At 40.5% G+C, this 144,179-nt stretch overlaps 1 protein-coding gene across 1 annotated transcript; it reads left to right on the top strand.

The window, feature by feature from the left end:
* The first annotated feature begins 45,487 nt into the window (after window positions 1-45,487).
* gria3b (glutamate receptor, ionotropic, AMPA 3b) lies at window positions 45,488-116,744 on the top strand. Its single transcript, XM_028415878.1, has 16 exons — window positions 45,488-45,697; window positions 46,150-46,308; window positions 66,999-67,238; window positions 81,852-82,039; window positions 91,353-91,406; window positions 92,294-92,455; window positions 93,052-93,219; window positions 93,616-93,720; window positions 95,674-95,778; window positions 97,463-97,669; window positions 100,145-100,518; window positions 101,015-101,213; window positions 108,642-108,889; window positions 109,644-109,758; window positions 113,879-114,126; window positions 115,675-116,744. Exons 1-15 carry the CDS (start codon window positions 45,619-45,621, stop codon window positions 114,122-114,124), a joined length of 2,649 nt encoding a protein of 882 aa, XP_028271679.1. The 5' UTR covers window positions 45,488-45,618; the 3' UTR covers window positions 114,125-114,126; window positions 115,675-116,744.
* The last annotated feature ends 27,435 nt before the right edge of the window (window positions 116,745-144,179 follow it).

Here is a 144,179-nt window from a genome sequence, read left to right as displayed (position 1 = left end):
ACAAGAAAGCCTTTTCAGTGCTTAATAACAAACTACAACATTCTGCACATTCATTCCCAAGTCTTCTTGCAATCTCACAGCAGACACAGCAGCAGTGGCAAGTGATAAATGGCTGGACTTTGCTGGATCCCAGCGACTCTCATCAGCTGAAGCTTGGACACACCGAATGTCGGTTTTCTCTATTTTTTTTTATTTCTTTATTTTTTTTGATTGAAATGAATATTGGTAAACAGGCTCAGCTGTTTGCTTTATTAGGCCTAATCCTCACCATGTAATCCTTGGTGAATTTATTATTATGTTAAAGAAACATATTATACACAGCCTGCAGTCTGTAGATGCTGTGTGTACTATTTATATGCACTGCACGTGTTGCATGAGTCTATGTGTTCAGTAAACTTTCTGGGTATTACGGTTAATGTCCAATGTAAAATCAATGTCATATCAATAAGTAGTCTTTATCCCCAAGATCCTGTTTAAGAAAAGATGCTCTGGATGATTTAGAAACTGTGTCCTAATATATTCTGACTAATATATATTCTGAGCAGTGGGCGCTCTAACACACATCAAAGAAATACAGCATCTCGAGGGAACTACACCTGACTTGAGGATTGTGATTCAAATAGTCAAACACAATGTCATTCTAACCTCCAGCAGCCAATAAAATGGCTGAAACTGCTGTTTCTCACAACTGGCCGTTCAGCAGTTCAGAAAGACCACAGTACTGAACCAACAATCACAGTTTAATGGGTCGGCTGACCCTCCTAGCTTGAACTCAGAACTTCAGAAACATTATTTTTGCCAATCACACATTAAAGAGACAGATGGCTCATTCTGGAATAAAACAGGAATTCACTATAGTTCTAAAGCAGAATTAACTGAGGCCAGGGGGATATTTTGTGTGAAATGACCTGCTCAGCAGCACAAAAACTCAATATATACGCGAAAAAAGTTGAAAACTATCACATCTGACTGATTAGACTGCTGCTTTAAGAAAGCTGCTTTAGTGGTTAGTCATAGAGGGCTTTGAGCATCCCATTATTTGATTATTATGATATAAATCTTCTTCTGTACTTCTGATTTGGATTTATATTGACACTTATACTCCTGTAATTTAATTGTATTTAATGTGACTTGAAACCTCTGGCGAAAGAATTTCCTCCAGGATTAATAAAGTTTTATCTTATTATATCTTTATTTAAAACAATTTGGACTGGGAAAAATCCAATTTTTGATTACCGTACACATCCTTGTTTCCACTCCTTCCCACTTTAGGAAGATGCGTTGGCACATATTGCGGTTTTCTCCACTAATCTGGAATTGCTGCCAACTTTTTGTGTTGATGTTTTTTGTGTCCTTCCGGTTTGTTTATGCCAAGACCTCCATGACCTTGCGGCACATGCCCTATAATATACCACATGTCTCAGTGCCAATTGTGCTTGCTGAGCCTCTTCTTATGGGCTTATTTCCCACTCTGCTCAGAGAATACTGCCACTACTTTTAGTCCACTTGTGCAGTACAAAGAAGATGTTTTCGCTTTATAAAAGATATGCGGTATGCTAAAACTCAAAGACAGCCTGCTAAATCAGATGACAGTGGCTTAGCGCTCATTAATCTAACTTGAAAATGCAAAGCAGATAAAAAGTGAATGGCAACATGCATGTCAGAAAACATTAGCAACCTTTTTTTGTCAAAGCACATTATTTCCACTCACGTCTCACACTATCAAGGGAGGCCATCTTTCATTGTCTTTGATTCTGCAATCTTAGCTTTGAAGATAGACATCAGTAATAGACCAACAGGCGAGAATTTAACACTATGTTCTTGAACTTTTATTAGGAAGAGGGTGTTAGAATAAATCTTTGAAATTCGTTTCAAAGAAACGACAACCCTCAGTATTACCTGTTAAGAAATTAAGTCATGTGAAGTGAGGATTGGTATTCCCAAAGTGTATTCAACCTGGTTTAAATTTATGCTGGATTTATAGACATGAATACTAAGTATGAAGCAACTTGCGTGTCAAGAGACCCAGGGTGCATAGAGTAAGAAGAAGTCTCTCACTGACACAGTAATAGATGTGAGATCAATGCAAAGAGTAAACCAAGTAAACTCTGAGGGACTGTGATACTCAGTGTTAAAAAACTGAACTAATGACAGATAGCAGTACTCTGTGCTTTACAAAGTTTACTGCTAATATTATAATATTATTATGTTATTTTTGGCTGAGGGAAAAGTCTGAGGTGAACAACCCCAGTAATTACAGGCGCTCAGGAAAATGGTGCTCTGTTGTCTCATTCTGAAAGAGATAGTAACACAGTCAAAGGTCGACCAACACAGGTTTTGTTAGTGCGTGCGATAGTCCATTTTTTAACTTAATGTTAGTTAGACCCTGATTATCCTGTGCAAATGTGCCACTCAATAGTAATAGATATACAGTAATTGATAACCTTGGTTTTTAAACCCCTACGCATGATGATTTTCAACATGAGCATTCCCCCCAAGACACTGAAACAATGAAACCTCATTCTTCTGTGATGTGAACATGTCAGAAAGCAGCTAGTCATGCGGGTGTGCAACACTTCACTATAATAGCTTAAATATGATGGTGGTTTTACCACAGCTATTCAGAAAATGTGGAACTCTAATGTAAGTGATTCACCGTGCTAAAAGAACAAACTTTAATTACTTTATCTGCCAGTGTTTGAAGTTTGACTCAGCTGTCAGTGTGTATTTGACAGCAGTGCACCTGGCAAACTAAAGCTGCATAAAACTGATGTAATTCACAGAACAATTGTTTTGTTTACAAAAAACACACAAAATTTGGGTTTTGATAATAGCTAGAATCATTCTTTAAGGCTGGCCTTGACATTTTAAGCCTTCACACCTGGTCTGATTTGGTGGGCCAATTTATTCATAGAAAGTTCGCCTTGATTTCCATTTTGAACAGGACAAAAAATCCTCTTACTAAACACCAAAACAAAAAACAAAAGTACCATCAAGTCTATGTATGCTACACGTGTATTTTTCTATCTGGCTAGAATCTTCTTTAACAAGTGATGAAGGGGATAGAATAGAATATATCAGGTATTGTTGCATCTGTAGCACAAGAAAATGGATGTGATCGCCATTTAAAACACAAACCACATTGTGAAACTGCAACTCTTCTAAGTCCCAGAGGACAGTTACATTGCACATGAACTGCTCAGCAACTGGGCCACCCAGAGTCCATATCATGGCCTTGTAATGATTTCCACACACAAAAAAAGTTTGATCTTTATCCCATGCCCTAGATTGAGGAAGTGGGTGTAGTGAGAAAGATGCCAAGTCTTTCAAGGAGAACACTTCATTCACCAAACTGCAATTTCTTCCAATAAACCCTCCTAGCCATTGTCCAGACAGAAACTTTCATCTTGTGCCCCGTGTTTTTGATTTTTGTTTTGCACTTCTCTCACCACATACCCATTTTTACACACAGACGCACACATTCATTGAGAAAGATTGAAGCCTGTTGATTCACATACGAACTGATAAATTGTTCTGTACCATGCTTTTTTCCAAAAGCTATAACCACACTGAACTCCCACATGCACTGATTTTAAATGTGCAATATTCCATATCCAGATGGACAATATATTTATACTTCACAACATATAATATGTGCAATATATTATCTTGACCTGACAACATACAATATGTGAAATATGTTCATACTTGAACACTGTATATAAACCATATTTATATCTTCAGGACTGTGCACCTACTCCTATGTTTATATATTGTAAATATTTTTTAATATCTTTTATATATATATATATTGCTTTTTTGCACTATAATGGGTGGGCTTTAATCTCAATGTACATGTGTATAGTGACAATAAAAGGCATTCTATTCAACACGGTTTGCAGATACTGCTACAAAATATATTTAACTCATTTGACACCCAACTCAGCTGAAAATCCCAATACAAATTTATAGCAGCACTCTGTGCATGGCTGCCCTCGCATGCTATAATAAAACATTATGACTGCAATTAAACATTATGACTTTAGTGATCAAAAAAATCTTACCATGTTATCAGTATAACTTTAACGTGCACCGTACACACAGTAACCTTAGATTAACTGGTAAAGATTTTTCCTTATTAAAAGCTGGGAAACAAAAAGAAGAAGAAATTGGACTTGAGAGAAGCAAAAGAGGCAGATGAAAGAGCCTTATTTTATGCCTGCTAATTCCTGAATACATAAGTGACCATTTTGACCGATTTATTTTTGTAAAAGAAGACTGATACCACTGGGCGGCACACAAGGGCTTGCAGCTGAATAGTCCCGCCACTGCCAATGCTTCACACCCCCAATGGCTTAATACTCATTCTTACAGGAACACTGCAGCTCTTAGTGCCCACAAAGCCAGGGCAGAGAGAGGGTGCACTGCAGCACAGAAGGCTCATTTCAACAACAGTGACTCGGATTTCCCCATATTATCTCTGATAAAAAGGACAATTTGGTTTCAGTTTCTTTTTTCCTTTGACATTGGACAGAAACTCATAACGCAGAAACTTGCAAATAGTAATTTGACAGATATTTCATTATATATTTGGTCATTTTGTAGCCACCAGTCTGTGTGATTGTCCATTTGTGTATGTCACTATCTGGATTTACGCATGTCTGTCTGCCTCTGCTATCAAAAAAAAAAAAAAAAAAAAAAAAAAAATCATATAGCCTCTCCTTCTAGACATAACTTGGGCGATGCAGTTTGCTGCTGAAGGAACTCTTCCAGCTTGGAGGTTAATCTGGGATTTGTGCGGCTGTATGAATCAGCATTAAGCCCCTGACATTGACATAATAGTGAGGTGGCGTTCTCAGACACAGTTTAACAGAGTAATGGAGATCTCATTGCTGATGTCCATGGAGCCCGTCTGGAGGAGGCCAGATTGCTGCAGTACAGTGCTGCTGTCTGCAGCAGTCTGCTGTCCTCATCAGCCCGGCCATCAGGCCGCAGTGCTAGAATAGATCCCTGAGCAAAATTGGCCGTAGCCCTCCTAGATCCCACCAACCTTTACTATCACTACTTTAATGGAGGGAGTGCAGCTTATTTCTCAATAAAATTATAAATAAGACACTCTATGCAGAAAGGCACCATACTATTATGTCAATGTTAATCCCTTTCACATTGCTAAACCAGAATTGTTACCCGTGTTACTTGTAAGACAGTTTAAAGGATACGCCTCTTTTGTACAAACTCAGTGTAATGTCTGACAAAGCCCAAGTGTCAATAAAGCAGGTAACGGTCCGGAGAATTCACAGCATTAAGCAACCATGTTGATATTGCAGACATTTTGTTGTGCCTGCATATAGTTTTCCACTCATTCACACTACAATTATGTACCAGTACATGGAGCACTTATATCAATATTTTTAGTACAAGAAAATTATGGATTTGTACAGCAGTAGTGTAACTATGTAATTTAACAAATAATAACTCTGAGTGTTGTTTTGATAGTGGTACTTTTGAAAAAAAAAAAATAGCATAGTCATATGAAGACGAGGTCCAGAGTCACCCCCCATCAATTTTAGAGTTTGACACCCCTGCTGTAGATTATTGCACCAACCAAAGATTCTGCAGTAGAAAAATATCTGCTGTACCATCTTATTTTCCCCCTGCCGTTTTTTAAATTTATTGTTTCTATTGCACAAAGACAATTCAGGCTGCAAAAGAAATATGTCTTTGATCAGAGTAAATCATGAAACAATATACACAGCTGTACTGGTTTGGAAGACTTCAAATGATGAAATGCCTTCATGGTGGGAGAGCTCAAACTCAGAATAAAAGCTGAGGTGGCACAGTCGGGTAATGTTATGTGGGAGGTGCAGCAATTTTCATTTCCAGAAACAATTTAGTCAGCACAGAGGAGAGATCATGAACTTGTGGACAATTATCCAGCTGATGACAAGAAGAGTCCAATCACGGCTTGGTAATGGTGTTTCATTTACATTTTCTGTGAAAAGCTTTAAATAAAGGCTATAATTACTCTCAAGCAATTACAGTCTAATACCTTTTTCTCCTGAACAGACTTCTAAATTTACTGTGGAGGTTAAACTGGACATTTACCCTTTTATTGTGCTATTGGTCATAAATATTCAACTATATGTGGAAGGACGGTAGATAATTTTTTAAATGGGTGAACTAAAACATTAGCAGGCTTTAATCAAATTCTACAGGCAGGCCACTATAGCACCAATCCATTAAAAGACACAGCACTAATAGTAAGACATAAGACCCCTGGTGGTGGGATGGTGGTGGATGGGTTGGCATTAGGCCATCCCAAAACAAATTATATTGCCATTGAACAATATTTTTTCTAATAAAGTACAAAATGGAGACTTAGAGCTGCAATATACATTGAATACGATCAATTGTAGCATGTGATATAATATCTAATAGCTCAAAAACATGTGTGTGTGTACGCAACTGTTTTTGCTAGTATGCCAAGAGCAAGCAATTTGTGAGCCCAACATCCAGGTTATAATTGCATAAAGCAGATCACTTGCTGATCACTTCCCTATTGCAATTATGTGCAAAGCCAGTTAACAGAAATGAGTATTACTAGAGGCAGTGATGTGTTTTTATGGTGTAGCCAGAATGGATCCATTTGCTGAGGCTTAATCTGGAGCACACACCCAACAGTCTGTAGCCTGTTTATCTGTTTTGCCAACACTGCTGCTTTTTAAACGGACCCAATGTGTTGCTGAAATAGGTGATGTCATTTTGTTTTTAGATGGTGTGCAATTGTATTCTAAACTTTCTTTTTTTACAAAGTTATAACTAGAAAATGTGTAAATCACATTTTCCCATTAGATTAAGTTGTATCACCCCAGTGCACCGCCATCACGATTGTAGGACATTATAAAAACACCACGTACAGCACGACACCTTCACTCTTCATCCCCATGCAGACTCTGAACTAGAAGCAGTCCAGCGGTACAGTCCTTTCTCTCAGCCCGCAGCATTCAGCTGTCTGGCCCAAAAAATTGTGCATTGCACAGTAAGAGCTCTCACTCCTCTGATCATTTACCCTTGTTACACCACTCACTCCACAACGGGTGTAATAGAACAAAAAAAACTTTATTTGCCCCGCTCAGGAGAACGCAGGAGAGATTAACAAAGTCACTGACTATACAAAAATATAACTACCGGTACTGCACCACAAGACCGCACCAACATCACTTGCACCACCAAAGAAAACTCCTTCTTCTCCGTCAAGTGCATTTTTGTGATACAATTGATCTGCCCCCTAGTGGTGAAATAACCAAACTACACGGCACCAACCTAAAAGAACCGTCAAAAGCTGCAATACATATTTTTCCTATGGGTGCTACACCCTCCTACATACAAGCACAAACACACAATGATGCAAGCAATCAGTAGAAAGTTGGACATTGCATTATAAAGATCTTTGCAGCACCTAAGCAGAGTTATTATTTTGACTGGTCCGAACTACCCAGAATCCCTTTGATCGCAATCAATGTATTGGGCACCCCGATCGTAATGATATATATTGTATACAAATGACATAAAATGACCTTTAAAGAAACTCCTAATAAATGAACACAATTTAGTCGACTAGTGGACATCTGCTATAAAGTTTGTAAGATCTGATAGCCATTGCTCCTAGGTTTAATTAGCCCACAACACTGGGTATGAGCATTACACCAATTATCCTTCTTCAAGCATCCACTGGGACAAAAATGTTACCCATGGCAGGTTCTCTATAGGGGACGCTTTGACAGCTGCACATCTAATTACACCTATGGGGAGAATCTCTTGGATATCAGAATGGTCCAATACATGCTTAGACTGGGCAATTAGCAGTCCCTATAAGCCTGTGGCAACGACTGAGTATTTATTATGTTATTACAAATACACAATGTACATGTGTTATGCTTAGAAATGTGTTATGCAGAGCATTACTCAATCTATAGGAAGATTTTGAAGACTGACTGATGCATATGAGACTTAACCTCCTCTCAACCCTGCACCCTGCATGTACTGCTTAATTGCATGAATATTTCAACAGTTACTGCAGGTCCATTTACATGTATCAGCAAGATCGCAAGTTTTAAGACACCCAGTTGAATAATTCATTTTAACACACAATTTCGAGCAATACACGTGCAATCGTTGTTTCATGTATGGGGTTTGAATATTGGAAAACACTTGAGACCGATCAATGTTTTTTTTTTTTCAGTATTAGTAATGCTATGGAAGCACAATGAATGAAGTTAATTCTCTGCTTGTCTATTCATAAAACTGAACTCATACAAACAAAAACACAAACTCAATAATGCTATAGCGAGTGGGTTTTTCACAGATACAAATTCTCAAAAGGTCAGCTGAGTAGAATATTAGTCTATTATACCGGTTTTTGAATTGCCTATTTGGTCAAAAGAACAACATGGGAAACAGAATTTCACATTTATGTAAAGCTGTGAGTAGAACTGTGTGCTGCAGATGAGACCACTATGCTATTTTCAATATTTTGCCATTCAAAGTAATCAGAGATTATATTCTTAAAAGGTCAGCTGGAATAATGTGGCCCAAGGATAACTTCAAGTGCACCATTTCAGGACAGTCTTTGTTCAATAATGTATGATTCCATGCCGTTTCATCAAAATAGATCCCAATTCTGCAATGTCTTTGATGAATATCCCATTATTGAGGCAGGCCTTTTATGCAAATAAAACGTCAGTGTTCTGACAGTTATTTGGCCTGAAAAACTGAAACTGAAGATTTGGTGCCAGTTTTTTGTTTTTTTTTTCAGCTGAGCAGCTCTGACACTGAGCAGCACCCCACAGTCAATAAAAAAATCCCAAAAAGTGTGACAATACACACCTGTTGCAGCTGTGCTTTGTGTTATCTAATATAATAAAGCTCATACATATACATGTTCTTTAATACAATAAATAATATGATTGCATTTATCCAATGGCAGAATGGTTACATCATATTTAAAAGTGTGTATATTACTTGTATTACAGTGGACTATCTGATGTACTTCCAACTATATGAATGTTTATTTCATCAGGAAAATGTGTTGCTTTAGGTCTAATAGTATGTCAGTTTACCCATATGGATAAATCTAGTTCTTATTTAGTCTTTCAGTAAGCATGCTTGGATGAATGGAAAGAAAAGCCTCTGGGATCTCTGAATACAAATGAGGCTGAAAATACTTCTCACATTTCATGTCAGAAATGATAAGTTTTAATATTTTTCCCTTCAGTGTCCTGGTGTCCTCATGGACTTTAGATTACTGACAGGCCACTTCATATTTCTAGATTTTGAACCAGAGCAAGGTTAAAGCACTCACTAAATGGCAGATGACCACAGGTGACATTCTTTTGATATAGAGGGTCGTGGTCTCACCTTTTTCCCCTGCCACATGGCAGCTTGCATTTTTTTCCAAGAGGACATCACCATTTATTTTATTTTTTTTACACTCTGTCTTGTGCGCATAACAGCTGACACTGAGGCCACCGGCCCTTACTTGTTTGTTTTTTAAACAGTTGACATTATGCGAACAGTCAAAAGAAGCTGATGCAGGTGCAAAAATACTGAAAACAAAGCAAATATCTTAGAATAATCAGAAACGTAGTGTAAATGTATATTTTTAAAGAAAAAAAAAGTAGTGTATTATTACATGCTTAGCACAATTAGCACATCAGGATTGCCAATGTAACTTTCTTGAGTGGTCAACATGTCATGAAAATGCAAAGTGTACAATACCTTTGTTTCATGGTCAATTAAGGCTTATGGGAAGGCAGATGAGATCAATGCTGCTCTTCCAGGGGATATAATGGAGAATTAAGACATGCTATGACACGTCCATCTACCACCACACAAAAAAAAAACTTTAGGGCTTGTGTGGGTGTCTGTGTGTAAATAAAAGAGAGCAATAATAAGCTCCCCAGTCCTGATAATTGCAGACAATTTAGCTATGAGTAGATGTGAGGGTGAATGGAGCTGGTGTTATCTACATGGGACCAGCCTGTGATAGTAACGCAGAGTCGCAGGGTCCTGGGAGACTAATAACACAGTAGGATTACTGAGCGCTCACTCTGCTTGCACCAAGGACATTTGCCAATAACAACTTTATCTGCCTCCTCCATGCGCCTTGGGTTCTGGCATTTGTAACTGCTGGAAATTAAGGATCGCTTTGTTTTGTCTCCAAGCCGGGGATTGCTCACTGTGGCTGTAATCAAGAAAAAAAAAAGATTCTTGCAAAAACCTTTTTGATAAAACCTCGCACAATTTCATCATGTCACTGTCATTTTGCCATGTCCTTATCAGTTGATTAATCAGGGGGAGCTGTCAGATGAAGACAGTCGTTTAAGTTTTCTAAGGAATTTCTGTGTATTTTTATAAGATGACAGCAGTCCTCATCCCTCACAGAGACATTATTTCAGCACCTACTAACCTGTTAATGGGGGCTGACAAAACCCTAAAGATTGTGATTTGCACAGATTTATAAAACCAATTTTAACCTCCATCATTTTATGCTGGTTTCTCGTAATCACTCTGTGTGTCACATTCTCCTATTGTAGTCTACACATAGTGGTAATGATGCAAACGCTTCCTGTAGCAATCATCAGCTCAGCCTCCAACAATCTATTGTTGTTCAGTGTTTTCACAACATTTATTAGTTATTTTATTATCATTTAGTTATTTTTAACTGCTTCACTGTTTCCAGAGCAACAAATCAAAAACATTGTGTGTTTCCATCACACCTATCATATAATCCATTGTTTGCACTATTTTGCACTAGCTTATGTTATGTAAACAAAATGTGCACACCAAATTTGCAGTCAACACTTTGTGAGACAAAAATATACACAAACATAAAGTCATTGTAACTATACAATAATATAGTACAAAAACTTGTAGCCATGATTATACAATTTAGATGTTTAGGACTTGGACTAAATCTAGCCATCTGCAACAAGCTTCTGTTATCTTGGCTCCCCAAGTCAAATATGTTGTTGGGGGTGTGATTTGTCAGCAGCCACACCCCAACAACATTGTTTTTTTGCTATGTGCTACATTCATACAGCCACAAGATGCCACCAAAGTCATAAACACAGGTCTTTTCAATTGCCTGGAAAGTATATATTTTCCTGGAGCAAGTAGACTGCGGCAATAATGATAAAGACAATTCTTCGGGATCATGTTTGTTTTTGAGTTATTGCTACTCACCCGGATCCACATTTACACACTGGTGCCAAACAACAATTCTCTCCATTTCATACCTGAGGTAAAAATGCAGACGTTCCCCCTTCAATTGGTGACTTTGTGTCACACTGCATGTTAAAAAAAATGTTGCCCCCTTCACTAAAATGAGCCAGATGCTCCTGACACTGCCACACCGCAGGGAACACCTGACATTAACACAGCGTTCTTCAGGGCGGTGTTTAATATGTATAGGAGCCCTTTTCTCTTTTAGCAGACAGACCCTTCATTGGTCTGCCTCACTGTCTCAGTAGCTTGAGGAGATGAATTCAAACACTACCTGACCCCCATCCGGTACCCAACATGCATACGCCTGAGGTAATGGAGTGGAGTACGGACAGAAATGTTTTGAAATTCTGTCAGTTGGGTTTATGATTGTTTAAACATACTCATCTCTCACATGTCAATTGTTGGTGTAGAGCTCAAACTGTGTTCTCAGCTTAGTTTCTCCCAGGCTAAACCAAGTTCACAATTTAATTGCTGCCTAGGGTTAGGGTCATCTTCTTGAGCAAAGAGATCTCGATGGACAAGTCTCTCCTCCAATTATTGTTTTCATAGAAACCACAGAAAATGCAGATGCCATTGCAACCTTTCTGGGAACCTTTTATCTAAACAGTCTAACTCTATCATCTGGCCTGTCAAACTTTTCCAGCAAAAAGGGCAAGCTGGGATTTATGTAATTTTAAATCATCACATAACATCACATAAGGTGCAGCAGTTAATAGCAGCAACATTTCATTATAGATTTAAGGGCTGTATATTGAAAAGAATCTAGCTACAGGCTACAAAAATACACTTGGTAGGAATCAATGGTTTGTAATGTGATACTGTCAGCAAAATAATTTGTACTACTGAGATTTGTTTACATTTTATTTGTGGAATATTGCCCCAACCACCATATAAAATCACCTCTCCTCACAACATATTTTGTTCATTAGGTCAGAAATAATACAAATAGCAGTGCAACATCATAGTAGGCCTACTATTTTGTGTAGACAAGGTAGTATTACACAATGACAATGTTAGTGCCTTACACATATATTATAGATTTGTCTTTCAGCCCATCACAGTAAGAATTCCATTTATATCATGATCCTATATGTTTTCCATAAGGCCCTATGCTAATTTCCAATTACCGGTGTGTATTAGATTTGACAAACACAGCTGACATAAAGGCCTGTAAGGGTATGCAAGATGTGAGCTTTATATGTGGTTAGGCATCTTCGTCACTGGTTGTATAAGTTCCTTTCAATTACAGTGTGATAGGAACCCGAGCATATGGTGCTGAATGAAGTGCGAGGTTCACACAGTAAGCCATTCTTTGTCTCACACAAACGGCAGAGCACTGAGCTTTTTCTTATGATATGAAATTGTTGGCTTAGGTATCGTATGTGGACATACAGTACATTATTCTGCAGACTGCCAGCAGCAGAGCATCAAAGAAAGCGTGTAACAATTGATAATAGGCATTTCTTATACAAATATGTAATATATATGTTTGTACCTGTGTCAATTTAAGCCTGTCACCTCATGACAATATGACCTACTTAACAGCACCAAACTGTAACCTTCCAATCAGCTCAAACATTAGCAATTACAAACAAACCGAGCACCCGGGTTCAAGAGAGTCCAAGATGAGCAGAGCCGTAGAATGTAAAAAAAAAAAACCTGTTACATAAACATTAAAGAGCTGCATGAGACACTGTATAATGTCGTGAGAAGAAGAAACACAGAGTGTGAGTTGCAACTCACTTGCCCTCTCTTAGAATTGATGGGGGGGGCTGAATACACTGAGCTTGATGGTTATTTCAGTGCTTGTTCCCATTGGGGATGGGTCTTAGCAACATGCCACAGGACATTATTTCATGCATCACTGAGCTGCCTTGAAACTAATGCATCCCAGTTCTTGAGTTTTTGCCTTCTGCAGAGTTGAGTTCATATAGAATATTTGATAATGTGTTTTTCACTTTATGTATCCTCAATGGACCTCATCAATATACTGACAAGTTGAGTAAATAACTTTGTTTTAATTTATGATAATTCTTAAGTATTACAAGGGAATATGGGATAACAAATGCTTGATGCACAATGTTGTATTAAGCAATGTCCATCAATAAAGGTTAAAAAAATGCTTTGACCCCAACCATGAGAGATAAGGAAGGAGCTCTTCACTAACTAAATACAGCAAAGGTGCTGTGAAAAACAAGAGGAAGCAGACTGCTGGGGGACAGTCTGCATCAAGGTATGTGCCACCAAGGTCCTTCCCACCTCCAAACACGGGTTTATTATGGACATCACAGCAAGTGTCATTTGTCTGTGAGGATGTGCTGTACTTTCAGTGCACAGCGATTGAAGTTCTCTGCAATTAGATGGGCAAATGTATGCTTCAATTATCATCAGCATTCAGTCACAATGAGTTGGACAATATGTTATGTATCTTTACACAAACGTACTGTGAACTAGCATCTTACAAGTCTTTTCTTTGCACTGTGAATGCCATTAAAACTGTGGACCTCTAAAAAACAATGGGCTCAGCACAGTAAAACTAAGCTAAAACCTGTAATTTGGGCTTGTAATTGTATGCTGTCTTGTCCAGTCTTGATTAGGCTATATGAGCCTAAAATGTGAAGCAGACATTTTCCTTTGCCTAAACACAAGGATATTTTTATTGCAAAGAATAATTACCAGTGCTGCAACTTCTGTGAACTGTGGCCATTATGTTATTGTTACGTTCTTTCTCTTGACAATACTCATTAACTGAACTCTGATCCGCACAGACAGATTCCATGTGCTGTGCTTGTGTGCTATTGTAACCTTTAAATGTGGTGGTAAAGAAAATGGACTGGAACCCCCAAAATGAGGCTGCAACGCAAATATAACAGGCCCAGTTTTCTTGGGAGTTCTACAAGCACATACCTGAATACACAAAATCAAACATCCTAAAACTTTGCAGAATATTAAGGTAATTCTGGTGTCTGCATTGTTACTAATCAGAAAAGACTATCTGGACGGTATCTGACCTACCTTAAGTCAGAGTCACAAAGCGCTATCTTCAGTGACAATGACAAACAACAGATGTTGTTTGTGGGCCCAAAGGTGCCTTGATCACGCAGTCTGTCTGTGACAACATGAAGAGATGAAATCAACAGAGACAACGCCAGAGCCCACACAACAACCGAGGCAAGTTCAACAAGATGTTTGGGATCACTTGAAACGCTGTGCAGAAGTTATTTTACATCCCTCACTTCCACTCATTACACTTATATTTTGCAGCCATATTAGTATCTTAAAATACATTCCTGCATGTGTTTCCAAGAGCTAAAAGTATAAGAAATAAATATGCTAAGGTTGTAAAGATAAGCTATTTTCAGAAAAAGTAGAATTTACTTGCGGTGTTCTTGGACATGAACCAAAGCTAGTTTTCCTCCAGGTAACAATACATGACTTGCATTTAAGTGGGTTACAGAACAGTGATAGAACATCACTGAGACACACAAAAACTACAGAAAACAAGCCCTTAAGCTGATGATGCATCCGCTGCCCTGACAGCACAGGATAGCGTTTCCTTCGAATGTTAATCATTGGACCAACATAATTAGCTGCTGGTCCAGTGTAACACCGCATGTCAAATGAAGAGCAGGACATTTCAGTGGAAAGTGATTGCACTTGAAAGTCAGGAAGATTACCACACATAAGCATAGCCTCAGACAAAATTTCCCGGTTGGCAAACTTGATATTTGCTATGCATGTGCCTCAAAGGTTTTGAAGATTTAAGAGAGAAAGTTATGATTGTTGGAAAGAACATCTACAGAGACAGTTGTGTAAAACTCCCCTGTCATATTGTAGAAATAATTTGAATTCATAGTGGACCTGCACAGCCATGCTATTTGCCTTACCGAGGCACAGGGATAGCAAAGCTTGGTAAAGTTTTAAATGTTAATGTCCTTAAAGTTTAAGAGTGGACACGTCAGCAGATAACGATGTGTCCACTCTTAAATAACGCTGTTCTATCTTTGTCCTTTCCTTCACGACAGACAATTCTTCAAACCCTTGAGATTTCACGATTCTCTTGAGGCTATGCTTTTTAAATTAATTGTCAAGACCAAGGCCTGTTATTTCTTATGATAAAGGAATTAGACTGTCAAACAGCTATATCCATTTGCAGTGTCTTTCTCTGTATTGATTTTTGAATTTTGTTTTGAGAGGCTGTGCCAGAGTGAGTTTCTGACTGAAAAACAAACCGTCGCTGAGTCACCAGAGATAAAATACCAACTTCTGGCTTTTAATAAATATCAAATTAAAACAATAGATTGGAAGTATTATTAAGTTTATGATGACAACTCGGTTTTGTTGGAGAATGTAAAAATAGCTGGGCCCAAATCTATGATGGATCCATGAGTTGCATTCACAGCCAGTTGACTGTAAGTAGTGCAGAACCTCGTGACCTGAGTCCAAATTGCTGTCTGGCATAAATATTGATAAAAGGTACAGGCGCTTCTACATGCTGACAGAGTTTAAAGGTAGGACAGGCCAGACAAAGAGAAGCAGACAGCAATGCAGTGAATGTACCACACAAACAAACACACACAAACACACTATACTGTGAGTCCAGGGAGATAAAAAGCACTTCAATTAGTGCCGGAAATATTGATTGCTATGCTTTTCTTCATGTGTCCATTATAAATCAGGACACGTAGCGCACCAAAGAGCTATAGAAACAATGATTTAGGTATCTGCTGTGGTATCTACCTGTTTTGTATTTAATACACAGCGTGTATTCTTCACCAAATGAAAAAGCAAAGTCACCATTTTTATATTCTGAAATGGTTTGGGAGGATGCCTTTAATGGGTGCCATTCTTACATTGATCCTCATAACATCACCGCATGATTTGCACTTATGAAAAGCATTTCACTGCCGCCCACATTTTGCTCTCTCTGCATGCTGTTTCCGTGACTATTTTAGCAACACAATTATTAATGTGACAGCAGCGTTTACACATGTCAGCATAAATTATTGACATTTGCACGACTCAGCTATAAATAGTGTTGTGGGAGAGGGTTTGTGCCTTTATCCTCTAACAGCCTTTCCATTGCTGTCACTGTCCACTCTGGCTTCATACAGTACAATAGTAAATGAGCATATGGTCAAGGAAGGGTTTCTCTCTCTCACTTTTCATTTGTGAGACAGGTCAATCTATGTTCTGCACGCTACTCACACTTTAACAGATTACTGCTGTTCCTTCCCTCCGACAGTGATAAACAAAAACCTAAATGGGCTTTGAACTTATGTTGTATGCACTTTTTCCACAAACACTGACGAACGAACAACTTACACTGCCTGACAAAAATAAACAAGTTTTCAGTAAAGCGATTCTGGGGTAAATTACAAACACCATCTTCATTACCTACAGTGCTAGTGCTTTGATTCCATCACAATTTATTATTAACCAAATTTACAAGATTGTCTTTTTATATTATGTGTTATGTAGTGAGTTATATTAATACAAGGTGTGACTGAGTATCCTATTCTTCATCTCCAGCAGACTTGCAATTCATGGCATCATCATCACTGTCATTATGGTGACCACTGAGCTGTCCTATCATCTTGGGGAAGTAGTATTACTCTGAGGGTGACAAATTAGGCAAATTGGACATAAATTCTCACAGTATTGACTTACAAATACTGTGCATCTTTTACATCAATGTCTTGAACTTTGTGTTTAATAAACAATGTGCTGCTTAAATGGAGGCAGGAAATGTGATCTAAATGGCAAGTGTGCCGGGAATGAATGTGTCCAGTCAGGTTTAAGGGACAACTTAAAACACAAGCTGAAAATAACCTTAGAGATTGTAACTTTTTCTTATCCCTCAGGTGATGAATGTCAGCCTTGGATTTAGCCATGACAATGATGTACATTAAAGAGGGGCAGTCCATCAGACCTGTTCACAGACTGAGGTTCATTTGTCATAGTGTCCATAACTGAGAAATTTCTTACTACTACTGAGTTTCAAAACAGATGGCACCTGACATGGTGCATCCTCCAAAAATTGTTAACATTACAGAAACATGGCCCATCATTTTCCCCTCAACTACAGCCACAGGTCTACTGGTGCGGATGGATGCTGAACCAGAGACAGGCTATGCTGAGGAGCCGCATGTTCTAATGGCTTACTATTTCTCAGTGTCTGTATAAATGAGAGAACATGCCATTAGCACCACAGGCTGCTCCATGTTGGTGTCTCCTATAATAGGCCAATCAATGGGAACACAGGGCTCAGGCCTCCAGAGCACAAAAACAAGGAATTGTGAGGATTAATGATGTCCATCCAAGACTGCTGGACAAAAGGTGGGCTTTTCACACTGTAAATAGACACTTCAGCACATAACATCGTGCGTGCATGAGTGTAATGTTATTTAAAATGCATCCTTAAAAATAAGAGCTTTTTGTAGTATTACCAAGAGAAATTCTGTACTGCAGCATTAATATTTAGTGCTGTCTTCTACTGAGATTACCAAACAGAAGCAGAAATCTACAAAGATGTGTCCATACGGTCCTTCCCATTAGGAAGAGAAAAGGTTTTGGAGAATAAGCATTCGAAACTCTTCACACCCTAGAACAGATTCCAATTATAGATCTGGGCTGTGCCCATTTCAATCTACTTTCCTTCAGATCATACTCTGGAGTGCATGCATTTTCTCCCTCAGCAAAACAAACACAGACCGCATTCACATTCTAAACTACTTGCAGCGAAGACACCGGAAGCCAAAAAGGGAAGGAAGAGGAGGACTTTGAAATCATGTCAGTACGTTCTATTTGGAGATAGTTTAACCCAGAGCTCTGCAGCATACATAGGAGGGAGAGGCCCTCTGCAAAAATGCAGCTTCAAAGTGAATAACTGTGTGAAATGACCATCTGTCTGCTCAGGCATATGAATGCTGCTCATTTTAAGGGCTGGATGTTTGAAAGCTTTGATGCGGGTGTTTATAATGCTTTTAAAATATTAGAGCAAAATATGTTCCCTGAATCATCATATATTCTCAGATAGTGCTTGTTTGCAAAGCAGCAAATGCAGGATAACACATTTTCACCGTTATCTGTCTAATTTTGTACGTACACATTTCATGTAGAAATCCACAGTTGCATTGGTGATGCGGGAGCTTATTTAATTTGAAATATATTATGTGTTCTCGAGATCTCTCGGGTACAATGAATGAGTGGGTGTTATTTTACCGAAACATCCCAGTCTTTTTAATTGAACAGTCCATCTGAAATATAGCAGATCTGTGTATTTCCCTCAAATGTTATTACCAATGCTGTGAACTAAGGCATGTAGGAAAGGAAGAAATGCTTTTTTTTAAGTTAGCTGACCCATCTAAAATGTAAGAAAAATCCAACAGAGTGTAAATCCCATCATGACATCATTATTTTGTATTTAGTTTCAGACAGGAGAAATCTGAGGAAATCTTTAGATCAAAGCTCAACCAAGCCAATATTTTGCAGTTTTGCTTGAACTGTAAAATTGCGGGCAGTGCAACAAATTAGTTGACTCATCAGTAACAGATTGCTAAAGTGCATTCGGCTGAATCAGAGACGCTAGGTTATAAACTCAATCTCAACACACATCTGACTGTAAACTTCCACAAGCACCGTGCACAGTAGCAAGATCAACTACAACCGATATCACAAATGAAAACAATGACAGTTACTATGCAGTCTATTCATGCTCACAATCCATTACCAAAGCAGGAAGAGTATCCATCATTTAAATAAAATCACAGTGCAGAAGTAGCAAACATCTGCAAGTAAGTACTGAAGTAAACAATAATATAAAGAAAAAGACAGAGCTGGAGTTCAAGCTGTCTGGTTAATTAGGATATCTCTCTATTAGAAGAAGAAAGTGGCAAGAAAAGCCTCAGAATACCTCCAAAAAGGAGGCCTTAGCATTCCACCACCACAGCAAAACAGTCACACGCAGGTATGTTTTCCAAACAATCCATGTCTGTATTGAAACGTATAAAAATATTTACCTACCAGGGTCTTGTGGAGTCTCGGTGTCCAACATGGTAACAGGAAACTTGCCTGTCCCTTTGAAATACATGCTAACCTGTCCATCCGTAGAACAAAAACAAAACAAACAAACAAACAAATATCTTCATCGCCACTTCACTCCAGCAGGTTTTAGTCCCACAGGTGCACTTGTGTCTTGAAGGCACCTGGTCTCGGCCTGTGGGGCTCCACAGTCTCGGATGCAGCAGAGACCAGCTGACCAATGCTAGCGGCTAACGCGTTAGCTCCGAAAATATAACGTACTTGTTATCTTAAGGTGTTTCTGCTGTGATATACGCCGTGATATCTCACTGCTCTACACTAAAAGCCAATCAAACCGTTGTTTTTTACACGCGCAAGCTAAACACATCCACTTCCTACCTTTAATTGACACCTGCCAGAACAAAAGCCCCATTCTGAGGTTCCGCTTTGGTGACATTCCACTCTGAGCAAAATAAGGATTCATTATATTCATCCATTATGTGGAAGAGTAATGTTTTCTGTTTTAAATTGTTTTGGGGTGGGCAGGGACTGTTTTATTGCCCAAATCACAGAGATTTTGGTTGTCTGTCAGCAGAAATGAGACTGTAGCAAAAACAAAATGTGTTTCTCAGTTCTTAATGAGCTGTCCCCTTTGAGTGACAGTTGTTGAAAAACAACAAAAACAGTGCTTCCTTTTTGTATGATTTGATTGTTATGTCAAGGTGTGGCAGAAACCCACATCATCCGCTAAGATGAGTAAAATAATAATAATATTTACAACACAGAATAGCCTATAAATAAAAATATCAACATTTGTCGAAGCAAATTATTGCATCTGCACGAACTACATATGTGCTTAAAACAACACAGCTATTGGTCGAGATGGAATTATTTTTCTGTACATTAACAAATATGTTGGGAAGCACCAAAGATCCCTGAGCGAAACTGAATAGAGTGAAGGATTTCAAACAAACATTACCACAACACCTTATTTCGTGGGGTAAAGAAAGATCAAATGAGCTGCACAGTTGCTTCTGAATTAATCACATTACATTGTGGATTCTCCCACTGGGGCCAGCAGCTCAGTACTACTGTACTACCTTTGCTATGATTGATCTTTTGCTTGTGGCAACCGCCTTAAGGCTAGTTGTTGAAGGTTTAACTTACACAAATAAATAAATAAACAAACCGCACATATCAAAAATATAAAGGGTTTTTATATGACGGGATGGGGCAGGGGCAGACAAATCAATCAAATACAAATGCACTAATTCAGACAACAAAAATATAAAGCAGGCAATAAACCCGCGGTGGGCCTCATACAGGCTCTCCCACTGAGAGGCCTATGTTGGTTTTCTGGGCAAGCCATGTGATGAACTAGCTTAAGCATTAGGTTGCCATGGAAACATAGTTTAATTTGCACCAAGTAAGTAAGCGACTAAGCGACTGAGTTATTCTTGGGTGAATTACAGATATTCATGTAAAGTTGTTTATGGCTGTGATTTATGAAACTGGCACAGCCTTGTAAGACTTTATAAATGTTATATTTTAGACAGTTGCCATAGAGTCACCTTATAGATAGAGGACCTTGTCCCTTTGAACGTCATCAGTTGAGATCTTCAGGTCTACACTTTGAAGAATCGGTAGCTGTGAACCTTAACAATAAACTGAATGAGCATCTGCTCTGCTGGAGTTGTGCTGTTATTATTTGTGGCAGGCATCTCATGCTACATCTCACTTCAGCCATTGTACTTACAGTAGGAGACACTGATGCGTGCAGTTGAAATGCTTTATTCGCTGCTCCGGCCTCTCATCTCTAATTATAAAATGCCAAACTTCATTCTGTCTGGGTCTCTTTGTCACAGGTCGACGGCTAGTCTGTTCATGCTTCATAGCACCCCCCCCCCCCCCCCCCCCCCCCTCAAACTATTTCTCCCATAGCCTAACCTAATATTGACTGGAATTGGAAATTCAAAGCTGCTGTAAACATTCAAATGTCTGACTTCTGCCACTTCCAATTTCACAGATACAGGCCTGGGAGTTATTATGGGAAAAATAAACCACAGTCCTGCTGTGCATTAAAAGGAAATAGACACTACTGTCGTGTTTCCTCTGCAGGATTTTCCAATCTTGTTCTCTAAAGAGTCAATATTGTACGGGTGGAGCTACATCAAAACACATAGCAGATTTTCTCAATAATGCACCATTTACAGGTTAATGTGTTGCATCTGCGGGGAGTTTGTTGAAAATGATGGTAATAATTGGCATTTAAGGGCACGTGTTTACCTTTCACGCTTATCTCAGCTCGGGTCAACTTGCTGCTTCGCTACAATTTGAACGATTCTCCCCCATCTGTGCTTGCAGGCCTTGAAGGGGTCAGAAAACCATGTCAATGTGTCTCTCAGTTTAATTCTATTAAGCACAGGTTCAAGCTCCAAATTAAAATGCAAATTACCTCTGTAATAAAAGCGAGCGAGAGTACAGGCAGAGATAAGGTACATCCTTCTCTTTCATTGCCGGCGCTTGTGAAGTACAAACCTCTTTTTAATGTAAAACTTAATTTAATTCTGAAGAACAAAGTCTCTCAAAACACATTGTCTCTCAACAGGTTCGGTCTAAGTTGTGTCATGTTTGAAACAAAAAAGAATGATGGCTTCAAAGTGTGTATTGTGTCTTTTCTCATTTTATTGCTGCAGATAGTTTCTGAATTACAGTTTCTATGCAGCTATTAATTGGAATAAATGTGTATCAGACATCATGATTTATGTAATCTATATAAGAAACCTTTCAGTAAGACCAACACATGTCCTGACGCTACCTTTGGCACCCTGAATGACCTAAGGTTAGACCTGCATGACCATAAAACCCCTCCCTAAGCCAGCTTTACCCCTCCTGAAGCTAACCTGTAGTACTAGCATTAGTGTAGAAATGGCTCAGTTAAAAAGATAAATATGCATTTAATCCTCTGTGTTTGTCTACACTCTGTGTTCAGTTGGAGTGTGAGCAGCCTTCCTTCTCAGTGTTTTTGCCTCTTGTCTTCCCTGCAGTGTTCTCAGCGAGAGCTCTGTACCTTTTGGGCACATGTTACCAAGTATATGAGGTGAATGTCAGCATCAAGGAGATAACAGCTTGACGTCTCGCTGGTCTGTTATCACTGTGCAACGCTCCACAGCAGCACAGCTGCAGGAGAAGTCTTATCAATCCCAGAGCTAAGGTAAGAGAGCAGCAGAAGGATGAGACTCGAAAACTGACGAGCATGAGCCTCTCAGCCCCCACCCACCACTACCAACACCCTCTGACTCCCCACACAGATAGTCCAGCTAATATTCCTAAGGGCCAAGCTTTGCATTTCTGTAAGTGAACAGTGAAAAAAGACTTTTTTTAGTCATCCAAGGACAATTAGCATAGTACCCTCAAACACAGCAGCTGTTCAGTCAGCTAATGGCACAATGCATAAAAATTAGGACGTCTGTTTGAACAGACTATCCAAACTGTACACCTTCATTGGAGGCTACATCTAACAGGCTGACAACTGATAAAGTAATTAAAACCACCTCACAGATGCACACTGACCACTATTTTAAGAACATGGTGGTTAGACTGCGAGTGGGATTACTCACATGTTACAGACCGAGCCTCCTATAGAAAAGCAGAAAGATGTCAGTATTTGAGACAATACAGCATCAGAGACTGTGAGACTGATCATGAAGAGATGTCTGCTTTGCTATTTTTTATGTATCCTCTTGCAGCATAAACAGAGAAAAGCACTTTGATAATGTGTTAGGTTCGCTCACAGATAGCCTCAGACCTCTGTTAGGTTATGCATGTATAAAATTCACATATATATTGTTCACAATAAATTGTTGAGGAGGTGAAGTGAAAGGAATGGGGCATTTAAAGTGAATATATTTTGTTTTATAAATGAGCATCTGGTAAACACCCCCAGGCTCTTCTTCACATTTCTTCTGGATACATTACCTTAGCGGAGTGGTAAACAATACATTATAGATAACTGGTGTACTCTGAAGTGTTGTGGCCTCTATTGAGGGCATGTGTACTCACAATTGTCGCTTTGTTGTGTGACAGTGAGCAAGGCAAGCAAGTATTTATGCATTCAGTTTATATTGCAGGCCCTCATTTCCCTTTTAACTAGTGTGTGATTTATACCAGAATAATAAAAAACAACAGCGATACAATTTCCTATACAGCCAAACATATTAAGCATAGTGCAGCACCTGTAATAAACAAAAGCTCCTCAGTCACTATTCATCTGAAAATAAAATTGAATTTGTGCTTCAGTGGTCCAGTTTGTCACATGTAATGCTGGTCTTCCAGGAGACACTGATGTTTTTCATCTAACACACACCTCTGACACCTTCTTCTGATCCATACAGCTTGAATGCTGAGGGTTCAGTTGGAGATTCAGGTGTGTTTTTCCAGCATCTAATGTCACCTGAAACTGCGGGTTTGCTTCATAGAATTCAGTTTGTGTGGAGAATTTTTTATTGGATTGAGCAGAGTGAGCAGAGCAGAGTTGAAATGGTGGGCTGAGACTATAAGGACAACTTTAAAACACATCCAAGCCTAATGGTTTTATCCATTTTATCTCTAGTATGCAGGAAAAATTGCATTTCCTGGTCATTTTTTTAGTGTCATTCTGTTCAGTCAAGAATTATAAAATAATTACACTGATCTGAATTACGTCTACATTTTCTTCTCAGTGAAATCCAGCTCTCTGCTGTGGCGTTAACCTGAGCACCACATGACCTTCTGTTCATATAGTCTGTTCATTATGAAAGGCTAGGGGAAGTGCTTGCTCATAAGGTTTTGGTATTACATAAGTGAGAGTGCAGACATGGAGGGCGTGCCAAAAATTAATCGGCACGATTAATTACAAGAGCCATATGGTCAGCAGCGACTCAGTGCCATTTCCAGTTAGACTGTTTGGGAGGTGCTGGGAGGCCTGCTGACATTTGCACAAAGTCCCTGAATCCAACATTAGTGTTCGGCTACAGTATCTCTCTCTCTCTCTCTCTCTCTCTCTCTTACACACACATACACACACACGAGCACAGACCAAAAAAACTCTCAGACACATTATATTTTTAAGTGAATCAACAACATCATTACATTCTACTGTTCCCAATTTTCAGTAAATATTTACCTCCAGCAGTCGTTCATCATTCAGCCGTGAAAGTGTGTGATGTTGACACGTTATTTAAAACACAGCTGAGCGACCAGGAAGAGTCACGCTATTAGAGAATAAACTTCAAACCAGGTCACTTTTTTCCCTTCTTCTCTCTCTAGCCACTTTGCTGTGAGCATGTACTGTATGGAAAAAATGAAAATTTGAAGTTAATAACACCAGAGAAGATTCAAGAGCTTACTTAATCAAAATGACAGGTGATCGTAGACCGTTAAAAACGACAAAGCACAGCACCAACACACTCTTCAGAAATTAGATGGATATTGTCCCACCTGCCAAGAGCTGTGTGAGTCATGGTAGACACTAGTTTCACGGTGAGTGTACTGTATACACAGGCTGCATTAATCATGCATACATTCCTGCAGGGAAGATATGGATTTTGTTCACCTAACTCCACATCTTCCTGCTGAAAAACAATTTGCTTGGAAGTACATGTGAAGTGGATTATCATATAGGTGGTGCAGTTTGCAGTTCCTCAGTTAGCATCCAGCTAGGACCTGTTAATATGCTTTACCGTTACATAATTGCTAATAAACACTAATGATATTCTGCAGTGAAGTATTGTTTGATAATACTACTAAAGCAAATTAGTTTCTAGACCTAATCCACAATAATAATTAGCTAGAATAATTATAATATATAGAGAGCTTATTATTAATGTTGATATGTTGTATTTTAAACATCTGTGTTGCCACTGTTCACTGCTGATTATGCTGCTGGGTTATTTTTAAATACAATATAGGTTCCACAACCTAGTAAATCCCCCTTATGCCACAACAACACTATGGACACAGCTTTTCTGAAGGTGTCTGGTGGTGTCTGTGGTCAGGTCATTATCTTTGGATGCCCTGTGTATGATATGTATGATATGTGTTCCATCAGATCTGGGGATTTTGGAGAGTTTTTTTTAGGGAGCTTATTGAGCCATGATCCTTAATCTGTTCCTCCTAATTGTGACTGCACCCAGAGGCATTAAACAGAGCTTTGTGCAGCCACTGATGCACTAAAACTTTACTGTTATTAGATAGTGTTACTTATAAAATGGTTATTAGGAATGGTATTGCTATACTTGACTGTATGCTCTCCATGGCAACAGTGACACACAGTATATGTTCTAATGTATAATAAACAGCTGCCAAAAGATTGTTTTGAAATTACCTTTGCATGTGAAGAAACACTGAAAAAAAGATGGACAAACCATCCATGACTTCATTAGTAGTTGTTCAGTGAGTGTGGTTCAGAAGCCTGATGTAGTGACTCAGGATTAGCATCTTGACCTGACATCGCCTACCTGAAAGTGAGAGAAGAGGCGGTATGTGAACTGAGACACGTGGATGTGCATTTTAACACTGGTAACATTTAACATAAGCAGTGCAGTTTCAGTAATTAGCTTTAGCTTGATTTCACTGAAGACTTTCAAAAAGAGGTTTACAAAGGCTGAACATCACCGCATATACAAGAGAGCACTGTACATAATATGCAGCATGCATCTACATGTATCATTTAAAACATACATATTCATCCTGAGGCATGATTAATCGTGATCTTGAAACGCAATGCAAAATTTCAGTTTGCCCTGCAAACCCCACAGCTGATGAGGTTAAACAGATACTGAAAGAATTTGCTAACTAAATTAGCTCTCAGTGGATTCAGTGACTTATTATCAAGTCAATTAGCCATTGTTTCACACATACACACACACACACACATCAGATTAAAAAAAGAATAGAAGAATCCCTGCAAATGTTCCTTAGACATCCTCTTTTATTGCAGTGCTGATACTGTAACTACCATCCTCTCCTGTCTGATTCCAGCTAGCTGTTAAAGTGGTCAGAGCAGATGAGGACTTGTCAGAGCAGATCCAAATATACTTGATTTTCCATGCAGTGATTGACAACAGCCCCTAATGCCCGGGGATATTCTGTCCTCCTACCATTCCAGGATGATAGGATTGAATGACGGCTTTTCTCTCTCTTCAACAGCATTTTACTTATTAATCACATTGAGAGTATGAACCGTGAAATGAAAGCCATCCCGCTAAACTACTCTGGCCTTGACTTAATAAATAGTCCTGTGAAGGAAATAACTTTTTCATGGGATTGGTTTGGTGGAAATATTTTGAGACTGTGCAAAATATCCTTACAGTGTCGTAAATCAAACAGTGACATCAACCACGGAAAGAGTTTTTAAGGAGCAACTTCTTTTTTCATTCCCTTAAAATAAAGAGCAAACATAAAGTGTAACACTTTTTCTGTGAGAGGTTTGTGCAGAAGGTTACTTTAATGCAGTAAATCCTGGCATGCGTGTCTTACAAAACTGAGCCAGTGTTATTGCTTTAATTTATGTAAATGAGCTCCAGATAGGATAAAAACAACAGATGTAGTTTTCACGCATTTTAGCATAGGATCCTGCTATTTACAGTGCGTTACCTTAAGGTACATCAAAGTCCTCCTATCATTAAAAGACAGCAGTCATTCCTAAACACCGGGAAAATATGGCGCATGCAATAGGACTATGAACCTAAATTTGTAGCCAGCTGCCATTCAAACTACTTCTTTTTTTTTTTGTAACACTGTAAATATATTGCTGGTTAATGTTGCGCAGTGCTTGGCATCAGCTTTAGCACATTATATGAAAATGAGTCAGTTTCATCTTTTGTTTCATTTAAATGAGCTCGACGAACTGTGAAAAATTTTAATTTTCTTCACGGGGGCCTTTTGTGTTGCACCTCCCAAAGGAACTGGGAAGAATACATTTCAGAAAGTTGGACCAGCACAGACTTGGGTCAAATTCAAAAGTGATGTCATTCTCTGGGCATGGTAAAGCATTTCCTAATTTGGGGTGAGCTTTGCCTCGCTTATCTAACATGCTATATCTGTGTCTAAAACAGGAACTTCAAATCTACATTCAAAACCTATGTGTCTGGGAATGCTTGATTTTTGGTAAATAACTAAAACTGAAAATGAACCAAGGGCATCTACAGACAAAATTAATAATTAGCATTAGTAACGTCATAAATAAACAAATGCCACATACTGTACACAACCCCTAGTTTCAGACTTTTAGCCTCCGACCGAACATTTCCTTGCCACTGTTGCTCTTAATTGCTTTTAAATTGAATTGAATTGAATTATCCATCCTTGTTCAGCATCGTCAATGATATTACAGTATGTCGTTTTGGGTGTCAGCTGTAATCGTGTGCAGTGTTTAACAATATCACTTCTCTAATTTAGTTGGACCATTATTCCATGTTTTTCCTCCTACACACATTTCCAATATGGTGCAAAGATAGAAGATCAAACACATATTTTCTGACACACGATACAAAAGCCCCACATTTGCCCCGTGGTGTCTATGGGCATTGTAATGCGCACTGTTTAATCTGTGGATGTTCATAATCAAGCCTGACATCTATAATTATTGTTATATAATCCATCAAAGAAAATGTGACTCTTCTAAGACCTTTCACCATTTAGTTCAAAGGAACCACGTCAGCCCTGCTTGATATGTCTTCCACCTTATCTGATGGCTCCATTTGTAAGAGGCTTTAAAGATATGTAAAAAAAAATGGTAATGACACTCACTGCTTCTCACTTAACGTTCTTTTAATGTTCGTCACAGTTCTCTGTCCAAACTATTGTGCCTTTCTAACAAAATAAAAATTCACCTTATCACACTACGAAACTTATTTTTACAAAGCATCTTCAGTTCAGTCCAACAACAGCAGCTCAGGGGGACAAGATTTATTTAACTGATTTATGATGTCCACGCTGATGATAATAGCACTTTATTATTCTGTTTTGTGCACCTGCCTGTCATTCTGTCTGTCTGTCATGTCTTCTTTAGAACAGTCCTTCTGATCTATACTAAGCACTGTGAACTGACAAGTAAATGCAACCCCAAGACATTTGGACAATCATATATTAGTGCTGTTGAGCTTTATATCGCTCTACATCTTCACTGGGCTAAGGTGGCATTAACAGCAGAGCACCAACAGATACACTTATAGGCCCAGCTGCTTTATGAACAGCAACCATTTTATTACATCAATGAATCATTTTGACATCATGATAAATTAACGTCTTGACCTGAGAAACCTGCCTTGTTTTGTAATTTGTAATTTTGGACATAACGAATAGCAAACTGTGATATTTGGATGGAATAAATAGAGAAGGTCTAACCATGAACGGTGCATGTGACAGGATGTATTTATTTTGTTTATCCAGGTTACTATGTGGCTGTGGCTATTGAATATGTAAAGAACTTGTCAAAATAGTATCTTACCTTCAAACCTCTGAAGGACATTTTCTTTGGCAGTGAGTGGGTGTTGAGATGAAAAGATGAGCTGTCGACTTGCGTTACTAACTGGAACATGTCGCAGGCCTGTTTATCTCAGTAGAGAATGGCACAAGACACTGTGCTTACTCTGTGGAAACAAGTCAATGTGGCATGAGACCTTTACCTTCAAATTATTCAAAACATACATGTGTGACATCTTGATGATGTAACCTAATACAATAGCTAACTAGAATGAAGGATTTTCCATAAAGACTAATTTATTAATATATTAAATTCTTAAATTTACCACCACAATCATTCAGGCTTAAGACCACATGAACAGGACCAGCAGGTTACATCCCACCCTGAACTCTAAGGCTAAAATCTGACACAGACACACTGTGTTTTCAACAAATGTTCTAAAACCAAGACAGCATCTGTGCTTCATCACACCAAAACAGCTGGAAATAATTGTAAGCCATTAATTTTTTGTGGACAGTTGGTTACCCATAATAGAAACCAAAAAAAAAAGACAAATGACCTTTCCAGCCTGCGAGAATATTAATGGAGATTTATACCTTTAGGTAACTTTGAGTCCAGCAGTCTTGATGAATGTGCATCAGAAAGCAATTCGGGAAGCTGCTATAAAGGTCTCAGGTTTGTGCTCCTTCACACTCCTGTTGCTCAAGATGAGAGTGGATTCACGCGGCGCAGTCTGTGACAAGGCAAGGCATTGATGAAGGAAACAGCAGGGGCCGCACACTCTACGTCCCATCTCCATGGTGCAACATATTAAACTCTCATTTACTGACAAAAGACATTCAACCCCGCTGTTAGTCACACTAGTGCTACAACAAGTAGTGGCAGAATGAGAGATGGCCTCTCTGGTCTTAATCACTGTTCAACATATTTGCTCTCTGCTTTACGCTTTTTAGTGAAACCTAAAATGCAGAGAAGACTCAACATATCACAGCATTCGCACTGAAACACTTGCAATAACCAGCAGGAAGATAAGGAGTGAACTGCAGAGTACTTTGATTATTATTTTTTTTTCACGTCTCACATCCAGGAAATGTAAATGTGCTCCACTCATTTTGGTTCCTATGTTGATAGAGTCACTATTTTCCATTTCAAACGGGAATTAGAAAGCGAATCCTTTTAACAGAGGCGTCTAAATTCCTACAGTACAGTAAGTGGTTTAAAAGCTGTGGACGGGGATAAAAAAAAAGTGACTGTCTGTTTAATGGGTGGATTTTGACAGAGAAACACCCTAATCTGCTGTTACTTATGTTGTAAACAGAACTATTCAAGACAGCTTTGTCAAAGGAAGCACCATCTTTTAATACTGCTGTTTTTATAGCTAACTAAAATGCCGTCTGATGTTTTTTTTCCTAAATTTTTTCTCAGTGTGCAATCATTGTGTTTGTGTTAAACAGTTATTAACTCTGCTCACTCAGGTCTCCTGCTAGGCTCTATTGGCGAAAACATATATGCCACCAGTGCTTTCGCATTTCATAGTTGAAATGAGTATAGCTGTGTGCTTGTCACTTACAGTGCAGAGGATCATTGTTCTGCCACATTGGAAGGCAGAGTCTACAAGCCTACAGTATAAAAGGGGGAAGCTCTAACTCAGCTAAACAACATTTCTATTTGCTGTGTTTTTTTTTTCATTCGAGGTTGTAATGTTTCGACTCATTGGCCAATCACCAGGTGGTGGATACAGCGGTGCAGTGCTAACCATGTCACCTCACAACCAGAAGTATCCTGGTTCAAATCTGGTGTTTTCCATGTGCCGGTGTGGGGTTTCTCCAGCTTCCTCCCACATACTAAAGACATGCTTGTTAGGTTATCTGAGGACTCTGTGCCATACCTGTGAGCGTGAATGGTTGTTTGTCCATCAGTGTTGGCCCTGTAATATACTGGGGACCTGTCCAGGGTGTACCCTGTCTCTTGCCCGTTGATTGCTGGGTAGGCTCCAGCCTCCTGTGACCCTGTACAGAACCAGTGGGTTCGGACAATGGATGGATGGTCAATCATTATGTTGGGAATAAAGTTATTTTACATATGAGGAGGAGTGGCATACCAGCCTTATGCGTCTTTAATTTTACTAAATGTCACTGTATTGAAACAAAGCGATCATGTTCTAATGTAAAACACCTATAAGCTCCCATATGTGCTGTAACCAACTTATGCTAAGTTCTGGAAGACAAAGTTTGATTCAGCTTTAATTAGGCCTGCTGTAGCACAGTTCTCCTGAGGTCCACAAACGCCAGGACTTTTCTCTTGCGCCCGCTGTCTTATTGGGTACATTAAGTATACTATTACTGTGGCCTGTATATAGATAATAAAAAAGAGTCTGACCATGTGGACTTTCAGTTAATATTTTAGTATAAACAGCAATTAAAAAACACAACAACGTGCATCTGACAATGTACCAACCACATTTTGTCGTTCAGTAGTTTATCTTATCGCTCCTCATGCAGGCTAAGTTCTGCAAGGTCTCTTTCTGCAGACTAATATTTTAATAATGCCTTGATTTAACTGAGTGAAATGTTGCTTTCAATACAACCAGGAACCTTTACAGAAACATTTGTTTCTGCAAGATAAACAGGAACAATAGTTAAGTTCAACAATAAGAGGCACTAGTTTCCACACTGTGCCAAATGAAATATTTTCAATCAAAAAGAAAATTTAAGGAGCAGTGTAGGGGAAAAAAAATGTAACTTCTAAATAGCAAAAAATCCAAACACTGAAGGACGAAGCTGCCAGAAAAAAAAACATTTTGAACATGCCGATAATGTAAAAGTTTACCCTCAGGTTCTCTGAACATCACAAATCATCTGTTGGAAACAAACTGCTCCCCGTCTCATTTATTTTATGTAATGTGGCATTCTATAATACAACAAACAACAATGGTCATTATACTTTCTGTATTAAAATAAATTTAAAAACAGATTTTAAGCACTCAGGCCCAGTGTAATGTGTATTCCAGGCTGGAAATGTTCTCTGCTGTTGCCTTGTCTTTACTCATTCACTTTGTTCTCAGCGGCTTTCGGTGATAAACCCAAACTGAGCATAACACACTGAGGAGTGCTGCAGGAAGAGGGAATGAAAGCTGTTCCATTCAAACACAGGTATGCCAATGAACTGTGATCTCTGAAAGACACCGTGTCCCCACTGGACAAAGTGTGGGGGAGGTGGTCGTCAGTCATCATTTAAAGGCTTTAGTGTAAATACATCTGTCGCTGTGCTGCATGTGTACAACGTGCCTTTTAAATAACATGAAGACGAAGACAGTCCCGTAGAGAGATACAGTGTGTGTGTGTGTGTGTGTGTGCGTGTGTGTGTGTGTGTGTGTGTGTGTGTGAGTGTGTGAAACAGATGCCTGGAGGATTTGAAAGTTGTAGAACAACCACGCATCTTGAGTGTCTGCATCTGTCCATGAGTATAATCCCAACTAAGAAACATCATGATGAAATAAGTAGCCAATGCCGTAGCTGAGCTTTGTTGCCTTTGTGCTGCAGTGTCCCAGTAATGGCTTCAGACAGCCCAGGGTTTCACAGACAGCATACCTCAGGAGCCAGTCCTGTTCGGGAGGCTTACTTGTGTTGTTATATTTATATTTACTTGAGGCCTTTCTCTAGAGAATACAGCCTTTGTTTTGATTTATGGTTGCCAGCTCTGAATTGTCAAAGCTGACAATCAGAAGCAGCATTCGTCTAACATTAGCAACTCATTATTAGCTGTTTAACATAGCACAGGCGAGCTGAAGGCTCATCTAACATATTTAATATGGACACACTGACTTTACAGAGAAAACTGAACCTGCACTGTGCATGTTCAATGAGGCATACATACATACAGTATAGGCTACAGGCATATAAAATATAGTATATGAATCATCATGTTCACCCCCACACATGTTGGACCTCTGTTCCTCATAAAAGAAGAACAAAGCTGCAATGTGATAATAATTTATCTTCTTTTCTTCCTTTAGCAGGAAAAAAATAACTTCAGCCCTGCTAATTCAATGGCTTAGTCATTTAGAATAATTTACTATTTTAGTGCAGAGCTGTGGGTGGCTTTTGTCATATTGTTTATTTTAGTACAATCCAGTGGAATAACAAAGGTATTGCAACTGGGGCCAATGCAGAAATAAATCATTTTAGAGTTCATTGGTGTTCTGACTCTGCCTTTAGAGCTCAGTGAAAATCCCATTACCAATTATTGGAGCTGCCTGACAAGTTACCACATGAGGGTACAGCCTTTATTATAATGCAGGTTCATTTTTTAGACAAAACGTTCGCAGCAACACACAGAGGCACAGCCGACCACTGTGCAAATTATAATAGCCTTTTGTTTACTTCTATAACTTGAAGAAGCAAGAACCCAAGTAATAACAACAACTTCTGACATTAAATATGGTCTGAAATGTGATACATCATATATGTTCATAACATACTGAGGCAGTTCTATATAACACACAATACTGTCATCTTCTCAGCCGATCTGTGGCTGATATAGAATATACACCCTACCTGCCTCGGATTATGTGGATGGGCAGATTTTCTGTGCTGAAAAATACATTTAGTCAGGACCCACAAACCCCTCATAGGATGAAAATACAATATACAGCTACCTTATAGTCTGGAACCCTGTGACATGATCACATGTGAAAGCAGTGCTTGAATCATGGTGACCACAAATGAAAGACAAATCCCCAGATATTGCCATTTTCTATTGTTTTTTTTATTCATTGACTACCTGTCTGTACGCAACATTTACAAAATGTTAAACACTGCACAAATTTCGCTGTCTATCTGTGGTTAAACAGAGGAGCATCAATATTAACAAACATCTCACCATGTGGTAGATAGTGGTATCACATGGTGCTAAATGTTAGCATGCTAATTTAATTGACGTAACATTTAGCTGTTACTGCTTCTCTTTTTGTTTATAAATAATATAACAAATAGCCAAATGTGTCCCAAGGGCCGTGTCAATACATATAATTAAAACATCTGTGAAGCTACACATCTCTTACAACACATAGACATTACTATTTTTACTGAGTACATAGTGTACTCACTAACTGGATGATGCAGCCTGCAGCCTCCCGAGCACTTCTCGACAACATCAAAAGACTGAGCTGAGGTAAAACTCTTCTTTTAGTTAGTGGACATTTTCTGCAGGCAGGTGCCCACTCTGAAGTTGTAACAGCAGCATTGATGATGCTCAGTGCCACTGAAGGGGCAGATTATATAACATCTCAATACTGTAGAGCTAGGCAGATGAGGTATTTCTGTGATGGTGTATGTTTACCTTCTGATGTAGATACAGCAACTAATAATAACGTGGACAAAAACAAGCGGCGACACAAAGGCCAAAAGAAGCATGATGCACACAGCGCAGGCAGTTACAGTATATATGTGTATAATATTTTGTTCTTCAGTAACATTTGAATTTAATGAACTGTAAAATGCATGTTCTGATATTTACTACAGATGGCTGCAGGTCAGGGTCACCAGTAAAAGCCTCTCTTTCTTTATTTCTCATCACACAGTATTCCAGCAGCAAATGTTCTTTGTAGCATCCCTGCTACCAGCACTTTTCCCTGCAGCAAGCGACCACACATAACCTCCAATACAAAAAGTCTACAAGGTGACAAATGAGGACTGTCACTTGGCTAAACACCTTCTTGCACTTTTATTAAAGTTATGTACTCTAGTTCAGAGCTTTGTTGTGTTTTTTTCTCTGTGCAGCGTGCAATGCTGGAAATGGAACATAGATTTTTCTTTTTCAACTTAAACCCCTAAACGTCCTCAGAATGTTCACACAGAAAATAAGAGGAATGAAAGCAGCAGCTTCCCTTTTCACTACATAAAGAAGGGTTTTGTTTTTAAACAGGTCTTGTATCCCTGTTATCTATGTGGTAGCACTACAATAATAGAATGCTCGGACGAATAGAACGAGATAGAGAAGAGGCTCGAATAAACCTGTAACCCTGTGCCCTTCATGCCACCCAGCTTTCCACGTCTATCTGTGGGCCATTAGAGGAGTCGCTGAGAGAGCGAGTGTCACTCTGCATTAATCCAGCAGCCCCGTCCGTCCATTCCATCCTGTCTGATAGGATACAGTCTTATATCATAACCTGCTGTGTCAAATCTGAAATCACAGAGACTGCAACGAGCTTTATCACCCCTCTGATCCTAATCATGCTTATGCATCCTTTTATCCAAAGGGATGGACATACCGTCTTAGCTCTAGCAGGAGCAGCAGGGCCTCATGTTGTTATCAGGGCAGGTATGAAAAAAAAGGCCTGGATCTGCTTCTGGCTCACCAACAGAAAATAAATAAAAAATAAAAAACCTTTTTACTGAATTATTTCTGGATGGGTGGCGGTTGAAGGAGAAGTCACCGTGTGTCAGTTTGCAGCACCTTTTGATTTTAGCAAGAAATATTAGATCTAATATCTGAGCTGTCATCTAAACACACCTTTTGTACCTATTACTTTTGGAGGATTGGATCAGTTATGAGAATCATATCATGTTAGGTCTTACAGTTCTGATGAAATCCTCTGGAGCTTGTTCCACAGGTACATTCATCTAACTAATCACAAAATTTATTACAAATCACAAAGTAATAATAAATATGTTGGTAAAAAAAAATGTCATTTAATACCATGAAGCGTGGTGAGTGGACTTGTTCCATGAGTTCCTTGAATTTTGCTGCTCCTCCCTGCAGCTTCATCACTTCTAACGGTTTGATGCAGGTTTATATGTCGGTCCTTGGCGGGTGGATCTCTGTGAGACTCACACAACAAAGGATTTTTGGTCTGTTTGCAGTCTAGTCCATCTAATGACTCTGGGACCGCTGGGAGAAACTGGTTAATGACATGGGGCAGTTTAGGGAGAAACTAAACAACTACTCCTCAAGCACATGGCACAGCACAGAGAAGCCAGCTCCACAGGTCAAGACTCAGCAGTGCACCTACACCTCAAAGGAAAGGGACACACAGTTGAGGAGAAAAAAAGTACACAATTTTAGACCTGAGGAGACGGGAAGAGGATGGAGGAGATGGTTTGACAGAGGGGTCGAGAAAAAGTTTTCTGCTGTATACAATGCCATGTTACCATCCAGCAAGTTTCCAAGTCATACCTGTCATGAAAACATAGATCTGTCTCAGCACCAGACTCTGCCAGCAGTCTCAGTCAATAGAGACAGCAACGGGGACATTAACAGTTTCACAGAGACCCAAACCCTCCTCAAGGAACTTTAACCAGTCCAGCTGTCCTGCTTAAAGCTCTCGAGTACTACCTACAAAATAGACACAGTAAGCAACAACACAGTGACCATAAATATATGCATGTATGCTATCATCTTTTAACATGGAGGCATTGCATTCTTATCAGTTTATAATCCAGCTGGAAGATAAAGAAACAGCATGGCTGCGTGATGCAGAGCCGTTTGAAGTGTCTGTTGGAGTATGATAAATAAAAATGTATGTATCAGCCAATATTTCCTGAACAAGAAGGACGGGGATTATGCTCCAGTGTTTGTATTGCAGCATGCTGCATATGTTCATTTTAATGTGACAAGACAAAAGTGCCCAAGGATGACAAAGAGAAATATATTAATAATATCATGAGAGTATAATTCCTAAAATCAATTTTTAAAAAGAAATAAATAAATTACAGTGAGCATAATCCAGGGCTTGACATGCCTGCTGTGCTCGAATCATTATTGAAAGACACGGCCTGGTTTTACAGTCTCCTGGATTCAGTTTTATTACGAATATTTGTTTTTTGTAAAGCATGTTCAATCTGACACGCTCCCGCTCAAAGTGCTTCTAAATGACGATCTAATATTTGTGAGCTACGTCTCCAATGTGATTATGATGATATTCTTCCTCTTTGAGAAGAAATTATTTAATTAGCTTGCCCTTTTCGGGGAGCTTAACCTTTGAAAATGTCAGGTGAAGAGGTTTTAAAATAAGTGTGCCATATTCTCCGAAAATGTCTGTTTTTTAAGGGGCTTATGATGACCTATAGAAGTGCAGCAAAAAAGAAGGTTTGACAGTGATGAATCTTACAGCCCAGAGCAATTTGTTATAGTTCACATGATGTTCCTGGAAATCCTTTTTTAAGCAGAACTCCCACTCAGCTGGGCGGACCCATCTGGGAGTTTGCATAACAACCACCTGTCCAGACTTTCTGAAGAAATTTGTCGTATTAGATTTGTGCTTTGTTGGGCGCTTTATTTCAACAAGGTATTAAAAAAAAATACAAAATAATAAAAATGTGTCTCTACATCAGCAATCAACAATAAAGTATAGCAATTCCCCACAGTGACAAGGACCATTTGTTTGATCTGAGGCAGATCAATCCAACTCTTATCTTCTTTGGATTTGCTCTGCCTTTGTTGTCACCACTCTGGCTGTCTTTAGTAATCATCAGGTTTTGTGTCAAATAAATGAGGTGTTTTATTGCCGGTGTTGCAGGGGCTCCACCGCTGGTCAAAATAAATGGAAATGAATAAGGGTTATTTTGCAAGGACATACATACATGTTGAGTAGATGGGCCTGAGCAATAAAGACTTCTGTCAGAGTGAATTGGTTCACACGGGTGACACATCTAGTGCACTTTCCTTCTAGAAGGGGAAAAAAAAGGAATATGTAAAAATTTAATGACTCTAAGAGGAATGTGGTGTTAAGGAAAAGTGATGTAAGTAATGTGATAAACTGCAGCATGTCCAAAAAATGTCACAAGTCCAGGATGTTAAAAATAAAACAGACGTTGTGCTGCTGTGGTAGAATGGTCAGTGTTTTTCGATTTCACTTTTGCTGTATAGCAGCTAAGTAAATCAACACACACTTTGTGTGACAGCTCGGCTGTTATCAGTTAAAAAGCAAGCATTTAGGAAGTACTTATAGAAGAATCCCTCCAGCTGTCAGGTGTACCGTATGCTCTCCAAGCATCGGTAAATAATGCACTGCTGAGCATCTGCAGCCTGACTTAGTATGTAATTCACACAATATATGCAGCAAGGCAACCCTTAGAAGTCTTTACTGCCAGGTGAAAAAGCAATTCAGTCTCATAGTATGTCTTAATAATGAGAAAGATTCTTATAGATATGAGATACTGGCTCATAGACATGACTGTGTATTTTATAACACTGATATCCAGACATAATCCAGTGACAATGTGGTGGTACTATCATACTCTTTTTCCCCAAATTGTAACTTAGCATCATCGTTCATTCTCATAAATATGAGAATGTTTTAACTATAATCATCACAACATATTGCATTGCAGCTGTTTATTTTTTATGAGTAAATATTCGTGGAAAACTTTCTGAGTCGCCTTGTGGTGCAGTCGGTCATGAAGGCCTTGTATTCCAATGTTTACAGGCTGATGGTGGCCTTGCAGACGTTTCCACATAATTATAGCAATAGTTATATGCCAAACTGAACACTGAAGCCTCTCTGCTCTCCGACGCCACCTGCTGCTACCAGTGACAGCACATGACATGAGAAAAATGCAAATGTGCCCCAAAATGGAGCAAATCTACATTATACCAAGGTGCTGCATACATCCTGATTCATGACTTGAAAACTGCTTTGTTCCGACCTGTGTGTCAGACCACGGCCTTGTCAACCTCCTGACACCATCACGAGGAATATAACAGTTGGGTTGCTCACTTGGACAAAAAAGAGGTGTCAGTTAAACTTGCACTGCTAAACTATTCTGTTGAGAGCACCGCATTAGCCTGATTACAGTTTTATCTGTCAAATGAATGCACAGAAATAGCTGACATAACATTATGTTGCAAATCCAATTTGGTATTGATTGACAGTGTGCGATCCACCAAGCCCACATTATGGCTTCCTGCACTATTAGAGCATATTGCTGTTATTTGCATTGGAAAGAGGGGCCATTTGCTGGGAGTAATTAGTTAAGCTCCTCTGACTTTGGAAATTTAATTGCAGGTACAGTAGAACTGGCTAACAATGGGATAACTGAAGCATTACAGTCTGTGTGGGACTAACAAATAGAAGGAGCCTCCCTCCTGACAAACACTTGCACGCACACACACACACACACACACATAGGCATACCAGCATGGACACATGCTTAAAAAAACATATTCTGGCTCCTGACCGCTTCCTAGTTTGATCCATTAATGACATGCAATATTAATCCCCCCATCTCCTGAATGTTTCATTATAACTACACAGAGTCCATTAAGAAGTATGGCAGAGACCATCCTCAGAATGTTTATCATTTATCATGTTCCTTCAGTGTGTTGTTTCTATGAAAGGCTTGACCTTGAATTCTGCTTTCATGCTTCCTCGTATGTTGGAACTGGAAGCATGTGGGAGCACCATGAGCTTAATAGCAGTGCCTGAAAACATGTAATGCTGCTATACAGAGATAAATATTTGTGTTGCTTTCTTCACTAATAAGCCTGTGGTTATCATAATTTGCAGACACATACTTTATTAACATAAACATTTAGTGGTACTTATTGGTCATATTTGCTGTTCAGCCAACATAAAGCCTTACAGTGTTGTTTAATCACCTTAAAGTAGTATTTATATTCATTCATTGTGATGTAAAACTGATTTCTCTTTTTACATTTAGCTGATTTATCTCAACCACTGTTACAGCTGAAACATCATTTACGGAAACAGTGTTGGCCAATATGACACCCTGGACACCTGTAATTATTTAAAAGGATCACTGACTATTAATGGTATTTTCCTTCACCTTTCCTATTATCTGTAGCATCCAGTTTGTTTTCCTCTCAATTAGGCACGCAGGCAGTGAACAACACCCCTCTCCTGTTACTGGGATATGGCAACAGAGGCCATGGGGGAAGGGAAAACAACAGACTTGCTGTTGTTACCACTGCTGCTGCTGCTGCTGATGCTGCAGCCACGGAGGTATTGTTTTGGGCATATTCTTGGCTGTGTTTCATTTCTTCTGTCTCTGCACCATAACTTGCTCCACTATGGAACCTTTGTCACTCCCTGTCTGAGGTCTGAAATGGCTGGGTCACAGATACATGACCTGAGTCAGAGACTTGTATTTCTTTCTTTTTATCTTCCGAAGCCCATTTTTATTCCATGTGATTGTTACTTTTTTGCCTTTACCTTTTGAAAGAGGGTTTGTTCCTTTCACCATCGCTTTAAACTCACACAATAGGCAGCTTTTGAAAACCTTACTTTAAAATACTTGCACACCTGCAAATCGTATATCATGTAAAACCACAACTGTAAGAAATTTTTAGCATTTTTAGCCACATGTAGCTTTAAAAAAAGCTGCATTTCAACTGCATTAAATGTTTTGTTTGTTTGTTTTATTGCTACAGGACTTACAGCATAGCATTTTTATTTGAAATTATTTTGCCGATATAAATTTAGCATTTTGTAAAAGTATAATTTAATGGTTACCATAGGACACTCGATCTATTTAGCAGCCCTACATAAGGCTCTAAGAATTTGCAGCTAAAAACCAGTGTTCTTGCACAATAAACTAGCAGTTTTGATTAAAGATAACATTTAACCGGTTCATTAATACATTTTAGATAAAATGTGCTTTGCAATGAAGTGGTAGACTGCCTGCTACCTTCTAAGCAAGCAAAACACAAATTAAAGATAGGATAATTACCCAGAAGCACCCTGTGATTTATGTTGTGCAGACATGCATGTGCACAAACATGTTTGTCCTGTACATATTTGCCTGTGAAGTGGGGAGGGCGCCGTTCTGCGTGCAGACAGCTAATTCCATGTAGCTCAAACCTCATGTGGTGAAGATGTCTTCCTGCCACACTGCGCTGACTGCTGCGGTCGCATGGTTCTGACTGTGCAAAGCCCGAGGCAAGAGAGTGAAGTGTGTCAGCCTGTGCAGCTGATAACACCGCCTCTGTCACACTCAGGCCAAAGAGTGTTTGCTGGGGAGCCAAAGTGCGTGATGGGTTTGTGATGCAGTGCGAACGGGCCGTCAAATAGTGAAATTGGGGTGGGCACTTCCTCCTCATCCCTTGAACTGTGTCACGTCATTTATTTTATGCCACATGATGTGTTTTCATTTTCCTCATGGGGAGCACACGGAGATTACGCCTGAGCATCTTTTCCATCAGAATGTGCTGCCACTTGACATACGCTGAGTTTTATCCCAATGGAGATTTTGTTTTTTACACTTTGTTAACCAAATATGATTTCCACATAGTACAGTGTTTGCACAGAATGTTTTGTTCGACCAGATTTGCAGTTTCTTTACATCTGTGTGACACTCTACCACAATGGCAAGTGCTTCTCTATCTCCTTAGGCCATTGCCTTCCCACAGTTTCTTTCATGGAAAGAGGCACTGACAGAATAAAGAAGAGCTCCTTGAGAGCAGACTCTCTTATCAGCCTCCAACATCTGGCCAAGACTGATGGGCTCTTGGAATAGCTCTCCAAATATCATTGAGTTTGAGCTGTATAATGCTTGTTTAACTGCATCCTTCTTACAATACTAATTCACCCCCTCTCATTATGTGTCTTTCACCAGAGGAACCCATTTCTATGATTACTGAAATTAGTTCCTCAGCAGGGTAGGAGTGATGTGAGGCAGTACACTAAAGGGAAGCGAAAAAAAGAGCAATTGAAAGGTGAGTTAAGTCAAATGTGAGCAAAGGAAGTGAAATGTGGTGTGACAAAATGTGATCATACATTACAAATCAGAACAATATTGAATTTGCAAGCTGTTAAGTGGCTAAATTTTTAACCTGAAAAGCAATTTTCAAATCAAATGTGCACAATTTTTTGCAGAAAATGAGTTTTACTAAACTGAGGTCATCATCGTTAATGTAAAACGTATGGCCTTGATGCATTGAAGCCTATTAGATTAAAGCTCCAAGGTAATCTGCAGCAGATTTAAGAATTTATCCAAACACCTGGTTCAGACTGCAACTCACCAGGTGCCAAGCCTCTGATCATACACGAGGAGGGTTTGAGCAGATGTGTCATACTGAGCCAGTTTTGTTCTGGTCACCACAGATGGACCAATCAATTATGTTTTTGGTTTCTTTTGATCAGAGAAGATTTATTTTCTCATCTGCACACAGAAAGCTTTGTTTGTTGTAATCATATTATAATTATTGCACGATGTGATGGGTTTCTTTTGTGACAGGGATGTTGGTTTTCTCTTGCCATTTCTCCCCTTCTTCCCCCCTTTTTTAAGGCCAAGTCCCACATGCATCCTAAGACCTGCTGAGCCACATCCCACTGCTCACCTGGGGAGGGTGTAGGCTGTCGCGTGTTGTCTCAGACACACACTGAGTCAGCAGCTGCTTCTTGTGACCTGGCAGTGAGGAGCTTCACAGCGCATGCAGAGGTTCAGAGAATCTCCAGCAGATCCACACATCTCCTCACAGATGCCCTTATCAAGCGGTGGGAGAAGCCATTGGAGGTATGAGGAACTCTGCCAAGTGAGTTTTTACAGAGCTGGAAACACTGAAACTGCAGATTAACCCTGAGGTACTTAACATTTTACACCACCAAGATGGGCGAGGATATGACATTTTAACTTCCCAAGGACTTGAAGCACTTTAAAATCATATCCTAAAAAAATTAAGGGACAACTCTTCATACTGTACATATAGTGCTATTAGTCAATTAAAAAGTGCTTTGAGCAGAGTTGTAGTGAACCCAAGAAACAGGATCAGTATCATTCACAGGGCAGTGACTGATTGGAACAACTGAGTTTCAATTAAAAACACATTGATAATGACTGGCAAGATGATTTAGTGACCTCACAAATCCAGCGAGAATCCAGCTGTCAATTTTGACCTAAATATTAAATATGTTTTAGGGTGGGCACGTTCACAACATCACCACATGTCTCCATATGAGGGTAACACCAGTGCTTGTCCAACCAATCAGAAAAGGTTCAGGCAAGGGTAAATTGACAAACCAAGTGATCATTGGCCAGGACAATACAATCCAAACTAACCTATCACAGACAGCAGATGTTGGATGCACAATAACCATTGGGCCACTGTTACTCTGTGTATTCATGATAATGCAACAACCTTTGACTTAGCACACATGTCTGCTGGCTTATTGTTGCTATTGATTATTGATTGACATAAGAGCTGTATAAATACTGTCTAAAGTAATTTACCCAAGGCCGAAAAGCGTTGACACTATTGTATTGTCTATTAATGTCATATTGTATTAAATTGTTCACTAAAAACACTGTTGTCAGAATTCTTTGTTGTGTATGTAAAAATAATTATAGACCTTTCAACACAATCTCAAAAAACACAAAAACTGCAAAGTTACTGAGGCCAAAAAGTTTTTGGAACTAGGAATCTGTAGCAAAACAATCCCTCCACCTGCTGACTATTGATTACAATAATCGTTACACGTGTTCACGTGTCAAGATTATTTTGTTCTCATGAGAAAACATAATTGTTATGCCAAGATGACAGAATAATTATCCTGCAATAATGAGCAAATCAAACCTGAAAATAACTACTCTGATACCTTCTAGACTCCCATGAAAGCAGAGACTGCCATTTCCTTTAATAAACTCCCTATTTTCTAACTTATTTGCTCTGAGAAACAAAGATGAAGATTTCATCCTGTTGTATGAGGAGGAGAAAGCAGCGAGGGCAGCAGATAAATAATTCTAGCTGGTGAGGCTTGCACTGCTGTGAGCCACAGCCTGTGAATCATCGTCATCACAAGATAAAAGGCAACATCTTTTCATCTGTTTTTCACTCTTTTCATTACGCCTGCTTCAGTAACACTCCTGCGAGTGTTTTCAAATCCAGAAAGAGGCATATCATATAATTATTTGTTTTCATATAGATCATATCTGTGGATTTCTACAGAATGGAATTCCTGCAGAGGCTGATCCTGCAGGATAATGCAGCACGGCCAAAAAATGTACTAATTGCAAATAATGCAGCACAATCACCATCATTTAATATCAATTATATCCAGGTCTTATCTCAGCTGCCTGGGCTCCCTTGTAGCTAATAATGTTCTTTTTTTCTTTATGGGTTTTGTTTGAAATAAAGCATGATTAGCTTGGTTCACACAGAGAATCAGCGTGTACCATAAATGACCAATTAAATGGCTCCTTTAGTATTTTTTCAATTAACCACTTTGCAGTATATTTTAGCCATTGCAGGTGGCCTCTAATTCCCAGTCAGACTTCCCCAGATGAGGTTGTGATGCGATGAGGACAGCAGACCTGCGAAAGTCAGCAGGTCAAGCTTTGACAGAGCTCATTATGACTTCAGCCATTAGGGTCAAACAGCCAACATCCTATGACTTTGGCACAGATGCTGTGGGGACCAGAGGATCAATGTGATATCATTGAAGATTCATCCCCAGAGACTTGATGAGTTGTGGGAGTAGATGTCAACTTTGACCCCCGTTTGGAGAGAAACTCTCCCCCTCCGATAACTGGGTCATATCACATCATTATGTGTTTGACAGGGATGACAAACAGCACACAAACAGATGTGTAATCTCATTTCTCGTTATTATTGATCAAAACCACCTGTTACAGTCATTTCTCTATTCTCTTTTATCAATAAGTTACTGTATTGTATGTGTGTTAGTGGTGTTTTAACTTACACCAGATGCAGCATGGTTTCAGCCATGTTGTCGTCCTTTTGCTAAAACAGTGTTAAAAAGTTAGATGCACTGTCTGTCCTATGTTAAAGAGAACTCATTGTAAGATCAATAGCTGAAGCTTCAGCCATGTGCAATGCAATTAAAAACTCAATTTTCAGAGGCTTTGGTGAGGGTGATAAATGGGCCGGTAATCCCTTAATTGTTCTCTCTTAAGTAGAATCACAGGAATGATAGATGTTTCATTAGAAGCAGAATAAAACTTCAAGCAACGAGATGCAGAGTTTACAAAGGAAATATCAGTTCATTTGGAGTCATCAAAAAAGCTAAAAAAAAGCTCAGTCTGTGTTTTGTTTTGTTTTTCACCTTCACTTAAGTACAAAATACCAGAAGTCATTTTTTCCCTTTCAGATAGTTTGATTGAGTTTTCAGGACCATGGACAGTTCTGCTGGCTCTTTCTGTGTGTGTGTGTTACTGTGTTTCGAGGTATTATGCGTCCTGCTCTTCTGAATTTAAACATCAAATAATTACAGCCAAATTATCGCTTTTCCTTATTCCATCCCCAGCACAGTGAAACAGATAAGACTTAAAAATAAACCAGGAAGTTAGGCGACAACATGGACCCTGCTGAGCGAACTTTTGTGGGACAACAGCCAGATGTGTCCATGTGTCCATGTCCACACAGACGCAGCGTGTCCGCGGATTGTTCCAGTGCAGCCGCAGCTGAAGTGGTCGGGCTATTCAGAAACATTGACCACCTGAGATTGCAGTGTTTTTATTGATTTGGCCAATAGTAGGGCCAATATTGACAAGTGCCGCGCTTACTCCGAGCTGTCGTAATCTAGCGGGCTGAGGTTTTTTAATTTAACGTCAGGTCAAGTTTGACCAACATTGGCCCGCCGCGGCGGGTCCAATCGGAGTTCAGATCAGCTCCTTCTTCCCCCACCAGCCCTCCCCTCCTCTCTCGCTCTCCCTTTCTCTCTCTCTCAGCGTCTCTCTAGCGCCTTTCTCTCTTTCTTAGTTGCAAAAAATGCTCTGCAGCTGGGCTGCACCTCAATGAATGAATTGGTGCACTGTGAGCGACCATCATCTATCCACTGGATTTCCATTGCGCCCGGCTTCCATCCAGAACATATGAATTTGCTTAGACAGACCCTTTTAAGGAGTTGAACAGATAGGTCGGAGAAAATGGCACAACGCGTGGTTTTCTTTCTGCTGTGGCTCTTTGACCGGTCATTCGCAGGATTTCCCAATCAGATTAATATCGGTAAGTGTTTTTCTGTGTGCACCGCCACCAGATTGTGGCATATTTAGCCAAATAAAATATAAGATTGTAATTTTTGTACCGGATACGACGCGCAGAGCTCTGCGCAACGATAGACTTAACTTGATTTTCTTTAAGCTACAAGCATTAAGCCGAGGGTTTTTGAAAACTAAACTAAAGCTACAGCCAGAACTGACTGTGTGCTTGTAATCACTTCATGGAAATAAGTGGCGTTTATAATAAGAAAGACGGAGGCAGTCAGTCCCCCCGCTCCAGCCGGAGAGTTCCAGACAGGCGCGCTGCACAAAAATGCATGATTCCTCCTAATAACAATACGCTTTAGTATGTCTGAAGCACTATGTGGAGTTATTCCCTACTTAAATGAATACAACACGGACACTAGACTGGGTGCGCCTGTGAAAGCTTTGTCTGATCATAGTTTTCATCTCTTCAAGGGGGGCTCTTCATGCGTTCCACGGTGCAGGAGCACAGCGCTTTCAGGTTCGCTGTCCAACTCTACAACACCAACCAAAACACCACTGAAAAGCCTTTCCACCTCAACTACAATGTCGACAACCTCGAGTCGTCCAACAGCTTTTCAGTCACCCATGCATGTAAGTGTGCCTCTTTGTCAGTCTGGTCCAGGTTCCCTCTACTTCTGTCCAGCAAGAAGGAGCAGGAATTATTCATGTCAAACTCATACAGAGCTGATAGAGACTGCAGCTCAATGCAGGGGAGGCAGTCAAGTTCTTCTCACTTCACTGATTTATAAACTCTCAGTGGGAATTGCACAAACATTTAGGCCTGCAGACACACACATGCACAGCATCGTTCCGCAGATCATCCCAGATATTAATATCTTTCAGTTTCACCACAAACTGTGTAAATCCCATTAAAGCATTTTATTTGACGGTGACATTTTTACAGACCGTTATAGGGACTACACTACTCTTACCACATTTACGGCATTTATGCCAGTCTCAGTTTTACAGGGGTGATATTTTGCAATACATGAGTTCCACATTGTAAAAAGTTCCCCTGGCAACACACTGATACGCTGTCATTTGTACAAACCTAGTGTGCAGGACTGGAGGAGTTTAAATGTTGCAGTCTGGAAAGCTGAATATCTGTGTGGTAGATATATTCAATTTCCTCACATAATAATGATAAGAATTGATCTCATCTCATTCTGTTGGCTTATTATGCAGCTCTACAGGAGTTACTGGTGTAACTTTGCTTTGTTGCTGACGTAGCGAATAAGCTTTTTCTCTGAACTCCTTTTTGGCCACCGTTTCTTACAATCAGCAGAAACAAAATGGACAAAAAGGGAAGGAATGGGCTCCAGAGTGCCATTTTGCTATGTCATTTTAAAAGATGAGTTCAGTTTGACTGAATGTGCGACTCAGTGGGCACACAGCTCTGTCTGACTGTTGCGTTGCCGTCCCTCTAACCCCTGTGTGGCATGGCCATAATGGACCCTCTGACTCTGCATGTGCTGGAGCGTCTCTGCTTGCGCCGTCCTCTGACTCCCCCTGTTTTACAGAGCATCTCCCCCAGCATTGCAGAGTCAGCTCATTAGCACTCAGCCCTCATAGCACCTCACCGTGCTGTCATTGGGTGAAAGAGGAAAAAAATCCATAGCTCCCCAACCAACACGAGCAAATGAGTTGGGCTCAGACCTGCAGAGGAGGTGGGTCTGAGCGGTGAGAGAGAAGAAGCAGAGCGTCATATCACAGGCAGGCAGAGCTGCATGTGCCTTAACGAAGGCATCCATAAGAAACAATAAGCAAATGAGAGTGAATAAATAATAGATAGTGCCGCGCAATTTCACGCATGTTGAAGAGGAAGGGAAGCATAGAGGAAAAATGCTTGATATCGGAATCTAATTAAATTCAGGGGCAGAGTGAGCTTTAGCAAAAGGAAAGGGCTCCTGAGGGAGCCGTGACCCCGTTTCGTGTTTCTCACTGCCACGTCTTAGTAGCTCCATCAACAGTACTGTTTCAATAAAGTCTTAAAGTTAGATAAGTGAACTGTGACGCAAAGAAACTAATTTAAAAAAAATAGAACATTATAATGTTGATATACTGCATCCTGCCAGGAAGTTTTAAAAAGTCCTAATTGTATGATAATCAATAGCCAAAGATAAGTTCTGAAATGAGCCCAATATGCTGCAGCCTAGGAATTAGGTTTGTGTTATGTATATAATCTGAGACTTTTATCAAGGGACTGCCCCGAGTCCCTCATCAAGCTGAGCTCACAAACCAAAGACAGCTCATGCTGAGCTCACAACAGTCCACAAGCACCTCAGATTGTCTCTACCAATGTAGAGAACCAAACAGAGATGACAGTTATTAAATATCACTTATGTGCTGACTTCCAGGCCTTTGAGGCTTTGCCTCCAGTGAGCGAGAACCTCCTGTGCTCTGAGTTTTACATTTGTCAGCACTGTTGTTTGTTCTGCAGGCTGTCACAATTATTTAGTGGACATTCAAATTCCCTTTGTCATCAATAGCCTCATGTGTATGACTCAGACCTTTGTCAGCAATAGCAGACATTTACTTTATGACTGGACGAGACTTTATAAAAGTGCCATTTATGTGGGATTGGTGAGTAACTCTTTTTTTGAGACGAGCTTCTTGCTTTGATCAAGATGAGATCTGGCTTTTGAGATGTAATGTTTCTTCAGTGTATATATTCTCTCTGTGCTGTGGGACAGCTAGAGCCAAACCTGAGTCATCTTAAAGAAGATCACTCCCCCTCATTTGCTGTACATCTTTTAAACGTACACAGGGACAGCTTAACTAGAAGGCGTGCACACAGTCACATTATGCTTTTCAGAAACAAAATATGCAAATCCTTAGGTATAATGAAGGCATAGTCTTGTGTCTGAACAGTTTCTTTTAAGTGAGTTTAAAGCTATATGCTAATATTAATTGAATTAGTGACCGCCAGAAAAACAATGTGTGGCTTCAGTAATCCTTTAAGGCCTGGCTTTGTACCACAGCACCATGGTATGTGCTTTGGTGGCAAGGCTGTTGTTGCTTTGAAGTGACATCAGAAATTGTGAAATGTGTAATTACCAGTGCAGGTTCAGTAACAGCCATGGAAGCTAGGAGTCAGGTATGCTCACAGAGGAGGCAGGAGTAGTTCAAAGCAAAGGGTAGCAGTTTGAAGAAAGCAGAGCAGACAGCATTAATGTTCCTGATGGTCACGGCTAGCCAACTTAATGACACCACCATCCTTTTCTCTCCTGTTTACCCCCTCTTCTTCTCTCTTTACCTGAGGCGAGAAAAAAACAAACATCAAGCTCCCCTACGCCTCTTCTTGCCATGCTATTTATTAGATTACTCGCCTTGATTCTTGTTAAAGGCAAATTTTGCACTGCTTGGCTTTTGAATCTCATCTCACTATTCCTCATTCCTCATTCTGTCATTAAGCTAATGGCGTGTGTCCCCTCTGCCAGCCTTTTTACATGTGCCTACCCTTCTTTTATTGAATCCACCAGGTCCTTAAACCTTGGCAGGAGCAGATGCTGCTTTGGCTACACTGTCCACACATCTCTTCTGTCCAAGAGTATATGGGGAAGACGTTACGTTTCTTTTCTAGTTGTATAACAAAGGAGAGAGACGGATGTGCGATGTATTATATACAGAAGGAGGAGGAGAGGAGTTAGTAAGAAATACCTCTGCTGATACTGCATTATGTCTCTGCGGGACAGAAGAGGCTTGATCGAGGTGTTAGTTAGCTTAGCTTGACATAAAGCTTCTGCTGGATTATTTATTGGCCTCTAATCAGCTGAGACTTATAGTGTATAAGCCAAGAATTGGTCCTTGTACATACACTCTGGGTACACAGGAATTTTTCACCTGTGTTTGTGCACTGATTAAACCAAACTAAATAAGGTTGAGGAATTTTGTGGCACAGCCTGGCTAGCTGTTTTTCTGTATTTATGCCTAGCTAAGCTAACTGGCTTTTGGCTCTATGGGTATCCCCATCACTAGGAGGGTTCAAATCTTCAATAAAAAAAATCAGCATTTAGTCAGAAAAATCACAGTCACATTGTTACATTGATGGCATAATGCAGGATGCAATATGTGAGCAGTGTGGGCGTGCATGGAGCCGCAGCATTTCATTTAACGGTCAGGCTGCCAGCAGATGCTTGTATTTTTTGTGGCTGTTGGATATCAACACCACTAATTATCTTTAGCACTCAAGAATGCAGCCTAATTTTTGTCTAGACACTTCAATAGAAACATTATCTACTGACCTTTACACCCACCCAGAGAGTGCAAGATCTGCACTCTGGATACTCTCTGCGTACACCAACTGTGTCTTCCCACTGGAGGCCTGAACTATGACTGAAACGCATGTGGCAAATGGCATATGTTGTGACGCACCTACGAAAGGGCCCTCACCAAATCTTCACATGCATTGTTGAGTATAGCTTTTGGGGCTGTTGTTGTTGTTACAGCAGTGGTGGTGATGTGTGAATGGATGGTAAACAAAGCGACAGGGAGACATGTTTTTGCAGTGCTTGGCCTGACAGAGACAGGCTATGGTCGAGAGAAGCTCCTCAGGTGATTGTAGTGGTGCCGCTGTTCTCGTTCTTGCAGGCTGTAACTCAGCTTGAAAGGTGTGACGAGGGGAACACGATGAAAGAGAGAGGGAGGAAGGGAAGCTGAGCAGTGGGAAAATAACGACAAAGACTGAAGGGAAGATTTGAGTAAGGACTTTTTTTTTTTAAGGTTGCTTAGAGTTTGTGTGTGCCTGTGTGTTTGAGGCGAGTGAGAGGGAGGCAGAGGGACTTCTTCAGGCTATGGGGGTTGTACTGGGACATGCTATCGTAGTCCAGCTGTGTTGGAGGCACAGATGGAGGGTTGTTTATGGGTACACGCATGTGTGTGCACATATGCACAGTCACGCACACAGACATGTGCACACACTATAAGTGTATGCAGTCACACAGGCAGACACGTCCTGTCTCCCTCTGTACATTTGTTACTGAGTTAATCTTATTGTTTTGCTGTGAGTCTCCCATTACTTTCATTATTCTTTCCAAGTAAAGGTCACAGTAAAAATCTTGCTGGCTCACCATCTCTCTGTGTGTGTGTGCACACAGCAAACAGAGATATATACATATGCACACTGTACAATGGAGAAAGTAAACTATGCATAAAATGATGAGCACCATGACAGTGCATAAGCCTCTGGGACAAACATGAGCCACAGCACAGTAATGTAATGGTGTGATTTCGAGGCCAGCAGGCCAGGCAGTCTCAGAGGCCCGTTGAGGTGGCTCAATACGGGCCCGCTGTGCGATGAGTGGTACAGGGACAGGCTGGGATGGGGTTACACGCTCTTGAAGCTGCAAGGCCTCTGAGAAGAGAGGCAGGACATCAAGCTAAAGGGGGTGACGTAGTGCAGATATGATGACTGTGTCTAATACAGTCATCACTCAGTCACGTGTATAATCTCTTTTCATACTATCGTTATTTTTAGGAACTAAATTGAGCCAAATAAGTGTATTATAAATAAGCATTTACTGCTACACTACAGCAGCGAACTGCTTATGCTGATGAAATTACTTACACTGAATTTCTTAAAGTGTCACTGGCACGATTACAGTCACTGGTCCTGTTTGCTGTGGTCACATGAGGCTTTTTCATGCAGCAAATACATAAAAGGCTGGAGAATTACCATGGGCTAAACCTCCAAAGGGAACATTATTTTGACCTAATTTAGTGGCCATGAGATGCCCTCCAATGTGTTTTTTTTCTTGTTACATCAGACACGTAGCTGAAGCCGTAATGAGATTCAAAATACAAAACATAGAACAAACTCTGAGGCAGTATCAACACAATGAATTTTTAATCAGAATATCAAAAGATCCTCTTAAACCCAACCTGAGGAGAAGTGCTGCTGTCGGAGAGTTATTTGTCTTGGAATCAATGATGCTGGCAGATGTTGTTTGGGTAAAACAACAGACTTCCTCCCCCCTGCTACTGTGGTGGCTTCAAATCTCCATATATCTTTCACAAACACTGGGCATTTGGCCATTTTCAGCAGCTGCGGAGTGTAAAAAAATTTTGAGTGGAGGGACAGATTTTTGATCTAGAAGATCTGTAAATCACGTCATCACATTCAGAGATTTACGACTGCTTTTAAAGGGGGGGTGTTGAGACTTTCTGTGGGGATTCTGGGGTCTGTGAATTTGCTATTGATTTCCTTTATCCGTCTGCTCAGTTTTTCTGAGGCGAATATCATAAATTGCAAAGGAGAAAAGAGATTAAGTAGAAATGATTATGGATGGCATGTCACAGCACCCACATCCAACACATCCAGGAACAACGAGTATAATACTGTATTAATATGATACCCAATGCTTTTTTTCTATAATGCATAGATAGCAGATCTGCATCAGGGACACGTGTGAGGCTATACCACTGACAATAAAATTTCTCCATCTGTAAAAAAAAAAAAACTTTTCATGCCAACCATGATGTTAGCATTGACAGACCAACAGCACTACAGGCTTAAGTATAATCAGTGCATCTGACCCACATGTGGTCCTTATTGCAAAGCCATGAATGCAAGGCATAGACGAGGCCCCCTTTCTTTTGTTAGTAGACAAGATGCAACATGACAGCTCATCTATGCTCCACACATCTGTTCACCACTGTTCAAATAATGGGCTGGTTTCTGAACTATAAGTCAACAATGACAGGCTAAGTCTGTGTTCCCTTATTGAAGATGATATCAATGCCGCTTCGTGATGAACAGAGGAGCTGCCTGACCATATAAAAAAAAGCAGCAATAAACACACAAGGGACCACACAAGCAGGATAAGCACAACATCGTAGCCGTGCATTAAACACACTCACTGTTGTGCAGGGAAAAACTGTTTCCTGATAAGAAAGAAGCTCCACATGTGGCACATTTTAAGCCAAATGAAGAGGGAGCAAGGTACTATTGTGATCCATTCATGTCAGGTGAATCAGGGTTGTGTGTGCCAGCTCCATCTGATGGCTGCTTTCCATTTTGTTTCCTCAGTGAGCAAAACCTCTCAAGGAGAGTAGGCTATGCTGTTGCTGGCAGAGATTATTTTTCATTTTAAATTGTCATTTGCCCTCATGCACCAGTTGTGAGCAGACAGGGAGGGAGTAAAGACGAAAGGGAGAGCATTTTCAAAAGCTTGTCACTCGTAAAGATCTCTGACATTGCAGTCAGCATTTTTTTTAAAAAAAACTTTTACTCCCACTCTCTGTCTTTCCTATTTCTATCTCCCCTTCTTTATATATATTTAATCTCCCTCACAAAGCCCATTACAGCTATGTTCCTGCAGTCATTGCAGTCACACTCAGCTAGTTATTGGCCATTCACTAGACTCCCCTACAATACCCGTAATCACTGAATCAGTAATCCCCTACTTGAGCTGGAATAGCACATCCGCATCGTGCCTCATCGGAAGTTGCTGCATTGGTCTGGCTTCACTGGCTCTTAAGGAAAAAAACTCTGTAGTCTTCCTTAAAAAAAGAGCTGCTGACTGCATCGTCCTAAGCAAGGTCAAGCAGCTTTTAAAAGAAAACACTTCTATTATTTCAGTCAGACAAAAAGCACTAATTGGCACCAATGTTCTGTCTAATGTTGCCGTAACTCTTGGACTATACATTATCAGCCATTTTCATTTCCCCTTTGTGTGTGTTTGGTAATTTTCGTGCTAAAGACAGTCAAAAAATGGGTTGTGTTGTGATGAATACAAAACACCGACAGGGAGTGTCACAATGTACTCTCCCTACTTGTAAATATTGGATCACAGTGAGATGGGGCTTCCAGCTTTCCGTCTGCCGACTGAGCAGATTGATCTGCACGATCCTGGCCTGATTCAAAAGAGGCAGTCGCTAGCAGAGCCCTGCCAAAGCGGCATGTCTGTGCAGAAACAAGGGCTCCATCATAACTGATTGCTTGTGACAGTTCACAGTCGCCGGGCCACTGAAGCATCATAACCTTGTGAAACTAGTGGATGGGCACTCTAGTATACAAGCTGAAGGAGAGGAGGAGGAGGAAAAAAAAATATTAGCATATTCCTTGCAGTGTTACGAAGATGCAAATAAGACATGCCACGCCACGAATAGCCTCTGTGGGTAATATTAAACACATCTTATATAATGAAAGACATCATACAGGCCAACACCTCCAGAGAGAGGGGGTGAATTTATGGACAATTACCGCAACTAAGACTGCAGTCGAAGAAGAAGACGAAGGCTGAAGCAGTGTCACAGAGCGGTCTGCTGACATGATGGAATAAACCGCTAACAACCACAAAACAGAAATATCTTCTGGCAAAGGCTGAGGAACGAAACCGCACAAATCACTTTTAGCAGTTGTCACCATAACAAGCACCAATATATTTCAGATTGTTCACCGATTCATACAGAATGAGGTTAATCAAATGTGCATGAATGCTGCAAAGAGTAGAAGGATAATCAAATAGCTGCAAGTAATACGCTTTAATTTGGTTGTGTGCGACTGTTAAGCTCCATCAGGTCACTTGTCGACCGCTTGGTCGTCAAGAAGGTGCCATTGCTGTCCATCAAAGAAGATGTCCAGGAGAAGCTGTTAAATGGGACCAGTGGTGTGGACTCACTTTACATGTTTCTTATCGTTATTCTCCTGTCTTTAGCGCTCACTATCCCCATGAGTGAGAATTAAGTGAACATGATGTGCTCTTTCATCCATGACCCTCCTCTGTTTCTCCCTCCAATGTGGCTCTTGCCATTTCACACATGGCTACATAAAACCTGTGGGCGGTTGCTCCCAGGCTGCTGTCCATGTTTGTGTGTCCATGCATGACTATGTGATGAAATATTGAAGTGTCCTATCGTTCTATCATCAACCATTTGGGTCGCCGTCAGTGCCGTTCCTGTTCCTTAATTTTATTGTTTGTTTTTTTTTGCTCACCCTTTTTTTTATCTCGGTAGTGCGGCTTTTTTTTTCCGCAGCATGGCGTGCAGATCAGGAAGGCAAACCTCATCTGGACCCATGACAGAGTTAATCCATCGCAGCTGCAGAATGAAAAGGCCGTTTGGAGTGAATCCATTCCAGAGGCCTCAATGGAAAGCTTCTCTCAGATGCCGATGCCCTTTGCAGCCCTGACAGTGCTAGAATATGATGAAAAAGGACATGGACGAGCTCAGTGGCTTAGCTATGCTTATGAAAAAAAAAGATATAGAGCTGGAAGGCGGCGCAGGTCTGAAGATGACCAGCTAGTGTTTGTGTATGCTGGGGTGTGATGGTTATAAGAAGCTCCTCCTTCATCCCCTTGTGTACCCATTCATGTCTACAATATGCAGTCCATGTGTGAGCTTGTAGGCTACATGCCTCTGCAGATGAGCCTTCAGTAACCAAAACTAGAACACTGAAATGAACGTACCTTTCTCTCTCTAGTGTAAAGGGTCACTGAGGCTGAGTGGCATACCTTTCTTAAAAACGTCAAGGGCACAGAGGAGATTTTATGTTCTGCTGCTTTCTTCTCAAGACTTATTTTCCTCCTGCCCATTGTAGTGCTGCTGCTGCTGCAGCTACTGTACAAGCACCATCCCTAAGCTGTAAGGGGATAGACTTTAGGTCTTTTATGCATAAAGAAGCTTAAGTTCAGAAATTGCTCTCAAGTGGCCGAAGTTTGTGAAAAGTCAGTGAACATTTCACTCCCAATTTCAGGGGTTTGTCTCCGAGTAAAGCTTTTTAGCCCAAGGACGCCCTGTGACTGAATGAAATATTTAGGAGTAATGAAGACTTGTTTGCTTGAAGAGTTTTCTCCTGTTGAAGCTGTGAAACAGCTCCACTATATTCACCATCTGCGACTAGAATTGATGAAATGTTTGTAGGTCATAGAGTGAAAAAGCAACCCAAATACAGAGGCGCTGAATGGAAATACATTTCAGCAACTTCACAGATTCAAGCCATTGGTTATACAGGGTTGCACTTACAGATCTGTCAGTCTGTTTGACAAAGAGAGTCTGGTTGACAAAAAAAGTACAAAAAAAGTACAAAGGTGAACAAAACAAACCCACATTTTGAAAAAGGACTTCTCAGTCCACCCAGTTCCTAAAATTTAGTATTTTCAGAAACATAATTCTGTGTACTTCTGATTTATTATTATTATGTGAGAATGATGATGAACATGTCAAAGCTGCCATCATAGCCCTTATAGCCGCCTCAATACATCATTTTACTTTCTTCTTCTTTGGTCATTTGGGTAAACTCAGTGACTTCAGTTTAACCTCTCACCTTATATTTCCTGTACAATGAGTTAGACGTCATCTGTCATTGTCAGTCTTTGTCATGCTAAAGACAGACATTTCAAAGCTGCACTGCGACTTGACCACACTGTATCATGGTGACAATATCAGACAAGATATCAGACGGCCATCCGATCTTTTCTTTGCCATTGCTGCCCAGCACAAATCCACACAATGAAAGGTCCACTGACAATAAAATGGTGCCCAGCTTTTCATCCAGCTTGAAAACATTTCTTGCTCTCATCTCTCAAAATGTCCATATGAGGTGGCTCTAAAGCGAAGCCCTCCCCCTCACTGAATATCTTTATTGTTTTTTTTTTCTGTGAGAAAATTTGTTTTAGAAAAGTAAGGCACATTTTAAGGGTCTGCATGCTGAGGCCTTGGAATATAAAAGGGATTACAGCTCCCTCACTTACAACGCCTTCTGTTTTCCATCTTCCCGCTGCCTCCCCCAACATTATCATTCAGAGACGGAGCGCCGTCTCAGCGAGGGCACTAATAAGATGAAAAGTGGTGCTGGACTCTACATACTTAACAATGCCTGCATCGAGGCTGAGGAAGAGAGGGAAGTCTTTAACTGATGTCTTCAAGGTTAAACAACTGGTCCCATCTCGTGTCCTCATTGACTTATTCTGTTATTCCTCACAGAAAGACAAAAGACGGCTCCTGGGGAGGCGCTGCTTTAAAATTCAGCTCTGTAATCAAGTTTCACAATGGAAATCCTTCAGTGGCTCAGCTTGGATTGTTTCATTGCCACACGATATGAATTGTGATATGTAATTTGATTAGTGACACCAGAGGCAAAGGCTTAGTTTACATGTACAGGAAGTGGACCTCATAAGACTGGCAGATAGGCCCTCTCTTGGTGTCCCTGTGTGGCACTCTCTTGACTTTGCATGTGCTTATAAGCCATACATGAGACATGGGGATCAGAAAATCTCCCCAAAGGACAGAAACAACCAGTCAGGAAGCATTAAACTCAGATGGTGTGCACTCTAACTGGAATATGGAAATTTCAACACTTTGTGCTGTCCTGTCTTCACATGAGGAAAAGAGAGAATGACAACTACAAACAGATTTATAAAGTATAGATGGAATTCATGTATACAGCTGGGCAAGAAAAACAATCCACTGTTTTGACATTGATGGAAAAATATATGTGCCTGCCAGACATCCACAAAGTTTACTTGTGCTTGTTTTTTTTTTTCAATCATCCAAATGAGAACAGGAACAGGAGAGGTGTTCAGCTGCCAGGTATTTCCCCTGCTGCGAAGAATTGGATTCAAAACAAGTCAGTCGGGTGCGGCACAGAAATATCAGCACAAATCTTTGCTCAGGCGAGCACAGCTCTCCTGTAGTCAAGACGAATAATTTAGAGGTATCTTCTTAAACTATTGCTTTAATCTCTTTGATGGGGTTGTTTTTTTTCCTTCTTGTTTTCTTAAAGTAGTCCTCAGGTGAACTGTTTCCTGTGAATCAGCACGGCTAATCTGCCCTGTTTGTTCTGAAGGCAGAGGCCAAGTCCGCTTCTGACAGCAACAGTTTGGCTGTTCGCTGTTGTGATCTGACAGGTTGAACTCCGTCTTCCTCGCTCCTTTTTTTGTTTCTTTTTCAGCACCCTGCCTCCTCTAAAACACCACACACCCACCACAGACATCCACACACATAGGCACTATGTAGACCAGCAAAGTCCACAATAAAGGGGGCTGAGGTTTGATGTGTAATGTTTTGTAATGTACTGGAAAATACTGGACACAGCCAGTGGTTGGTATTGCTTGTGGTAGCTTATGTTAACAGTGACAGTGAATTCAGGCTGATATATGCAGATAAAGTTTAATTTAAATATAAATGTATCATCCACATCCTGCTTAGCTTTGCATTTTGCATTACAAATACTGCATTGTGCATAGCATCAAGTGTATTCATGCTCACAGCTGCTTTTGAGTCACCATTTTCCAAACTGTGTTGACTCAAGCAATGCATCTTGATGTCTCTCCTATTATGTGCTGAAAATTGAATTCTGAGTCTGTTCTTAGTAGTTCTGATGTAATTTGGCCTAATTAAAACACGTTGGACGTTGGCCTGTGATCGTTGCAGCTTGTGGTGCAATCCACACCCTTCTTTCTCCACGATCCCCCCATGCTCTTCCTCTTCACTTCATGCACCATTCTCTTCTCTCCTTCCATATTCATCTGCAAAGAAGAGCATGCTTTAGGCCCGCAGTGCTGATTGGGAGGATTAGTGATGTGTGAGAGACTTTGTCACCAGCTTTCTGGGAAATCCAATTACAGAATATCATAAGCCTTACATGTTTCATACTCTGCTGAATCCTCTTTAAAAAATGCATACAGCCATGCTCACAGGGTCAGTGTTAAGCAGCTGTCCTCGCTGTGTACTCTTCTTCCTGAAGGTGAGAGGAGTGATCATATTTGAAAGGATAAGACAAGTCCTGTAGCACTCCTCTTGCCTCTGCATTGCAGCAAATGGTGGACTGCATGAGCCTGTCGAAGAAGGGATTGTTATTTGTTCAATGTAATGGGCCAGGATCTCAGAGCATGGCTGTCGAGGTGAAGCGGGGGCCAAGGGTTTAGGTCGGTTATCTGCTCACAAAGATAGCCCTTAATTGCATGTGTCAAGGAAATAGCACGCAGCTGACAAGGGGGCATGCAAAGTATGATTTCAGCTTGTATCAAACTGTTTTTCCTCAGTTATTCAGCAAATCATCGCAGCTCTGCACTGCATCACAACACTGTTATCTGAACTTTTAAATGGCGGATATATTGAACATTTGAACGTTATTGTTAAAACCTCTTGCTCTTTTACTCTGCATAATGATGAACAGATGGCATTGCTATGATAATGGAGACGTCAGCACATGTGCAGGTCCTGCTGGAGCGTAGGTCTGTCTGACCTGCACAGTGCTTTCAGCACAGTGTGTTGCTCTGTGTTCAAACAAAAGCCATGATAGTAAGACCTTGAAGGTGCAAATATCTGTCAGAAGGAGATGGAGTTGAGAGTCATTGACTCCCCTGAGGATCCCTCACCAGCTTGCAGGTACAGGACTATATCATCAGGATGTCAGGTGGAGAGCAGAGGGGCCCGATGGTTTAAAAGCTGCAGAGGAAAAAGCAAGGGAGGAAAGAGAATAGTAAATGAATTTCAGTGATGAGGAAGTGCGTGCGTGTGCAGCACATCTGACCTCAGTAAGTCTGATCCTCGGGTTAGTTTCACAGCACACAATTTTTTATAGATTTGTTACAGTCAAAGCATTGATGTGATGTGTCAGGTATTATTTATGAACACAAAGGTTCTGAATGCAGACCATGGATGGGTCTTAATCCTGTGAATTAATGTATGAAAAAAAGAAAAGAAAGCTTGTTAAAAAACCTTTGTTACTATACATTTGTTTAAAATGTACTTCATCATCACTGTTGCAATAGTAATTTACTCCAAATTAAAAACAAAAAATGTGAAAATTAGGTTTTAGCAAAGTGTTCTAGTTTGCATAAAGTTCCCCCAATTTCAGCTTTGTGTTCTTTCTTCTGAATAGATACATGTCTGTTTGCATATTTGGTCTGACTACTATTTTTACTATCAATGCTTTTTGCCCCATTTTGCTTCAGATTATGTACATAATGTGTTGGAGTTTGAATCTTTCATACAAATTTCCATAAAACGATTATAAATTAAATATTTTAGACTGAGATCAAAATTAAAATCATTTTATAATTATAGTTATCCTACAAATGACCTCTTAACTATCTCTCTGTGATGTTTTTTATTAGCATATTTAACCTGTTGAAACACAAGTAACTCACCAAAACAACAGTTTTGAACTTTGGTTTCTTTCATTTAAAATAAATATGTGCATTTTTATGAGCGCTTAAGACATTTCTATTTTCTTAGTCTCAAATACCTCCTGTTTGAGTTCCTTTGCCATGTGGTGGGCTTGCTGTGTTATACTAAAAATATAAACAGCATAATGCCAAAGAATAACTTACACATATTAAAGCATTCCCACATATTTTCAGAAGTAAAGCGTGTGTTATCTCAGTACGTTTGGATCAAGTTGTCATATGCTTCTATTTATGTTACCACATTGGAATAAGATGGTGTTTTATGTGTCCCTCTTTCCAGGCACCGCAGAGATTTATATTCTTCTTCTTTGTGTAGTTTCAGCGTTAGATGAGGCCATTTAGACTCTGATAGAGACACGCTAATTTGATACATTAAACTGGGCAGTAACCTTCTTTGTGTGACTTTTATTAAAGTATCATGCAAAGAAGAGGATGCATCGGGTGTTTACGATTTGCAGGTGTATAGACAGTATTTTATAGATACAATAAAACCTGCACATTATAAAATGTACAGTGAACCTTACACGTGAAGCTTATATAATATTATATGCACATACAACACATGACTCAAATGTATTGAACGGAGGGGGAAAAATAACAATAGGAAGGTGAGGAGGAGACCTGTCCTCTAGACAGCTGATCTCTCGGTGGGTGAGCTCCAGGCTAACCAGCCTTGGTGACAGAGCATTCCCAGGCTGCGCTCCGTGCCCCACTATCATCCATCATACACTCCACCACTCAGACACTCATGTACATGCTGTAAAGACACACACACACAGATGCACCTCTGAACTCACCAATAGAATGCTTGTACCTTTTAAAACCCAGACAACAGATGAGGGTACTTATTGTAGCTGTGGGTTTTCCCAGCCTGTAGGTTTAACAGAGGGTGGAGAAGGTTTAAAACAGCTCGCCTGTAAAAGAAAGCACAGTTTAGATGTTATCACCTGTAAAACAGTTGCTTTGCTTTAGATTGAATGCACATTTTCCAAAGGTACCCTGTGAAGTTTTCTTGTAAACAAACCAAATTTCCTGTTTACATTCAGTGTTTATCACTAAAGTTCATTGTGTATATCCTTCAGGACCAACAAACATGTTGAATTCATTTCCTATCTTGTAAAACATTCTTCAAACCTTCATTGTTTGCTTTCTATCAGACATTTTTTCCCTCTCTCCTTGGCACAGTACTCAGCATTGTTGGCACATTACTGCTGCTATTGATGGTGGGAATGCGTTAGTAGTGGTCATAAAGTCTTTTGGAGAAATTTCCAATGAGGGACACAACAACTACTCATTTCTGTGTTTGGTTGTATTGTTGCACTTGCATCATTTCTTTCTAAAAGCTGTGTCTGTGTTATCACTTTGCGCTTTGGTTTATTACAAAGTGCTGCAGTGTGATGACCTCTCAGGGCCATTGTACCAAACAGTCCATAAAAACCCATTTAAAGCCAGTTAACAATATTCACATACAGGCAAGACTTGCTCTAAAACAACCTTTTATTCTGTCACAAGTGTGTTTTTGTTCTCTTTTCCTGATGTGTGTATTGGTGCAACTCAGCCGATAATTTAGAGTATAAACTAGAAGTTGATTCAGCAGGACTAGTAACAGCTTCCTTTTAATGTTTCACGGCACCGCTACTGTTCAGTTCTTGAATCTGGGTCTGCCGTTTGAGTTAACAGTTTGAAGCACTTCACATCTCTATATGACAAGAGCTGATGCAATCCCCCAGGGCACTTACAAGCTATCTCCCTGTGACAGCATCCCTTCTTCAGAGCAAGACTGCCTGGTCCTGATGTAGGCTGGAAGTGGGTGGGGGGTTGCGTTGAGGGTTGAGTTGGGTGGAGTGGGGGTGGGGGTGGGGGTGGGCACTAGCAAGAGGAGCTACAAGGACCAGAGGGAGAAGCAGACTGAGACACAGGCAGGAAATGGAGGACAAGTGGCTGAGAGGAGAAACAACGGAGCCAAGGAGAGAAAGCAAGAATGTGGGTTTTCGTAAAACACGGGGAAAACAGCTTAAAAGATACAATCATCATTGACATTTTCTCTGCCCGGTCCACCTTCCCGAGGCTGTGCAAAGCTCTGGCTCACGGGCCACAAAAGAGCATGAAGTCCAAATACTTACAGTGCATAAAAAGATTTTTTTATGAATTAGCTCAGCATGCCTGCAGGATACCACATATCCCTCTGAACTAGCATTCCAGGCCAGGCATCTCAAGTGATACATCAGAAATGTAACATCCCCGTAGCACTGCCGAGTGTCCTGATTATAGAAGGGAATGAGGGCGGCACACTGTGTGTGTTTGACCAGTGAACTGGAGATGGGATGCATGGTTCCCTGCAGCAGGAAGGAGCAGGGTGGGGGGGAGGATGAGGAGGAGAAGAAGGAGGAGGAGGAGGCACGGTTAGCTGCAGAGGAAGAAAAAAAAGGCAAATGAGATTGTAGCAGGAAAAGAGAAGGAGATGAGTGAGAGAGAGCTATCTGTGTGGTGTTGTTTACCTCTCGGTCCTCACACAGGCTCCTGTAATGGCTCTGTGTTCATGCACACAGTTGTGTGAGGACTTATGAGTAAATTAGCATTATTGAAATCCAAGGTGACACTTACAGAGCTGTTGAATTATATGAAGCATTGTGCTGTTTCTTCAGAATTGGAGACAGGGTCAGGCACCTTCCATCCACACAGTATTACATTTATATTATTTTAAATGTAATTACTGGGCCATGTGAAGCTGAGGTCAGGATACTTGTCCCCTGACTATACCGTGCATTTTTTTTTCCCATCACCAATCTTTGGTCCACTGATGGAGCGGGATGATATTATGAAGAAAACTGTCTGAGAGGGAGGGGGTGGGGTGGGGGCACTCAGGTGGAGAGAGAGAGATACTGCCACGCTTGAAGAAGATGTGTGCTTTGGGGGATGACCAGATGGCTGAGGCAAAAAAAAAAAAAAAAACAGGCAACAAAAGCAGAGGTCAAAGAGAAAGGTGAGGATAAAGGAGAGGAGAGTGGAGAGGAGGGGAGAGGTGCTAAAATGATCTGTACTGCGCAAAGAGATGTCTCTGTAAGAAAGTGAATGTCTCATCCTGCAATATGTTGGCATCACTGAAACTTTCCATTTCACAAAAAAAGAATATGTTATCACACATCGACAACAGAATGACTAGACTAGAAGAAGCCATCAGTTAAGACATATAACGTCCATAACTGGATTTGTCTTTCACCTTTTTAAACATCTGCTTCTTAATAGTTCGTATGTTTCTATGACAACCCTTTGAATGCAAAAAGTATAAATCTGACCAAAGGCATCAAAGTACTTGAGTTGCAAACTATTTGCAATGAGCTTCTTCACCATTTTCTGAGCTATTATAGCCATTAGTCTCACTCCATTCAAAAAATATACGTCCCTCCATTCACACAGTATAGATACATAAACACATTTTCTTCATTTTCCTACTGAGGTCAGGAGGGCAGGGACTCTGTATGTGTTCAAGGATGTGTATACCTTCAAGGCTTTCCTTTACCGAACTTTAAATTGCTCACTTTGTTATCATCTGTTTCTACTGACAGTTTATTTGCTATTTCACTGGAAACTTGCCAGTACATATACTCTCCTCATTTAAATGGTACAATTAAAAATGTAAAAGGTTGAGAAATTTACATGCACAGCATACCAGCAAAGTAGCACCTTACAAAAAAGTAAGATTAATTAGAAGTTTACAATGTTGTACAAAAATATCTGCTTTAAATGTAAGAGATCCACTTGCACATTCCTCACAGGCGTTCCCTGCTGCTGGTGATAAGAGCCAGCACTCCTTTCTTTTATTCCTCCAGCACCGCGTGAAAACAGCAAATTGGTCCCCGTTATTTCCTCACAGCAGTTTGTAAAAAATGACAGTCGTACCTGCCTACCAAAAGAGGGGTTATTTTTACTGATGAGATGACACTTTTCCTTAATCAATCATGATCAGCAGCACCCGTTGGCCTTTCACGGAAATAAGAGTGAGAAAAGAAGAGGTTTCTGCTCAGCTCAGCTTACGGCACTCCACTGATAATCAATACCACTGCTTCCATTAATTGCATGTAGTGTTGCACTAACTGTCTATGGGTCTGTATGGTAATGCATACAGCGCTATTGAGCCATGTGACCTGTCACAATTAATGCTCACGGGGGCTGAATCTGGAGAGGGTGCAGGTGGGGGGTAGTGGAGGAGTGTGCAGTTCTAGAGGCAATGAGTCGAAGGATGCTGGTTGGTGTGTATGCCTCAAAAGAGAATACATCATGCTCAACATGTCATTGCTCATGGGGTCACTGCAATGAACAAACCCTTCCACTACAATAAGGTGTTGGACCTCTGGAGGGTGCCACACAAAGACACAGTGACACTAACGGGGAAAAGATGAGAGCAAAAAAGAGAGGGAGGGTGTGGAGAGTGACAGGGGGTGCTGTGGACATATCTGTTACCAAAGCTTGAGCCTGCTTAAAACTCAACCTAATAAGCAGAGGACAGCTGAGCAGAGAGAAAGAGCCTGCCATATCTGGTCCCATAGGACGGGTTCTGTGTCAGTACTGGCCCAAATTAAGAGGGTGTGCAGAGGAAAGTGGGCCTCATGTAGGGCTGGAACTCCTACTGGCTCCCATTCAGTGGAGGGAGATTGCACTACTCACCCTGCAGCACTTACCCACAATACTGCTGTCCATCTGTTGATTCACTTATCAAAAAGCTGTGTGTGTGTGTGTGTACTGGCATCCGTGCATGCACACTCCTGCCTGCCTGTCCCTGTGTGTGTGTGACTTAGGAATGGATGCTTATACCTTGGAAGAGGTGTCTGTACCAGGACAGATAGGGAGGCAATAGAATTAAAAAGGATGAGGCAAATCCCAGCAGCAACTAGATCTCTTATTCACCGAGCAATTGTGTTTAAGAGCAAAATGCGTAAGCACTGTCATGTTGTCATCTGAGCGTAAGAATGGGTTTGCACATATTGTAGCGTGGTTTGTTACAAAGACAGACGAATTCTCACAGATAGAAAAACAGGTTTATTTTGTGTGTGTGTGTGTGTGATTGCATTTTCTGCTTGATTATATTGCAGGCACCAAATGGCATGTTGCAGTATTTAGCCAACAGATCCCTCCATATGAGCAGATATCCGTCAACCAATCATAAACAAATATTTAACATAACCATTACATAAAATTGGATAGGGCCTTTCCCACCCTGTCATTCAACGGCTGTACTGGAATATTCAAAGTGTTTACGGATGTTAAGAATGCTTGATTACCCAGCGGGAACACTTGAGAGTCAATCAGAATAAGTGAACAGCCATTCATGATAGGCTGGAAAAGCAAAACACACCTGTAGCTCTGAATATTAGTTTACACATTAAGGGCTGCTGACTGAATAGCTGTCACCCCTGCCTTATGCTGCCCCACTAGAGTGCTGGATGAATACACAAACAAATGGAAACATTTATTTATTTATTTTTGTCTCAGATACATCTGAAAAAAAAAATCTAAAGATGTTTATACCCTGAAGTGGTTGTTAGTGAGAATTTGATTGTATAACTGTTGTGCAACCTCAGCCAGTATATTTTTTTTACAGGGTCTGGTTTTTGTGTCTCACACACATTTGCCTTAATGTTTAGACTCTGTTCTCAGTAGATCTTATTTGTCACTCAAGCCATGAAAAAGGCAGCCGCTATGCAGCTGTAACTGACGTAACATCAAGAAAAAAATAAACGTAGAGTATAAGGACAAACCGAGAGTGAAGCTGCATTCGCTTTTCACTCCAGGCAGAAAGAGTTGTCTTTGGTGGGAGGCAGAGCAGACGCGGCGACAGACAGCAGCAGCAGCAGTGGCGCTCGCAGCTGCTGTGAATGCTGCAGTGAGTCGTTCAGTGTGGATGAGGGAGCAGGGAGGGAGCGATAACTGGTGGGAGCTCCTAGTGGGAGCTGGAGACCTTCAGTGAATGGCGTGACGTTTCTATCCTTTGGCTGCCACTTTTCTTTCAGCACAAACCCACAAACCCACACACACCATGCACTGCTTGTATTTATATGCCACTATAACCAAGATCTGTGTCTTTGTGCATGGTGGTGCATTCATGTACAATTCGGATATTAACCTCTTTTGAATTTCCTGAGAAATCAGCCCAAAAATTAAAACCACAGTAAAAAGGATCAACCACGGGCTCTGTGGATATCTGATATTTAGAAGGACTGAAATACAATAATTGCTCAGCCAGAGTGAGCATTATTACTTCTTCCTAATCAAATCTGTAAATTAAAGAGTAAATAACACTGGGCCAGCAACCACTGGTGCTAATGAGCCTGTTCTCAAAATCTGTGTAGCTATCAAATTTGATGAAAGAGAACTGAAGCATCCATTTTAGTCACAGCTCTGAGCGACTCCTTCTCTCACACAAGTGCCCCTAAAGACCCACAGGGTGGAATACTGCTGGTAAACAAACTTTAGTTTATTGTGTTCACTGGGGATGGGTCACAATCTGGGGTGAAACTCCCGATTGTTTTTCATTATTGATTATTTTCTGACTTAAGGAGGTGCTGGAGGTCTCCGGGGGAAACAGGTTTTAAAAACATCACTAATAACTACAGAGGCTTAAGGGCTCTTTCATTATTAGACTGTTTCTTCCTGGTTAATAAACACATCATTCAAGCTCACTGTGAGCTTTAAAGTGTCAACATGCTCTAGTTGAATGCATAGAAATACGTTTGTGATGATCTCCTTAAGGCCGATAAAAAAACCATGTGAATGGAAATTAATCACTCTCAGTCTCTATAACTTCGAACATTGTTTTGAAACATTACTTTTTTATCCAGAGAAATGTGAACATGTATTAATAGGAAACCTTTTAGGAGCTGCAATAGGACCTAAATGAGCCAGGAAAGTAAAGTATGTAATCATTATGTACAGATTATTCTGCTCAGCTTTAGTTTATTTCCTTGCTGTCAATGATTAATTAAGTGCATCGGGGATCATTTAGAGTCACACGAAGCCCTAAGTGGCTATTTATGTTGGGTCAAACATGGCGAATGATTACTGCCTACAGTGATGAGGCTCAATATGTGAGGATTTTTTTGCTGACAACTGTTTTGACTCTTGTGCCCTTTTTGCCCTCTGCTCTCACTGCAGTTTGCTCTCAGTTCTCCCGTGGGGTCTACGCCATCTTCGGATTCTACGACAAGAAGTCCATGAACACCTTGACCTCGTTCTGCGGCGCTCTGCACACCTCCTTTGTCACACCCAGTTACCCCACCGATAATGAGGTGCAGTTTGTCATCCAGATGCGGCCCGCCCTCCGGGGTTCTGTCCTCAGCCTGCTCTCTTACTACAAATGGCAGAAGTTTGTCTACCTATACGACACGGAGCGAGGTAGGTGACAGCCTTGAGTCAGGACTTACAGAGTTTGAATTACAGTGTGGAAGCATGTTACAGTGACTCAGTAGAGCAGAAGCACTGCAGGGTTAGCAGAGGACAGATTTACCCTCTAATACTTCATGAAAGCCTTGTAAATGCTGGAGCTGTTAATGCTGCACTATTTTATAAAGTAGTTTAGTGTTATGTAAATGTGAAATATATTCACCAGCAGCTCATAACACATGTAATAACACATTATACTCTAAGGAGCAGCATGCGCTATGAGCTATAACCTTTGGATTCTCCCAACAGTTGGCTGGGTAGTGTCAGTTAATCTCCTGTTTAATCGCGTTGTTTATATTGGCTCGTCTTTCATCTGAAAGGAGGTATGTCACAGCTGCTACTAAAATGTTTTCTACAGAAATCAGAGTCTGTGTCTGCCTGTGGGCGCTGCTTATTGTGTCGCATCAATGAGGGGCTCTGTGTACTTCCCAGATTGCATTGCCTCGTTGATGCTGCGTATATGACAACCTGTCAACATGGCCAAGTGTTCATTTCTGGGATTTCTAATGTCAAACGAGAAAATGAGCTCATTATCTCTCAATAGAATAATGATCCCCTCCCTCCTCCTACAGAAACTTCAATTTGTTCAAATAGCACCTGGGCAGGAGAGAAGGATATACTCAGGATATGACAGACAAAGCCAAATTATGTCTTACTCATTGTGGTGGTGCCAGAAACGGTGGCTACATATTCCTCCTTCACTGCAGACTGCAGTTTGTATTAGCTTTGTGTATTTGCTCATTATAGAGAGGTCCTGACCTGCAGATATGCTTCAAGTCACCTGTCTTCCCTGCAGCATGCTCTCTGCTTTTTGTTTGGTTCTTTTTTTGTGTGGTCCAGCCTCACGTGCCTGCCACTGTCTCTCTTCCTCTCTCTCTCTCTCTCTCTCTCTCTCTCTGTATCTTGCTTTGAGGCAGAATATGAAGTTTGCTTTAGCACTGAGTCCTCTGTCTATGGGTCTCCAGGCCTGCAGGGTCCAGAGCTGAGGGCCTTAATCCTCCACACAGCCTGCAGATAATATGTGGTTAATTAGGGTCACACTGACTAGGACACTCATTGGATCTTCCCTGCGGATGCTAGCAACCCACACGTCCTTCAGCACAACCAATACTGTTCGGCCCCCATCCTTCTGCTTTTCCGCTTCTGTCTGGCAAGCGAGACTGTCTGGGGCAGAGTTGGATACATAGCGGAGGTGGGCAAAATAGCCTGAGATACAAAAACAGATGAGGTGCTAGGAAGGGTAGAGTGATGACAAACAGACATGTGCTTTTAAGAGAGGAAAGGGCGGCAGAGGGCAGAAGATGGAGGGAAAACAAGAAGGAGGAGGAAAGAAAACACCAGTTCTGTCCAGCAATTAAGACAACAGCAGGCGCGTGTGATTTACAGCCTGTTACCTGTGTACAGACAATTCCCTGTGTACAGCACATCCCTGTGCCGAGGCCCATGCCAAGCCACTTTTACTTCTCCTCTCTGCCAACGGTGTAAGGCGATCCCTTATTAGTGGGAGGACATTGGCCCCAGGAGGGGATTAAAGTCGTTTATTGATGCACTCCATCCAGCACTTTGGGGGGCTTTGACACTTGGCTCATCAAGCAGACAGATGTGTCAGAGAGCCTCTACCTCCGCTTATCAGGTAGTGCAGCTCCCCTGGCAATACGGACACTGGCTGCTGGCTAAACCAGGAGGAGTGACAAGGGAAAATAGTCTTCAAGGATGTACATTTCTTACCTCTGGCTTTGAGGCGAAAGGGAAAATTGACAGACAACTTCTTTTATTTGTATTACTGAGTTATTTTGTCTAATGTAGTTCTCAGTTTGGTCAGATGTACATCTCTAACGCTGGCTGAGCCATCGGTTTCCTCTTTCTATAACTTCAGGGTGATCATTTAAACTATTTAAATATTCATTTAAACTAAATATTTAAACTTTTAATTCCAAACCCCCATTATTATAACAAAGTATTTTCAATAACTACTGACTAGTTTTCCTGTCAGTGGCAGTTGTACTGGTGTTAAACACTTCTGATGACTGGTGGCTTGCTGGTTTATCAGTAGTATGTAGAATCTCTTACTTTCTATGCTATTTTTTAATAAGCTGGAATTGCTGAAGTCTTTGTTCACTCACAGGAACAGAGATTGTTTGTGCGTTCGTTTTGCATTATGATTGTGAGAAAAACAGAAATGATATGTGGAGAGAAGTCTCTTGTTGACACAGCGCCAGTGCCGGTGTCTAATCTAGAACCATTTCCACACACTGTCATACTGAAATTCTACTGGTGCCAAAAAGCTGCCAGTAGCACGGCTGCCCAAAATTGCTTGGGCAAAAAAAAATTGGACAACTGTCATCAGTAGTTAAGGGAGGGGCTCTGGCACGAAAATTGATGGGCAGTTGATAAAACACCAGTGAATATTGCATCAGGTGGTCGTCTGTGGGCGTACCATGGTTATGAAACTTGTGACAGTTACACTGGATATTTAAAAGAAAAGACCTTTGGTCGTGACATGAGTGCTTACTTACATTCATTTCAGGCCCACAGCCCTGCCTCTAAATTAGGAAATAAATATGAGCCTCTGATCACACAAAAGAGAGGGAGACCATTAATTATACAACAATTCAACCCCATCTGCAGGTTTCTGATTTTGCATTAGGTAAACTATAAAATAAAACAAGTAAACCCAAATGACCTTCTGTTCATGATGTGTAACACAGAACACCTGTGGTTACAATGTATTATTTTCTTGAGTGCCTTTTTGGCTTTTAATTTGCGTTTGATAAAAGCATTGATCATCCACCATACTGGAAGCAACTTTGCAATTATTCTCTAAAATCTCCTATTAGGGAGGGAAAACACAGCGGAAAAAAAAAACAAAAAAAACACATTCACACAGCCGAGTTCCACCAAGAGGTTTTATTCAGTCAATAGAAAAGATTAATTACAGGCACACTATTCATTTGGCTCTGTTATTGGACCGACTGAAAATGCTTTTAGGCCTTAGTGCAGTGCTTTCAGTTGCAGAGTGATGGTCCATATGCTTCAGGCTCAGATGTATTGGAGGGAAATGGAGGGAAATTTGTACCCTAAATGCCAATATCAGACAGCTGTTTGAAAGCCGACGTTATGATGAAGGAACGGCACGGAAACAAATGGAGCCTCCGCAGGCAAAGTTATACCAGCTTAATGAGTGGCTACTCTCCTCCTATCTGTGGTGTGTGTGTGTGTTTGTGTGTGTGTGTGTGTAGAGGCACACAGATATCACCACGCTTTCATTTGATTCACCCTCAAACCTCACATATGACTAACTAGGAAAAACCTATCCATGCTTGCAACACATCTCCAGCAGTAGCTTCTGTCTTCTTCCTTCTCACCTCTACTCCAGTGATTTTTTTTTTTTTTGCTCTTTCAGTTTGCATCAGCACACAAATTTTCCCTTAACACTGCAGCTGTATAAGGTGTTCAGGTGAAGGTAGATGGATCTTGCCCTTTCTGTTCTGGCGGTCAGGTATGGGCAGATAATTGCCAGGTCTGTGCAGCAGAGACAGATGATTACAGGCTTTATTGTCTCTCCCAGGCACAATCAACCCTGATTCAGCAATCTCACCTCTACTTGATTTATGAGTCGCACTCTCTCTCTCTCCTCCTCACTCTCCTCTATACCTCTTCTTTATATGCTTTTAGCCTTCTCTTATGTCCTTCTTCCTGAGTGTCTGTCTGTGGGCTTGCAGTGACTGTAGCTCTACAGCAGCAGCTGTTCCTCCAATACAGCAAAGTGGTCAAGAGTGGGTGCATTAAGAAACGATCCGCACGCAGTCAGAAGCATTTGTTCTGCGTTTCATCGTGGAAAATGTGAAATTTCAGGAGCAGTTAGGTAGAAAGTAAGCGCAGCAGTGTTTAGTAACAATATAAAAACAGACGTCTCATTATAATGTATCATAACCAGCTCAGCAGCGATGTCAAATTTATCTCTACAACTTCTTTTAGCTTTAGCTGGATAAGTTCAAAGAAACACTGTTATACCCTTTAAAACAGACTTTATATTAACATAAATGGTAACATGTGTCATAATCCTCATTATTATTGTTATTGTGGCAGTGTTGGGTCAGTGAGTGGACGTAAATTGGGTTGCTTGCTAATTACACATGTAAAATGTGTATAGTAGGTGATTTATGAATATTATGCCATACCATATTTTGTGTCATTGTAAAAAATAATAAAGATAAAAATAAAAAATAGGCCCAGTGCTTAGTTACAGTTGTGTGATAGGATGTGATAATAATAAGTATTTTTATGTAACTTAGAATATAAATTTATATCAACAGTAGCTCGAATGATTGTCAGTCAGACATTCCAACAACAGCAGCTTATATTAGAGCAGATAATCCCTTTATAACACATCTATACTGGTGTCACCTCCCTGCGAACACTTTAGCGTATCGCTATAAATCCAATGCCTGACACGCCTGCTGTGCCTAGTAACAGTTGCTAAGCTAGAACTGATCAATCTGTTTGGGGGATGGTTTCATGAAAAGGGTCAATTGTGTGTCTATTTTTCTTTGATTGCTGCCATGTCAGTGTGCACAGCTCTGCCCTGTGTCTTTGCTGTGTTTTTATTATGTCAGTTTTGATAAACTCCAGTTCACCTTGAACTGAGCTACGAAGCAGAAAAATAAAACATTATGAATGAAGACGTAAATGATGACTGATTGAGCCTCCTGACAGTGTGGAAGCAGTTATACTTTACGTTGACATTTTGTGAATAACAATCTGCAGAAAGCAAACCCGCTGATATTTGTTGGTTAAACCTGGAGCTCCCATCTCTTTGAATCTATCATAGTGTTGTAAGACAGAGGGTTCAGGCTGTCTCATAATATCCATTGCCACACTAAAGCGCTAATGACATATTAGGAACAATGCTGGGCCTCCTGTTGTCTCTTTCCATCATTTGCTCAACCGATCAATATTCTGAATGTGATACAGTGAGCAGGAAAATGATTTAAACACGGAGCCGCTGCACTGAAAGCACAGAGCTGTTGACTTTTTATCATTTACCTGCAGACAGTCGAAACTGTTAAAATAGAGTTTGATGTCACAGCCTCATTGTTACACCAAAGGTGGAATCTTCAACATTCAGACTTAAAATAACTGTAGGACATGTCTTTCATTTACTCCATCAATATACCCAATGACCCCAAAAGCAGCTGAGTCAATTCAGTGAACTTATCTGTAACAATAAGGTGCATGTATACTATTGATTTTCTTGGGTTGCTTCAGTAGCCGCAATGGGAGTAGTATAAAACATGCAAATATGTGCAGTCCCTGGTCTATTATTAGCTAGCCGAGTGGCCTTTTTGTTCATCTTAAACTCTCTGTGATTTCATTATGAAATAACATTTTATTGTAGAAGAAAGGAAGTAAGGGAGCAAGCTTTTTGCAGTGTTACTTAACACTGGAAGAACTACACTCAAGCTGTCCTCAAGAGAAATATATTTACTTTCTTAAAAAAAAAAAAGTTGCTTGGTCCTTAATATCACTCTGGCAGCAGTCTCCCAGACAACAGTCTGAACCTAAACCCACATCAAACAAGACAGTCTGGGATTCCCATAATGAAAGAAATGACTGGTTTCTTCTAAAAAAGACGTTATCTGTTTGATAAAAATAAACTGTACTTCATCAAAAAAAGTAGTCATGAAAACACGTTGCTCAATTCTTTTTATCTCGGTAAGGCTGCAGTAGTTAGTATAAAATGGGCTCCAAGCAGAAGATGATGAAACTATTGATGCAGTATAAAAAATAAACACACACCACAGACCTAAGAGGTGTACTTAAAGGATCAGTTTGGTGTGTTAAAGCAAATTTAAACAAAAAGGATGATTTACCTCATGCCCAAAATGGTAAATTTGTAATCACAATTACAAGAAGGTGTTAACATAGACAGGTGGTATTTGACTTTTTTCTTTCGAGGCCTTTATTACCATTTCATTTAAATATCAGAGATTTATACAGACACATATGTTTGTTGTGAGTTTCAGCAAAACTCCACACAGTGACTGTGAAATTTAAAAAAAAAGAAAAAAAGAGGTTTTACAGGGCCATTGACTCCATCGAAAGATGTTGACTACATGTGACAAAAATGACTGAGTGGAACAAGTGTGACAGTGACAGAGGACCTGCTCATACTGCTGACATGCTGCTTGTGTGAAGTGTAGAACTTCAGCAATGCACATTAACAGAGCAGACACTGTCTCAAACTGTACAACAGGTTTAAGAGTCAGCACAGACGCAGCCGACATGCCAACTACCAAAGAGCAATGCAGAAACTGTGTGTTCATCCAGCCTCAGAAATACTATTTCTGTATCTATTTAAAGTGAGTGGGAATGATGGCATGGCTGCTAATGTCAATTATCTGCAAGCATTGTAAACAGACTGATTTCTATTATTCCAGCTGCATCCATCAAAAGCCCACTTGGCTTTGTATTAAACCCTCATAGCTCTGCACAGACACAGTTTGACAGGCAGACAAGATAACTCCTGGCCTGGCACAACTGGCAGGATGACGTGCCAACAAGGCCAGCAGGCTCATGCACGGGAGGATGGCCACACATACAGTAGTTCACCTCATCTCCTCTAGCTCCTGCCAAGCCGGAAAAGATAGAAAGACAGATACGAGGGAGGTGGGCAATCAGGCAGAGTCAGATAACTAAAGTGAACTTCGCTCCTTGTTCTTCAACAATCCCTCTAATTGGCTATCCAGAGACTGCTGCCTTTGTTCCTTAAAAGAGTCACACAATAAATGTCTCCCGCTGCTCTTCCTGGATGGCTTTGATGGCAAACCAAATCAAGTCTGTCCTTTTAATTGGATTGTAGTGGTTTGGCATTGCTCTTGCTGTTGTACACAACATAACAAATCCAGAAATGTGATAGGAATGCACTCAGGATGGACCAAACTAAAGTGATAGAACACATAAAGTACATGAAAATTGCTTTTTGCGGTGCACACTCCTGTGTGTAGTTTGCGTTTTATCTTCCGTTTTGCAATATTTTTTCATCAGCTGCTTTTTCCTTCCTTTCAATTTGTTATGCAAGCATTTTTTATGCCATTCTGACACATTTCACACTAATAATGTCAAGTCAAGTGCAATATTGTCACCTGCAATTGTTGATTCATACTCTCTGCTCACCATGTGAGATAATAAGTGTGAATGCCAGCTCCCCACTCCAACCATGTCTATATCATAGAAGGCATTTTGTTTCCGTGGCTTTGTGGGTTCATCACAGCCACTTTAATGGTGCATCAGCTGCACCCTGCTGAGACTTTATACGCACACACATATGCCTCTTGTGCTTTAGTGGCCTCTCTCCTTCACGCCGGCTTCATAACAACTAAATTATGCATGCATCAGGAGAGTAAATCAGCTTGGACACGCTGACAAGAAAGGGCACATCAGAGAAGCCATAAAATGCACAAGAAAAATAATATTAAAGAAATATGGATGGAGCTATGCATCACTGGCATTCTTTGTCTCTCTCTCTCTTTTATTTTGCACACATAAACTGGTATCACTGCCAAAGTGTCATTGCATTATACAGACAGACCAAACCAGCAGTGGCAACCTCTGTAACTCAGTAACCTCTTCAAAAAAAAAAGTCAAGTGCATGTACCTTGATGATATGAGAGCCATCGTCTGTCAAAATAGGCACACAATAAAGCCCATGCTCTCTCTGTGTCCTCTTAACTGAACCTGGAATAAAGCCATTTTACCACCTACCACTGCTAGCTTCAGCAGCCATGAAATTACTGCTGGGAGCTTTTTTTTTTCATTATAACAAAATGTCCTGGCCTTTGCTTCCGGCAGCCACAGTAAAGTCAGATTGCTTTGATGTTACACTATGTCACGGGGCCAATTTGTTTGTTTGAAACAACAACTAAAACATACGTGGCACACTCGAGTAAACACAAGAGCCGAATAATATCTGTTTTTTTATTATAAATGGTATAACGTGTGTTTTGTTGTTGTTCAACTGATGAGCAAAACAACACAGAACCACGCTTGATCAATCTTTTCACACACACTCACATACAACTTTATGCATGTAACACTATGGAGGCCACAAAGACTGACAGGGAGAACAGGAGAGGCTCTGAAAATGTCTGTGGGTGGATTTTTCACAGTGGAAAAGCACTACTCTTCCTCCCTCCTGCATGTTTTTGCACTTCTAAAGATACAGACAGCATGCTGCTGCTGTTTGATTTGACATGCGCTGTCTTTCTGATTAGGACAACACTTGGCAGTGAAACTGTTTTGGTTATAGGCCTACTGTAAATACCACATCAAAGCCTCGGCTACACACTTTTGGGCTACTTTGGCATTTGCTTCACGGAAAATGCTGCCTTTCTACCACTGCTGCAGACATCCAGAGTCGTCTTCTCCCGTCGGCAGGGTGGAGGAGCTTGTACTGAAGCTTGAGTTGTAACATTTTCTAATTGGCATTTTGCATTTTTATTTTATTTTGCCAATCTTTGTCAGCACTCTAAGTGTGAGATGATGTTAGTGTGTATTGTTTATGCTAAGAGTATAGGTCACAGAAATCACAGCCTAGGCTATACAAGATGTGGGCCAATACCAGATAATACTAATGGGAAGAGAAGTCTTCTTTGTAAGCCCAAGATTTAGATCTCGGCTGCACAAACACTGGAGGAGTCCTCGGAGCCCTGTGAGCACACTTAGCCCAGAGGCAAACACTCAGCAGGTTCTAAATATTGTTAAGTATTTATTCTGGCTTCATCTCTGGGAATATTTATAAATTAGAAGGTGCATAGACATGTAGTTAATGAAACATATTAGTCAGCTTGTGGTTATACAAGTTAGACCTGAGACTACTGGATATGTTTTGCTATGTTATACATAGGCTCAGTGAATAGCATGGCTATTGTCCATATAGCCCACAATGCTAATTGCATCCTAACAGCAAAGAGGGGCCTGAGGGGCTCTGGATAAGAAAGCTGCACTGTGACTGTGAAATCACCCCAGTAAAAGTAGACCTCCTAAAGACTGCACATGAATATGAGATGTGTTAATTGAATATAAACTATATATATCTTGTACTGATATAAAACTGCTGCTGTAGTATTTGCAGTATTTGAGATCCCATATGGCTACAACTGTGTCAACAAGGTCAACATTCCATCTTTGTCAGAGGTTTTTGAGTCCTACAGTTGTATATAAAGACAACCACACAATTATAAATCAGACATTATCTTTGTAGTTCCAATCCAGCGGTTTCTAAAGCCCTCTGAGATCTCGGGCAGTGCTCAGCAGGCCATTTCAGACCTGCCAGAGCCCCTCATTTACCAGAGGATTGACAAGTTATGAGGGAGAGCTGCCACGTTTACTGTTAGTTTAACGGCCGCTTTTTTCATCTGTGCCTCTTCGATTTTTATCCTTATTTTGCTGCTTGCCGGCGGTTTGAGTTGGTTCCCTTTATTTGTTGTGTAGCATGACTTATTTACTTCTGTTTCAAAATTTGATCAGATTAGTAGATTAGGTTTGTGATTTTGGTGTGGATTATTATAATGCCAGTGATAATATAGCAGTGTAATGAGACAGTGTTACATACAGCGGTTGTGTCTCTAAAGCTTACAGTCAGTTGTGTCTAATGTGGAGGTGTACGCTCAAAGGAGTTTGGAGTATTTGTCTGAATTATCTAGTTAGCCCAGATCGGCCTGGAGATATAAGAGACAGTTGTGAGTGAGCGAGAGGGAGAGAGCGAGAAGAGAGAGAAAGAGAGAGAGAGAGAGAGAGATGGGGGCCTGTGACACTCTGCACCGAAACCTAATGAGAGGCAAGGAACCAAAGGAGCTGGGCAATGAGATTAGATGCAACTCAATTCAATTACTGCTGAGCCGCCACGGGTGACGCTTCAAAACTCATCCTGTTAAGATCCGGTTCACAGACGAAGAAGAGGACTGCAGCTCTCACTCAGCTGCTGTACAGTACACTGCACCGCTACAACATTGCATTTGCAGCAGCCCTGATTCATAAGCACACAGGGCGTCTTTAGGCTCCGTCTGGATTTGATAGCAGGAAAATGCAGGAATAATTGAGTTTTCACCCATCGCAGCGGTTTTTACACCACTACACAAACTGCACTGCTGTTTCAAGCGTGTGTTTGAGATTTAAAAGCAACTTAACACCCTGTTCTAGCCAGAAAACACACATATTCAAAGACCTGCACTCACAAATCCCTGTGCCCTTTCAGTTACCCCACAACCACTGGCACTCACACACTCGCCTCTGAGATTCTTTCTCCAGTGCACATTTCACTTCCTTCACATTAACTCTGATTCCTATTCATTTTGCATCATGATTCACACAACTCAGGCTTGAATTATTCTTCTGTGAAGAAACACACAACACAACTAAACACAGAGTAGGGGAGCAATTATAAGTCTACACAAGACTAGTAAAATAAAATAAGGTTTAGCACAAATATCTCAGGATGACCCCCCATGCCCATTTAAGTAGCTGCACACATCTAGGTACGTGTCTTCTTTTTTGGTGCATTCTTCAGTCATCACAGTTTTAACCTTTATTCCTGTATCCTGGCAACACAGTGGAAACACACAGATACATTTTATCAGACTGAAAAAAAAAACCTGCTGCATTACTGGTGCTCTTTGGGGGTATGTAGCAAAAGGGCACAGGCCTTTTTTTGCTCAGAAACATGAAACTGAAAACTTACCAACATTTTTTATGAATAACATAATGACAAAATGCTGTAAGCCAGGAAAAGATCCTTTCATTGCCATTTAATAATTAGACTGATCTAACAGCAGAGGCACAGTTTTACTAGGATTCAAGGATTAAGTAAGAGACCTTGGGGGGATGATCTGAGCATCCCTATTTAATTTCTTACTTAACTTTTTTAATTTTTTAAAATTTCACTGTGAATGTTAACACACCTCAAACAGTGTATTATCAGCACACACTGTACTATGACACAGATTTTTGCATTGACAGTATATCATGTGATGTAAAAAGTCTGGCTGTCTGGATGGCATGATTAGCACTGAGCAGTATGATCAGCAGAAGCCACCGTGTGCTGCTGCATTTGTACCATGGGGGATTTATAGGTGGCGATAAGGAAAGCTTGTTGTTGTCTTCCATAATTTATGTAGTTACAATCTCAGATGGAACACAGCTGTGGAGCTCTTCTTGGCAAAGAGGTGTGTAAGATTTATAGCTTTTCGTCATGTTGGAAATAAATATTACAATCAAAAGCTTTTATGAGGTCTGCTGTGCTGTTTAGGGGGATGAATGCATTGATTGGCTGAAGCTGGAAATGGTCCTAGAAAGGTGAGTGGCAGATTTTAATCTTTGCAGAGAAGCAGGGAATAGTAGTGCAGATGAAGAAGGAACTATCATTCTTGTTGCTGCTGACAGATTAAGTTGCGTTCAAAGGATTTTTGAATCTTTTTTTTTGTTGAAATGATGAAACATAAACTTTTCTGCTGATGTTTGAAAAACATAACGGCAGCAAAAGTAATCCATTTCTGGACAGACTATTTACCACCACCAGATTCCATCTCTTAATTTCCATACAAATGTAAAACTAGGCAGGCATGGAATCTTCTGTGAATCTTAAATGAATCCAATTGTTCCCACACAGTTCAGCATTTGCCGGAGGCAGGGAGGAGACAAGTGCTGCACAAATCAGCAATTTCAAAATAAAAGCCCTCTGTGATCCTAATCTGATTGACAGAAGGGTGTTTCCCTCGTTCACACAAGAGGTAGCATAATGCATGTTATTTTGCACCACATACCTCAAAAATGAAAACAGAAAGGACACTACATATGAAAATTCCTAAAGCTACCCCCCACCACCACCCAATGTGATTACTCTGTGTGTTATTTTTTTTTTTTTACCTTTACAAGCCTTCTCAACAGTTTCCAAACCAACAGAGACCATTTTGACCCAGTTAATCTGCATGACATCTCTTAATGTGAGAAGCTTTTATTGCTGGGAAGACTGCCATGTTATCCAGCTGGCTTGTGGTTGGTGAGGTTCTGAGCATATGCCTCAGGAAAATGAATAATGCATTCATGTTATTCAAACCTTCATTCTGTAACTTTTGCTTTAGGTAGAGGAGATGTGAGGAAGTATTTCCCAAGCTGCCGCTGTGGTCATGTAAAAATGATGATACTTTGGAAAATCTTCAAATATGTGTAGTTTTTCCTGTTTTGAAAGCAAGTTATTGCAATTGTCCAGGTCCTCATAAATGACAGGAACGGTTGTTTACCAAAGACAGTCAAAATAACAATGATTGTTTTGGTACAAAATCATATATTTTTTTGGCACCCAACTTCCATTGACGGGTGGTACGACCGTAGGGCTAGCTGCTAAAATTCTGAAATTGTGGCTTCAAATGGAAATAGGTAAAGAAATAATTTGAGTTTGGTTGAAAAAAAATCTTTCAACCAAAGTTAAAAGAAAATAAATATTTCAACCAAAGACAAACCAGGATGTTTTCCAAAGAAAATGTGACATCCTGTCTTACACCAGTAATCTGATGCATATTTACCTGTTATGCCCAGTGCTTTCTGACTGTTCACATGACTACTTACTTGTAAGTTCACTAGGTTAAGGAGGGCCATTCACCCATTCATTGCTTTACCTGTCTTATTCCGTGCAGGGTTATGGGGGGCTGGAACCTTGAGGCAGACAGCCATTCTGTTAAAAATGGCCCCACTATCCATATGATGACTATTTAACACACATATTACAAGGCAAACATCGGCCGCCTGCAGCAAACGTTTGTGCAATTTTCTTTATTACCATGGTGTGGCAATTTTACATGCACCTCTTTACACAACCACACAGATTAGAGCTACATAAACACTGATTTTAACCAAGAGGATTGGCTTAAAAAAATTCAGATGATTTCAGATTTAGTATGAGAAGTTTCTACTCCCTTCAGGCTGCTGGTATCTGACTGCAGTGTAGTCTCTGGGTTTCTGTGTTCAGTTGTTGCCACTCATAAACAGCTCTGTGACCCATAAAGCTCAAAGGGGCTACATCTCAACATACACTATCATCTGAACTCTTTGTTTGCTACAATTTCAATCATAAGCTTTAGGCTAACTCCTTGGAGACGTGACCCAATAACTGGGTTGCCTCATGACCTTGAGGTCTGGCAGGCTGATGTCTCCAGGCAGTATTCCACTGCTCCTCTGGACAGATGACACAGTGTGTGTCTGTCTCCACTAGTTGCTGAGCTGCTAACCAAAAGGTCATCTGGTGGAGATGTGGCTGTGGCAGAGGCAGCACACTGGGAGCACACACAGTGCAGTCATCCCACTGCATTTTCAAGTAAAAAAAAAAGAAGAAAAAAAAGTTCCTGACCATTCAGATGGATTGGAAAAAGGAGGGAAATGAAGCTTTTCTTGTTAGAGCTGTTGTTGTTTCTTTGGTCTCTCCGCGCCGCCTTTGTTGGCTGTCTGCAGCCGGTTCATGGAGATAAGGTTGTGCAGAGAAATGGCTCACAGTAAAAAGTATATGACAAAATGTGTACTTTTGCCAATTGCTGTTCAGACTGTGTCAGATAATTTGCATAAAACCCAATCACATCAAACTACATTAACAGTCATGTAAAATCTGCTGCATGGGAATCTGTTGCTGGAACAACCCTCTTCTGTATGACATGAGAAATGAATGGGGATATGGTAAAGACGCTTATTGTACATACAGTTTGCAATGACTTTGTCCCTTGGCTTAATGAAATACCAATGCTGTGTTTGATTTTCATTAATAACCTTCACGTTAGTTCTTACTCATTGTACATTGAGGAAGAGTTAAGTCATTTTTTATTTCAGGATTGTGCTACATGCAATCTATCCTCCCAGAAATAGAGCTACATTATTCATTCTGTGGTATGTGATTTGACCACAGTGTTTCTGAGCGCTCTGTTAAATGGAAATATTTCACGTGTGAATTAATCATTAGAAGGGCTCATTCCCCATTCTACTGGTAGCATAATGATCTCTTTCTACCACTGGCCTGGATGAATCTTTCATTGTCTTTATCTTTAAATGAGTTGGCGCAATCCTCCAAGGAGACACGGGCCGCATAGTGTTTCACCACACTGTCAAAGTTAACATGTGGCTCAGCTAAATGCCATAATTTAATTGATGCCAAGCGCAATAACATCACCCGCTGATCTATTAATAATATGGAGATACGATTCCCGTCCCTTCACTTCATTATGATATTGCCTTCTCAATATGCATATATAAATTCACAATCACTTACACACTGGCACAGAACATCTAGACTCTAGACAATATTTTAGTAGACTTGCAGACTTTGGAATGCTATTTTAGATTGTAATGAGATGGCCTTTAACCTCTGGATTCAAGCAAAAAAAAAAAAAAACTCTGCAGAATAAATTAAGAAAGCTGCTTAGTTCCTGCATAGCTGCTGCTGCTGGGTGCTGGTCTCCTTTGTGTTTAATCCTTTGGGTCATTCTCTCTTTCTGTCTCGCCTCCCTGTATCACTCCCTCCCTCTCCAGGTTTCTCTATACTGCAGGCGATCATGGAGGCAGCAGTGGCTAACAACTGGCAGGTGACCGCTCGCTCTGTTAGCAGCACGACAGACGCAGCAGAGTTCAAGCGCATCATTGAGGAGATGGACAGGAGGCAGGAGAAACGCTACGTGATCGACTGCGAGGTGGACAGGATCAACACCATATTAGAACAGGTGAGTGTACATGTGGTAATGCACATGAACCCAAATGGACTATCGAGTTTTATTTTCTTCAGTTGTATAAACAGGTGTCACCATGTTGCTCTGAAGGAGCTTTTGTAAGTCAGTAATAGTAGTAATAGATGTGATTTACATGGATCCTCAGCTGATGTGTGAGATGATGAATGTTTGGTGCATAGTGGTTACTTGATGATACAGATGAGCAATTTAGAATCTTCTGTTTTGGGGAGTTTAGTTTATAATATTAATGATTAACAATCAGGATATGTCAGACTCTGCAGCCTCAACATTACAGCCAATTCAATTCAAGTTTCTCACACTGGAATTTTCCTGTAAGCAATCAATCACATTAGGGCTGTGGCAGCATCAGATTTTCAAAACACAATTAGAGTGGCCAATAGCAATGACCATGTGTTTGACAGAGAACGTTGTCTGTAAATATGACAACATCCTGTTTGCTAAGTGCTTCTGTGGTGCATGTTTTGTTTGTGGGTTTTAATGAGTGCTAATATTAGAACAGACTGATTTGTTATTACTGATACTAAGGTTGAGTTTGTGTGAGACGCAGCAGTAATCCCACCTGTTTTGATGTTGTTCGGTTGCTAAGTTTGAGGCTGTTTGAAAATCATTGAGCTGCCTGGGAGCTCGAGGTGGAGAGGTCTGAGCGTGAGCAGCCATTTGGAGAGACCACTGATGATGCAGCCTTTTAAATCCTCTTCTAACAACCCCAAACCCCGTCCATTCCCCCCCATCATGTCCATAGCCTGAGGAGGAAATGAAAGGTCCACCAGTCCTTGTAGTAGGGAAAACACAATTACTGTGAATAGATGAGTGGCTATTATGCCATGCATCTCTTCTGCTGCCTGCCCCCACTCCATCCCGTGCACCCCGGCTTGCTGCTGCTGCTGCCTGCTCATAAGGCAATCAGTCCTCGAATTGGATTCTGCTCGTTAACATTCATTTAGATATTGGCTTCTCTTTGTCTCACAATATCCCCACAATGACTGTTAGTTTCACTTGTTTTTTTATGAATCTAATTTGATCCCAGAGTCATAGTTTAAAGCAGAATTGCTTTTAGTATTAATTTGCTGTGTCTAATTAAATTCTTGAGCTGCAAAATTCTCCCCCTTTTACAATCCAGGGAATATACAGAAATCTATTTCCATTTTGTCTTTAGAATATGTGTCAGCTTTTTAGAAAATAAAGCTCAGAATATTCATTACAGATCACATGTGAGGCACATTAACGGCTGCGTCTTAATTGCTTTTTTCCCCCTGCAAACAATAATAATGATGCAGGGCAATAATCTGTTTGATGTTCTTCTGTTCCTGTCTTTGTTTCCATTAATGAATTATTTCCTTCTCTTTGTGAGCGCTTTCCACCTCTCAGCCTCCTGCTCTCACTCGTCATACATTTTTCTGTCTAAACTTTTGTTTTAGCTCAGAAGGTTAAAATAAAGCTTTTACATCAGCTAACCTTCAAAGCAGCAGTGTGTCAGTTTTTCCCCTTGTTTCAGTGACAACCCCAGCATGGGATATTTCTTTGTGTTGGAGCTAATTGAAATAATCTGGCCAGCTCTGCCAATGTGGATGAGTCACAGGCATTCAGAGAAGCTGCTGGACTTCACTCTGCAGCTGCCCCCTATTGGGCCATATCACTACACGTTGAAACAGGAATGGACTGCATCCCATGAGGGCAATCACACCAAAAACGGCACCCACTGTCAGCCATGTGGGACTCATGCTGCTTATACGTGCTGCTGTGGTTCTATTAACCAATGATTGTAGAGAGATAGAGGTCCATCTGTGGTGGACTGGTGGGAGAATTTGAACAGAACCAGCGCGTTGGGGCTGATGTCGACATGTCACTTCAATCCGTCAAGGTCACTGCCTGTTGAGAGAGGATCATGAGAGAGGGGCAGATCCAGCAAGCTGATTGCTGGGGGAAATGGGAATCAGCTCGGTGGCTTAGTTTTATGATTTCACTCTGAGTAATCCCACTGCAGAATGAACGTCTTTATATGAGGCAATGAAGTTCATGGGCTGTGGAGGTATCAGGTGTGAAGCTTACACAATTTGGTACAATTGTTGCACAGACAGGAAAAAACCCTCTGTGTTGCTCTTCATTAGCTCCACTTAGCAGTTGATGCTAATGCTTTGATCCTGCTGGGCCTTTGTTGCTTTACTCATTTGCTCATCAGTTTTTCAATGTTGAAGGAAATCTTCCAAAATGACATCCATGGGTAAATGATTCACAGGTATTCATTTTATGCTTTTATACCAGGAATGGCTTACTCAGTATTTATGTTTATTTTTATTATTATGTGACACTACTACCACCAACAATTATGTTTTATTCTACCTCTTCCAAACAATTATTGCAATACTGTTTGTAAGATATTAAAAGCATAAATGGAGCAAGCTAAGGATGGAAAGGGGCTGTAACATAACTATGAATAAAAAAGAATGCATGCATGGAAACGAGCAGCTAGTGGTTTGTGGAGAGTGCATGCAGGCAGAGGTTTAGCAGACCTGAGGCGATGCAGGGATTACACAGCAAATCAAACAGAATCGTTAGCTACAACACGAGCTGAGTGACACATATAGCTGGCAAACAATGGAAGGAAGACTGGGGTTGAAATACTGCTGGGTTGATACATGAGAGACAGGGGCGTGGACAGATGAGCAATCAGGAGGTGAGGAGCGCCACACCCACAACCCGGACACATGCACATAAACAACCAAACACAGGAAGCACAGGCGTGGTATAAAATGTAAAACGTACTTTTTCTAAGTAAATTTAAAGTATGCATGAATTTGATTTATTGATGTAATGATGATCATCAAAGAGTTATATTGTTGTCTAGTTGTTTTAGTTCTTTCAGTGGATGAAGGGTTCATCGAACACACACAAACAGACTGTATTTATTCAGTCCAAGCACACGCGGCTGAATGTCACTTTTATTAGCTTCCTTTTTCATTTGACATGATGTAAGAACATGGTAAGAGAAGTATTTGCATACTGCTGCATCAGGCCTAGCTCTGTTTACTCGTGCGAGAGCAGTGTGAGCGAGCTTCCCTACAAATGTGTTTTGGGATGCCGAGGAGAATGCTACACTCGGGCCATTATCATTTCATGCTGTAACAACCGCTCAGGATTTACCGCCTATAGGACTTCTCCATCAATACTGCACTGCAGATAAATTAACCCTATAGCAATCCCTTCCCTCACAATAAAAAATGAGAGAGCCCCTGCCGCCTCTCTCAAACATATCTGTTCAATGTGTCTCATTGAACTGGATACATGCATGACACCATGTGTCGACAAAATATTTCTAGCATTAAAGAAGGGCTATAAAGAAGAACTAGATTGAGGTAAATCATCTACCAACCACTTGCCATAATGAAGTTTTTAATTGGGAGTACATGTACTCGGCATATATTGTCATGCCCTATCTGATCCATCTTTTAGATTGCTCATATCTTGTCTTTATGCTCCTTGCTGGCCTGCATTCCTCCTGGGATTTCAGTGCTGGAGTCTGCTCAGAGGCAACAACCTGCTCATCAGTAGTGTAAAGAGAGGCAGGCAAAAGAAATAAATTAAAAAGGACTGCGGCTGGGACAGGCCCAGGGCAAGCAAGCTGTTCAAAGACAGGCAGGCAGTGAGAGCTCCTCCAGCCGCAGAGCTGCATTTTCATGCAAAAAACGAGAAGTGAAAAGGGATTCACCGAAAGAAAAAAAAAAGACAAGCATCCTGGGATTTGTTAGAACAACATTCTGCCGCCTGTAGAGGCATTAAGGGTGGCCATATTGCCTTCCCACGGAGAACTGGAGACCGTCCATATCCCTCTTTTTCTTCTTGAATTGAGAACTCTGAGAATATCCACAGTTGGATGGATGTATTATGGAATCTGAAATCTCTGTGCGATATCAAATTTAAGAAAGGAAAGGAAATCTGACCATGGGCGATAAGAAGTCGTGGGAGAGGCAGAGAATGGGCGATAGATTGCCAGCAGCAGATAAAAAAATGTCAGCAATAAAAAAAGGAGGTCCTCAATCAATGCTGTGGAAAAAGAAAGCTGCATTCTGTAAACCTAGGGGAAGACATATTGTGACATACTGGAAGATGCATCAAAAGGTACTAAAACACACAATAAAATCTGAATAAGGGTCCTCAGGTGACATTTGATTTTGCAGATTTGCAGTCAAGGAACCGTTATATAGCATGTATATATGACTATCATGCAGTACTGTCAGGATACATGAAAACCTGAGTGTGTTTCTTTTGTGGATTCTACATCTTATCAGTTTTAATAAAACGGATTTTTGACAAAAACTGAAGAATAAAAGTTGTTTAATGCTATAAAAACAGTAACATGATATATGATATAGAGCATTGGAGGGTTTAAAGGGTTTTATTTTTTATAGTGTGAAGGGCTGATTTAACATTTTCTATGGATGCAGAACTTTGGTAAAAACATATTGTTTGTACATTTTAGTTTGTGTTGTTAAACTGCAGATTAAGAATCAGCACTAAGTATAAGCAAGCAGCAGTCACAGATTAGTACCATGTACAACAATGAGCTGACTGTGCACTCATCTTGTGCCTTAATGTTTGGCCAGTTTTAAACAACATACTCTCTGCCTCTGTCATCTTTGCTGACTTTAAGTATTCCAAGGCAGATAAAGTATTTAGCATGCCTCCTCCCTGTGACACCATCACTGTATTCTATTCCCTGTACACGACTGTGCAGGATTCAAGTCAGGATATATATGTTAATAGTGCTTTAATTGATAGCTGTGATATTCGGTCCTATCAGACATAACATGGGAAAACATCTAAGATCTACAGCAGCTGCTCTCTGCAATTTCCAAACACTTTCAGAGGGACTGTTGCGTGTGATGCAACACAGTGGTAAACATAGCCCTGACCCAACTGTTTGGAAATGTGTTACTATCTATTATTTAATTAAATACAAGATTTAAATTCTAATAACACTTTCTGAAAATGTGGGTTTTTGAAATAATGCAACAGTAATCAGTAATATTGATTAGCTTTGTTGTTACGTTAGCGCTTGAAATGCCTATTTGCTCTTAAGCCAGAGAAAGAAAGAGAGAGGGCAGTAGGCTAATGTCTCCACTGATGTAAAAGGTGTGTCTGATCAGCTTATTGTCCCCGGGTTGATGAGTGGAGGGACTGAGCAAAATGAAGCTGAATCTCTGTAAAGCCAGGTCATGCTTTCAAATCCTAGGCACCAACCTTGGCAGTAGAGGGCCTTTTATTAACTGAGATTATAGAATTAAATGGGATTAAAGTGTTATCATTAAAGAGAATGTGACCTGCTGACTCAAAGACCGAATGAGAGGCTGAGACCGGTGAGCTGCGAGATTTGAACATGCTGCAATAACTCTGTAAGAACACAGTGTATAGTAATGCATATAAACCAGAGGAAGCCTTTTCACCTTATCAGTCATGCAAAATTACCCCGATCGTTTTCAGTAAAAAAAAACAGGGTAGGCCATCTTGGTATTTCAAAGCGCTGGCACACAAACAAGAGGGCGCCTCAGTTACAACGATTCTTTTCCCCAACATATCGGGGCTCAGATTGTTCTCATATCTCAGAGCAATGATAGACATAATCATCTGAATATGAGTCAGGTGTTTCTAAGATGTTCTTCATTTGGGGGAAGGCCAGCACTTGTGCTATCTTCGGGGGAATATATCGCTTTGGCTGCCAAGAAAAGCATCTTAGCTTCAGCCACTGCTGGCTGTTAATTAGAGAGTGCTCCACCAAGAGCACTCTCATAAAGACTTCAAGCCTTCTTGCCTTGAGACGGCAGAGGAGGAAAGTCCTTTTCTTGGTTTTACATACAGTTTATATTCACACTATTGTTCCAGCCTATGTGAAGTGGATATAATAATATGTAACAGTTAACATGGTCAGTAATCAATGCTGATTATTAATACAAATATATGATTTATATGTTTGGTTTAATCACATGCTGAGGAGCAGCTTTTCAGCCTGCTGATTTAAAATATGAAAGCAAAACCTCTTTGATAATGAAGCTCAAGACTGATCTGAGGTGAGATCATTTAATTACTATTTATCAGCACACCTTGATACATATTAATAAAAGTAAGGATTGCTTTAGTCTTATAGGGATGGCAGTGGTGATTAGATTGGATTTTTACTCACATTTTCATTTGTTTAATACATTGAAGTAGGTTGGTTAGTTGCATTTAGTTCTGACATTACCTCTCATATCACTCAAAAAAACATGGTATTGTTTATTGCCCTCCTTGGCTAGAGATCTAAATAGCTCATTGAAAAGTATTACTATGTGCTAACAAGTAGCTTCAAGCTCTGTGACTTAAACCTGCATTCTTTCTGCTTATCCACTGATTTATAGGTAAATGAACTCCACTGATGGCTTTAAGCTGTCTTCAGATGTTCATTTTGATATTTATGGACACATTTAGAGTAAAACAGACAATCAAGCAGGATCTGCTTTTTGGTGTGGCTGTAGTAATAAATAGTCAGTGGTACTAGCTGAAGGCTAGTTCTAAAATGTAATAGGTGCACCATAGCAGTGCAGCTGAGTTGGTATGTTTTGGATCCTGGCTGTTCATAGTTCAGACAGAGGCTGAAAGTAATTGCATCATTATTTGCTCGTCTTTTATCCGGTTCAGTGAATAGTATGATATTTACAAACTCTAGGGAACCTATCATTTTTCATTCCGCCTCTTCCTGTGTCGTGGCAAACTGTGCGGCGGAAAGGTCAAAGTCAGAGGAAAACTTTTACTAAAACTGTGTAGCTGTAGTCTTACATTTAGGGCTCTCTATCTGGTGGAGCCGAGGCATGCCGAGACTGGATGAGGGTGAAGTCAAGGTCGTCCGACTTGTCTGTCCCCATCAGGCTTTAAAGAAAAACTCCACTCCGCAAAATGCAGGCTCTGCTTCAGCTGTAGAACAAAAGCTGGTGGAGCCAGCTTGTGGATGGATGTGCAGAAGGAGAAAAACAGACAATCTACAAGCTACAGACATTTTTCCATGGTCGAGTGGTGATAAAAGAGATTTTTAATCTCAATGAGTCTCTCCTGGTTAAATAAAGGTTAAATAAAAATTAAATAAAATAATTCAAGGTGTCTGAAAATTATAAAAGCTGGTAAAACCATAGCAGCAGAAATTAACCTTTAAATTCAATATACTTTCAACAGTGATTTTTTATTCCTTTCGTTTTAGGTTAAACTAAGTTAAAGACTGGAAAAACATGAAAATATACTTTACATGGAAAAAACCATTTCCCATTTCTGTCCTTATTCCTCAGCACCTCCTCACTCACAGCTCATATACCATTGGCATCAAGTTATAATGCAGTGGATATGCTTTTATTTTTAACATTCAGGATAGAGCAAAATGCTGCTAACGGAGGTTATGTATAGATAATATAGGCTGTATATGTGTGTACTCAGTGCAGTGGTGCTGGAATACACATTCAGGGATACAAGCTCGACTTCAATGTAGCGGGACCACCATGTTTTGTTGCTTTTAGACGTAGCATGAATTTTAACTTGCTATTTACTTTTGTCAGGTCCGTGATGTCTGCCTTATAAAGGAGCTTGAGGGGGAAAAGGTTTGTGTGTTCTGGTTGGAGGTTCTGTGTATCTCTGTTCTGTATCTGTGTTGCTATGCTCCATCTCAGAGTCGCTGCTTGTAGCTGCTGCCAGGCTGGCTGTGAGCTGTGGGCTGCAGGCAGGTGGTGAGGTCTTTTCTCTGCCCAGCTCCGGGGCAGGTGTGAGGAGGCTCAGAGTCAAGGTCGGCACATGGTGAAGGAGTGCAGAGCTGCGGGGTTTGTCCAAGAATATACAGCAGTGCTTACCGTCTAAGAGGGGAGGCTAGTGAACAATTACTGTGATCTGTCAAGCTCTGATATCACTGTGGTGAAAGCGCCTCTTTTATGATGCTTTCTGTCACTTAGACTCATATTGATGGATTCTAAAAGTCAACTCCTGCTATTTCTGCATCATAATCAGCTCATTTCCTCTTTGCTTCTATTTGATTTCCTTAGTTTGTTCCCATCTGTCCGACATCCTGCAGTGTTGGAGGTTTAAAACCTTAATGATTGGGAGGCTGTCACAGAACACTGACCCACCCAAGCTGCTTGAGATATCCTGAAAGGCTTTGTGTGTTTGTGCTCCCTTGTGCGCCACTGAAAAACACAGTCGACATCTCTCATCTTTGTGGACAACCTTCAGATGTTCACAAGGAGGAAGCAGTTTATTTAATCTGTGAAAGTGCTCATATCAAGCAAGGCTGATCATTTAATTGTTTGCTGCTACTGATGGACAAAGGTCGGATAAAATTATCATTAACAGATACTCATGGTGAAAATGAAATTTCTCTTGCTTTTGTTGAGAAAGATGTGAGGGTACAAGAGTGCTTTTCATCACTCTGTCCTACTCAGCGGGAATGTTGTAAATGATCCACAGTAACAAATATCCAACGCCCCCCCCCCCCCCCACACACACACACACACAACAGATGATAAACTGACAGTTTGTTTTTGTGACAGAGCCAGAACATGTGCAAACATGCTGATTTCGCTGTAAACTTGTGTTGCAGTGTTTGTAGAACGCAGATGAAAACTGAGACATGGCTAACAGGTTTCTGTATGGCAGCTACTCACAAGTCCATCCACAACAGACAGCAAGCCCATAAATAATAGACCCTCGAGAGGCCTGCAGTCCAAAACCCTGTCCAGCATGTAATGCACAAAAGGCAAGGGCCATTTAAAGTACTATTGCAGGCACGAAGAAAGAAGAAAAAAAATCTAGAATAAAAGGCAGCATATGGTTTGTACCACTTACTATTTTCAGACAAGCTGTGTGGGCTGAAACATGCTGTTCTGCTCCAAAGGTGTGATATTTTCAAAGCAGAGAAAGATCCACATCTTACCATCTCACTGTAAAATCCACTGAAATATATATTTTTTTTCCATTCACTACCTTCTGTCCAGCAGTTGCTGACGACTTGCATCCCTGAACCGTGAATGACTTCAAAGTGCCCACAATACTCAAGGATGTTCCCTGTTGTTTCTGTTTCTCTCTCATTATCTATTCCTCCTTAATGACTGCCTCCTCGCTCTCTCTCTTGTTAGTAGACTTTGCTGTGTGGCAACCTCCTGTGTGCTCACACGATGCTCAACTTCATTTACAAAGATTGTTTTATATCCACTTATACTTTAAACTGTGGCTCTCAGCTCTCATCTCATGGGTGGTTTAATGTATTGATGTTTTCCTCTCCCAGGTTGTGACCCTGGGAAAGAACAGCCGTGGTTACCACTACATTCTGGCCAATCTGGTGAGTAATAACCGTGCTGCTCCCCTAGGAGGAAAAGGAACTTGCTTTCAGCTGCATGCGATACAATTTAAACACATGTTCGTGCAACATAGATGGATTATATGCTTGTATACAATATAAAGGATATACATAAGGTTTGTTTTGCTCATTTAAGAAATAGGAATATGCTCAATTAAGGATGCATAAATGCCCTAAATAAACTGCATTTAACCTTTTTTTTAAACTATCTTTGGAGGGTAGCCATGTTTTTTTCCAAACTCCAGGGAAGGAAATGTTCATTTAGCCTTGATATTAGCATGAGCTTTTTACAGTGAAGGCCAGCCCTGCTCCCACTCGCTGATCTCCTGCTGCTCTTTCTCAGACTTAAGAAGATGTGATTATGCAGCAGTCAGACACGTGTCCTTGCACACCATGGCACGACGCTGCACTTAAAAAACTGCAATTTGACCATAAAAGAAAAAACTGTCATGGCTTCAGGGTGAAAGAAGGGAATTTTAAAGGCAGCTAAAGCAGCTAAAGCTTTTGAAATGCATTAAAAGATGTGTTTTCTTTAAACATGGCGAAGAAGTGAAAGTAGGCCAACTGTTTCATGTAAAATAGTTTGTCGTTACATGATATGACACAATCTCTGAAGTCCTGGCTGCTTGTTTATCTGAGTTCAGGTTACACAGCAAAGTGTGGAGTGAAACATTTGCCTTGATGTAATAGCAAACACATGCTGCTTTTTCATACAGCATGAGACTCTTAATAAAGTGCACCTTGCACGCTGTCAGAATAGCTGTTAATATTTCGTGGTGGTTTGCCCCAGGTTATATTAAACAACCTCAAAGAAGAACAAGATACACAACTCTCCTCTTCACCTTTTCCCGTTTTTTGTCTCATCTCAGGGATTTACAAATGTGAGCCTGGACAAAGTCTTCGCTGGCGGAGCCAACATTTCAGGGTTTCAGATAGTCAACCCTGAGAACCCAATTGTGCAGCAGTTTATGCAGCGCTGGGAGCGGCTAGATGAAAGAGAATTCCCAGAAGCCCGAAACTCTCCTCTGAAGGTACCACGCTCACCAGGCCTTTCATTGTGCATGCAGAATACAACGATCGCCCCTTCTGAAGTGCTCTCCATCCGTTCTCATCCTCTGTTTGCCTTTGTCACTCCCCTCGTCCTCCCACCCCTCGCTTCCTCCGTCTTTGCTTTGCATCCCTCAGAGCAATCAATATATTGATAGGCAGTGCAAGCCAAGGTTATATTGCAGCTTCAATTTACATCTAATTAAACAATGATCAAGAAAGAAATGGATTTTGAATGGCATTTAATTAGATTTTGTCATGGTGCAGTGGTCAACAAACAAGTGGCTCAACCCCTCAATGGTGAAAAGGTCAGGCCAAGTTGGAGGGGAAGTACGTGGGAGATAAAAGCATGCATCAATTCTCTATTTTATCCCCTTTTCTGCACTAAAAGTTTTGAAAGAGGTCCTGATCTGTCTAATCAAACTATGCAAATCATTATCAACCCACCAACATTAACTAAATGCTGAAAGCAACAAACAGACTACCTCAGATTTGCCAGTGTGGTCTCATTTTACCATTGTCACCACAAAAACAGAAGCTTCTCATATCATCTCATATTCTGCTGCTTTTATTTGTACAGTACACATCTGCTCTGACCCACGATGCCATCCTGGTGATAGCGGAGGCCTTCAGGTACCTGCGGCGCCAACGTGTGGACGTCTCTCGTCGAGGCAGCGCTGGAGACTGTCTAGCCAATCCCGCTGTACCCTGGAGCCAAGGCATAGACATTGAGAGAGCACTCAAAACGGTAGGGGAGGCGGGGGCAGAGACAGAGAGAGAGAGAGGTAGAGAGAGAGAGAGAGAGAGAGAGAGAGAGAGAGGCAAGTTGAAAACTAAAGAAAAGGCTGGAAGAAGTGAAGCAGAGATAGTGAGTGAGAATGTGATAAAGATGGAAAGTGACAGAGAGAAGGGAACGGAGCGCAGAGCTATTCTCCTCCTTCTGCCTCCAGATATCTCTGCACAGAGCCCACTCCAATCCAGGCCCTCATTACCATAAAACTACATCTTTTATTAAAGTGTATCCAGTTCATCATTTGATTAACAGACTGTGTGCACTCCAGTAGCTCCATGGACATGAGCACTCAATACCAGCTATATATGCAAAGTGATGGCTATTACATATTCCTGTCTGTCTGTCCATCAGGTCCAAGTGCAGGGCATGACTGGGAACATCCAGTTTGACAACTATGGCCGCAGGACCAATTACACCATAGATGTTTATGAGATGAAAACAGGTGGACCGAGGAAGGTAAGGCAGACCGGTGACCTCTATCCGCTCTCATCCATCACCTGTCACATCTAGACTTGATCAAATGCTCTTAAGCAAAACACAGTTAGCAGCTGGTCCACATCACAAATTGCCTCAGAACTTGTCAAAAATAGTGGAATATATTTTTTATACGTTATTTGTACTAAAGAGCATGTATCAATCGCTGAATGATGGCCACATCCCTGAACACTGCCCTGAGCTGTTTAGAGATGCTCAGGTGGAAAGCCTCCATTTCCATTTATCAAAGGCTAGAGATGAGTGCATCTTCAGTCATGTTTTAGGAACCAGCAGGGCTGAGAGGACAGCACAGAGAAATGCTGATTGCCCTTTTTCTACCTCTGATAGGTAGCAGCACTGATGAGCTATGCCAAGTGTTACAAGCCCCACAAATCACGCACAGCCTGCAATGTGATAACTAAAACTGTCCTATCAAAAGAATGATATAAGACTATTTCGTTGCCGTGGGATAGTGCAGATATGATTTTTGGTCCTCTCCTGACAGTAATTACCATTCAAATAACCAATTACTGAAAAGGGGATCCAAGAATTCCTCTGGCTCCTCTTCAAAATGGTAATTCCCAGCGGTACATTCACATTATAACCAGTACCATATGATGACCTCTGGTTTTATTTCATAACCTCACCGAGTTCCAAGAGACAGCTGTGAATTTCTCGTTAGCTGGATAAGTGTGGGCTCAGTCTGATATGATGTGTGATTATGCCGCCTGCCTCCCAGGCCTCTAAAGCCCACACTTCAATTAGCATTGCATAGCCCTCACAGCCAGCTCAGAGGAGGAGAGACAGAGAGTAGGAGAGAAAGGAGGTCAGCGGGAGAGAATGAGGGAGCGAGGGAAGATGAGACAAGCCGGGGCAGCACTTTGTCAGGACCTGGAGCCCCACTCACCCCAGTGACAGTTAGAGGATGAAGGGTCTTAGCTGTGACTGTCACAAGTGATGTATGGGCTGATATCTGTCCCAGCTGCATGGGGTGAGATCAGGACGTTGCCTCTGGAGCAGCACTCCATGACACAGGTCCTTGGCAGTCTCATCCCTCGAGCAGTACTTCTCAAATATCACTGTCGAACCAGAGAGCCGGGAATAAACATTTAAGAATTTTTTTTCCCATGTCTGGCAAGTGGACCGACTACATGTGTAACCACAGTTAGTTTGAGACATTTGCTGCTTTCTAGCGCCTCCACTTGGCGCTTACACTTGGTGCACTGTCGTACACCTGTTTGTCCCCAACATTGAAAGATCTGAGGCAAAAAAATGCAGACCAGATGTGAAGGGGAAAATCCTCGCCAGCAACAGTTAGACTATTGGCAATAACATATGCAACACGTTTCATCGTGAGCCAGAGCAGCCATTATTTCAGATGGGCAAACAAACACTTGACATTGGTTTGACTTAAGCATCTGTACAGCAGAATGCAGAGTAACTGCTAAGGCAAAGACTGAGCAAAGGAAGGCTGTGGAGCCACTGAAATATTGTGCTAAATAATTAAATGAGTATGCAGTTCACAGGCCTGAATATCAATTATTTACCGTTAAACCTGAGAAGCTGGAGGTGGGAGGGATTAAAGTTGTCTTCCACATGCTCACTCAGGAGCAGTTCTCCTCCTGCAGATTCGGCCATTTGAACTGGTGTATCATAAAAGTTAGTATTTGTAATCACGACTGCATGTTGAATGTAGAAATATAAACTCTGCTGTGTGCTTGGCTTACTGGGAAGCTTCTGTTTGTCTGCTCTGTTTTAGTGTGCAGCTATTTTGGTTGAACCTTAGGGCAGATGCGGCAGGCTTCTGGGAAATGCAGTGTTGTTTTAATGAGCTCTGCAGTTTCTAGTAATACTTCCAAGTGTCCCTTCTATATGCTTACTTAGTGTATGTCTGAAGGGCTGAATGCATCACTAACCACTGTTTTCTCTTTACAGATCGGGTACTGGAACGAGTACTCGCAATTTGTAAATATTATGGACCCGCAGGTCTCCAACGACTCCTCAGTGGAAAACCGAACGATTGTGGTCACTACTATTATGGTACACTTTCCATGCAGTTTTAAATGTTTCACGTATTCTGCCACTCAAGGTCATGGTGTTGATTCCAATGAGTGATACATTCTGTCCTGGGCGGGTAGAACCACATCTTTTTTGTGTTGCTTTCCATCCACTCACTACATGTTGAAACAGTCGGCCTGAACAGGGGGAGTGTTTCAACTGTATCCGTGTGGGTGTCAAAGCATTTTGATTTTCCATACTTCAGTGGCCTGTCGTAGCAGTGACATCACAATAATGGTATAAGTGATAATGGTAGACTCCATCTATTACCAAAAAAAAAAAAAAAAAAGCATACAAACGCATACGTAAGTAGACCTGTCTGTCCTCATCAAGTAAATGTTCAATGACACTTGGGATAGACTGGCCGCAGAATGACTAAAGAATGATACCTGTAATGGTTTCTCCCAGCCGGGCAAAGCAAAATAAGCAGCATTGGAGGGGGATAAGGTGTCCTTCTTATCGATTCTCCAATCTATTTTGTATTGTGCGTCTATGTGTTCTGTGTTGAAGTATACGCAACATATTTTAGATTTATTTTCTTTTAACTGTATTTACTTGGCTAAATGTTTCAGGCTTATTGGACAGCTTCCATTGCAAGTGCAGTTTACTGATTGCATAATGGCATTATAATTACCTGATGCAAGTACTTGATTCCCTGCAAACACACATCTTAAAATGATGAAGAAAAAAAATGTTTGGAAAGCGATACGCATCTGTAAAATGTATGCACAGTGTAGATTTCATTTGTATTCCGAGCCATAAAGCGGCATCGCTCAATAGCAGGAGGAAACATTTAACAACACAAGATGAGGAATACAGTCAGGAGGCAAACATGTGTTAACTAGGTGGAAATACTCAATGGATTCAAGGTGAGGGGGATACGTTCAGCACAGAACAAACAAACCATTGCTCTCCTACTTGCACTCTAATTGCGTGTGGCTGTAATGACAATGCCTGCTCTCCCGAGCAGTCCTATTGTTTGATAATGATGATGTGCTCAGTAAGAAAAAAGACGAGCTTTACCAGCATTTATAAAGGGATTTATTTGCATTTAGCAAATAACAGCTTTTGTTTGTTTTTTTGTTATTTTTTAAATTATTTTCTTATTATTGTTTTGGAATGAAACAGCCTTTAACTGCGCCTTGGTGCTTGAGTATGTTCGAGATTATACTATGGGCACTTTCTGATCCCGCTCCTGTCACTGGCATTTACTTATGAAACCCATCCCCATTTCCCATCCCCCACCTCTGAGCTGACCCACACCTTGCTTACCAATGACCCCCGGCCCTATTAAAACACATTTTGGCCTTCTGTGCGGAAAGCCTTTTCCTCTCTGTCCTCTACTAACCCTCTCTGATTATGCCACAGAGTTGCACCCAAATGGGCGGTTGGGTATATTGGGCTCGGTGTCTGCTGGCTGCCACAGCTTGATGAAAGCAGTGTGACCACGCGATCACGCTGCTGTTATCAGTGCATATTTGTGCATTTGCAGGGGCGTCATCTGTGTACATGCACGACTGCATGGATGTGGTTATAGCAGCTTACAATAACATGTCTGAATCTGTGTGTGTGTGTGAGAGAGAGAGACAAGTGCATGCATGCATATTTCTGTATAACTAAATCTGTGCATGGGAGTGAATAAACCAGCGTGTGTTTGAATCAACAGGAAGCTCCTTATGTGATGTACAAGAAAAATTATATGCATCTGGAGGGGAATGACAGATATGAAGGCTACTGCGTCGATTTAGCATCTGAGATTGCCAAACATGTTGGAATTAAGTACAAACTGTCTATAGTAATGGATGGAAAATACGGAGCCCGAGACCCTGAGACCAAGACGTGGAACGGGATGGTGGGTGAACTGGTCTATGGGGTGAGTACTGGGAGTCTCAGTTTCGCTGATTACATGACAGTTTGCAAGGAACTTCAACATGAGAGGAGATCTCATTTTTCTGTCTTAAGGTTATCACCAACCCATGGTGAACTCATCAGCTCTTGCCCAGTTCAAAGTCTAATGCTGCGTCAGGAAGCTCAGCTGTGAGTGAATTTTTTAAATGCAGCCTCAAGCATTGGGGAGTTGGTGATCATCTTGAGATGGAGAAAATGAAATCATTTCTCAGTGCTGTTCATTGCAATTAATCCTCTTGCTTAGCCTAGAAAGCTCTCTCTCTCTCTCTCTCTTTTGCTCTCTCTCTCTCTCTTACAGTTGAAACAGAGGTAGGTACATGAAAAAAATGAGTCCATATGGCAAACACACTGTAATCACTTTGATGAATGAAAGATTGTATGCCTTTGAAGTGATTGTGTAATTATGTTCGATGTTTCATGTGTATGATGAATATGCCACATTGTAAATTCACAGCTGAGAAAAGCTGCTTTAGAATCAACAGCTAAATGGTGGGTTTGTGGTTTGAAACAAACAAGATCCATATGTGTTTGTGCTCCATAAAGGTTGAACCTCTCACATTAGCGAAAGGGTCATGCCGTGTTTTACATCTGACAGAGCACTCAGGCTCTCGCAACACCTTCAGCATTCCAAAATTACCCTCACTCGTCTTTCTCCGAGGCCACAATAGTTGAATAGGGGCCAAATGCAAAATGCATGAGGGTTAGGTTTCCTCATCTGTTCAATTTCCTAACTATCAGCCTGAGAGATTGCCTGGTTTGATGTGCTATCGCTACCAAATTATCTTTCAAATAGGAAAAGTCCACTCCCTGCCGATGGAAGGTGAGCAAAAAAAATCTCCCAATCACATTGCTGTCAAGTCTTTCCGAGCCTGTAATTTTACACCAGGTGGGCCGGGACTAATAGTTTTGTACATTTTGACCTTTTGACCATTAAATTAATTTGATTTTAGTTGTCTTTTAAAGGTTAGGCCCAAGGCTTCTCTTTATTGCTTTGTTTCCCTCACCATTGATTGAGTGTTGCTTACGCCTGCAGAAGGATTAAATGGTTATAGCCCTTCACTCTGTTGTGTTGACAGGGTAAAGAAAACAGTCATGTTTATTGGCTCTATTTGTGCTGCTCCAAGTCTGACCTTGTAAGAAACATTTTCTGCCTTGTGCTGCTTTAATCCAGTGTTTTCTCCGTTTCTACGCAAAAAGACAACACGGCACAATAGAAAGAATTGTCTTTTACGTAGTGGTTCCTTTGAAGAAGAGCAGTTATTTAATTAATCACATACACATTACAAGCTGCATCAACACTGCCTAACGTGATTAATTATTTTCTTCTGCTTTTACAGAGAAATCCATTGTGATTTCTAAAAAGGCAGCACAACCTCCATGGATTGTTTTTTGATAACATAATGTGATTGAAGCAGCAGAGCAAAGGAGGGAGATAAAGAGAAACAGCTTGGGAAAAAAAAGAAAAAAGTTTATGCCAGAATATGGGAAATCCAGTAGACTCTGGCATGTGAGAAGTGTTCACTGCCAGAGCTTTCTTATATAAAATGTAAACAATAATGACTTCTGCAGATTAAAGTTTAATAATTAGACACTTACACTTAATTAGGCTTACAGCACCAAGTGGTAGCCTTGATCAATATGACACAGCAGTGTCCCTAGCAAAACTTGCAGCCCTGACATTTGGTATAATTTTTTGAGTTAATATGTGATGTTTTTGCTGTCTGCACTATAACTCATCACAGAGAATTCTTTTCCAAAGCTAAATCTGCAACACTGACCTTTCAGTAAGCGTGCTTACCATGTCCGCACAGCAAGTTTCACTATGATACAAAAAGTTATTGTCCAATTCCAACTGCCTCCTGCCCTAAAACAAATCCACAGTATACTTTAATATATAGTCCTAGTTTTAACAGGAAGCTGCAGGTTCTGTAAATCTGCCTAGCAGGTAATTCAATGGATCATCAATGGATATGTAACTCCTGTGTGCAAAATCTGATAACAGTCCTAGCCTGAAAATACCGACACACCTGCAATAACTGTGCTTGTAGTTCCAGAAAAACTTTCACAAACAAAGTTTTTTCTCCTCAGCGTCTCATTTGGTCAAACACCACTCAAATGCCCCCCTGCCTTAGAGGATTGTTTCTAAGCTGCCTCTATTGCAGCGTAAAATTTGATTAGTTTTACTGTTCTAATCTCTGCTGTATTAGCTAATATTCCAGGTCATAACAAAAGCTTTTCCAGTGTGTGTGTGTGTTTTCTCTTTCAGCCGGATTTCAGACGTGACAGCTGGTGGCTTATTTCTGAATATGTAAAATATGCGATAAAAACATTGTTTTTTCTCTCTCTTCAGATCCAGTCATTCACACACACATACATTTAAAACAACCATTTTTTTATGCAGGTCATGACTAATGCTTGCTGTGCATGTCCCTGTTTCCAGAGAGCAGATATAGCCGTTGCACCTCTCACTATTACTCTGGTTCGAGAGGAGGTGATAGACTTTTCCAAGCCATTTATGAGCTTGGGCATCTCCATTATGATAAAGAAGCCGCAAAAGTCCAAGCCCGGTGTTTTCTCCTTCCTGGACCCACTGGCCTATGAAATCTGGATGTGTATAGTGTTTGCCTATATTGGGGTGAGTGTGGTCCTGTTCCTGGTCAGTCGGTTCAGTCCTTATGAGTGGAACCTCGAGGACCAGGATGAGACCAAAGACCCACAGACTCCCCCTGACCCTCCCAATGACTTTGGCATCTTCAATTCCCTCTGGTTCTCTCTGGGCGCCTTCATGCAGCAGGGCTGTGACATCTCTCCCAGGTGGGTCCACTCCATAAACAACTTGGATATACTAAGTGGATATAACTGTAGGCACAGCACAATTCTTGTTCTTTATCTTTTAGGTTTATTATTTGAACTTTATTGCAGCTATTATATGTGTAATTGACTTTGTCAGTTAATATTCTTAAATTATCATCAACGGTTTGTTTCATCAGTATTTTCTTCAGGATATAATTGCACTTTGACCGCAATTATTTCACAGCCAATTACAATCTTGGATTAGAGTCCACTTCAAAAAACTTGTACTGCTTTCCCTGGAAAATTGTGGTGTTAGAGTGCTGACGTAGGACCAGGTTGTTTTAACGATTTACATGGAAATTGTGATGACTGATGCAATTAGCTACAGTAAACACAACTGCTAGATGTTAGCGAGTTGATAGTCTGCACATGTCACTGTTTAATTACATTCTGTGCTTCCTTGTTGTCAACTTCCTTCTCCCCCTCCCCCCCCCCCCCCTCTCTCTCTCTCTCTCAGGTCTCTGTCAGGCCGTATTGTTGGTGGAGTGTGGTGGTTCTTCACCCTCATCATCATCTCCTCCTACACAGCCAACCTGGCTGCCTTCCTGACAGTGGAAAGGATGGTCTCTCCTATAGAAAGTGCTGAAGATCTGGCCAAGCAGACAGAGATAGCATATGGCACTCTGGACTCAGGCTCTACAAAAGAGTTTTTTAGGGTGAGTGATGACAGTGATTGTTTCTCACACACACACACACACACGAGAGAGAGAGAGAGGACTAATCAGCCAGTGCTTCTTTTGTTAGCTGTCAGTAATGCAAAGGTTTAAATATTTTTAAATCAGACATATCAAATTATAAAAAAAATGTGTATGTAATGTCCTTGATAAACTCCCTCTTGCAGCTTTTCCATTTTGTGCAGCAATCTTGACCTGCACAAGATTGCTGCAAATGAGGCATGTTGACAGAGAAGCAGTTCTTGAACTCTTATGACATGAACGTGAAATTTATGCAGCAGTGCTGCAGTGTGCAACCTTGAGGCACTGGGGCTGTCAGCAGAAAGCATGATAACAACATAGAAGACTCAGAAGTGATAAAAGCAGGAGGCTAATCAAAGCACCCACATCAGACTCAAACTCAGAAGGGTCAGTTCATGAAGTATAATTAGCTAGCTGGCTGTGGCTGGCAAATTGGACCTGATGAAGAGGAGCCCCTGTAGGTCACAGGGTGCAGTTTGAAAGACATTTTAGAGGGAATAAGCAATATGTCCGTCAGCAAGAGGGACCAGTCCGGCAATTAAGTCATAAATTAACTAAAATTTGAGGCGAAAGTATATTAGTATCTGAAAGGCACCCACATGCTCACTGTGCAGTAGTTTAACAGTGCTGCATATCTAAAAGGCGATCCACACTGCTGTGAAATCCATAGACGTCTTAGCTCGTGGCGAGGCTGCACTGGCAGTCCAACACTGAAGAAGAATTAATGAAATAGCATCTCTGCCTGTGATGACGAAAAGGCAATATGACAGTCTTTTATCTTACACTCCCTCATTACTCATCAGCAGGAGAGAAACAATTCATATGTTTCACAGCTGCAGCCTGTTGGCAGAAAAAGCACTTCATTTGTATTACCCCTGGGTTGAATTGCTCACAACAACAAAACGCAAAATCAAACCCATGTTTTTTCAGACAAAGAGGGACAAGATAACATCTGCCGAGCTTGATATTTAAAATCCTTTTGTTTAAAGTCTGTAAACTCTTAGGAGCTGCTGTATACTTGGAAGATAATGCTGGATATTCTAGGAAGCATGGTGCATGACATGCGTGACAACATTACCTTATTCTTCACAGAAAGCCTGTCATCACTTTTCCTTTCATCAGAGATGCTGCACAGGTGTATAAGTACAGACTTACAGACTGCTCTACATCCTCATGTCACAGACATGATGGATGCCAATTACAGATTAGGATTCTAGTCTGACAATGGATCCACTGCAGGTCTCCTGCTGGTAACAAATTGTGAAGTGAATGCGGTTTTTCTGTATTCTGTATGAGTGCCCTAGTTACATTCCCAAGTCTTCAAATAGGAAATGACATGTGTGAACTGCTATTCCAAGGGACTTTTAATTAAAGCTTTAGAGGTTGTGACAAGGAAAAAACACACTGATTAATAGGAGTTCAAGTTGTATTTCAGATCTGTTTTTCAGGAAATACATTCAGGCTTAATTAGACCCATACGGCATCAGCCAGCTGGAAATTTTAAATCAAGTCCAATGTTTCAAACAAGACATATGTCATCATTTCTGACACCACATGGCCTTTAATATTTGATGATTTCACCTGGTTTATTTTCCAGCTGAGCTCCCTGACAAGAACATCTAAAATATGTTAAACTTCCTAGAGAAAAAAAATAAGATGTGCAACACTGATCTGCCAGAGTTATCTTGTTTTTCATTAGGTGGATTAAAATCAGCTGCATTTTTTCTCATGACACTTTAGACACGAAGACTTTACGTGGTAATTTCCCCTCACTGTGTGTCTTCATTTGGATGTAGAGGAATTTTCAGAAAGCAGTGTGAGAGTAGATCCCCTAGAAAGCCTCAGTTCTGCAGCTCACAACCAACTAGGACAGCTGGCCTGGGAGCCCGTGTGACGTGCCCAGCAGAAGCCTGAATGGCTCTAGGCGTTTGGCAGTGCCTCTTTACCCGTTCTTGGCTCCTCTTCCCCCCCGGAATACCCTGCTTGTTGGAGCACCCTCTCCTCCTCTGTCTCCAGCCTGTCTCCTACTTTACCTTGAGACAATGTGGGATAGCTTTGAGCTTTTGTGTAGCTCTTCCTTCAACGTAACAGCTGTCATGCACCACTGTGGTTTGTTTCATCATTCTAATTCCTGTCATGGATCTTTTCATGCAGGCAGTCGAATATTTGTGTTTTGGATGATTAGTAAATGATGAGTTGTACCAAGGAGGCCATGTTTATCCTCTTCATGAGGTTTTATTCCATCAAAGGGATTGGCTCAGTTACATACATTTTGAAATATACATTGAAGGAGAAGCCGGATGGTAATAATGGCTGGGATGATAAAATGAGCTGATGTGGCTGTTTAATTACGTGTAAAGACCGGGGTGAGACCATCAAAGCCAACCACACTGCTGTCCCTTCATGCACCTCATTTAACAGTGTAACAATGAAGGAATGATAATTGCACAGAGAAAGCATTGTTTTCTGTTTTCTTTAACAGATCACACATCACTCAAAACCTCAATGGCAAACATCGTGCATTTCACTGATCTGCAGGTGTGGTGAAGACAGGGAACAACGGCTTGAGTGCAGTCACCAATGCATTTTACTAAGCATGAAAATCAATTTCACATCTCAACTACTGTGCCAGAGAGACTATAGCTTCGGCATCACAATGTTTAATAAGTAGCTTTTTATGCAGAGCAGACCTGTGTTGGGCCAGGGTTGCATTAAAAGGAGCTGGCAAGGAGATTTATGCAAGAAATCCTTAGGTTGCCCTGCAATCATATGCAGCGCATTGTAGCACAACTCCCCGAGCTCTTGTCACTCCGTGTCTCAATACAGTACTCAGTAAAAGGAGGCTCCTATAAAGATTAGAGCCTGTTTGCATAAAAGAGAAAGCTGACAAAAGTGACTAATGCAAGATAAGCATAACCTCTGAGGGAAAGCACTGTCCTCAGAGGGCCTCATCGAACTTTAGATGAGCAGCAACAGCAGGCGCGAGAGGAGCTATTGGAGTCCAGCAATAAGGCATCAAAGATGAGCAATTGGTATTCAGCATGTAGCATGTGGCACTTCAATGACAAAGTACACCCCCAGAGTTTCAACTTTCATCTCTGCATACTTGAGATACAGGTACTCCTGGCATACAGGATATTGGGGGAAAGTGGTGATGTCTACAAACAAAATGGAAGAAAAGTAACATCGCATGAAATGTAGTGGTGGGTGTTTGGAGATGAGCCTTTAGATACAGCAGTGCAGCGTACGTAGGAGCGGCTACAACGAAAGCAGCCTGCGACGGAAACGGGAGAATAAAAAGAGCAGGCTGCAGTTCGAAGGGCAGTGGACAGAGGTCTGGAAATGCTGCCTAACTCTTGATCAATACAGATTAGGTGGTTATTTAGAATAGAGAGGTCAATTTCTTTGACTTTGGACATTAATCACTTGTATCTTCTCAGACATTAAAATGGCATTGTTGGAGAATCTGAAACTACAAACCCACCAAATGATTGATTTACCTGTGATGACTGAAAATACAGACATACAAACCTCCCTATGCTTTCTTTTCTTTTTGGCACCACAGAAAACCTTAAAGACCAAAAAGGCCACTAAGCATTTTACCTCTAGACTGTAAAGATGCCTACAGGATCCTTTATTGTATTGTGTTGCAGTTATAAGAGAACAGTGGCCAGTGGCTGAACAGTTTCCTTTTAAAGTTTTTTATCAGTACTTTTATGAGACTATAAAAATACTGCAGATAACAACCTACCAAAGTAAGTCCAAATAAGACCCATTTTGTTCCACTGGTTCCTAGTGTAATCTAAATTAATTAAGCACTGTTTTCATCAGTCATTGTGAGAAAATGAAGTGTGTTCCTGGGGAATTTTTTCCATAGTCTAAGACAAAGAAAAATCCCCATACATTGCAGCACTTGAAGAAAAGCTATAAGAAATAAAATCCTTTTAGTCGTTTCAACAAAGGTAAACAACTTTTACTTCAAAAGCACAAATGTTTCTGTGAGAGAAAAAACTGCCAGTCAGCCATCCCTACACAATTCAAGCCTCTGTCTTTTCAACTTTATATTCATAATCTCTCCTTCTACTGCATCCATTCCCCTCTCACAACTTAAAGCTTAAAACCAGAAATGGAGCTAACAATGCGAAGTGGAAAATAAACAACATCAAATCATGTTTCAAACAATCTGGAAGCCCACTGGCTATTGTCTAGATCACAAAAAATTGAATATCTAGGCCAAAATTGCTTTTTCAACTATAGCACCTTGAGGCTAGTGCTCTGTTGAAAACCACTAAAGTAGCTTTGTTTAAGGTAGCACCTTGCCAAAGCTGACATGATGATGCTGTTTTTTGTTGACAGAGCACACTTTCACTCTCAAGACAGACTGTTTGTCTGCATGCTACAAACCTAAACATGACCCCAACACTTCTCAATACACTGCAATAAGAAACCAGAAAGTTTTATATGTGCACATTCATATCTTCATAGAGATTAAAAAATGGGGTTATTATGTAAATACACTTAGGGCAGAGCATACTGAAAGTTCTCAGTTCTAATTCACAGTTTGTTCTTAGTGCAGAAATATCAGTGTATTTTTAAATTAGATTTTCTTACCTCTTAATGCAGATGTTTTGGTCGCTTTTGATAATCAGTGGCCTCGTGTGATGACTGGAATAGACAAGAACAGTGTGGGATGATTACTATAAATGAAATTAGGCTGTGTATTACTTAATTTGACATGTATCATAGCTGACTGCAAGAAACTTTTTTTCCAAGGCAACAGCAACAATACAGTGGAGACTGCTGTTTATCATGTGTGGACAGCCTGTTAGGTGCAAGACAGAATACGTATTTGCATAATTTGTTTCATACTAGTTTAAGAACTTTAGGTCTACTGGGAAAAGTAACTTCTGTCCTCTGAAACAATCCTTACAGAGCCAGACATCTCCCTCTGGAGTTGGTGGAGACTAAAGCAGAGCTAAAAGGACTATCAGTCTCACCAGTTTTCCTCTAACCTTGTTTTGCTCGAGGGGAGTCCTGGTCTTTTTATTTCCCATCTTAGGTCAGCAGGCTTGAATAACAGACCTGAGATTCTCTTTACCGCTATTATAAGACAGCAGAAGGGACGCCTACATGGATGATGTAACTATGTCGCCTCGGTAGAAAGCGTTGGCTGGGATCGACTACTTAGGCACTCCTTTATGAAAAGGGAAACATTGTGATTGCTTTGGTGTAAAGGAAATATATTTAGAGACTGGTTATGCTATTTTTCAATTTACCTAACACAGGAGCATGCCTCTTTTACTTTATACAGTTTGTATTGAATGCAGCCCTTCCCTTGTAATTGGCTGAAAGCTAATTTAAAATGCTGCACTATGTTCTAACAGCGCCATTATATGGTGTAAAGGAGTGCCACGTATATAAAGCTGTATTTATGGTTGTATTTAATTGCTCGACAAATTGTCTGTTCATTGATGATGGACTCTTGCAGTCATTATTCCCTAATTGAATTTTAAATGACCACTATAGATGGCTATGTGAATGATTACATTTCAAAAGAGATGAGAGTAGACTTTCAATGGTTCTCCTATGTGTGTGTACTGTGTGTATGTGTGTGCATGTGTGTGTGCTGGCAGTCAATAAAATATCCCTGTGTCCCTGCTGGGCTTTCTCACTGTATCTTGTTTTCTCTCTCTCTCTCTCTCTCTCTCTCTCTGTTTTTGCTATAAGCATCTCGCTGGTGACTCGAGTTGCCGTGGAATCGGCCTGTTTAGGTTTTAGTCGCACTTCGTCCCAATATAGATAAATTGACTTCATAAAGCACTGAGGCAGCACACTCTGTTGTTAGTAATCAATGCCCAGATCCATTCTTTTCTCTTCATTTGATGAGGCGTCTGGAGCTTTCCCACTGCTCAGCAGATGAGCCTTGTGTCAATGAGGAAATGTTCTCCAAAACTCATGTCCTTTTCACAACGTCTGACTCATGGAAACCACAGACATTAAACATGATGCACATTGTCAACAAAGCTATCTCTGCAAACTATTATGTATTTAAGTACGATGACTGTCACCCCAACTTCTCATCTAAGCAGGGAACATTCAGAGCATTTTTAATTTGTGTTATGTTGCTGTCTCATTGCATCCTCACCCTTGGCCTGATGCACTGTGACAAATGGCTACAAACAAATTGTATATGATTACATAAAGCCGCTAAAGCACTCATCAGGTCAAGGTTAATGCTTTTGTTTATTAATAGCATTAGAGATGGATGCATTTGCCCTTGTTAGAGGCCCTTTTTTAAATGTAAGGCAGGTATATGTCTGTGTGTATACTGCCTAGCATGTTTGGATTCACATTTATTTAAGCTATCCTCAATAGTATTAATTACACATATAAAATAGCAAAAAGTGTGTGATTTTAGGCACTGCAGCTGTCTGCATGTTAGCATGCCAACATTAGCATTTCACTCCAGACAGCATTGTGCCTGTGGACTCTAGCAAGATGACTAATCGCTTCAATTGAGTATTGCTAGTGTCCTAATAATGCCACAGGGAAGTATCTCTGGCAGATGTTGGTGTATGAATAACTGTGTTCATTTTCTATAGACTACACACACACTTTGGTGAACAGTAGATTTTCTTTTTTAATGTAGGATCTTGGTCTCCATTACACCCAAGGCCAATTAAGAACTATGGCTTATCACTGCTTGCTTGGACCAGGATCACACCAGGATGTGTGAAATGCCTTTGCCAAAATAAATCCAGCGGCACTGAATAATTTAATTGATGCTTATTATAGATAGAGCGCAACTCCTCCAGATTTTACAGGCTCGCTAAGCCTGACCCAAGGCGCTTTAAAAATGCTTATTTTTGTCACTTTGTGATAGGTTGCCTTGTTGTTTGCTGCTCCTGCTTCGTTTGCACATCGCTTTTGAGTCACAGCTAAACATTTCATTAAAAGTGCTGGTGAAATGAGTGACTTTTTTAAAATTAGGACTATAACCACAGATCAGTAAGTTTTCAACAAACTGATCCGAGCTTTTGAAGATACTGTTGCATAACTGGTCCACAAAACCAGATTCCTCATTGCTGTTGGCTATCAGTCAATTTCAGGCATACTTGAAGTGCATTTACTGATAAAGAGAAACGGATTTTGTAAATTTTTGTACTTCATGATCTTAAACAAATCTGTATGGACTGTATAGTACTATATTTCCTGGAAGTATTTAAAGATATCACAAGGCCACTTTGCAAGGTGTCTATAAATACTTCACCATGTCAGTTTAAATGATGGGATCATTAAGCACAAAAATCCTATGAAATCTGTTACACCTGGGTGTCATTTTTTCTTGCTTCTAAACTACTTTCTCCTCTCCTTTTCTCCTCTGCACAGCGGTCCAAAATAGCAGTATATGAGAAGATGTGGTCATACATGAAATCTGCTGAACCCTCAGTGTTTGTTAAGACCACACCAGATGGCGTAGCACGGGTACGAAAGTCGAAGGGCAAGTTCGCCTTTCTCCTCGAGTCCACCATGAACGAGTACATCGAGCAGCGAAAGCCGTGCGACACCATGAAAGTGGGAGGCAACCTCGACTCGAAAGGCTACGGCGTGGCGACGCCCAAAGGCTCAGCATTAAGGTGGGTGGAATAATATAACAATATCCCCCCATGTTGTTATAGTATTCCACCTACCCTGATGTCCCCCCCCTGTTGTCATTCTCTTCTTTTCCCCTTCTTGTTTTTGTATGGACACAGAGGTAACGGTAGTATGCCTTTCAATGCATTTGGATACAGAGGTTAATCAATGTATTTTTATATATCTATATGCGTTAAGAGTTGTAAATTTATAGTAGAGGAATCAAATCCAGATAATAAGGCTAAAGCTAACCGTCATTTCATATTTATGTCTCTCTTACTGTTGCTTTTCTCTCTCCTTCGATCTCTCCTTCTGTCCCGTGTGCTGTCCTACCTGACTGTTGTGTTGTCACTTTTAATTTAACAGTTCAATGGTTTTTCAATTTAGCCTTTAAAAGCTGCGCTGTCACTTGTGACGAATGTTAATTGCATGATGTTTGTTGTTGTTACTTTTCTTCTCAATGACAAGTGTCCCCATCCCGCACACTTCAGTTCTAAACTACGTAACCCTCCATGCCACCTTTTCCAAGATTTAACACTGTCTTTACCTTACATGAGCCTTTCTTATCTCTTCCTTAAATTCTTAAACAATTTGTCCTTTCCTAGACCATTCTGATTAACAGATTCTGTGCATTAAGCCCCCTGCTTTGACAGTGGTAGTCTCACTACCATTTACCTATTATTATGATGCTTACTTTGCATTAGATTTCTCACGGACCTGTGCATTTTCTTACAAGTTATGTTTTATCGTTTCAAGAAATGCTGTTAACCTGGCAGTTTTAAAACTGAATGAGCAAGGCCTCTTGGACAAATTGAAAAACAAATGGTGGTACGACAAGGGAGAGTGCGGCAGCGGGGGAGGTGACTCCAAGGTCAGCCTCGATGTCACCACAATCGGGTACTATAGTGCAGAGTAATCGGCAAGGCTGTTACGACAACCCAACCATAACCAAGCCAACTGTCCATCTCCACCAACCTGCTGCTGCCTCAAGGCAGATTACCAAATTTACTGATAGTCTGACCAGACAGTCATACAGCTCAGAATAAACTGAGGGGCTCTTGCTTAACAAATAGGAAAAAACATTACAAGAAGAATTTAGATTAGTTCTTGTCTGTTTGACAGGGTGGTTAGTGGTAAATGTGGCTGCTCTGCACTTGTGAAAGGTTGAACTTTCCCTTCACTCTTCCACACGTGTAGAGCAATTCATGTAGCCTAGGTAGCTACTCTAGGTAGCTTTGATGGTTTAAGGAAAACCAGTTGCCCTTGAAAATGCCAAAACCTCCAGACTTCCATTACAACGGTGAGGTTTGCTAATCCTGTAAAATATCAGTCTGTAATACCTTGCCACACAGCTGCTTAACATCCATGACACTGGCTCAGAACCTATGAGCTTAAAAGTCAATTCTCCTTAATGGCAAAAAAAAGAAAGAAAGAAAAAAGAAAAACTCAAAATGGCTGCTCAGCTGAGGCCGACAGGAAAGCAAGGGGAACAGCGGCGTCTTGAGGGGACTAAGCATTGCAGGCAAACGTGAGAATTCTAATTAAAAAAATAAAAACAGGCTTGATGATTTGCTTTAAATGAGTGACCTGATAATCTACCTGTGGTTTGATTTCACTACATGCAGTTCCTATCCCGACTCATTAATAACCCAGCTGTGACCCCTTTGTGACCGTCTGATCTCTCCATCTTTTTACTCTGGTTTAATGATAAATCATTTTGCCATTATGACAGCTAATAGTGCAAAGTGTGAAACCCCACTCAACCATGACAACTGGGTGTAATGCTTCTTAGATTGTGTGCTATTTCTACACAATTACATGTAAGGTAGTAGCATTATAGTCTTTACAATGCAGGTCAATTTAATGACAGATGATGCTGTCAGCACACATGTGATCACACGGGTCAGGTAATTGGCTAAATTACAGACAATCTGCAAGGGGGCCATGAACTGCAGATTGTGTCATTACACCCTTAATGTCATTTTGTCATGGAATGCTTTGGACCGCAATGAGCAGTTGAGTTGCAGAAATTTGTTTTTAAAACAGCATCACCATAAGAGGCTGCATGAGGCGCACATCAAACATCCAGCTAAGGTTTCGCTTCTGTATGTTCTATAGCCACTGAGTTCAGGAAGCCTTAGAGCATTTGAAAGCATCTGTCTCTTGTGCTGCTATTGATCTGTTCTCATGCACAGGTATGTTCTGTCTGTCTGTATCCTGGCTTGTTTTGGCTCTCCAGGACTCTGTGAAAAGGCCTGATTAGGTGGAATAAAGCAGCCTGGAGCACTGTGTTCCAAATAGTGCAGCCCTTGGCCCAGTCCTGCACACAACTCTGTGTTCCAACAGATATCAGGAGACGCACATAATCATGCCCACAGCTGCACGCACATTCACTCACACACACACAGTTCACACCACCCCTTTTTTTGCCCTCAGGCACAACACTGTAGAGCCTAGATTGAGTTTCAGACACCGAGCATGTTACTGGGTAATTGCATTGTTAATCAATGTCTCTCCAAGCCAAGACAATGGTCTGGTCTTCACAGTCCGCTTCTTCAGATTGGCTATGAGGGGATATACAGTGGTGTAATCTTCTCTCAGTGCATTATGCATTGCATAGATCCCCTTGGGGGACATTGTTCCCAGGGAGTAGTCAGGTCACTCATTTTTCAATACACTATTTCCTTTGCTTCCAATTTGCTTTCCACTTTTACAGGGAGCTAACGATCCACTGTTATATTGTGACTAGAAGGTGTGATCTTTATCTAACTATGCAATTTATTTTCTTCTTTAACAGAATATTTTGTTAATTTGTGTGTATAAAAATCATGTTCTAACATCCAGCGATATCAAACCTTTGTGCCAAACATTAGATCAGGCAGCTAAAGGCAAGTATGAGAAAATAATTCCACTAATACCTTTGAGATTGATCCTGGAGCTCAGGGGAATTTGGTTACATTAACCCAGAGTCTTTGGAATGGAAAGTGAGGTTAGCAAGATGTGTGGGTAGAACACATACATGTTTCTTAGCTTAGTTCCTTCAAGCTAGTTGTAATAACTCTAGAATTGACAGTTGTCATTTTAGTCACAGTCACTAGATTAAACAGGCAAAGGTTCTGTCTAATACTTGGATTTTTCTGCTTGTTAAGACAAAGCTCCCGTTTGAATGAACTTGTTATTTCCTTATAGAAAGCGGCTGTGACTGTCTGTCCCCAAAACTCATAAACCCACTCTGCTTTTGGACATTACAGACTTGCAGATTGTACTTTCAGTACCTGCTTGTCGCCCCGTTAACAGCGTCTGCCGATTACTCAAAGCGATATGGGTAGGTCCTGGCTTTAGACTAGGGGTTATAAAGGTAATAGGTAGAATGCCTGCTCTTTGTGATGTTGACATAGCCAGGTGCCCTGCTTTATCGCTTTGTAAAGTATGTAGTAGTTTAAAAGTTGAATAACATAAAATAACATAATATAATGTTATTTATGTTATTTCCCACGTGAAGAACTCCTGTAAACCTTGCAGTATTGAAACTCAGTGAACAAGGCATCTTAGACAAGCTGAAAAACAAATGGTGGTACGATAAGGGTGAATGTGGAACCAAGGACTCTGGAAGTAAGGTCAGTCGCTGCAGGTCTTTTGTACTGATTCCAAATTGCATTTTGACGTACTGTTCATATGCAAGACAAGACTTCTCTAACATCTATAGTATGCATTTTGTTTATTTGCTACACATAATTTTTCTTTTTGTAAGTCTTTACGTTTTTCTGCCAGAAGCTGTAACACAGCGATATGTGGCTTTAAACCACGGCACTGCTTCCCCAATTTTTTTTTCTTTCTTTCATGACATTAGAAATGAGACACTTTTTGATGCAATATAGAAACTTTTTTTGTGCAAACTGTAATGATAAGACAGTGGGGGAAATGATTAGTGCCTTATAGATATACTGTTTTAATTGAATAACAGCAAATAACAGTTGTTGATAAATGCTATTTTTGCTCATTTTCATTCTTGACATTCATGACACTTACCATTATGCTGCTGTTTCTATTTACCAAACTGTTAATGAAAATTTGATTTATTTGTGTTGTTACTAGTTTGCATTGAGATGTGTCTATTAGATTCTTTTGCCTCCTGTGGTGTGATGAACAAGCAAAGCCTCTTATTGTGATGATTTACGCAAATTCAACCTCTCGAAGCGGCAAGGGCGCCGGAGGGTGCCCTCTAAATCTTGTGGCTGCTTTCAGATGAGGTTAGAGGCTTAGTTTGCACATTACAAGAAGTTGGGGAATGTAATAAACCCACTATTTAACCCTCTGAGATACAGTACAAAGCCTCAGATCACAGGTTAGGGTTAGGTAGTCTTATCCACGCTCATAGGGTTAAACTGCAAATAGTAAAACTCTAATGAACAAATTTTTAATAATTATGTTTGGTAGGTAAGCAGCAGCAAAATGGTTTTGATATTAAGTGTTTTTTAACTTTAATTGAGCTATCATTCATTTATTATGAATTTGACTGTACTGTATGACAGTGTTGCAAGAGGATTAAAAAGACAGGGATTTTCAGAGCTGTTGACCTATGCGATACTGACCAGCTTCCTTATAATGGTCAAGAGCAGAAGCCATTTTTTTTTTTACATATGTGCAGCATAGAGAAGGATAGAGAAAGCTCTACATTCACCAGCAAACAAGAGTTGGCTTCTTTCTCCTTAGTGGTTTGACAATGGCAGTCACAAGTTCCCCAGAAATTTCTAGGGAAATCAGTTCAGTAGTAATTACAGACCTAAATTTTTGTTGCCTGTAGCTACTATGCAGTAACCATAATCTTCAGCATCAGTGAGATGAGTAGGATACTTTACTACTAAATCAGTTTTACTGTTGAGTCAAGACAAGACTATGCCAGGCTTAGTTTGAATGATACAGGCTGCATTTTGCTGTGCTGGCCTTGCTCCACTACAAAACTCTTAACTGTATTATTCACTTTCCCCCAGGACAAGACAAGTGCTCTCAGCCTAAGCAATGTGGCTGGTGTCTTCTATATTCTGGTTGGAGGGCTGGGGCTGGCCATGATGGTGGCTCTGATAGAGTTCTGTTATAAGTCACGGCAAGAAACCAAACGGCTGAAATTGGCAAAGAATGCCCAGAATTTTAAGCCGGCTCCCCCGACTAACACCCAGAACTTTGCCACATACAGAGAAGGCTACAACGTGTACGGAACCGAAAGTGTTAAGATCTAGAGGTACGTCGCTCCCTCCTCACCCCATCTACACCCTGTCCCCCCCACACTGTGAGAGATGAATCATTTAGCTTCTTGTCGTATCAGTGAGAGTAAATTATTCAGTCGTGTGTTTTGTTGGGTAGCTGCTGCTTGTGAAATTGTTTATGGTTGTCATGTTAGATGCAACAGAACAAACATGCCCTCTCAAATACAAAAGTGTACAAATACAAAGAGAGATATAGATTTGTGTGTAGTGCCTCACATGAGGGGTATTTTTGTGAATTGACGTGGAGCTCTCTTTTTTATCTGCTGTGTTAATTTATCATTTTCAATATGAGCATCTGTTTCATTAGAATTAAACAGATATGGACACATTTGCACATATTTTGAAATAACCACCTATTGGTTTTGTGTCTCCATCTTTATACAGTTAGGCTGAATTTATCATTTTTGGTCCTCAGTATTACAATTATTAAAAAAAATAAACAGTGATGTATTGATTTTAGGCCAGTTGCAATGTCAGAGCATACTGTAAACACAGCAAGGCCAGATGCAATTAAGTTAAAAATTTGCACTCATGTTAGCTCAGGTATTAAGAGACACCAAAACAAAAGAAAAACTGTAGTTTTACTGTGCTCAGCAGGTCGTTGCTAACTGTTTTGTAGTGGAAGCTTCCCGGGCACTATTAAAGCGTTTTATTGCTGAAAATGGGTGCCTGCTTTACAAAACTAAACACAACAAAAGATGTTAAAGGAGATAATTAGATGATATTGGACCAGAAAAACTTTTTCTTCTGGGCCCTATAACTGTTGGAGGAAGTTTCTTTTAAGTGAGGTAGTTCCACTCAGAGAATTCCAAGATTAGTTTTGGTCCAAAAACGTCTAGGTTCATCAAAAGGAGCGACCCCTGCCACACAGCACACAGTCCTTTAATCCACTGCCAATACAAATAGTGTTGTGCAGCTTTAAAAACTTTCACCACTTCTTACCAGAAACAGAGACCGTGTCATCTTAATTTACCAGAAAGTGCTTTTTTTTATAAATTCATAGGAGTTTCTACAGAAGAAATAAAATTCCAATGAAAGCTCACGAGAACAACTTGCTGGAAAATAACATTTGACAGAACTAAGCATGACCTGATACGTACAAATTTAAATTAGATTGATTGCACGTGTGTTCTCATTAAAGTCTGCCATGTCAACAGATGACAATATTTTCCCAATCAGCAGCCTCACTAAGTTTTTCTATCAAAGCATATAACAGCTACAGTCTATTGACAGTGTTTTGCACACAAAGAATACGGGCCAGTGCAGCCCTGATGAAGCAGATAGAGATATTTTCACCTTTGGTTACTTTTTTACTCAGAAATATTTGACTTTCTAATCAACTGAACTTTCATTGAAACATGAATTCCGACTACATAAATTCACATATTCTCATCATTGCTTCATTTTAAAACAGATTATTTTGTAAATTAAATGTCACAGACATTATTTTCAACATAAATCGTGCTGATAAGTTAACATCTCAACTTATCCCATGTTTGCTTGTGCTCTGTATGTTAATGCAGGTTTAGAAAACATTTCCATCGTCCCTTACAACTGTGACTAAACATCTATGAAAGGCACAGGATCGCGGGGATTGAGCTTCAAGCCAAATCCTCTGGGCGGACACAGCACGGTAATCTGCAATGAAGACACGACTGGACTGGTCATGGGAAGAGCCGACACGGTTCCCTCCTCTCAGTGCCTTATGGAACTCCGAGTCCAATCAATGCAACTCATTCACAATGATATTGCTTTTTGCTTGAAACTCATACAAAATAGAAGAATGGTGCAGTGACAAAAATAATGTATTACATATATATGCTTATATATGCAATACATTTAACATGAATGAGAGAACTAAAGCCATCATTTGCAACCCTAAGCACACTTTGAAGTGCCAGAAAGACGACGAATCTTACATGACAAGTGTCTAATTGGTTTCTTGTAATCAGTATGATAAGATTACTCTTCATCCTTCAGCTGCCAGATTTTCACTGGTTATATATGTTCAAATTATTTTATTAGATCTACTCAGTGCACTGTAAGACACTGGTTATTAGACAATAGCCTTTTATACTACTGTAAGTCACTTCTGGTGACCTTTAGTTGTTTTAAAAAAGAAAGACCGATGTTATTGGAGTCAAACACCATTCAGAGCGATGATGATGTGTGTTGTTGTTTGTACTCTACACTCTGGTGCTGCTGCCACTGTCTTCTGAAAGTTTGATGGGACTCATGAAGATGAAGAAGATGACCTGGTTTGGCTTCTACAGAACCAGGCACTTCCAATACTGCCAAGAGTGTGTTTTGTATGATGACGAGTGTGTAAAGCAACGTGTTCATGCCTGAGTAAAGAAAATCTGTTTGTGATTTAACGTTTGTAAAATATCAAAGGAGAGCAAAGATTTGTCGCTCCGAACAGTCTTTCCCTGAAGTCTAGTCAGTACATTGAAGTCTTCTGTACATCAAAGTCAAACCAAACAATAAAGGGTAATTCAATTGTAGATTAACTGCAATCCAATTAAAGGATAACAGTAATGGCTTTCATAACATGTAGTATTTTGGATTACCTTACCATTTTCTTTAACAATTGCACATTTTACAATAAGCTGTGGTTTGCTTTTAATTTGATTTTCCTTAAATGAGCATTACAGTGTTTGGTGACTTCACTTAGTAAATGAAAAAATATATGAGTACAATGGAAAATAGATTTATACAAGGTTTTACCAGGGAGACTCCTGAAGCTTAGCACATTTCCATATCGCTGTAACAATTTCTTTTCTTTCAAAGAGACTGTGATTCCATAGGATTTAGGACGATACTTATCTAATCACCTGAAACTATGGACTGATAGTTTTATATATTTAAAAAAAAACTGATAATGTGAAGTAAAAGAAACAGCAAGTGGAGAAAGATGTGTACATTTAGATAAATGAGAATTATTATATTACACAATGAAAGAGTTCCCGTTTCCCTCTTTTTTCTGTGTGTGTGTTTTGTTTTTTCTAAGAAAATGCATGTGAAATCAGTGATGCTTGATGAGCTCCGCTTCTCACAAACTGACCTTAGGTTAATGTTAGGTATTCAACCCTGGTTCTTTTGTAAATCAATTTCACATTTTTCTTTTTTGTACGTTTCACCTTCTGCAAAAACAACAAAAAAAATAAAAGAGACATTGCCAGGCATAGTAGTGGGTACAAAAGAGCAAAAGATGCATGCATAATTTGCTGAACCTCATTAGTGAGGCACTGTACAGAGAATTTTAATACATTTTGTAAATAAAATGTACAGAAAGGGTCCTGTGTCTATGCTAACATCCTTTCACAACATTATTTGAAAATGTGTATGTTGAATGAAACACTATGGTGTTCTACGGGGAGTAAAGGAGAACATCTCAGCTCAGGTTAAACAAATAAACTCAATGGTATCAGTGGAGAATTGGTTTCCTGCACAGCCCCCTGCAGACAAACACACAAAGAGAGTAGTTTTTCCTATAATAGTCCAATATTGAGCCATTAGTTAGTGGAAGTGTGTGTGCATCTTTTGGATCAATAGTAGGCTCCATCTGCTTCTCTGTTGTTCTCCATTGACAGTTTCATCTGTGATCTTTCTTTACCCCTCTCGCTTCATAAGATGCTTTGTGACATAATCAATAAGGTGTTATTATAACCACCAACTGCACAGAACGCATACTGCACATATGCTGTGTCACTTATAATTCCATCACAAGTTTTTAGCTTTAAAACTATATTTTAGAGAGGGACGCTGCAGGATTTACATAGACAGCAAAGGGACAGTTAATCGTTTAAACCCTGCTTATTCCCACATATACAGTAAAGCAGCACAATGCTCGCCAGTCTGTGTCATTTTACTGGTCTCTGGGTCTGCATTGTGTGGGTAAATGAATTCCTCCTTCCAGAGATCCAGCCTGCCACAGCTCAAATAACAAATCCAACAAACATGGCAAAACACCAGTGTGTCTTTTTTTCATTCATTTCTGGATGCAGACGCTATGATTCAGGATTTATTCACTGCACCAGTCCTGTGGAACAGACTTGGGCTATATGAAATGCTACTCTACCATCCAAACCAACCCTTTCCTGACAAAGCATGAAAGGATATTGCTTTTTTGTTCTTTCTTTGCTTCACTGCTTCTTTTTTTTTTCTTCCTATTGTTACGCCTGGACTCTTTCCAAATAGGAATAAGACAACGCGGGGGAGTGGTTTGCGAGGATGGCACTGCACTGCAGTGCATGATGCTCATGAGACTCTACTTTGGAATGAGTTTACCCACCTATTAAAGAGGACCGACACAGTGGCAGTGTTGGTCCTGCAAGAATAGGAATAGCAACAAGTAATTAGGATGAGGCCTTTCATTCAGAAAGAAAACGTTAATCTAATCACAGAAGAACATTTCCTTCCACCAGAGGACAACTAATCATCCCCTTGCTGTGTTGTTGCACACTTCCTGAACGTGAGGAACTGTGCGACTGCAAGCTGACTTCTAGTGCGTCTTTGGGCCTGTGGCTGTGACAGTTAACACGGGCTCTGCCACTAAAGGAAATATGGTTATATATGTATGTGTGAGGGAAAAAAAGAGGAAAGAAGAAGAGAATGTGTGTGTGTGAGAGACAGAGAAAGAGAAAACTCAAAAGGCTGAAGGAGGACATGTCATGGGGAGGATACTTTGATTACTGCTAGAGAAAAAAAGCTTTCTGGTTCAATAGCCCCCTCACTTTGCAGTGCACTGCAGTCTTTCACCCTATTCTCTCCTCAAGGACACAATGAATAAATCAGATTCCAACTCAGTTGTTCCATTTACCTCTTTTCTGCACTTCAGCTCTTCAGCTACCTTCAAGTGAACCTGAAGGGGCTGGCACTTGACAAGTTCAGCTGACATTGATTAGCTTGGGCTTCATTTTAAAAAAGTATCATGAATTGGGTTTTTTTTTTTTTTAACATTGACTTTGGGTAAAGTTTTTAACCAAATTGTTGTTTGCTTTTTTCAAGACTGTGCATTTCAATGAATGCAGAGACAATACAGAAGAAGAGAACTAACACATGGAGATCATATGTACAGCCTCTGGGGCACCACTGCAATGAGGTAATATTAGCACCAAATTCATAATCTGAGTATAAATTTAAATAGCATTAGCATTTAGCATCAACCGTTTGATGAAAGATTTGCCATGTTTTGTAGACATGTCACCTGTTTATGCAAAACCTCACTTGTCAAGACAGTGAATAATGCAGGTTTTGTGATAGAGAAAGCATGCAGACAGTAAGAGGAGATCCTGTTACTGTTTGATTAAACCTGAATGGGCAAGAGTCATGGTGTGATTCTGAACACGTTGCGATCGCTGGCGATAGATGAGTCAGTTCCAGCATCTGCAGACAGCTGTCCTCATGAGAGTTTTTGTGCATTTCACACTCAGGGGCTACAGTTAATAGAGAATGAATGGTGCTGTATTCAGGATACATACAGTCCTGACAGCAAAAAAACAAGAGTTCAGATAAGAATGGCAAGGGTTACTGAGTCTGACAGGAAGATCCCACGTATTTAAATAGGAGCTCAGAATATGAAAAGGCACCTTGTCGGACAGAATCTCTCTTCACACTGCAACATGCAGATGGCTTACCAAAACACAGTGTGTGCAGGGGACTTATGGGATCAGTGCCTAAATGCTGGAGGACTTCTTCATGGTACAATCTGTCAGATGGATCACAAAACTGTCCATTTAACAGAAGTGCATAGCTGGGGACAAAAGAAAAAAGTCTAAAGTCTCCTTAATATCAACAGAGTTGTTTTCCCTCATCCTACCTCAGTGATACCTCAGGTCATGATTTCCTACATTACATTCATTCCATCCAAACATAAAAGCTGTGCTGAGGGAGGCTTTATAGGAGTATCGCAGTTCAACCCCTTGCTCAAAACACAAAATATCTTGCGGCTGCATTACATTATTGATTGTTCAGGCCTCTTCTGAGAAATTGGTATCTTACTTTCTACAACAAGAATTTAACTCCTGAAATGTGAGGGACTGAGGAACATTCAATCAGCCACTTCAATTTCACTAAAATGAAAAACATTTAGGCCACTTAAGTCCTTCTTATTCATCATTTTGAGGCACCTGTATACTAAACATATGATGTGATTTATAGTGCACTAAAAAGCAGTCATATAGCATGAGTACCTGGCATATAAACAGTTAATGAATCATTGTATACTGCAGCTGTAATCATATATATGCCTTAAAGTTGCAAATTATTCCCATGTGGATTTGCAGCTGCTCCTGGAATAACTTCTTACACTCACTTTCTGATGAGAAAGTAGATTACACTGTGACATCTGTTCAATAAATATTTGGGTAAGGCCAGCAGCCCCTTAGCTTAGCCTAGCACATGGACTGGAACATTAGAGAATAGTGCTCAAAGGGAACCTCACTGATGAAATGTTATTTACAAGTTTGCTTACAATAATGACAGAAAAGTCAAAAGTGGTTTTGAAGGGACTGGTCTTGGAAGGGTCTGAATGCGCCCAGGTCCCCAGCCAAATAAGTTGGAAGAGTATTGGGTTAATTCCCTTTTGAAGCAACCAACAAATTGAAGTTTTTTTGTGTTTTTGCAGCCCTAGATATTGCAGCTTGCATGCAACCTGCAGGTGAGGTTTTGTGAGCTAACCCATCCACAAGGATGACACACTGTAGTGTAGTGTCTTCTTTAAATTCCCTGCAGTGACTTCCAAATCATGAGAGAGAGAGAGAGGTATCAAGAAGTTTACATCATGGCTGAAACATCTGCAGGTGCTACGCGTCAGCTGCAAGTCAGTCCCTACAGAACACGTTTCTCTGAGTCCATGGTTTGATTCCTCTGTTCTTAAAAGAAAAAAAAAAGTCCCTTAGGTACCAGTGAAGGGTGCATGAGCTATTGAGTTTGTGTTGAACTGATTTATGCCAGCTTTGATTGCTCATGTATGTAGTTTTGTACTTTCACTGAACATGTGGAGGACAGAGAGAAGCACTGGAGGGAACTGCAGCGTTGGATCAGAAAGATCAGAAAAAAGTAGGAGGGGCTGCAGGCCTACAGAGCTTTGTTAATAGCTCCATTAAAACTGACAAGTAGCTCATGTGACTTCACATCTGGACATTGCACTTGTTTGTAGTAAGGGACAGCAGGTTTTTAATGCAGGTATAGAATTAACACACAAAAGGCAGCACACATATACTGCTCCAAGAACAACTTAAAAAGTTGTTTTATTCCCCCCAAAAAATCAGCTGCCGTAATGTCTACTTGTACTCGGTCACTGGTCTTCAGCGTTGGCTTTGAAAGTTAATGTGTAATCCAAACATCATAATAGTTTTTCTGTCATGTTATGATTACACCCCACAATAACAAAAGGGAATATGAGTCAGCTGGGTCCTTTCCTCTAGAAACCACTGATTGGCTTTTGATGAAAGTTCCACTGCGTTACTAGAGCATTTTCTAAATCACTGTTTGGCCTGGGGCACTACATGATGGATATTTACTAAACTGTGAGGAATGATCTTCACATAGTCATAAATAAACAGATCATCCCATAGAAAAGGTCACTTCATAATTAGTTGACTTCTTTAAAGTCATATTCTATAATATGAGGACTATCTAGGACTGATCTCAACCAATCACATAAAATACATAAAAAACATGCTCACATACATATATCCTGTCAGCAAACCAGTGAACACATCACCTTCAGCAGTCCCATCCAACAACCGGCCTGCCTCCTCCGCCTGGTATAAAAGGGTCTTTAGAAAAATCTCAAATCCTGATATTTTATAGTTATTTGTTGTTGTTTTTTGGAATTATGGGCAATCTGGCTAAATGTGTTGTTTTAGGTGTCACCGACACTTAAAACCTCTTAAAACTGTTAAATGACCCTAAGCTAGCCGACAGAAACCAAATTGGTGTATGTGTTGCCTAAATATATTCATGACTTCTGCTGTGACGGCAAGCAACTGGACTATTCACAAGATTTAAAACTTAAACATTTAGTTCTCCGCAGGTTTTATGACTAAACCGATCTCACTGCAGCTGCATTTCATAATGAGCAACATTTCACCTTAAACCTATTTAAATTACATTGACTAGCCAAAGGCAGAAATGCAATTACACCTTCTGCTGGATTTTGTTGCTGCTGACCATGAGATACTTCTAACTGTTGGATTTTATGATGATATTTTTATAACTTGACCTTTTGAAGAGCCATTGATCATAAGAGTGCTTTTTAATTTACCAGTGAGGTCCATGCAGGGAGAATGTATTGATGCAATATTTTAATTAGCAAGTCACACACCCAGAGAGACACACCCACACACTGTGCGTTCTCCTCAGCATTAAAAGCTAGTACCAGTACCACTAGTAATGTATCAAAAGCAGAGGCTTCTGACAGTACCTGACAGTGCATGAAGTCCCACCATTGTTTTAAAATACCAGGCTCCCACAACTCCTGCAACAAAGTCAAACGGAATCCAGTCCAAGACGATAGCTGAATAAGAAGGATGTGCACAGTCAGAGAAGTAATTTCATTTATTCACTGAAGCATCTGAAGAGAAAGCCGCGTCTGTAAGCAAGTGTGAGAGGTGGAGGAAGAGATGTGGTAATATTCTAGTTGTTTGATGTTTCTGTTCACAACTGACAGCAGTTACATGGTAATAGCAGAGCTTTTTATATTTGGCAAGCCCTTGAGCAAATAAATAAAATGTAGCCTCCAAACAAAAAAGGATGTAAAAAAACAAAACACGCATGTGACGAGTAGAATGGATGTGCCCGGCTCATTACTGCTGGAAATAAAACAAGTGTGTATAGTCGATGAGTGACACAGTCTAGGTCTTTGAGCAGGAAGTGATGTTCCTGTCAGGCTCACTCCTCCAGAAACTAATTACAGCACAAAAGGCAGAGCGGCCCTTTCTTGTCGTCCAGGTATGTAGTGGGGATGTGCCTCAAAACACCTTTGAGCAATCATCAAACGTTATATCAAAGCTTGGCTGTAAATTGCTTCTCTTGCTTCTCACATTGCCTTATAATCACACATGTGAGGCGGCAGTATAAGGTGTAAATGCCATATGCCATATGTGTTTTGCATACAAAAGTCTACGCACACATCGTCGAAAATGAATCTCATTATACAGTAAGTACACACACAAAGAGAAGGTCCATTACAAAGAATTTCAACATAATTCTGTTTTACTACCATTACAAGGGCATCAGTAGTCTGTTAATGAGATATTTTAGCCTGTTTGAAATATGGTTTTCCTTAATGTTAAAATGTCTTTGGTTTTGAGCTGAGATTTAATGAGGTGCTATTTTATTCTCTCTCAAGCTTTACAGTTTACTATCTCATAAGAGCCTTAAGGTCAGGGTAGCAGCGTTTGCCAGGATATGTGCATGGCTCGATTCTTTCTCAGCCTCGGAAAGTGCTTTAGTCTGTATAGTTCATGTTGCTGACACAAGAACATCATGTTGTTTTTCTGTAAAGTATTTACATTCTAATGTTTATGTATTCCCGTGCTGTGCTGCAGATGGAATAATACAAGGGAAACTGAGACGCTATAGCATTGTACCGGTTGCTCCGGACAATGTAATCTCTGAAGTGAAATCCCAGCCAACATCATGAGGTAACCTTAGTGTGTGTGTGGTGTATGTGTGTGTGTGTGTGTGTGTGTGTGTGTGTGTGTGTGGTGGGGGGGCTTTGTCTAAATTCAGAGGAATTGCCATTTCAAGTGTAGTCATCAGCATATTTTCAAATTCATTGTCATTTCCTTCATTGGCCATAACAGCAAAAACACTTCATCTGCTCTGCTGCTTGACGGGCCGCTATTCAACAGGGATCGGCTCAATAGAAGTGCCGAGCCTGCAACAAGGCCAATCACAGGGAGCGGACAGGCGTAGGAGCCTCAGAGAGAGGGAGAGAGAGAGAGAGAGAGATGGAGCAGTGGGGGAGATACTGTTGTCCAGAAATTACATTACAGGAATGCATGAACAATAGAAATAGTTCTGGTCAATACATTCTCTCTAAATGTCAGAAAGGCACTTTTGGTTACTGCATGCAAAGTTAAGAGTGAAAGAAGTTGAAAATTAATAAGGATTTAGTTTGTGCATATAAGATAAAATGTCTCCATATTAAATATACATACAACCACTACCATGGGGACATAAAACATCTTCTTAAACTCAAAAGGTGACAAAGACAGGAAAAACTTTAAAGATAAAATCCTTTTGAAAAATGTACCCAATTTATGGGACTTTTCAATTGTCTGCTTATAACAACCATGTCTTATGTGCAAGTCTATTTTTGAGCCATCTCCCTCAGCAATAGCTCAGTTTAATAGAACAGTAACGGGATACTAGCCTAGAACAGTGTTCAATTTGATTACGCAGTTCATGGGGACCGTGGACTTTGATAAAGGATTGATTTATTTTTCAGGGAGCTTGAAATAATAATCCTCTGCTAAACCTTCATGGCCTCCAGGCTCAAACTTTTAATAACGTTATGAGAGAGACAAGAATAGTGCATCACTTCAGGCCTGGTGCGGCTCTGCTCAGCCGTCCTGTACAATAGGCTCTTCCTGTAGCTGTTGGTGCTTCTGCATGATGGGTTGTTTGTTTTTTATTCTTCTATAAACCATCCAGGAATGTGCCCTCGGGTTTTATCTTAAAAGTCATATGTGCACTTAAATAACCCTTGCCATGAGTCATAGTGGTGTTGAGTGTTTACAAAGACAGTAGCTCTTTGTAAAAGCTACAGTATCCTTATAATAGACGTGAAGGTTGTTATTAAAAACCAGAAGAAAACATAAAAGTTATAGGATTCAGAAGGCAGCAACCAGATGAAAATTAAGAAAGACTGAGATGAGGGCACATGAGGGAGATTGTGATATAAACATGCAGAACTGCCTTGAAATGCCACTGGGGGCTCATAAAAACTGAATGGAGCCTGTGCTTTGTGTGAATTATTTAAATGTGAAGGGCAAAGACCATACAGATGCTGCATTCTCAATGAGTATGTGTGGGATTGGACATCGCTGCTGACACGACAAGAAAACCACATTTAGAGAAACGATCAAAAACCCAGTCAAGATTAAGTGACTTTTAGAAGCTCATTTTCTTTCATTTAAAACAAAACAAAAAAACATTAATTCCAAAGAGAAAAATTCAGCCTGCCATTTAGAACTAGGACTGTGTTCAGTGGGTAAACAATGATCTGCCGTGTCTAAAAATAAAGCTGTTAGTAGTTGCAGCGGAGATGATGATGACTTTAAATTTTCATGAAGCCAGGAGAAGATGAAAATGTAGTTTATAATTCTCTGTACATGTATCATTAAGCACAATATATATATATATATATTTTTACCTTGTGAAGATTGGATTACCTGCTTATACTGTATAAACACATTAATTATAGCTGCTCTTCAGTGTCTTCAGTGTCTTCAGTGACATGTAACGTACTGTAATCCTTACTATCGCAATACAAAAGGGATCAACATGCTAGTGTGTCCATCCATCTGTCTGGTGCTGTAAGCTGAGATACTGTATGCCCACACACACTCCATCACATCATTAGGTCGGGATGAGATAGGTGTCTGGCCTTACCCGCTATAATCAGACCAAGATGTTATTATTTCACCAGCCAGCACTCGTCTCCCACAGCCGCAAAAGCTCATTACAATTGATAACTGATAGCATCGCTTAATCATGACTGGACAAAGGCCATGGCCATCCCAACAAGTCCCCCGATTGAATTAATGGTATTCATTAAGCCTCCAATGAGAGCTTTTACAGATGCTGCGACCTTATCCTGCCACTTCATCTTCTTCGTGATTGACTGAGGTAGAACTACAAGCTCAAGGAGCACAAGGATGTGTGGACAAAAAAATAAAGACAGAAAGAAAGAAAATGAGCCCCAGGAGAAGGCAGCGTAAAGCGTAAAAGGTGTTCTTTTACACACTGCTACCAGACTGACAGATTCCCACTAGGAGGACCTGTGGTGCTGGCACAAACTGTCCCAGAGCAGATTACCATCAGCTTTGTAGTGACTTGAGCATGCCTGGACTAATGGCCCTCCAATGCCACATTTCATCAAAAGTCTCCTGAAACATATGTGAACAACATTGCAGAGAGGAGCGAAATCACTTCTTCCTCATTAATAGGACTAACCTGAGGCATAATATCCACTCTGGGACTCTAGACCTTGAGTTAGAGGACATCATTCAGCTGCTGTTTTAAAATCAGAACTAGCATGAACGTGCCTGCCTGTACAATATGAATCATTTACAACTGTGCTCCAACAGCTTGCTAACACGCTGCTGTGCACTTGGACTCCCCCAAGCAACCCTGAACCAGCAGCTCAGGAATACACAATGATTCTGACCCCAGATGTCCACGCAGTCAAGCAATGTTATGTAGTTAAGGCAGCATTGTGCACTTTTCACCCCACAGGGAAGGCTTTGTGTTGGGTTGGGGATGACTACATTGCTCCTCAACTGATGGTGCTTTGCACCTGGTTTAGGGTTGGCTGGTTAGGACAGAGACAGATGCTGCAAGGTCTTCTGGTCTTGTTATTGATGGGTTTTGTGATCCCAGGAAATGGACTGAGACCTTCTGAGAGTCAAAGATATAGGGGGACCAGTGTCTAAAATGTACTACTACTAGATCAAGTGTGTTCACACATGGAATGTAGTACTGGCACCATTTGGTATCTTCTCATAGCTGTATTTAGAGGTAATATGTATGAACTGCAATATGATGTGATATTTGGAATGTGGCATATGAGACTAGAACTGCATCCCTACACTGGGGCTGGATTCTTCAAAGGATAGACCTGAGCCACAGAGTAGCAATGGCTGTTGAATAGGATGGTCTTCTAGTTTAACGCATCACTCCTGTCGCCTATAAGAACCGACAGTTTATATAACATTCAAAAGTTTACTCTTTGGCTATCTGAGTTAGGTTATGTGTTTTATTGTAACAAAAATAAAATATATCTGTCATTGGTATGCAATATATCCTGAGATATGCTGGGCTGTGAAGAATCCATCCTTCATCCAGGTAAGGAAACAACGCATTCAGAAGAGGCTTTTAAAAGGGCCAGTCTTGTCTGCTGTTGTGATGCAGTCAGACTACAAATCGCTCCTTTGAAGGATGCAGCCTCTGAACTGAGAGCTTAAACAAGATAATGTTTATGACCAGGTCTTATTTACAAAAACATGGGAAAATAGGGCACTAACCTAATCACTCAATCAAAGGGATTTTGGTAAGATATACATTTTCTCACTAAATACATATTTGCTCTTATTGCATGTATCATGCACATTATAAACGACATGGGAAGTTAAAGCATAGATGAATGGCTTCACTTAAACACCGTTACCTGTTTCAGAGGTATTCCGATATATGACACAGCAGTGTCACAAATGTTTTATGCAATCAGCTTTACTAATAGTCCAGCAGTTGATGATATGAGCCAGGGCATCTTTAAATTAGTGCAGTATCTAGGGTGAACACAGCCACTACAGGTATTCACATGTGTCCCACAAGCACCAATAAACTGTACACATCTGTACCTGCATTGTTTCACATTGCCCCCATGCTGTGCCTTTACACTGAATAAACTGGGTTAATCAAATGAGCATAAAGCACTCAGCAGCACACATTGGAGGATCTCTCACTGCAGTATGGCACCCTCTGTTATAACAGTGTCAGCTCACGGCTGGCTTTGTTTAAATGGCAATTCTTTGAAGTGCATACATTTTTTATTGTGCACTAGAGGTGCAGAACTTGGACCAGACCATGGAGCATGTGTATGACACTTGTGACAAATAAGTTCATGTCTGTGTGTGTGCGTTTGTGTTTTTGTGTGTGTGTGTGTGTGTGTGTAATTTAGGCTGGCGCTTAAATCTGAGATTGCAGTTAAGGTTTGAGGACAAATTGCCCAGTTGTTGTTGCACCCTATACCCATACATCATTGTCAGCAGCCAACACACAAATAGCACTCCCCTATTGTGAAACATACTGTATAAGTTGACTAATGAATGTGTGGTAAACATACCATTTCTTTCTGTTAGTCACAGCTCAGTCAATAATTACACAGAGGGATAGCTATCAGAGTAACACTAATGAAGTAAAGCTTTAGTGGGTCATCTGCACTGAGACAGAGAAGGGGAGAGAGGGAGGGATGCAGTCCTTTGTAAAGCTTTCAGGGTATCAGATTTTCAAGGAGCAGTGTGGAGCGCACAGTAAAAAAATAAAAAGTGTGTGGGCCCCATGAAAGACCTGAAAATGTGTTTGTAATTATCGGTTCAGTTGTCGTTAATAAACAAACATGCTTTGGGGGGATGGGGGGGCAGTCACCTGTGAGTGCAATTGTATTGGTATTTTATAGCTCTTTTTTTGAGAAGATGAAAATGAAAAGTACACAGGTCAAGGTACTTTACATCTCTTTTTTCACCACCTTCCACTGTGAATGGTTAAGACAGTGGCGGATCATCTGTGAGCCTATTAATTAGTCCAATCACTGGCAAACAGGCCTGCATTATCACGGGCAGCACAACAGTCTTTCAAGGCTGAAATTAAACCATGCACACTACTGTTCCAGTGCCAAGGGGAGAGGAGATTTAGCTCCACTGGCACTGTTCATGGATAAATCACCACCACTAAGCAGCCTGTAGCACTGCCATAGCAAAAAAAAGAGGGGGAGAGGGGGAAATTAAATGTGCTGCTGTTTATGACAAAAAGACCATTATATGTGATGACAAACTCGTGATGAGCACTTTGGATCAAAGAAAAACTGCTCCGCAACTTCAAAAGGAGCGAACGTCTGTCAGAATGAGAGTGGAAAGACAAAAGAAAAAAGAAAAAAGAAAGAAGATGGCTGAGGAGCATGTGTAACTGAGAAGAGGAGAGATGCCAAGAAGAGCCTCAGCAAAGCAAGGTCCCTTTTTATTGAAGGAGAAAGATGAATGAGAAACGACGTGAGAATTAAGTGACAGAGAGAATGAAAGACAGGGGATGGGCAAAAAGGCAGAGTGAAAGTATGTGCATCAGTCTGTGTAACATACTACATAATGTGCACACAGCTGAATGTTTCTGGCCCCGACTTTGGGTGGAGAGAGTATCAAGGAACTGTTTCCCAGCTTAGGGTCTGTTTACTCCCCTTAAAATGCAGATGTTGGTTATAAATCCTGCATTCGCTCATTTATTTGGGGGGACTGCACCTTGCTTTATTAAACCCATCTATCACTCAGGGCTCCTGAATCAATGTGATGCAGAGGAAAGCAGTGTCAGCACAGCGGCACGCAGAGAGAATACCAGCAGCTTGTACAAGTTAGAGAAGAGAGGAGCATTGAAACAGGGATAGATCAAAGAATCTGTCACACTTTGTGAATCGTGGTGACAGAGGTCATTTTCCTGTGAAAACAAAAAAAATATATATAATACTTTATGGAGTATGCATGCCAACTAATTTAAAATACATGAGGAATGTCAGGTGCAGTATGTAAATACAGACCTAAATGCAGTCAGGTAATTAATTACACTCAATCTGCATTCAGTATTCAGTTATGCAGTGTTATCCCGTATGGCGTTCATCTAGGGGAACCAGAGGTGAACTGCATCAAACCAAGCCCATCTGGAGACTCTCCCTGGGATTCACTCTCCTGTGGTAGAGAGGGCCACATCAACCTCTTTTCCACAGCTGCCACATCCACCTCGCAGCCTGCCAGCACTTGTTAAATAAGTCTGTCTCAGCCTGCGGACCTGAGCAAAAGGAATATGGAAAAGATCTGGCTCAGCGGAGGGAGATGAGAGAGACAGAGGAGAGAAGAACGTTGGAGAGCAAGTGAGAGTGGGAGGGAATAAATGGGTGGAAGGGAAAACAAGAGCCTACTGTGAGAAGCGAGAGAGCTCTTCTGCAAACGGACATCAAAAGACTCGGGATTGGTTTGTACTTTTTGTCTCACTGCTAATCGGCTAACCAACACAGCCGCCTCTTCAGATGGAGGCACGACTGTTTCAAAGATGTTAAGAAAAGCCTACCTCCATCATTCATCCTCAGCTGTGAGTGAGCTCTTAGTGGCAGTGATCAATGTTTGCTAATCTGTCAGTAACTTATGTGTCTGCCCACTTGGGGCTATATGTTTATTCATATATGGGACAGAAACAAACGCGTGTTTACTCTCACCAGATATTTGGACTGCAGGATTTCACTTGAACCTTATTTCTATGTACCATAACATAACTTGATTGACACCATACAGTGTACATATTTATAGCACTACAGCTGCTCAACAAGATTGGCAGATTGGTTCTGAGCTAAATGCTTTCTCCAGCATAGCTCTTCCTCTGCAGGAAACAGCAAAATAAGGTCATAGAAAGGACTTGTTTTTAACATGTGTGGCTCCTCCTGTGGTGATATAATTATACAGCATGTCAAATGTGTTGTTTGTGGTAGGACCTGTTGGCATAGTAGCTGAGAAATTGTAGGAAAAGCTTCTTGGAGCACAAGAAAGCAGTTGAGCTAACCTGTGGTGAAAGGCTGAACAAAGAATTTGCAGATAATTTTCCTATCCACTTTGTTAGCTTAATGTTTTATGATAATATTGCTATAGTATGAGTTCTGCATAGTTGAAGCAAAATGCTCAAAAAAAATAATGCTACATTAGTTTGTTGAGTTAACAAAGTGCTATGATGTGAAATAACACTATTATGTCTAAATTCATGCATTATGTAAGTACATAGCAACAGCAACAGAGTGTGCTGTAACAGCCACACACACAGGCTGTCTGTGAGGCCTTGTCTTTTTTTATCATAGGGTCAACACCCACCCGAGCTGAGCACAGTAGAAGGTCAACGCACACATCATTTTTTGTCACTCTCCTATAGCCATCACTCACCATCCTGTGAAAGTATTTTAATGGGAAGTCAATTATAACAACCAATTATGCAATTATGACAGCCTAATGCAGGTAATGTCAGCAAAGCCTAACATCAAACAGGCACATGCAACAAACCGAATACTGAATACTGAATGTAGTCTGCAAGGAAACATGACAGCTTACATGTTTCCTAATGACTTTGTACAAGCACTTAGTAAATATTAAAACAAACAAGGCACTGTTATCTTATACTTCCACTTATTCACTCCTATTCCCACACATTTGAGAATGCTTGTCTAACACAAACATTTAAAGAACAGGCACAAAAGCTCTAATTTCAGGATTTCAAGGACTTCTATTGGGCAGAATAGTCTTAAGGTGCCACGATGCTCATGCATAAATCATGCAATCATCATCAATGCATATTCAGGAAGGCTGTATAACTCTGCTTCTCTATGGGAGATAAGAGGGGAGCCCGGACTGTGACAAAACCCAGCTGATTGTAATGAGCTTTTTTTGTGGCTTCCTGCGCTGACAAAACAAGCCTAAATTAATCATGATACCACCCTCCTACTGCGGCAAGGAAGCCTAATGCTTCCATCAGAACACCCAGTTGTAAATTGGACCCTCAGTCAGAAATTTCTATGATGCAAAGAGATCTAGTTTCCTAAATGCTTTAATTTAAGTCATTCATAGCAAATGGCTGAAAGAATGTGTTTTCAAAAATGGCTTGCCTTTGTGAAAACATGAATCAAATGGCTGCAGTTTGTTTGCTGCACCATCTGCAAGGAAAGGCATAGGATAAGTGAAAGGGAGGGGGAATTAGAGACACACTGAAACCTACAGCTGGTGTCACAGGAAGCAAAAATTGTGTGTGTGTTGCAGAGATATTGCACATTTTCATAACACTGCATTGACTTTCCATCTCATCCAGACAACTTAAGCTCCATCCATTACTTGAGCATAAATGTTGGATTTTCAGCTAATAACAGGAAATTCCACCAGTGTTCCTTGTGAGAAAGAAGCTGTCATGTTTTTGTCAATTTTAATGCTTTTTTGGCATGAAATGCTTTGAGTGTTGAATGAATTGACTGGTCTCCTTTACTTTAAGCCTGCCGAGCTCCATACACAGTTAGAATGAAAAACAGTGGCACATTTACCAAATGAAATTCTTGGCAATGGTTTGAATAACTAGTCGATGATTTCAGACTTTATCCTGCCAACTCACAAAGTCTATGTCTGATTGCAACCATGTGTTGATAGGGCAGGTAATTGTCCAGAGAATTTACAGCAAGTAAATAGACTGATGGATGAAGTTGAGGCTGTTGCATAGAGTGTAGCTGTTTTGTACCTTTTCCACTTGCCTCTGAAACTACACCTCACCCAAACCAAACGGATCATTTCTGGAGTTAGAGACCATCACTAGATACAGTATGCACTCGCTGACTTTGTCATAAAAGGGTTAAGATCTTGGCTTATGCCCTATTATGGAAGAGAGACAGAAGTGTTACATTGCAGTCGGATCCAGGAACAGCTTCAGAAATAACACAAACATGGCTTCCATGTAGAAAAATAAAATTTACCCAGAGTATAATTTTAAAAAATACTGACAAAACAAGTGGTTCTGCAAATGCTGAGGATGAGGGAAGGCTAAGGAGATGTGGATCTGTAAGGCAGGAAGTGCTCAGGCTACTGTATTTCTACTAAAGCCTGCCACATCCATATATTACTGCTTCTGCTGTCAGGCGACAGAATATGTTTCAAATAGTGACACAAACGTGGCCTGTTAACTCCCTTCTGCAGGCATTTTCAAGCTGCGCTCTGCACTGATTCAATATGGTGTCTTCAAACAAAGGTTGTCCTGTGATTTTAGCTACATTTACAAGTGAAATTGTCATCCAGAAAGCTAGAAGTAATGTTTTTATCACAATCGATGCAAGAAAGGGACACCCTTTGTGTGATTAGAGCCATCAGCATGTTTAAAAAATGTAACTTTCATGACATAAAGAGGAACCAACAAGGTGACCCTGGTCACATCGTCCTGTGATTTCAAACAGTGCGTCATAATGAACTTAAATGCTGTAGACATTTTAGGCTGATGCATTTCATCATAGTACAACATCACAGGCTTTATTTACATGGTCTGTTGCACGGGCAGTGATTTGGGAGTGAATTGTGTCAGAATTTTTAATGTTGCTAAAATTGCAGAGTTACTTTAGACTAAAAGCATTTTCATTTGACTTTAGTTTCGTGCAACTTACTTGACAGCAAAATCTCCTCCCAAATGAGCCTTGGCTGCCAATTATACAATCCAGCTAAATGACAGTATTTTAATTGTACTATTAAACTTATTTCCTAATTGTGTAGCAGAAAGACAAAACTGCCAGTCAAATATTAAAAAGCTGGCAGCAAATTTAAATTAACAAAATGGTTGTTTGTGTCCAAACATTATCGGATAGGTAAAGACATAAACATAACAGCTTATCCATCATCTTAAAGATGTTCACCCAGTTAGGGACTATGGAGGTTAGGACTTGACGAGAAGCTCAGGACATGTTTCATAAGACACTTTGGTCACAGAAAGAAGAGATGCTCACACCGTCTATGACTGATACTTGCTTCATGATTCCATTACTTGGAGTGCCAGAGGGCCCATGGGACAAGTGCCATCCACACAGGAAGCCAAGAAGCAAGTGAAGGCAAGGACGAAATGAAGGCAGGTGCTAGGTGGACGAGTGGAACATGAATATATAAAAAAAGACTTGAATGTCTTCCTTGGCACACAGATTGTCTGGGTTGGGTAGATTTCATTCCTGCCATGTGCCTCAGGGATATACTGGGTCTTCTCATTTTAAGGCTCATCTTCCCATTTTTGCATGTTCAACATTTTGTGATAATAGAGAAACTAGGTCAAACTAGCACTCTCACATTCCAGCCTCATAAGTCCAACGGAGGGAGAACTTTTGAACATTTGCATTCACTGTAAAATTATTTTAAGTTGGTTCAAATTAAAAATGTTAAGTTCCCCTGCTGCATTAAAAATAAGTTCACTCAACCTGAAGGTTGAATAATTACCTCAAAGACTCTTAATTAATTATAAAAGAGCTGTTAGCTGAATTTGAGAAATAATAAGCTTAGTTTGAATGCCCAGCTCTTCACTCACACTGAAAATGACACATGTTAAACCTAACAAATTCAAAGAATGTTAGAGTTTAAGTGCAGCTGCATTTAACACTTTTGTCATGGTTATTTGTATTATAATTAGAAGAAACAATGGTATTTGGTAACTGTGAAACTAATTACAGCATCACTATTATTTTTTTAATTCAAAGAGAATTTACATTGTGAAAGATATAAGCAGGTAGGACTGCTGTTATGCTGCTGTTTCTTAAGAAAAAAAACAGTTGAGTGAATTCTCATTTATCCATCTCAGGCCAAAATACCTACTGCCAGACACCCTCCTCTAGCTTTTAGCTGGTTCAGTAGGTGCATGATCTCCACTGCTGCAAAGGGCCACATATGTAACTACATTACTCAAACAGATAGATGATAACCACTAACCTGACAACACAGCAAAATGATGCAATATTTCTTCTTTGCGTGGGCTGAGGTGGTAACAAAAAGGTAGCACCCAGAATGAACTGACTTTGCACTACTAAAAAACAACCACTCAAGAGTTAGAGGGCAACTTTACTCTGATCTGACCAGGTAACAAATTGGTGAATTGCATGTGCAAGAAGAAGAATGAATACAAGAACTCAATTATAACGCACACTGTAATGATACAGAACCAGTTCCAAGTCACTCCCTTTAATGAGAAACAATTAGTTGATTCCACTGAATTCTTGGATGACGTTTTACAGTGCTGTGGTGTGATGGAAAGAAGAGGGCAAATGCTAATTCAGTTAGTGAACTTCAGTGACTGCTGTGTGACCACCTAATGGTGGTGCAGGAATAGATTGAATAGATTAGAGGAAAGTAAGTAAGTATTACCTTTGCGCCAAGACTCATTGCCTCAAGGTTATCAAATTCAAAATCTGACAACTGCTACAAAACTTTGTGCTGTGCAACTCAGATAAAAAATATATTAAATACATTTAAAAGAATCACATCCTGAGGGTTCAATGTGCCAACAGGGATGCCCCAAAGTAATTTACCCAAAATGACCTACCACATTAATAATGCACAAAAGCTATACAATCGCAACAAAAAGACCTCATCTTTTACAAACCATCCCAAGAGATGTGACATTAGAAAAAAATTATATAGAGGCTACAGCTTCCAGAGCAATATAAGCCATAATAAACCTGCTGACTGCAGTAAATATGACTCCCATCTCAGCCTGCAGTTTAACTGGTGCTGAAAGGCATGGAACTAAAGACTACTGAAGTGACTTTGACAAGGAACTTGGTAACCATGTTTATCAATGCAGCATCATTCTTTAAAAAAAGCCTTTAACAAAGATTTCTCAGGCAGGGGGGACAGGCTAAGGAAATGCGAGTGGATGTGTGAAAGGAGAAGCAGGAGTGAGAATGAAAGGGGGACAGCGAAGATTAAGTGAAGTAGGGAGACAGTGAAAGCATGGGCACTGAGCCACACTAACTGAGTGAAGACTATAGGGAGCAATGTGGACGCCACCCAGACACCTGGAACTGTTATCAGGTTGTGGTGAGAAGGGCTTTCAGAGGGTTGTGAATGGGAAGCCAGAACTCAGCACTAACAGGCATTTCAAGGCTATTTTTCCTCTGGTGATGGTAGCGTTTTAAAGCAGGTCAAGCTGACATGGCAGCAGCCGGGACCCCTGTGCCTCGATCTGCTTCAAGAAAATCTGACTGAATGAAGGGACAACAAGACTGTCTATCTGCCAGAGCTGCTCCTTGGAGCCACATTACACACACATCAGGGAACAGAACAGCATGTTCAGCCAGTGATACATCTGCAAACATGCACAAAAGAGAAGTAAACACCTACAGTAAATAGCTGTGCATACAAACTGAGGTGAAATTCTTGATCTGTCAGGTATAGCTAACAACTATAAATAACTAAAAGGTCAATTTTGAAAACGTACCAGTTCCCAAAATTTGTAAAAGTGTTGTTTATACATTCAAGTGTTATAGTTTTGTGTAATGCAGCATTTTCTATCACTGATTTAGCACTTTAATGTGGTAACTGGTCACACTGGAGGTATTATTACATGGTGATGTGCTTGCTATAGTGATAAGCCACACAATGTTTGCATGCATGTGCATTTAGGCTTCAGTGCCTCCTGAGGCTAGGGGCCAATGGAGGAGTTGATATGTTTGGTGTAAGCTCTCCTGTCACTCTACCCGCTGACCAAGGGGTTCAGCTATGTTTGTGTTTCCAGTTTACATCTTTTCCTACGAGTCAATCAACATGATTAATAGATGACTATATGCTTTGTGCATGTGAAGGTATATACCTCACCACCACGAATAATTGCGTTTGATCCTTTTTGTGACCGAGAACAGACAAATTGGAGAAAACATAATTTTCTTCTAACAACAATAATGGCCATACTTGTGTGAAAACAAGTCCCCTAGTTAAAAAGACACAATGAAAGCCTGAAAGTCATTCATCTTTAGTCAGTGTTCAGGCTGAGCAGAGCTAGAAGGAAAAGCAGGAGGAAGATGGGGAGAAGGAGAAGGATTTTTTCCCCCACTGAACATTAGTCCTTGGTTCTGTCAGTCAGTGCTGATCTAGCCTTTTAGTTTCCTAGCTGATTCCTCTACTATTCCTTCTGAAATGCTAATATGGCAAGTTAGTGCTCCAGCGTCAGCCTTTCCCAGCCTCACATCTAGCCTATATCTTGTGGATGAGCTCACAGTCTCTCTCCCATTTTCTGTCTCCCCTTCTTGATGTGCACAAAAACAGAGTTTGGTTTCGGCTTATTTAAAATATCTACAAACGTAGGAGAAGGTCAGTGTTCATGTAAATTCTGCATCCTCTCAGACAAGAAAGAAAAAAATAGCCACATACTATTAAACACTACTCCTCATTACAATTCGCCATTGTGGTGACCTTTCTTTGTGCGGTACTGAAAAGAGCCAATTTCAGGAACCTTTATCTGCTTTGCGTGTGGATGAAAGCTATAATTTCAGCTGTTTCTCAAAACTTCCTTTTGACGTTTCTTTCACTTTACCTGAATCCTTCGGGTTTACCTCCACAATTTGACAGATCTGTGCTTTTGCTGTCACATGGCACCACATTTTCTCCAGGGCAGATGCACATATTGGCATTTACTTCCTCCTGACAGACGCATACCCATTCATCCAAGGAAAGTGACAACAATTAAAGGGGGCCTCTGTGCATAGGTCGAAACCAGAGCGTTAGGAGTTTGACTTAAAAGAATCTGATGACATCACTGCTGTATCTAAACCTCAGATCTGATTTGCTTAGGAACTCTCAAAATTACACTTCACATTATGATTACAGTGCACCACGTCTGCACTCTATCGGGCCTGCTCTTTGCCTGGCTGAGTACCTTCCTGGTATCTATTCTAATAAGCAGCAGAGTTAATCGAGAGCGTAGACCAACACAGCTTCCCCCTGGGAGCAGCCAGGCAGTGCTGCTGACTGTGGCGCTGACAGCCAGAGAGCATTAAGCACAGAGGTACTGCCGCCAAGTGCAGGCGCTCAGTGAACCATGACGGTGTCATTTCTTTTAATAGGGCCTCTTTCTTTTTCTTTTTCTGTCTCTCATAGTCTGTTTCCTACTCTCCCTCTACTTCTTCCTTATATTTCCTTCTCCTCTTTTCTACTGCCAACTGTTAACCCTTAGCAGCCTCCTCTTTTCTAGTTTTTTTTAACTTGCTTCCTTTCTTTAATCCCAGCTCTCATCTGCCTATTTAAAATGCAAGACGTGGGGATGCAGTTGTTGCTGAGAACCCCAACGGCGTGTGGGGAACTCTAATTGGTTTGCTTAACCTTCAGAGCACAATGAGCAGGCTGTAATGAAGGCTCATGATTCATGGCCAGGTAATAAAGCTGAAGAGGGCCGTTTACCCAACAGCACACACACACACACACATACCATAAGACGCTCTGAGTAACACACAGCTGCACATGGGATTTAACACAACATCGGGAGTGTGTTGTCAGACAGACGTATGGTTCCTAATAAAGCCCTAAGCTATTCTACTGAGAGCCTATTGAAAAGCATTCCTTCTTGGCAAGTGATTTTCATCAAAAACATGCAACCAACATGGCAACCAGGTGCGGGTAATTTAAACGCTGTGGATGCCAGGAGGGAAAATTATCAGGGCATGTGACAGTTGACAACATAATGTAAAAGTTTTCGGGTCAGCCTTTCTGCTCATGACAGACCAAAGCTGCACAGACGGTTCACAGGTTTATGGACAGCATTCTTCAACCTAATGCACAGTATAATTTCACTTGCCACAGCCAAGCTAAGTTTCAGGCAATGTGTTCTGACAAAAGCCTTGGGAAGCAGACATCATCCAGATCTTGCACCCCGATAAGACACTATATAAAAGCTGAAGCAAACTTGTTAACACCACAGGATAACGCTTTCCAGAAAGCTGAATTAGCTCATGTGCCTTCGTCAGTGTGTGTGCGTGTGTCTGCATGTTTGTGCTGTGCATGTTTGATGAGGTTCTTTAATGAACTACACTCTTGGTGGATATTGCTGTGTCAGGGTATACTCTGCCTTTTAAGGGTTTCTGAATAAGTTATGATATTTGGAGAGATAATAAGATGGAGGGAAGGAGATAGAGGGCGTGAAGGAGCTGAGATCATCAGCAGAAAAGTCTTAACACAAAGTGACAGTTGGAGGTTTGAGGCACTTCACAAGGTCAAACCAAGCTAAATCACACTCAAAACTTCCACTCTTTAAGTAGGTTTTCTGTATTTGAAAAAATATATGTACATGTATAAGACCCGAGCATCAATGTGAAGCTGTGTTGATGCACTTAGAATATTTCACTTTCTCTCAGTGAACACATCAAATCCTAGCGTTAAATAAGTAATAGTAATAATAGTATTGATCAATGACAGAGAGGATTAGGCAATTGCAGTGCATCATTTTTCACTCCTCCAGCCAAAGCCACTTGTGTGAGCTAATGACACCGCTATACTACCACCTGAGTGTCAAAGCTACATTTCAAACTTGCTCTCCCTTCATCCCCTGTGTTGCCACAGACACGAGGAGACCTGATGCTCTGATGCACAGATGCACTCTGTCATATCCATGCGATGAGTTATGGTCATTGCAGTTTGCTAACAGGCTCTCAGGGCTTGGCAGCATTAAATCTCAAAAGTTTGAAAACAACATAATTTAACCTTCATGGCATCTGTAATAAATCCCCCCCCCCCCCCCCCCCAAAAAGAAAAGGTTTTCTTATTGGATTGTTAAATTCGGTGGTAATACATATTGTGATGCAAGTTGATGTCATCTATAAATAACCACGGCCTTTGTAGCTCAAATGAAACAGGCAATGCCAGTAGTGTAACCTTATACCGTCAAAACTATATAGATATGAGGCCTTGCTTTAGAAAGTCATAACCAATCTGCCTCAAATAATAAAGAAAATTGTGAAATCAGGACAAATTAATGTGTTATTGCAGCCTGAAAGACATTGTGGCCCATTTCTCACATGTGGAGAAAGTAACCAGACACAAATTTGGCCTTGACCGGTGAAGCTACTACTAAGTTAGTGAGATAGACAGCAAGCTAGATCAAAACAGCTAAGACTAACAAATGCAGGTAGCATACCAACACTTTAACACAAGCTAATTCTCTAGTAGTGCAGGTATCGGGTCAAAAACATAGATATTCCAAAGCTTTCATGCATGGACTACAGCACTGACAGAGCTGCATGTTAAAATACTGCAACAGAAGTAAACATAGACTGTTGCTGGATTTTTATATTTGTAGTTATTATTCATATTCATAATTTAAAATTAAATTATATATGTAATTAATTTAAATGTATGCATAATTAAAGGCATGACTAAATTGATGCTAAAAAGATGCTTACGAGGCCCAAACACACATCACCTTTTTGTTTCTAAGTCATTTTTTAAAGGAGCGGATGCAGAATAACTGGTTGGTTTACTACTTTTCTCCACCTGCAGTAAAGGGCAGCACAAAGCCGGGTCCAATTTCCAAAAGTCAAAGAAAAGTCTGGCAAGCAACCTCTTACATACCTAGTGGATTGTGAGCCAAGAAAAGAAAAGAAAAGCAGACACCTGCAGAGGTGCTTGCTGATTTTCTCCATCATGGGATGGCCTTTAATACCAACACCAAATGTATTCTAAACCCCTGTGACTTTTGTGACCAGATAATAGCATCACATAGGCTAGGTGGAACATTGTGGGGAGACATTTGTAGTGTTTGGTGTCACTGTAAAGACATTACAGTGACTTAACCTGATAAAAGGTTAATTTCCCGCTTCTTTGTTTTTAACATCTTTACTTCTAGGCTTTTAACCCCATGCCATAATGCTATGTTGTCATACTGATAGCATGCACTTCACAGGAAGAATTACTAACTGTAAATCATCAGTCCAATGGCTGTTTGTCGAACACCAGACTCCATTCTTATCACCATATTTCTTCCCAAGCACTGCAATAATGAGTTTCTTATACAAACATCAGAGGGGAGATTGTGCCTCCAGTTCTTGGAGGGAGCTTGTGGGGCCAGTGATTTTGAAGTGTAATTCGATGCTTCTGAAATAAGTAGGGATTTTTTCATGAAATGAAATTTCTATTTTTAGCCACACTCAGAATGGAAATGTTAGTTTGTTGATCAGTCCACAAAGCTTGTTGAAATATCTTAACAATTTAATGTATTGACACAAAATGTGTGCATTTATTCATAGTGGCAAGGAGGACAAATATGAATGACCATGGTGAATTTATATCCAGCAGATACATAATCCTTAGTTTAGGTTACTTATTTCTGTCAGATAATCTCACACAGGTTCACTGGATGGTCATGCTTGCTGTTGTGTGGAGTCACCTCCCAAAAATGACCCATTCCGAGTCAGGAAAAATCCTGTCCGTTATGTGACATGGTATATAACCAATACTGAGTGTTAACATGGCATGAAAATAGTGTAAAATACAAGGCCTGAACAATCTCTTCTGACTAGGAGAGATAGTGTTGGATTTTTTGCTCCTTAGTCTGTCTGCTATCCTCACAGGTATGACGTAAGTTCATAAACCTGTGAGTGCTGTGTGCAATTTACTTTCACCACATTACATTATGTCTGGGTATCACAGTACGCATTTTTCAAACAACTGGCACTTGCTGCCTCTTAAAGTCACCACTATGTGAAGGTGTCTGTTGCAGCAGCTTTTATATTGCACTTTGTGTTCAGAGTGTCACAAAGAGAGTCAAAATAAGCTGGAATGCCATAAAATGAATTAGTTCATTTCAGGTGATTGAACCTTTGCCACTTCTGCCTGAGCAATTTGATCTGTTGTGCTCACGGATGCTGCAAATAACTTCTTTGTAAGTTGTTTTCCTTTTCTCTGGTGGACACAACAGCAATTACTTTCGGTGGTTGGCCTTTTCACACCTCCCATTTGTATTTTTTTGAGCCTGTCCATTCAGCTGTTTGAAGGAAGGAATGGGGTTGTATTGTTTAACTACAGCCATATCCCAGTGAGAGCATTGGAGTCATTCATCTTGTAGAGTACAGGTGAACTCACCCCATGAGGGAAAAAAAATATGAACACTGACCCGAGCAAATGGGTATTTTTCTTCCCAGCAATGACTTTGCTGGGAAGCAGAGATCCAAGTGAGAATAAAAGGCAGATTGTGGGAGACAAAAAAAAAATTGCGTGACAGAGTGTGGTGGTGGTGGTAGACAAAATGGACAAGGGGTCTTGGGTAGGTAATGGAATCCCTGACATATGAGAGAGGTAGATCATCAAGACATGATATTATACATGATCCAGTGAGGTCAAATTGAGGGGATGACACTGCGGTTGCTGCAAAATATTCTATAGGCCACGGGTATAAGCACAAAATACAAAAGACAGGCAGAAATAAACAAAGAGGGTGGCACAGAAAGGATGGTAGGGAATGGAATGGAGGGTAGATTACCTCTGGGTTCACCTTAGGTGTGACTCTTGATCATGCTGTTAGTCTGGCTTAAAGGTTTTGATAAGGGTAGTGAGCGTTTATTGAAGGTGGCATACAAGCAGCCGTGGAAAACATCCAGGGAACAGGGAGGCCGTAAACTATCATCCTGGCACATATAAAGGCTCATATAAACATGCACTGCACTCATATTTCACCTCTTTATTGGAGCCAGCTTCAGAGCACAACCAAGATACACAAGTGTCTACAAGAAGATAGTCCAAATTATAACTCTATCACGATACCTGCTGTGGGTAACTGCGCAATTTGATGCCTAAAAACCCAAAACGTAAACATTTCTCTGATGATGGAACTGGCAACAAAGCATGAAGAATATGAGTGAGATAATGGCTCTTCTGATTCACATCTTATGAATTTTTTCCAGTAACATAATTTTCACTGTCGTTCTACACAAAAAAACACCAGAGACTAAACTATATCAGTATTATACCTAGATAGTCACATTTTTGTTAACCCCATCCTTACATTTTGAATATAGTATACTTAACTTAATCTATACCAATTATTATTTACAGTGGAAATCAATATTATATGAAAAATGGAACACATGTCCATATGTGAAAGAGTTACTAAGTGAACCCTAACTTTTAGACTAACAAACAGAAAATAAACCCACCACACTACCCGAGCTGTTTATATCCATTTCTCTCCATACTCTCTAATTAACAATAAGCACATCTTTGGAGTGATCACAAAAAAATCTGTTCCTGGTGATTTCTTCCAGAGCAAATTAAAATACACATGCATTATTGAAGCTTTAAATCTTGAATGTGTATCTCAGGTCACTATACCAATCTGAAACCACTGTAAACCCTGCATAGCTTTTTATGCAAAAATTGCCACAACTTTATTTTGAGATTTATTAAATGCTTTTGAATGGTTTAATAAATCTTCCTCATACAGGTTTGTTAGAAAATAGCATGTCAAGGTCTGATGATTCAGAAGAAAAAAATTTGCTGTAAAATTCCATTTAGTTATATAAGGTACGGTAAATGTAATTCTGATAAATATGTGGGTCACCTGATATAGTTATATTACAATTAATAATTATTACTTCTTAATTAGATTGAAGTGAACAGTGATGCTGTTTCTTTTGATATCCATGAAGCCGTTGATCATCAGCAATGTTGTATTCCTCTGTGGTTTATTTTGGTCTTTACATTGTGTCATGTCAGCGTGCTGTTACGTATGTCTAACAGGTCCTCTGCTTTTCATTAATATATACAATTACAGAATCGTGTCCCTGCTGATGGGGCTTCAGTGCAACAGACAAGGTTACTCACAGAGGAGTTCTGTTGAGCTTCAGGCATGGCAAGAAATTACAGCCTTTTCAGCAAAACATCACTGTTTAATGTGTTGCCTCAAACAGCAAAGACTTGGAACAGGAAAAACTGCTTTTAGGCACAGCAACTTTCATGAAAGTATGCATGCAGTTTCAGTTCAAATGTGAATCTTTTTTGTCATTTGTAGACTCTCCACGAACATGAATGATCATACAATTGTTAAAGATTATGTGAGAGAGGAGCAACTTTTGTAACTGAGTACAATTACACACTCTTCTTGAACCTGAACTAATTAATATGTTTATATAGATCAAATCACTGCAAAATCTGTTAGGTGCAATTTTGAATGGTATTGTTTACGGAGTTATTTAGAGAACACAAGCTACATGCTCAAAAAGGCCACTAATTCTGCGTAGAATAAAAAAAAAATCAATTAAGTTCCTATACAGACTTGCATGGAGCAGTCAGCAAATTAAACGAAACAGAAGAGAGCAAGGTGAGGGAACAAAAGAAGCACAGTACAAAAAGACAAGCAGAGAGACAGAAAGAGAGAGCTCTCTGATCCTGATAAAGACTCTTAAGATAGACACAATGAGAGTGAATTAATCACTGTTCCTGGAAATGGCATGGTCCAATTTACAGGAGATTTATAGGTAGGAAATCAAATGCCACAGCATATCAATTAGCCA

The sequence above is a fragment of the Parambassis ranga genome, chromosome 10, assembly GCF_900634625.1.
Source record: "Parambassis ranga chromosome 10, fParRan2.1, whole genome shotgun sequence".
NCBI classification, from domain to species: domain Eukaryota; kingdom Metazoa; phylum Chordata; class Actinopteri; family Ambassidae; genus Parambassis; species Parambassis ranga.
The sequence above is the reverse complement of the archived record's forward strand: the minus strand, read 5'-3'. Positions and strand labels throughout refer to the sequence as shown.

What these genes read in the sequence shown, in the direction of transcription:
- gria3b (XM_028415878.1), top strand. Translation starts at nt 45,619, where the DNA reads ATGGCACAACGCGTGGTTTTCTTTCTGCTGTGGCTCTTTGACCGGTCA. An exon ending in CCTATACGACACGGAGCGAG is followed by an intron (nt 67,239 to 81,851) that starts GTAGGTGACAGC and finishes CTCCCTCTCCAG; the next exon opens with GTTTCTCTATACTGCAGGCG. An exon ending in CCCGAAACTCTCCTCTGAAG is followed by an intron (nt 92,456 to 93,051) that starts GTACCACGCTCA and finishes TTATTTGTACAG; the next exon opens with TACACATCTGCTCTGACCCA.